Here is a 144179-nt window from a genome sequence, read left to right as displayed (position 1 = left end):
CACCCCACCCCCTCGACCTCCACTCCGCCCCTGGGTTGCCAAGAAGAACCTCCCCGTAGTGGCAATGCATAGCTGACAAGTGACAAGTCCGGCCACAAAATAAGAACAAATCATTTGCCTCTCCAGTCTTATCACCCTTCCCCACCCACTTCTAACCGTTGAAGCCACAGTACTGAAGCAGCAGAAATAATTTCTGTATGACGTTTTGTTTTGATTTTGTTTTTCATGCTGACAGTGTAAGAGACCGAGGTAGGTATATAGATGGAAAAGTAATTCACAGCACTTCAGACTATCCTTTGCAAGGCCGATAGTGACCAGCAAAATACGCTGCTGTTCCCATTGGAACACGTTTAAAAGAGTCATCACTGTGAAATGTATGCCAGGCATATATTACATTTGCCAGAAACCTAGTATTCCTGTAAAACAGATGGCTTATTAAGATATGTTGACTTTCCTGCTGGACATCATTCCTGCCAGATTAGCACCAGTGCAATACAAACACAAAATGTGGTTTGGTAAAGTTTGTTTGAAGCTACCTATTACTAAATGCTTACCCAGGCAATCCATAGCTACCAAGACTGTGAATATTTATTTTCTTTGGGGTCAGAACCAAACGGAAACAGAAAGGAAGTTTATGTTTCAAAACACTGGATTAACTTTGATACAAGAAAAAACCTCAATGAGACAGGCAGGTACTAAGTGTCCCCTCTAGGAAAATTCTAATCTTTCCATATAGAAAAGTCATACACATTCCTTTTTACCATAATATCCAGGCTTGAAAGCAATTCCCATTCTCCACCCCCACCGCCTAAGTACCAGGCGTACTGGACTCCTAGCTTCCTGAACATGCCCCACACTTTAAGGCATCCAGTCTTAGAGCTCACATTCCCTTCTCTCCTCCTGGAGACATTCTCTCTCCTCTTCCTCCTCCTGGAGGTTCTATTCATCCTTCCAGACCCAGCTATCTCCTCCTCTGCTAAGGGTGTCTCATGCTGGGCAAATGCAGTCAGTCCCATCTCTAAGCTTTCACAATATTCCATTCATATCACTAACAGAGCGATCATCAACCCTGCATAGTTACTTCCTTCTGCCTCCACTTCTGTGAAAGCACAGTAGGTGGACTATACAAGTCTTCCCCAAAAGCAAACTTTATGTATGCGTTACAAAACGCATGATATTTCTTCCTTGCTGAAATTATTATTGCACCAAAACTTAAGGAAGCTAAGTGGAGAAGGGAGAACTCTTCCTCAAGTATATCTCATCAGAACACCAACCATCAACTAGTTCAAGACGAAGTCAGTCCATCCGTCGAATCTAAGGAAGAAGACTGAGATGATGCTGCCAGGTCAACTCACCAAATTTAAGGAGGATAACATAAGTAAAACAGCTAAAGAAAGAAATATCAGTTTAACTACTTACATCCAAAAATCTTATCACAGCATTAACCAGGAGCTGTAAATGAAGAGATGCAAGGACATACCAGCAAAGTGAAACATATCTTTCTTCTGAGATGAAATGGAAAGAAAAAAAAAAATGGAGGCGGGGAGGAGGGAAAGAAAGAGGAAAGACTTAACATATATAAAGTTTATAATAAAGTCACCTGAAAAGGGGACTTAAAATACAAAGAACTTACAATAAAATCCTGTAAAGAAGGAAGCATGCTTTGGCATCTTTTCATAACCCCTCAAGTACCATATCCACTTCACCTACCACATGGTGAACGATATTAGTTCGTCAAAAGATCGAACTGGATCTGTAACTGAAAATCCAGCCCTGATGGAATTCTTTTTCCAAAGAGCAAATTATTGTCTTAGGAGGAAATGGAGAAGTACCACGTCATGTAAAAATGTTAGAGGGATTTCTACCCAACGAAAATATGACTTCAGCATATCAAAACCACTCATCTCTACTCACCGGTACTAATAAGAGAGACTTCCCAAGTAGATTCAAAGACAAACTTCTTTAGAATTTGACCAACGATTCCCCAGAACAACAATATTTTATTTCACTTCTTCGTTCATTAAGGTCATTAAGTGGATTAAACATTACATTACACTAACTGTTCCAAATAGAAGCTCTTTCATCTAGAAATCTGTTATTCTCCATCACGTGGCAGATGGTACATTTCACAGAAAATGAAAAACAGTAGATAACGATCAAGTAATTTATTCATATAGAGAGGATGAATCTTCAAAACTGAACTTCCTGGGGCTGGCCCAGTGGCACAGTGGTTAAGTGTGCACGCACGTTCTGCTTCGGTGACCCAGGTATGCTGGTTCGGATCCCAGGGTGTGGACATGGCACCATTTGGCAAGCCGTGCAGTGGGAGGCATCCCACATATAAAGTAGAGGAAGATGGGCACGGATGTTAGCTCAGGGCCAATCTTCCTCAGCAAAAAGAGGAGGATTGGCAGCAGATGTTAGCTCAGAGCTAATCTTCCTCCAAAAGAAAAAGAACTTCGTATGGGTTCTCTTGAGCCCGAAGACTCAAGGGAAACCATCCAATCCCCCACTGGACAGATGGGTCAGTTGGGTCCAAGTGGGAGAGAATAAGGAAGGGATTCAGTTATTCTGTTATTTCCTCTACCTCTGATACAACAGCTCCTCATTTTATCTTAAGTAAAGTCAGATGCAGCTAAACAGAGGTAAAATTAAAAAGCTAAACCACAAAATTTATAGCCTTTACATTCAAACAGCAAAATAAAATAAACAGTAACCTGACGAAAATGTCCTAAGAATGTCTGCCCTGTGTTTTGTTTTATATTCCAGAAATGTTGGTTTTAAACTACTTGCCTAGATAAGTTGATCAGGACCTTTAATTAAAAAAAAAAAATCCCTCAAGAAGCAAGAGAGAAGCATGTTCCTCAATTGTGGCATCAATTGCACTCCTGTAGCAAAGCCCTGACCACTCTACTAAAATTATCTGATTCTGAGTCTGTCCCCACCCCCATCCCCATCCCCAAATGGGAGCACTTGATTCATTTTCATAGTCCCTGTTCTGTACCTCCAGCACAATAAATTCTCAATAATGCTTGCCGGTGCCTAATAAACTGAAGTAACTTCCTAATATACATTAATATTTTCCAGAGATGGTTTGAAAAAGGAAATATCCAAATAATAACAAAATCTTACTTCAGATACTAAAGCACTCTTATTTGTACAACAGGCTAACACTAAATTACTCTTACTCATTAAATCTATCCTGCCTAGATTTCTGCTAGTTGATCAAGATAACTGCTCAGATGAACTATTTTTCTAGTAGCATATAAATTCAAAGTTCCTTCAAATTAACCTGGATTATTAATATTCACAAAGAGTTTAACCCTCCTACGTCATGAAATCTTTTACTTGAGATATAAAAAAGGAGAGCAGTCAGGTATGAATGAAAGCTTTGCCCATCATTTGGTGGCGATGCAATGAGAAGGTGGACAGCCAGGCTGCAGGAAAGACGACAAGGGCGTGTCTAGGGACCCCAGAGCCTACTATGTGGCAGTAGAAAATGTAATGGACTTCATATCCAGAGGCACTGTTCTCTTTCCTTTTTTTAATTCTCTACAAGCTCACATAAATAAATTTTTAAAAATACAGTAACAATAAAAATGGCAAAACTTAAAAGGTTTTGAAATGCTTTTGCTTCACACCAGACTGTGGTAAGCAACGAAATCAAGTCATCAACTCCAGCACAAGGGAAATTACAGAATACACTAATAGTGAAAGAGAAGTTTCAGGTAGAGAAGGTTAAGAAAAAGAATGGAGAAATTTCAATGAAACAGAATTCTAATACTTCAGGATGCCTGGAATCTAAAAGCAAAATGCCACGCCAGCCCTGATGGCCTAGTGGTTAGAGTTCAGCATGCTCCACATCAGCAGTCTGTGTTCGGTTCCCAGGGGCAGAACCAGGCCACTCATCTGTCAGTAGCCACGCTGTGGCAGTGGCTCACATAGAAGAACCAGAAGGACTTACAACTAGAATATAAAACTACATACTGGGGGGCTTTGGGGAAGTGGGAAAAAAAGAGAGAGCAAGAGAGAGAAGAAGATTGCCATAGATGTTAGCTCAGGGCAAATCTTTCCCAGTGAAAAATAAACAAAAAGTAAAAATAAAAGCAAAATGTCAGGCAGTTCAGCAGCAGATGGGAACAGAATGAGTATAACCACATTCTTCATTATACCCACTCATGGCCACTGCAGCAGAGATTCTGATGGCCATCTTTCCACAGTGGGAACAGAAGAGCAGGGAAAATGCACTCTGAAGGCCCCTTCGAGTCCCCACTTTTACTGTTCTGCATGCCTCATATACTTTCCTCCATCACTTTGACTTGTTGAGTTTATTGGGATCAGTCTTGTGATTAAGAGCCTTGTAAATAAATACAAAACATTTCACCAGTTCACTCAAATGTTTTACTGCCTGACCTCCTGCTTGGAGGTTACACATGGAGCTGATGAAAAGAATGTCATAAGCATTCTTTTCTACCCACCTGGACTAAATTGTTATTTACCCCAGGCTAGTGTCTCTTTAAAGGGGCTAAAATGCCTTCCTTGCTTTTGGTAACACTAGGGGAAAATAAAACAGATTCACAATGACTGCCAGGTCCACATGTCATTTCACAGAAGGAATTTTAGGGAAAAAGAGTCATCTGTTTTCTTAAGCAGAGAACGAAATTTATCTTTGGAAGTGGCAGTTAAAAAAAAAAAGAACAGCTAGATGCAATTTAAAAAGTTTTGTTGCAAAGGCATGAATCAGTGCAAGGTCCATGGAACACATGGCATGTTAATGGCGTGAATAAAAAGACCTCTCATGTAAATGTGTACACAAGTATGTTGTTTTCACAAAGTATCTGACAGTCCCTTAGTTAGCAGCAAAAACGACTTCGCCACCTACTCTAGCTCAGGTACAGAGAAAAGCTTTCTGAAGAAACAACTAACACAATTAAAGCAGCAGATCCCTGCCTTGTGAGAAAACACGTATAAATACTAAGTTGATGACGGTATAAATAAATAGAAATGAGAAAAAACAAGAGTTCAATAGGAAAACCTTCTAAAGGTGACAAAATAAGCAGTCAGAAAAAGTAAGGGCAACACTGATTCAGTATGCATTCCCCTAAGTGTTTGTCAGAGGGACCAAAAACCATGTTTCATGAGATTTTTATTTTGTTTGTTTTGTTTATATTTAATTTGCAAAAAAACATAAATTGGAAGCATCTTAGATCATTTTTTTCCACAAGTTTGAGAGATTTCACATAAGTAATGTAGCAACTTAAAGATTCAAAAGTAACTCTGAGCATGGAATGGCTAATTTAGGAGCTGGTACAGTCTCTAAGGCAAACTTTAGATTAAATGAGTGTCTCCTTTTCAAAAAGGATCATTTGCAAAATGACTGATCAATAATTAGCTAATTCAACTCATCCAGACCAGTAGAATACAACCAAAGAATGCATATGCAATGCATCTTTTATATCAGGTTCTGAAACGGAACTCGCTTTCCTAATTACATTTGGCTTACACCAGCATTAAAAAATAGCTAATATTCCTTGAGTCCAAACCAGATGGTGCAATGGAGTAGATTGCCTACAAGTGCGGTTAGCAGACTCCCAGCTATTTTAAAGAAAGAACATGAAAAGTGTAAACAAAGACCACCAAAAGAAAAAATTAGCGAGAAAGCTGCAAAAACTTTACTTGCAATCAAAGATAACAAACTGTGAAAATAAATGCCCTGGTCTTTTTAGTGATTTAATGTGCAACTTCATGTTTAATACTTAATAAAATTGCAAGTGATAACAATTACATTTAAAATGCTGGCAAGATACGCCTGAGAGGAAAAAGGAGACAGCCACTAGGCCTACTAAGAAGTAGGGAAATACTAACTCAAGATTTTCTAAAAATTGCAGTGGTGATCAGGAGCTGACTATGTACCAAAATAAGGAAAATTATTCTGACTTTTAAGACTCAATCATACTTATAAGGTCTCTAAGCTTACAGGAGATGAATAAACTGTTAATCCTTGGGTGATTCTGACATTTTCACAATACAGGATCTACAGACAGCCATGCTCCATCTCTTTAGAGAAGTGACCTTGGACCTTGCATCCAAAGGTCAACATAATCTCTCACAGGAGCACATCCGCTATCCCCTGCTCCCCATCTCCCCATTTTCGTTCCACATCCCTTATTGGCAGTCTTTCCTAACCAAGAATGAACCCAGAGTAACTTTAACTGGCTTTGGACACTTGACAAGAGGGCCCTCAGGGCAGTTTCTGTGAAGGCCCCAGGGGAAGGGGAGCGGAGGAATCCAGCGGCACTCCCCAGGCAGCTGGCCCCACGAGCACAGGCCACAGCTATGAAGCTTGCAGCCCTTCCTCTTGCTGGGGCTCCCTCTCCAACTCCTGTCACTGAGCTTGGAGCTAGGACTCTCTTCTTGCACTGAAATAGTGTTTAAGAGTGGCTTCACTCTACAGAACGCTACATTAGAGGTAACGGGCTTTCACCAGATAGCTGAGAATTTAAGCACAAATTTTAACATAGTTTCTAGAGGAAAATCAATTCCTGGTTCCCAGCTAATTGGTTTAAAACTTTTGGAACCACTCCTTGATAAAGTGAGCCCAGAAATGCAAACAGTACACATGCTTCAAGGGGGTGAAAGCAAAAGAACATCAATTTGTATCAATAAAAACAAACTGTGTATCTGCATGTCTGTGTCCAGAATGAAAAAAAGTAAAGATTTTTGGTTAAAATTAAAATCCAATTATTTAGAGTAGAAAGTAAGCAACATAAAGTATGTTTTTAAAAACATGAAAGAATTAAAAATATAATAGGATCAAAGGAAAGACAAAATATATACTGTGAAATCTATTTTTCAGACCACGCTCCTATCCAGCAACCCTTCCATGTCAGCTCTGGCTCCTTATTTGGAAATCACTGACCCACCTCCCAATCTTCTCTTTTCTCTCTGGTCTATCACATACTGCTGTCTAGACTGGAGATTTCCAGCCTAGAATTCGAAATACCCCCTGAATGTCTCAAACTATTTCAAAATAAGTTATGAAATGCTCAAAACAAATCAATGTAATAAGCAAATGCTATAAAGAAATCCACGGCCGTGGAGGGCATCAGGAAACCTAAAACCTTAGAGATGATGTTGCAATTCCTAAAAGGATACAAAGCACAGTTCAGAGGAAGGTGAAGAGGCACATATGTGACACACAGCAACCCACAAACACTTTCAAGACCTACACAGTGACAGCAGTATGGACCATGAATCTCTGTGGAGAGACACGGAAGTGATGCCTGCACTGTCAGGAAAAGTAACGCTTTTGCAATGGATGGACAACAAGAAAAGTATCCTTTTCCACAGCACAGAGAAACTTCTGCTAAATTCCACTAATCTTCTCATCCCAACGACTTCCAACCTTTGAGAGCGCAACACCTAAAACTACCTAAAACGCCTCCTTGACCAGGGTGAAGCTCTGAAAATATATCCAACAAAGTTAACATTAATTTAAGTGAATGCAATAACAAGTATACTGCAGAGGTTACAGCCCCGTTTTTCAGGGGAAGGATCAGAGGTAAATGCCACAGAATTATTCAAATAAAATGAGCAATCACGGAAAAAAAAAATTTAATTTGATATTTAAATATGCTACTTGAATATTTTCCTGGACAAAAATAAATCAGACTAGTCGTTTCTTCTGAGAAGAGTAACAGCACAGAGGTTTCCTTTTTTGCTCTGTCCACAAATCCAACCACAAAGCTGAAACAAAAAAGTTTTCTAGAACTATTGGGTTTTCAAAGCAGTGTGGAGCTAGGAACCTGAGGAATCGTATTCTACTTGACCAGCTAACTCACGATGAAGACAAGGAAACTGAGTCATGAGTGGCTAAGTAACTTGCCTAAAACCAAAATAGCCAATTAGTGGCAGAACCAGGACTCAGGTTTCTGAAATTCCCCAGGAGTGCATCTTTCACTAGACCATATGGGTGAGGATGGGGAATGGTTGGAGAGTTTGCAAAAATTCAAACTGGACTTGTCCCATTACACATCTGCCCAGAACGGTTTCATCTTACATGGCCTAAGGGACTCTCATGGAACAAGCCAGAGTCACTTCAGAACGCTGCTCCCTTTTTCCTGGGTAGTGGTTTTTTTAGACATATATGTGATCAAAGTGATTAAAATCAAGCTGGAGTTAAAGGGTACACATACCAACAGGAATACAAACACCGTTCAAAGAAGTCACTACTTGGTTTTCTAGGTCAAATAGCAATTTAGGAAAAACACATCATTTAATGTATTCAATTACCAGTAAAATATGCACAATAACGAGATTACCTTTAGAATCCATTCAGTAAGGACTCAAGGTCCCCAGACACTAAAAGAAGAAATATATATATAAGAAAAGCTAGCTTTAGTAGAGAAGCAGTTCTTTGTGAAATCAAAAAAAAAAAAAAAATATATATATATATATATATATATATATAGTAGTAAAGGAATTCAAGATTATACCCTTCTACTGACTGGGGACATAGCACAAAAGAAGGGGCATTTTGATGGGCAAACCATTTGAAAATCCAGGAGGTTTTCTGATTTTTTTTCTTTTAAGTCAGAGATGCATGGAAGAAATGATAGGTGACAAAAACGGAGGAAAAAGCAGAAAATCAGAAGAAAAGAAAGTGATGAAGTGTTAGAGACAGCAGGCGATGCAGGCAGAGAAAGGCCAAAAGGCATCCGTTCTCCAAGAGGCAGCACTGCCTTCAGGAGAGGGAAGCCCTAATCAAGACTTCAGAATCAGACCGGATGTTTAGGGCTATCTGGAGATTTCTGTCCAGGTGTAAACAAAGGCTTCTGTCTACATCTTGGGCTGGTCTTTGGCTATGCCTGTTAAGGAACTCGATTTTATGAGTTCACCCAAGAGTGACCAACGCCAACTGAGAAATTATACCAAGAAGCCTAACTGTCAAGGGGACTCAGCTCATTCTCGACCAAAAGGACGAATATCTGGGCAAATCAGTGTAGTACTCGAAAATTCTGAATAACGGGAATTAAATGATCCTATCTATGTGATAAAACAAGGACAGCCTGTCGCATGCAGTGATCCCTCTGTTGCCTGTTCAAGGTGTCCTTTGAAGATTAATTTCCTTTTTAACTCTTCTTTTTTAGTAATCCTTTTCATTACCCAACAACTTCTATCGGTCTAACAACACTATGCAGGCTGAGACACCACTCAAGGAACACAGTCAATCCAGGAGAAAAATCTAACAGGTTGTTGGGGAAAGAAGGTAAGCAGAGCTTACAGCCTTTGGGCCAAATGCTGGCTGGTGGTTTAAAATTTCACCTCTTCATAGCTTTTTTGTCAAAAAAAAAACTCCCGTAAACACCATTTAAAAATCAATACGGTTTGCACAAAGATGAATGGTTACAACACTGGAAATGCTAACATTTATCCCATAAGCACTCCTCCCTAAAGCTGAACTAATCAAAATGTGTGAGCACCTATGAAGGGCCAGTAATGCAGTAAGAGACCTGACATCAAGTCAACAATATCTTAATAAGAAAGTTATTGTTAATCTACAAAACAAAACAATGACTAAATGTGAGCTGAAAATCTAGCAGCATGTAAATTGGGCAATCCTTGGAAGAGCGGTTTTGCCAAAAAAGAACATAAAAATGTGTGCGTTATTTTCTGTGATGTATTAACCCTCTCCTGGGAATTCAACCCAAAGGAGTGATCCAAAAGAAGACAGACACTATAGGTTCAAAGATGTTAATGGCACTTTATTTATAATAGCCAAAAATCCTGGAAATAACCCAAATAATCAACAAATGGAAATTGATCATTATATTAATTCAGTGAAGTAATTACACATCCATTAAATTTATACACAAAGACTGTGTAAAACAGGGAAAAGTATGTCTAAAAAGCTAAGTGGGGAAAAAGCAGAATAAAAAGTATTCTCTCAATATACTATTCTAATTGAATATTATTCGATATATGAGACATGATTATATTTATATAGTTAATAGAAAGGTTAGAAAGAATATAAAAAACACAGTGGCTATGTTTGCATGGAAGGATAACTGGTGTGAATATTCTTGAGACATTTTAAGAACTGAAGTATGGTTGTTTTAAAAAATGGGCTTCAAACCCTCATACACTGCTGGTGAGAATACATACTGGTACAGCCACTATGGAAAACAGTATGGAGACTTCTCAAAAAACTAAAAATAGAAATACCATATGATCCAGCTATCCCACTACTAGGTATTTACCAAAGAACATGAAATCAACCATGTAAAGAGATCTATGCACCCCTATGATCATTGCAGCATTATTCACAATAGCCAAGACATGGGAGCACCCCACATGCCCATCAACTGATGAGCAGATAAAGAAGATGTGGTATACGTGTGTGTATATATATATATATATATATATATATATATATGTGGAATACTACTCAGCCATAAAAAAGACAAAATCCTGCAATTGTGACAACTTGGATGGACGTTGAGGGTATTATGCTAAGCAAAATAAGTCAGAGAAAGACAAATACCATATGATTTCACTCCTAAGTGGAAGATAAACACACAGACAAGGAGAACAGATTAGTGGTTACCAGAGGGGAAGGGGGTGGGGGGAGGGTGAAAGGGGTAAAGGGAGACACGAATGGTGACAGATAAAAACTAGACTATTGGTAAACACGATGCACCCTATAAACAAACCGAAAAACAGTAACATATGCCTGAAATTATACAATGTTATAAACCAATATGACCTCAATAAAATTTTTTAAAATTAAAATAAAAAAATAAATTTAAAAAAAAGGGGCTTCAGTCTGATACTCACAGGCACAGAAGTCAAGAATCATGGCCTAATCCATATGCTGTAGATACCTGATCACAAGGAAAGTATGTGTTTGTGAGACCAAAGTCTTCAAAGCAAGAAAGATGACAGGTCACTCACAAGACGGCTACCCCCAAAATGCACTTGTATTTGACAACCAAGCACACCAGCAAAATACAGTGTGCTGCTTATGCTTTCCTTGGGGATCTGTGGCAAGGACATACGAGGGAAATTAACACGGTTTTTGCCACTGCCCTCCCTATAAACAAGCCCAAACAGCTCATGGACATCAACAAACAGGACTAATTACTACATGACAAACAACTGGTTATAAGAACCACAAATTTGTCATATGTCTAAAAAGCGAATGGCTGGACTGAACACTTAATGTCGGTGAAAGACCAAGTATGTGGGTGCAGGGATGTTAAAACAGTCCAGTAGTCACAGGCCTTCTTAGGTAAACAATTACAACTTTTGGCCTGACAATCACCCATCAAGTTAAGCCTCATGTCCTCTTCCAGGGCGCAGACTTCTTGTATCCTCACACTGGGGAAGGGGGTAGGGAGCTCTGTGGGGTCTTTGATAAGAGCAGTAATCCCATTCATGAGGGCTCCACCCTCAGGACCTAATCACCTCCCAAAGGCCCCACCTCCTAATACCATCACCTTTGGGGGTTAGCATTTCAACATTTGAATTTTGGGGGCACACAATCCGACCACAGCGCCACATAACAGGACTCCACTAGTAGGCCAGCATACTGACTAGAAGGGAAGGAAAACAGAAGAGAAAGGAGAAAGCACTGGGGAGTGGAGAGGATCACACTAACTGATTTGAGGCAACACTGTACAGGGTCCCATGGGTGGCACCACCAACCCTGGACCGAAAAGCTATATATACATTTAACACATTTTACACCCTTAGCCTCAACTCTCCCAAAATACGGAATTCAGTGAAGCAGAACACACTACAAGGATAAGACTTTTGTCTTTAAAACTATTAGCTTAAGAAAACACCAGCATGACAACCTTTGAGAAGAGTTCAGTAGCAACCTTCTTTTTATAAATTCAATCCAGACATGTAATGTTTCAATGTAAACAAGCATCCTGTCTTACTGCACTGATTTTTTAAAAGTTTCTATAATAATTCACTTTCTTCTCTATTAATATAAAGCATCCTCGTGCTCACTCACTTTGAGGCTTGGAATCCAGTTTTCCCAAAAGATTGATCTATTACAAAATCGAAATTTCATAAACCAATTGGTCCTCACCTTCCAAAGAAATTGCAACAAACTCTAAAAAGACTTATACAAAATGAACTTAAAGTGAAATAAGAAACCATTCAGAAACAAAAATCCAAAGACTTGCATGGCAAATGTATTCAATTTCATTTTTCTTCAACCCTAATCTGAATTTAATATTCACCCTACTAATACTCTAAACACTCACACATTTAACATTCTGCCATCAGCAACTACCAGTGTTCAAAAAACTCTAGTTCACACACTGACATCTGGTTCCCACGTCACTTACTTCTCCCACACCTGGACTTGCTCCCCAGTGAGCTGTAATATTTCTTAAGCTTTACCAGGCTGTGTCTCGAAACACAGAGAAGGGGTTTCTCAGTTCTGAGGATTTTTAACATTCCTCCACTAAACGAAGAGGGAGGCATTTGCACTCCAATGATAGCTGCAAAATCCGGGTATCATTCCCAAAGCCCAACACCACTTCCCAACACACACACACACACACACAATCTGCCTCTTCTGCCTACGGACTCTGGATTCAGCAGCCTGAAGATTTCTCTTACCTGCCCTGCAAGTCTACTTGCTTTTGCTGTGAGCTCTCAGGGCCTTACGAGAGGAAATAGAAGCAAGGATATTTATGGGTATGTCCAGATACCACTATTTCTAAGCAGAAGCCCAAGACACGTGTAGCAGCAGGCAACGTGACACTTGTAAAGTAAACCAAGTGAGAGGATACAGTGGGTAATAAAAAGTTTTAGTTTACAGTTTGAGGGGGAAAACTGTAGGAAAGACTGGTTCTTAAGTTTCAGTTGATATTTTCTGCTATATAAACCATACAGCAATAGGGGAATCTGAAAACCATGGAATTAAGGCAGGACCATAAATAAATCTCCTCTCCCAAGACTTTAAAACAGCCAACAAAATTCAGCAATTTGAGTAGGTTCAGCCATTTACCCAGTTCTATAGTAATAATTACTATGATTTGATTCAGATAAGAGTTATAAAATTTCAAATAAAACAGATGTTTTCTTTCTACTTTTTCAGCTGTTTTGCTTTAAGGTACAGGATAAAAATGTATTTAAGAAACAGTATACTGAGAAAAATGTGGGCACAAGAAAACAAAGAGAGGATGAAAACGAGTATTTTTTACAATGACTTTCAGCCACCAGGAAAAAAAATTATGTGGCTCTTGTTTTATTCAATTTAATAGATGCATAACAATACAATTTGTCCCAAAAGTTTTTGTTTAAAAATACTAAAAGTTTGTTTTAAAATACTAATTTTAATATACTAATGTAAAATTAGTAACTACAAAAAGTAAACTCTAAGCAATGATGAACCTAACAAAATGAACACTGCAAAACCCAGCACTAGTAGGATATGAGGAAAGTTGTATCCTTAAATATTGATGATGACACTGTAAACTGATAGTCTTTCTAGAGAGCAATCTGGCTATATGTAACAAGATCTACAAGCAAGTCATGCCCTCTGACCCACACAGCCTACTTTGGAAACTATATTCCAAGAAAATACTCTCCAAGTAAATAAATATAATTTGTTCAACAAAGTTTATAGCAATGCTATTTATAATTGTTAAAACTGGAAACAAGGGAATAGTTAAATCAATGATAGCATAAAAGATGGGATTATTGATCCCAATTCTTTGCTCATTTCCTGTAATATTTCCCATTCACGTCCCTGTGACTTGCCTGGGAATGCTGTGGGGTGAATGAAGATCCCCACTCTGATTTTTGGCTGGGCCACGTGATATATTTTGGCCAATGGGATGTGAGCAGACAACATATTCGCCACATCTATGCAGCAGCTTTAAAGGAGATTGCATGCTTCTTGCTGTACCCTGCCCCCGGCCAGGCGACAGCATGTCCCTTTAGCCTGGGTTCCCAAATGAGAAGACATGTGGAGTGGCACCAGCCCAGTCAACCCCCAAGAGCTATAGGACATCCACAGCACTCACATAAGACAGACAAGGAATAAATGTTGGTTGTCAAAAGCCACTAAGATGCTGGAAACTTTTTTGTTACCATAGCAAAAACTAATACAATAGTCATCAAAATATGGCAAATTAGAGAGTAGCTGATACAGGAAAACACAAGTTTGAAAAAAGCTTGTGAAAAAGTACAAGACAGAATAATAGGCAGACACCAATGACATCTACAGAAAATAAGGCAAGCCAACAAGCACCAGAAATTAACTTAGAATGATGGAATAGTCTATAATTATTTCTTTTTATCAATAAAGTATGCACCCATGTATATCTTTAATTCCCTTTTACATGTTATCTTTACATAAATGTATTTTTCAATAATTCTATACATATCATATTCATAACAGAAATAATTCTATCCAATACAGTTTTTTCTGCTTTAAATGATATAAGGATTCGTGGACACTTAGGTGAAAAGCAAATCTAGTGCAAGGGTTATTATTCAGTCTTTGAATGTATGAATGTAGGACTCATCAAATTCTTCTGTTGGACTACAAGGAAGGGAACTGTAAGAAAACAGACAAAAGCAAGAGTTATTTGCTAGGATAATCCACTTCCTAGTCATCAAACATTGTGCAAAGCAAGATCTGAAAGATCAGCTATCTGAAAATAAAGTCGTGTTACCTTTGAATTTATCTTTATGACCTACGTGCAAAATTGCGTTCCATCTGTATCATTCAAGAGCCATAAAAATGTTCATCATAACAAGCAATCTCACTCATAGAAATTCATCCTAAAATAAATTCAACAATAATTTTTAAAAACTATTAATGTGAAGATCCCTGCTATCATCTTCTATGGGAAAGCAAGAAATGTATGTATTTTCAATAATAAAAAATAAGAATAAGAGAATTTACGGTATATCAATTATATGAAAATACACTGAAATATTAATAAGACCATAAGAAGCATGAAAAGCATGCATATATGTGAAGGAGTACATAAAATACAACTATAAAAATATGTTTACATATGAACAAAGACTAGAAAAATATAAAAAAATTTTTTTAATAACTAGAAAGATTTGTGGGTAGACTTTTACCACTTTTTTTAAAAGTACTGTAGAAATACTGAGGAGAGAGAAAGATCGATGCTAGTCTTTGCAAAATCTGTACTTGCCATGAAATAAGTCAATGTCTTTCAGTTAAAAAGCGATGTGAAGTGTGCTTAAAATTTCTAAAATCAATTTCTGATAAATACCTTCCTAGGTAAGGCAAGCTTTGATTAGTCAATGGAGTATATTAAGCATAATTTCATCACTTCTTGATAACTGGAGGTCACTCTGAGGAAATCAGTTGTTGTACTATATTCATTCAAAGATGCTATCTGCCAACTCTGGGGAGAAAAATGCTCGCCCTTCATAGGCACTGAATGAATAAATGGGCTGCTACCCATTGGTTGTAAGTGATCTTTTCGCTTTCGCCTTTGAGAGGCAGTGATGCAGAGTGGTTACAAGTCCCTGCTCTGGATTCACGCCCAGATCTGACACTCAGCTCCCTCATTTACCAGTATTTGCATGCCAATAATGTTGCAAATGGTAAACTAGTATTTACTAGTTGTAGGATTTTGTGCCTTAGCCTTTCTAAGCCCTAGTTTTCTCATCTATAAAATAAGCCAACAAGAGGGCTTACTTCACAGCGTTGTCGCAAGGATCAAAACCATAATCCACTTAAGAGTGTTTGACAAAGTACTCACACATGCTAAGTAGTAAATAAACACCAGCTAATAATAGTCTCTCTCTGCTGGTCATCTAAGGTGCCATCAAGCTTGCTTCTTATCATCACCAATAACTATTTCTAATTTCTGTCTCTATCCACTGCTCCCCGGTCCTCTGAGGCATTGCTCAGGTACTAGGGTTCCCAGGAAGAGTCTGATAATCTTTCTAAAAGAAATATAACATGGACTACAAACGCAAACCACATGGGTAATTTAAAATTTTCCAGTAGTCACATTTAAAAAAGCAAAACAGAAGAAATTAATTTTAATAACATTTTATTGAACTCAATATATCCGAGATATCATTCCAAATTGTAATCACCTAAAAAAATTACAATGAGATATTTTGCATTTTTTTCTTGTACTACGTCTCCAAAGTCTGGTGTGTGTTTTGATACATACAGCGTATCTCAACTCAAAGTACTAGTCAAATGCTGAACGGTCCACACGTGGCCTGTGGCTACACTATTAGTTGCTTATTCTTTGAAAGATCATGACCACAGAAAGCATCCCCATTTTTTAAAATATCAAAATGCATTTATTAAACAAACTGATGGATGGAAGGAAGGATGGAAGGAAGCAATGAGAAAAGCAACGAAGGAAGGAAGGAAAGAGAGAGAAAGAACAGATGTTCCTCACCTGCCTGGACTTCTGGACCTAAGAAGCTGAGCTGTGGGTTCAAATCCCAGTTCTTCCACTGACTAGCTGTGAGGCTTTAGCAAATAACCTCTTTAACTCCTATTTCCCAAGGATAACTATAGACAAAAACAACATCTCTTTCATAAGATTGTTATGAGTTTGAAGGTTGTAGAGGAAAAAGTGTTTCCCTGCATAAAGCTCTAGAAAAGGTCAGAAACGGGAGTGGGGAACATTAATGAAGGGAATACTGAGCAAATCAGCTTGAGATAATAAGAGGCCATGGCGGGGAAAAGCTGTTCATGTTATAGTCACAATGCCTTCGTTAAAGGCCCAGTCACACAGAACAACTCAAATGGGCACAGCTATTAATAAAGTAATTGCAGTGACATTTCTAAAGCCCTCAATGGTTTATACTTCCTCAGTTGGCCTGCTTTCTTCTTGGCAGTATTATCAGTAATAGGGGAGGAGCACTGATTTCCAAAATTTGGAGAGCCAAGATTTTTCAGTAGTGTGTACATTAACCACAGCTTCTGGTCTCAATAAGATGGACCACTGAATATATCTGGATCTTTCTCTGAAGGGTGAGGTTCCTGTGGTGCCTTGAACTTAATCTGAACACCCTTCTTCACTGTATTTCAAATACATAAAATGAGACTAAATGTTTACTGTCACTAAAACTCCTTTCAAGTTGGTTTTGTGAATAAAGTCATGATATTTTAAACTTGCTCTTGTTCTGTGCTTCCCCCACACACAAAAAAATCCAATTAATACAAATAAATAAATAAAGCTAGTCTGGTTTGCCAATGAAGACTTAAAATGTTTACTCATCTCAATAATCTAAGTCACTATACTCTCTAATTGAGATGCTGAGTTTCTTCAAGACAAGAAATATGTCTTGTCTTCTCTATTCTAGAGACCTTCTTTTTTTTTTTTAAATTTTATTTTTCCTTTTTTCTCCCCAAAGTCCGCCAGTACATAGCTGTCTATTTTTAGTTGTGGGTCCTTCTAGTTGTGGTATGCGGGATGTGGCTTCAGGATGGCTTGATGAGCGGTGCCATGTCCGTGCCCAGGATCTGAACCGATGAAACCCTGGGCCGCCGAAGCGGAGCGCACCAACTTAACCACTCAGCCACGGGACCGGCCCCTCCAGAGACCTTCTAAACAAAGCTTCTTCTAGAAAGTATTCTACATAATATTAGTGTCCCTTGAGATTACATATCTTCCATAAAATCAAATTTAAAAAAAAAACAATAAGGGGGGGCCGGCCCGGTGGCGCAGCGGTTAAGTTCACACGTTCCGCTTCTCGGCGGCCCAGGGTTCGCTGGTTCGGATCCCAGGTGCGGACATGGCACTGCTTGGCAGCCATGCTGTGGTAGGCGTCCCACGTATAAACTAGAGGAAGATGGGCACGGATGTTAGCTCAGAGCCAGGCTTCCTCAGCAAAAAGAGGAGGACTGGCAGTAGTTAGCTCAGGGCTAATCTTCCTCAAAAAAAACAACAACAACAAAAAAAACCAATAAGGGGGCCAGCCCGGGGGTGCAGTGGTTAAGTTCGCAGGTACTGCTTCAGTGGCCCGGGGTTCAACAGTTCAGATCCCAGGTGTGGACCTACACACCACTTATCAAGCCAGGCTCTAGCAGGTGTCCCACATATAAAGCAGAGGAAGACGGGCACGGATGTTAGCTCAGGGCCAGTCTTCCTCAGCAAAAAGAGGAGGATTGGCGGCAGATGTTAGCTCAGGGCTAATCTTCCTCAAAAAGAGAAAATAAAAAATAAGTCCTTACTAAAATGAATTCGGCTTTGACACTGTCGTTGACTGCAAGACTTCTTGGGAGTCTTTAATACGCCCATGTACACAGATTCAAACTGCTATGCTCAGTCATTATTATCATTTTATCAGTCTACAAATGAGAAAAAATAATACAAATTGAGAATCAAACAACGGAGAGACCGTCTAATTATCCCACGGAAAGAGACATCCATTACAGATGTTTGCCCTGAATGTCTGGCCTGATGGGCTGCCACTGTACACTTCTCCTTTTATAATCCCTGATAAATATCAACTTTAAATACATATACAGAATCAGAAGCTATCAGAACTCTCCAAACGAAGGTTTATTATAAAGGAAGGAAGGGAGGGAAGGAGAAAGGGAGAAAGAAGGGAGGAGAAAGCACTGGAGTAGGAAAGAAGGAAGGAAGGAGAAAACTTCTTTGAATAGCTTAGTAAGTGTAAACATCACTTCATGTTTACAGGCAAAGCTGAAATGCTGAAGACATTCATAAGGATGCAGGCACATGAAATTACACACTTGTACCTAACCCAGCACTTGGAAAATAAGCCTCATTTTGAAAACAACCAAACAGCTGCTCGGCAGAAGCACAGCACAAATCATCCTTTCCAGCCTTTATTTTTAGATGCTACTGAAGTAAAACAATAATTTTCTAAAGAATATAATTAAGATCGGTAGGTGTCATTTCATTATTTTGGAGTTTTAATTTGTCTCACGTCAGTCACACTTTTTTCCCCTCATAAGTCACATAATTATATAACATTCCATAACCATTTCTTACCTTTGAATAAAAGAATGTACCTGATCTTTTCAAAATGTACCAATTTTAAAACAGCACAACCCACGCAGAATGTTAGTTAGTATCACCCATGGGTTTAAACACAGGGAGTCTGAAATTCAGCCCCATTTTTCAAATGATAATTTGGAGACTTGTATACGTCTAAAAAAATGTGTAGCTTCATCATCTCAACACATTTTACAAAATGTATAATAAAAAAGAATATGCTTAATAGATCACAGGATTTCATTGGCAGAAGCAAATGCTAATTGCCTGCTGGAGTCTTTAATGAAACCTAATTGTTGGCTTGAGCTGTCACCACTGACCCTGGTAACAGACTAGTACACCCTTCATAAACATAATACAGCATAATCCTCCTTCATTACGGTTATTATAGCTCTGCAGCGGGACACGTCTGCCACAAAAATAAACTCTGCTGCCTCTCCTCCAAATGGACGTGTTGCGTCTCCGTCCCAGAGCAAGTAGTGTTGATGGCAGAAGTCACCCTAACAACAAGTGGGACCACTTCACAGCCCAGATCTACTTCCAGACCTGGACTCACACACACCCTCGGACACTACTACAGAAACCATCGACACACTCCATGGTGAAGGATGTGGGGGAACAAAAACAAACCAGGGGCCGGCCCCCTGGCTGAGTGGTTAAGTTCGCGCGCTCCCCTTCGGCGGCCCAGGGTTTCACTGATTCGGATCCTGGGCGCGGACATGGCACCGCTCATCAAATCATGCTGAGGCGGCATCCCACATGCCACAACTAGAAGGACCCACAACTAAAAATACACAACTATGTACTGGGGGTCTTTGGGAAGGAAAAGGAAAAATAAAATCTTAAAAAAAAAAAAAAGACCCAAAAAGATCAAACCATCACCCATCACCATAAGGTAAATGATAATAGCAGAAGAATGATTTCTAAACAAATCTTAAGTTTGAATTAGAAAATCTGCATGTAAATCCATTAGATTTACATCTAAATTTCAGATATTGAGCCCAAGAGATATTCCCTTCAATTTGCTTTAAAGTTTTTTGGGACACACATAAAAAAAATTACTTCAATTAAAAACATTAATCTTACACCTACTACTCAACAAGTCCCTAAAACGTTATTGAAAATCTACTCTGCAGCAGGTGCCAAGAACCCAAAGATAAATAAACCACAAAACATGTCCTCAAAGAGCTCACAATTTGTGGAGATGGATGAAGCAACGATAATACCAGGCGATGCATGATGGCAAAGGACAGGTCAAGTACCACAAGACGACAGGTCAGGTGACAATGAACTGTCCCCAGTGATAAAAAGGGGATGCCAGTCAATACGCCTAAGAAGTCATAAAAATCATACTAGAAATTAAAGAACAGAGGAGGAGATTATTACGTGGCCAGATGTGAAAAGGAATTCAAAGCCACAGTGTTTCAACCATGAGAAATGTTTGGAGAAGGACGACGAGGACCCAAGAGAGGTCAGCCAAGGCTGGTTAGGTGGAAACAAGAGCTGTGATGCACACAGCCTTGAAGGCTCTGCTGGGGAGTCTGCACTGAATCGTGGGCAACTGGTTGTGTTTTTTAAAAGAAATATTTTAGACCTATGGGAGAATATAGTAAACATACATGTTGCCACCACCCATATGAGGAAATAAACCAACACCACATCTCCATCCTCACCTCCACCCCCACCGCCCCCCCCGCCAGATCTGGTGTTTATCCTTCCGGCATTTCCTTATACTTTTACTAGAGACATATGTATCTCTTAACAATATAAAGTGGCAAGAAAAATGTCAAGCAGGAGAGTGAAAATATCAGATGTGTTTAAAACAAGACTCTAGTGTAGAGAGAGTGGTCTGGTCTCTGGAGTGCATCCGTGGGACAGGTGACAGCAGTGAGACAGGTGACCAAGAGATGCTGAGATAGCAGTGACCATCAAAATGAAGGGAGAAGGGGCAGCCTCAGCCTCGGGGGGCATTCCTGAGACAAGGAGGAGGCAGACCTGAATGAACCAGCAGCGCAAGAGAAGGGACAGTCTGCTGAGCGAGCGCTGGGAGGGAAACGGAGAGGAGTAAGGCAGGTGGCAGCTCCCAGGCTGCCGACAGGCTAATGAGGGGGATGAGGCAGGTAACTAGCACACAAAGCACAAAGAAGTAAATGCCAGGAGCAAAGCGGCAGGAGGGCCCATCCAGGGAGCGAGATGGGGGGAGGCTGCCCAGAGAAGCAGAATTTGAGGTGGGCCTCAAGAGACGCTTTTGACAGGCAATGCTGAGTGTTGGGATTCTGGGCGAGGAAACAGCATGAACTTAGGTGGAAAATGATTGGGCCTGTTGAGGAACAGCTGCAGCTTGGCAGAACCCAGGGGAATAGCGGGACATAAATCTGAAGAAATGAGAGGACCACTGGAGATTATCTGTGGAGAACTTTAAATATTAAGCTGAAGTGTGGATAGTGTGTAGATGTAATTCATAACAAACTCACTTTCATTACCATGAAATCTGCCTTAATCCCTTGTACTTGAGAACTAAAATAATGGCGGGAGCCAATCTTGTGATTTAGGGATAACATCAATGATATCATTGCTGCTTATTATCTTTCTAGATGTCAAACAGAACATCTTGGTTAAGGGCAAGTTGGCAAAGCTGCCATGACGTGGTGTCACAGAGGGTCTCTCTCTCCCTCTCTCTCATTTTAAAAACTAGTAACTCAGAGGTTGAATGATGAGTGATTCTGTCCTTTCCTCTTTAATATAAAGTATAAAAGAAAATAATGCATAGAAAGGAAATTAAGCATATTCTAGTCAATATTTCTAAACCTGCAAGTTTTATGCCCTAATGCCCAAATGTTCCTATTTATGAACCATTCTGTGATATTTATACTCCCCTGATCTGCAAGGTTTCCTAGGTTTGAAAAATGAGGGGGAAAATGAACACATTTTTGAAAGTATCCAAGTAAAGCAAAACAATATTAAGAAGCAGAGTATCAGTAGCTTCATAAAATAATGTAGGGATGATTCATCTCCTCAAACGAACACACAACATGCGTGTAATAAATAGCACTGATATCTGCTTAATTTTTAAAATCACATATATCATTAATATGATGTAATTTCCCCAGAGCACCACATCTCCTATTAGGGAATAAATAGTAAATTCCAAACCAGGCTGGGCCCTAGTCCCTCAGGTCAGCATTTCAGAAATGCATTCATTCATTGATTCTATAAACACTTTAAAAAATCAACTCCATTTCATTCGCTGCAAAATAGCGACAATAAGAGTACCTACTTCATCGGGTTGCTGAAAGATTTTAATAAAATCATCTGAAGTGCTGAGAACACTGGGATGGGGTCAGCACCAATAAATGTAAGACATGGCTAATGCTATGCAACCTCCATGTGGGGTGGAGATTCTGAATCAAGCGAAACATGAATCCTGCTAGGAAAGGCTTATAACTTAATAGAGGAGACAGGGAGGTAAACATATATCAAATGGTGAGACAGACGTCACCAGTCTAGGAAAGCGCGAAGTGCTCTGGGACTATGACGTAAGGAATGCCTAACTGGAGAGGGAAGGAGGGGCAGGAAGGCGAAGCTGAATGCGTAGGGCTAAGCTGGCAGCAAGGGGAGAGGTCATGCTGGGTTGGAATGTAACAAAGGGAGGGGAGTCCACCACCACCAAGTGTTAGGGCTCTCGCTTAGAGAGAGAAAGAGTGGAAGACGGGGAGCGGGAAGGGAGTCAGGGGTAAAGATGCCTTATCCTACAGGTAATAAGAAGCAAAAGAAAAATTTAAATAGCATAAAACCAGATTTGTGTTTTTAAAAATCCTTTGAAAAAGTAGATGAAGAATACATGAAAGACAGCCTTTGAAGCTCTTGAACAATCTCTAGGGCAGTGAGGATGGAGGGAGGGAAGGGAGCAAACTGAAGATATTTTAGAGATGCAAACTCAAAAGGATCTAAGGAGTGGATGGGCTTGCTCGTGGGGCTGGAGAGTAGGGGGTGGAGGGTGCTAAGAAAGAGTGACATGCTAAGGAAAACTCCAAGAGCCTGGCTTCAGCAGCTAACTCAACAGATGGCAGTGTCACTGGCTAAGACAGGAAATGCAGAAGCAGCAGATTTTGTGGCAAGAAAGTAGTGAGTTCAATTTGAGACAGGTCGAATTTGCCACGTGTATCAGTTACCCAGACAGAGAGAAGTACCAGATAAACCAAACTGTTTGGAACCAAGTGGAAGGGTCTGGATTGGATATGCTCTCCACGGGCCTGGCTAGGGATAAATGACCAGGGAGGGTCTCTCAGCCTCTCCAGAGCTCTCAAACAACCAAGAACAGAATCATTCAAACCAAAACGGACAAAAACAACTGACTACCACACCAAGCCTGAATACAGGGGTAGATGGACCAAAAGGAGATTCCTTAACTCTCTGATTCTCAAAATGCAGTTGATCAAGGACCAGGAGCATTAGCATCACCTGGGAGCTCCTTAGAAATGCAAATTCTCAGGCCCCACCCCAGACCTGAATCAAGCTGGGGTGAGCCTGGGGAATAGCAATCTCTGTTTTAACAAGCCCTCCAGGTGATCTGATGCTCCCTGGAGTTTGAGATCTACTGCCTTAGCTAATGCCCCAATTACTGAGGGGAATGGAGTGTGAAAGAAAGAAGTCCCAGGAGATGGACTTCCAAAGAAATTAAGTGTTAGGAAAGGCTACACTTTGCACAAAGATAAGCATCAAGAACTTTAGCTAATTTTCAACAATGGGTGATTCTTCCCTGTGAGCTAAAAACTTGCAAGGCAAAGTAGATCCAGTCAGCGGCCCACACAGTAAAGCTTCCAAATTTAGGAGTCTAGTTCAACAGTAAAATCGCAAACATCACAAACGTGAAGAGGATATTCTGTTTCTCAGAGGATGCCACACCACCAGCCAATCCCCTTCACATTTTCTCACCAGACACCTCCCTGTTGACCTGCATTAAGCATTTATGGGATGGGTCCCTAGGATTACATGACCTCTGGATATGCAACAGACTTCTGGATCAGCTAACTGACCAGGCTCAGGACGAAACCCTTGAGCTGGGCCTAATATAGTCCCCCAAGGAACTGAGCTAAATCACCCACATATCATATTTCACACACAAGATTGATCTAAGAATGGCCACAATATGTTTTTTCCAATAGCAAGGCCCACGAAGCAAGTCAAACAAAAGCTTGACAGGAGAGTGAAACAAAACCAAGCCAAGGAACATAGAACCAACAGGAAAAAGGGAAAGGAAATTAAAACAATGTTAATACGCCATTTATAATCCAACTTAGACACATAACCACCCCTATCCCACAAAAAGGTACTTAGTCACTATTACCTTTCATCCTCAGCTACGCTAAGTCCTCATGCACAAGCATTGCATCATATCCTTTCATTCAGAATTATAAATAATTCAGAGTATTTATTTTCATAATCAGCGTGCATGCAATGTACGGCAAAGGCATGGCTGGTCTGGGCAATGTGGATTTCCTCTCACTGCAGAAATCCCCGCCAGATCCGCATTTTCCCTAAGCTTTCTCCCGCGACCCCTCAAAGGGGTCCTCTCACGACCTCTTGGCCCGCACGCAATCCGGCATGCAGGATTTAACCATTCTTGGCTACAACAATCCATTCTGCTTCCAGAACACACACTACACCTGCCCTACTGACATTTTAGGAGCTTCTTTCTTCTAACATTCCCTCCTGCTGGGAGGGTGATAGGAAGATCAATGCGTTAATGTTTGTCAAATACCTTAGGCTTCTCAGATGAAAGGCAATATTAAAGTTCAAGCCACCTGAGGCTGGCATTACACCAGAGGTGTAGCAGTTGACTCTATATTTGGACTTCAAAGAGGGAAACGAAGGATGCAAAGACACTCATTTGTGAAGATCAACTACCTTCTGCCTTTTTGCTAAAGGCAGGCAGATTTATTCCAACATCGTTTCATTCACTGGATTTCAACATTAGAAATACAAGGACCCTTAGCACTGGACCCTTCTCACAGTAAGGAGTGTACAGGGAGAAGGATCCTCTTCTCTGCTCTTCTCTAAGTGGCTTTCCCTCCCCAAACTGTCCTCCTGCCTGGTCGTGCAACTCTCAACCTCCTCCTATATGGGGGCCACATGCCAGCTGCCAGCCAACATGTTTGCTTTGAGCCAACAGACCAAAAAAAAAAAAAAGTCAAAGACAAAGCTTTATGTGTATGTTGGCTCGCACGTGAATTCAGGCTGCTGGAAAAAAATGACACACACAAAGAGTACATTCATGGCCACATATAACTCCTGGAACATATAAATAGCCATCTTTGACCCAGCACCTACCCTGCACGAGGCACTGTGTTAGGACAGGAACAGACGGCATTACACTGAATTCTCCACAAATAATATCCCGGCAAGTTAAACACCACTGGCCCCATCTTGTTGATGAAGAAATTGAGACTCTGAAAGGCTGCTAAGTTCCTCCAACATCCCACAGCTAAAAGATGGCAGAGCTGGAATTCAAACCTAGCTATATTTCAAACTCCCAACCCTGGATCCCCTGTTCCAGCACACTGACGGCCAGGAAAAGCTGCAGAACTTGCCCCACACACCCCTTGGACCACTCAACAAGACCTCCACGGGGTTCAGACTGGGCAAGGGTAATTAAACCAGAAAGGAGAGGTCACAAAGTCTTATTTCAGACATTAATTTTAATCTCCTCTCCACCAAAACTTGTTTTTCCTCCTTCTTTTCTAATCAGCGCAAGCAACAAGAACCGGCTAACGATTTCATCTTCTCTCTCACAAAGCGTGTAGCACTGCTCTGAGGCTTAGTACCAGTTCAAAAAATACACAGTACTTGATGACTAAGTAAAGAAGTTCGAATGCAGGATTGCAGGGGAAAAGGACAAGATTATGGAACCCAGTGGGCTACAATGTGCAATCAAAGGGTTCACATTTGTGTCCCTGGGGGAAAAAAAAATCCTCATAGTTCTTGGACCGTGGCCCATCCGTTCCAGACACATAAGAATTCCCTAAAAATTCTGATTTTTCTCTGAATTCTTTGGGTTCGTCCATAATAAACTAGTCTAACTGTTCTTTCCATGATAGCTGTCCGTGCCCCACAGTACGCAAAAGCCTGAATCATTGAAGGGTTACTAACAACTTTGTGTTTAAGCCAACGATGGAAGCCGGGCAGGTACCTGGATTAGCAAGAAAGAGCTGCTCTTCAGCCCTTTCTCTCATGCAGGTCCTATGCCTTCAGGAAAAGTCCTGTCAAGGGGCTGTTCTTGAGATAAGAGAAGGTGTTTCTGCAGGGGCTTGGCTAAACACCCAAAACTGTAGGAAGCCGGAGTGCTCTTCCCACTCTGATGCACTGAGGTCACTGAAAGCTGGACCTCTGTCATCTCAGCTAGGACTCAGCCCCTATGAAGAATACTACAATGCCGCTTCGGCCCGGTGAAGAGGCACCCTTGAAAGACAAACCATGTACAGAATGCTCCCGCTCTACAAGGAACTCTGAAGGCAGGATTGCTAAATCTTGGACCATTAAGTTACAACAACCTACTTGAACATATTCCGTTTTCATAAAGTTTCAGAGGAAGGAAAAGTAGCCCTTACAACTATGCTGAAGCAATAATGACTTTTAAAAGCAGAGAATCCTATAAGGGACACAGTGACACATAACACGTACTCATTTTGCACATCATGGCCACCCATTCAGATTAGGCAAAAGAGCATCACGCTGTTCAGCTCCCACTCATTAAGGCTATCATTTCTACGGCACAAGCTTTTAACCCCAACACCAAAAGATAAAGTGACTTGAATACAAGGTTCTGTAAGGCTGCAGTATTATCCCCTATTGCCACCAAGCGGCTCTTTAAAAGGGAACCAATACCATTCTAATGAAACCAGGCACAGGCCAATTAGTGCCAATTAAAGTTTAGATGGTCGCACAACTGCTCCTTTTTGTAGAATCAGCAACGGGCATGGAGGTGTGTCCACAAAGAGAGACTTGTACTCCTCTGCAAGCTACTTCATTACCGTAAGTGGCCAACACGCTTCCAGTTTAATTTCTGATATTAAAAGAATTTTTTAATAATGCTATCTCTGCAACACTGCAGCAACCTGACCGTAAACCCCGCTGGTTGGGAGTTAGGTATGATCCTTTTGGACTCACTTTTTGGACGACTCTTACTTTGCACAAGCTGTTTCCTCTACTGGACTGCACTCTCCTGATCACTGCTCCAGATGAGCAGCACCTCAACCCCTCACCTCCAGGACCAAGCCTTCCCCGGCTGTCACGGAACCCCTCTCTCACCACACTGTAATTCCCGATCAGCCTGTGCGTTTCTTCCAAGGGGCTGCAGCTGGATCTTGTTTTAGCATCTCTGCAGTCCCTGTTCCTAGCACGCAGGAGAAGCTCAATACTAGGTGTGTTGAATGAATGAGTGAACTAATCCATTTTAAAAAATTAACACATGGGTGGAAACCCTGTAACCGTATATGCAGCCTGCAATCTAGAGATTCCTCACCTTCACAAAGAGCCTCCAACAGCCAGTCCCTGGACAGACTGAAGCCGAAACCCCACAATCTCCTTAAATTGTAGGTGGGGTTGGGGATGGGGCTGACAGGAACTGAAGGAAGCGGATGGAGGGGAAGGGGAGGCAGCGGGGGCGCTACCTCACTGCTCCCTCAAAAAGGCATAAAACCCACTTACAAATAGGCAAAACCCAGATGTAGGGGTCATGCCAGGAAGAAAGGGGAGAGTGTGTATCAATAACAGTCTCAGAACTTGTTAATACTCAGAACTTGGAAGGTTGGCGGTGGAGACCTGTTCTGAAATTATGTGGCCACAGGTTTTCCCTATGAGCCAGCCCGACCACCCAAGTGGGAGCCGAGAAGCCCAGGAGTTTTGTGGCCCGGCTGGGGCCTAGTGGGAGGGCATGCAAACTCCTCTCCCTCCCGAGATCCTGTCCCCTTGGGGGGCAGAGGAGGGTCCGGAAGTGAGACCCTCTCCCGCTGGAGAGCCGGCAGTGTCGTTCCTTTCATCGTCCTGCCCCCAGCGCCTTGGCTATCTCCAGCTGCCCCTTCCAGGCCCTCTCTCGTTCCCAAAAAGCAGAAGGGAATGGGGAGCAGGGGGCGAGCGGGTCGGTTTAACCGCAAACTCTCCAGACAACGCTCGCCTTCCACCTTCACGCCCCAGACGAGCCGTGCGCCTCACCGCGAGCGGCTCCCACCGCGACTTCCAACTCCTGCGGCCCGGCCATCTCGCGCCCCCGCTGCCCTGCCAGGCGTCCCGGGCCGCCGACTGCAAGCTGGCGCTGCCAGCGTTTGCCCAAGCCATCGGCAAGGCGCCCGGAGCGCGAGGCGGCCCCCAACCTCGGGCCCGACTCCCCCGCCCCAGACGGCGCTTACCTGCTTACATGGCCCCGTCGGTGCCTGGGGTCCCGCGCGGAAAGGCTGCCCTCCGCGGCGGCCGCGGCGCCCCAATTCCCCAAGGAATTGATTCCAGTGGCTGGCGGAGGAGGGGCGAGGGAAGAAGCCGGAGGAGGCGAAAGGGGAGGGAGGTTTCCTCCGCGATCCCGGCGCGAGAGTCGGCGCAGGGGCGCACGGAGGAGGAGAAAGAAGAACCACCTAAGCAGGGGCTGTCCCGCCGGAGGGGGCCGAGGCGAGGAGGCTGGGCGAGGTGGGAGGGGAAGGACCGGCAGCGGCCACTTGGGGTCTGCCGCTCCCCGAGGACCTAAGCCGGGAGGGCAGGCAGCTGAGCGAGGAGGAGCGCAGCAGCCAGCCCGCTGCCTGCGCCCGCTCGGGGGAGAGAAAGTTGGGAAGAACTTTTAGGGGCCGGGAGAGCCAGAGCGGCAGGAAATGCGAGCAGCCGGGAGAGGAGGGACGAAGGGGCCGTGCGAGTGGGAGGGGACGGAGCAGGCGCCGGCGGCCGCGGCTCCCCCACCCCCGGCCGGGCTCGGCGGCGCGGGGGGCCGGGAGGCGGAGGGAGCGCGGGGCGCGCGGCCGGGGGCGGGGAGGAATGCGGCGGGGGGCGCGCGCGCGGCCGGGAGCGCGCCGGGGCGGGGGGAGCGGCTGCGCGTGGAGCCGGAGGTCCCCGGCGGGAGGCGCGCCGGCCTTGGGGACGTCACAGCGCTGGAATCCCAGGAATGCCGGGCTGCAGGAGCTCCTTCTGCAGGCCTCGAGAAGTCGCGCACTTTTAATGTGGACGCTTGGGAAACTGTTTTCCAAGGTGAAGGCTGAGGACGGAGGACGGGATGAAACTCCCTATAGAGTAAGAGGCGTGGGAGGGGAGAAGGACAGGAGACCGCAGCCAACCCAATCTAGCGCCGCTCCGGCGGGGGCGGAAGGCAGGAAGAAGGGAAAATCCCACCTAGACCTCCGCAAACCGCAGTGGCGGGGCAGCGGGAGGAACTCGCCCGCTCCGATCTAGAGCGAGGATAGCCCATCTTATTTCGGGGACTCCTCCGAGAAGGACGTCCCCATGCAGCCGCTGCACAGGGGAAGACAGACCAGGACAAAGTAAGGTGGCTTCACGGAGCAGGTTATCTCAAGAGTTCTCCCTCCAGGACACCCGGAACCTCAGGGTACCGGACCTGGTGTCTTCATCTCACCATCCCTCCCCCCTCCCGGAATCGCAAACGCACTTTATGCTGGGACTATGTGGTTTTCCAGGTTCTTTCCATGCCACAGAACCGCCCCACCCTGCCTCGGTAGGCACTGGGAGGGAACTTCCTTAGTACTTTCAGAGGTGGAGTTAATGAGACGCAGCTGGTATGATGGAAAAAGCACTGAGCCAGGAGAGGGAACCTATGTTTTAGGCCCTGCCCTGCCCTGCTGGTGACCGACTGGATGACTGAGGGGTATGCCAGCCCCCAAAAGCCTTGGCTTCTGTAGCTGTAAAATTAAAGGGTTTGCCTACATTTCTGTGGTCCTTTGCATTGCTAAAAACATGTCTTCGGAGTCTGTTATCTTACCAGGACTCAGGCCCAGCCCTTTCAACCTTTGTTAGCTTGAAAAGGATCCTTGAAGTCATTGTCACAGAAGATATTGTTCTGTATTACTTCACTGTCCCACAACTGATACTAAAATTCTGGACCTCTTGGGGAAGAAAATGGGAAATGAAACAGCAAAGCTTTTCGTACCCATCGTGTACAAATTTGTGGGGACTGACTTCTCTGAGCATTTGCCCATCTCCAGAACTATAAAGAAGTAGAGAAGACCTCAAAGGGATGGAAGGAAAACGCTGAAGGGAATTAACATCAGTTTCTCAAACTTTCTAAGAAATAGCTGGATAGCTTCAATATGGACTTGCTGAATTTCCAAAGAAAATTAGGGAGTGCCTTACTGTGCTCCCGGAAGCCTGGCAAGCACTCTGTGCTCCTGTGTTCCTGTCCGCATTTCCTAGGTGAGGAAAAGTGAGGCGTGAAGCAATTACCTGTCTCACCAAGGGTCACACAGCTAGGAAAATATGATAATGGACCGTAGTCTGTCTGGCCCCAAAATGCAAACTCTTAATTTCTGAATTTTGACCAAAACAGGATTAAGATTAAAGACACGGAAATAGCTGCAGGCTCTCAAGGTAAAACCTAAACTCCTGTTCTTTCCTGTGAGATGGGAGGCCTCTTAGAGTCTTAGAGGAAAGGAAGTGGCATTTGTGTATTGTGCAGTGAAGCCACCATGATACCAAACTGTGAGCACAGCATGCTGAGGCCCTTGTGGTGTAGAAGGAGCAAAGGACTTGCATGCAGACACAGAATTCTGGTTCTGTCTCTGACCAACCCTGTGACCCTGACGAAGCCGCTTCACCCGTAGGCCTGAGTTTAAGTGGAGTGTGACATAGAGGTCAGAGCTTGGTTGAATTCCTTCATCTCTGAGGTTTTTCCTAGGTCTGAATTTGGAGGAAGGTATATTCCTCCAGGCAGATGGCATATCTATGGAGGAAGCTTAGAGATAAAGCCAGGATGTCACAAGCTTCTTTCAAAAAATAAAAAAAGCAGCCCGTTCCCTAAGTCTGCGTCATACTCACGTCTCCTTAACATGCGTCAGAGGGCCCAAGAGTTTGGTTGATGTGACAGGCCCCAAACACATCACTGCACCTTTAAAGGTTTGTATGTTTAGGAACTTGTCAGTATTAAATGTCCCCTCAAAAGATTTCAACTTGTTCAAAGCCTGATTCCAACTATAAATACAGGATGCCAAGCAGAATCTCGTGGGCCTCCCTGGTTCCTCCCACCCCCAATATGTTCTTCTCATTCATTTCTTTCTATACCTTCAAAAACATTGAAATCACTGAAAGCAAACAAAACAAGTTCTCCCCATCAAAGCAAACTGGAAAGTAGACAGTCTTAGGAAAACTCAGATGATCTTCAGGGGCCTTCGACACATTTAAAAGTCAGATACGTATTTTTTTGTTTTTATCCCCAGCCTAATTCTACTTCCTGAAAGGATATTTGGCAGTTTATGGTAATGGAGGGAAGGAGAAATGGGGAACTTTTGCAAAATACACATCCTTTCTGCATCCCTGCTCACTATTTTTTATTCATCTTATTCTCTGGGTCTAGGGTAGAGACTTCGGTTGGTGTATATATGAGTGTGTATGCATATAATATTTTTGGACAGCATTTTATTGAGAGATAATTCACTTTCAATAAAAAGCACAAATCTTAAGTGTACATCCAGCATACATATGGATACATCCACAAGACTACCACCCAGATCAAGACACAGAAAATGTCCATCACATGGGGGCTGGCCCCGTGGCCGAGTGATAAAGTTCGCACGCTCCACTGCAGGCGGCCCAGTGTTTCGTTGGTTCGAATCCTGGGCGCGGACATGGCACTGCTCATCAAACCACGCTGAGGCAGCGTCCCACATGCCACAACTAGAAGAACCCACAACGAAGAATATACAACTATGTACTGGGGGGCTTTGGGGAGAAAAAGGAAAATAAATAAATAAATAAATAAAATCAAAGAAAATGTCCATCACCAAAGGAATTTCCCTTCTGTGACTTGTCAGTTAATATCACCCCTCCAGGCTGACTTCTACCGTCATGCATTACTTTTGCTAGTTCTCAAACTTCATATAAATGGAATTACATATTGTGGGTATGTGTACATGTCACAATTTGGTTATCCATTCTCTTGTTGATGTATTGGGCAAGTATATTTTGAAAATATTTCCCAAGCAATTCTGTTATGCTTGGCCCTCTCCAATTCAGAACTGCTGACCTACAGCAAAAATATAAAAAAAAATAAGGCTAGATTAGTAACACCTGCAAAGAATATTAAGTAACAGGGGCCCTCCAAAGTTCAGCCTTTCCCCAGGTTGACTAAGCAGGAAGTCACTATTCTCCAACACTGATCAAATGGAATAATAGGAGACTTTTGTAGAGGCATTGATAAAATGAAAGTGCACAGTGTTTATTTGGGTTTTCTCGCCAGTCTCTTGGAAGCCTTCCATACCTGTACCTTTTCATTTTGTAAATTGTGTCCATTTTATCATCTTTCCTAATGTCTCAACTCTCATTCCTGATGCACCCTCATCCCCGGCCACCAAGCCTCCTGGTCACCACATTACCTCTCCATTTCATTTCTCCTACCTTTATCCATCTCTGAGGAAAAGGATCCCTGCCTTCCCAAGGGGCTGCCCTCACCAGAGTCAAAGGAGAGAGGGCCTCCAGATCCGTGCCTGTCACCTGAGGCTGCAGATGAATTACTTCCTTGTTGCTTCCTTCTGGAAAGAATACCAAAGATTTTTAGGTTGTGTTTTCTCAAGGTGGGAGGAGAAAGATGAATCTGTCCTCCTGGGACGCTGTGCCAGCTCCTCTGGCAACTGCAGTTGACCACGTGGGCAACGATATCAGTCAGAGTCACATACTTCAGGCAGACTTACTCTAGGCAGATCCTTAGTTTTTCCAGTGAAAACATACAAGATTCAGCCAACTGTTTACTCTTTAAAAATTCCATAAGGCAGCAATATATATTAATCAAGTACACTCTAGGAACGATAATTCACATACGTTATTGGGACTTTCAGCAAGATTTAAAAGAAATAAAACCTAGGCACAATTAAGTATCCTGCCAGTTTTGATGTTTTTTTTTTTTCATCATTCTCTACTAATTTCACCTTAGGTTGAAAACTCCCTTTGAATCGGGTCTTAAAAGTGTAAGCTTCCTAATGATATTCTCCTGGCTCAGCTGCCTGACTTTCCCTGCCTCCCCCCAGCCCCAGCCTTGCCTTCCAGCTTTTCCAGGCTGGATGGGAACACACAGTGTATCTCCCTACACACTGGCATATGCACATACATATCCAGTCATCACCATATCCCATGTGGAGCACGCTGCCAGTGAAGTTTACCCACCCCTTACTGCTGAAGACTATCTATTATCCAGAGAAGGAGGCTTCACTACCCCCAAAGTCTCTTACAGAGGGCTTCTTAATTTTGATTTAAACCATTGTAAACTTTGTAATGAAATAGAGTCATTTAAAAAACACATACACACACGCTCACCATAGTTGTTAAACTCAAAAACATCCTCCACCTGAGATCTTGTGGTTAGGGCCAATTGTCTTAGTACAAGTTCCTTCCGTTTACAAAGAACAAAACCCCACTTCAAATTGTTCATGCAAAAACGGAATACATTGGCAGGATACTGGAACATATGGAATCCACGAGAGAGAAGGGTGGGACCAGAGAACCATGAGGGGACTCTGCTTTTCTCCCTCTGGCTGGTGCCATCCTCCGGATTTGCCCATCTCCAGGCTTAATGGCTATGTGACCTTGGGCAAAATACTAAAGCTCTGACACGTGAATTTCCTCACGTGTAAAAGGGGAAGTAATGAACATAGCTATGTCCTGGGGTTGTAGTCATGATTAAATGAGTCAATGTGTGCAAAACCTTTAGAACAGTACCAGGTACGTACTGAGCTCTCAATATGTTACCTATTAATATTATCATCAACCACATTCTATCTCTGCAGACTGGATTTCTCACCTTCAGCAGGGACTGAATCTCAAATCCAGTTCCCAAGAGAAGGAATGTGGTTTGAGTTGTCAGTCAAGGGTCTTGGAGAAGAAACAGGCTGCTGTGGCTGGGCCTAACCCTTTGGGTGGGAAGGACAGTTCTCAGAATGGAGACAGTGGCCCAGGGGGCATCTGAAGCCACACCAATAAGGAAGGGAGAAGTTTTTTACCAAAATGAAGTCTTGGGAACCCCTCCACTCTCTGTAACTGTGTATACCATCTATGCAGAGGGCCAACCTGGCTTCTCACATGTGGAGAAGAAAGTGACCCACTAAGGAGGTGAGTGACATAGGGAAGAAGGTATGGAAACCAATATCCATCGAGCACTTGCTATGCTCCAGGAACACAGGAACAAGGCTAGGTCCTGTATATACATAATCTGAAGTAATCCATGTGACAGTGTTTGAGTGTTATGGACTGAATTGTGTCCCTCCAAAATCCTGAAGTTGAAGTCCTAATCCCCAATATGGCTGTATTTGGAGGTAGGGCCTTTATGGAGATAATTAAGGTCAGAGAAGGTCATAATGGGTGGGACTCTAATCCAATAGGGCTGGTGTCCTCATAAGAAGAGGAAGAGACACCAGAGCTTGCTTTCTCCACGCATGTGCACAGAGAAAGGGCCATGTGAGGACACAGAGAGAGGGAGGCCATCTGCAAGCCCAGGGAAAAGGTCTCACCAGTTGCCAAACCTGACAGTACCTTAATTTGGACTCCCAGCCTCCAGAACGGTGAGAAAATAAACTTCTGTTGTTTAAGCCACACAGTGTGTAGTATTTTGATCTGCAAGCCTGAGCAGACTAATGCACTGAGGTTAGTGTTTGTTGTTGTTTAACAGAGAAATAAACTGAGACCTCAAGACACTAAGTACCTTGTAGTTAGACATGTACTTAGACATTAAGTACCTAAGTAAATGGTAGAGCCAAGATCCAAACCCGGACCTTTCTAATTCCAAAGTACATGTTCTTTCTAATCCATCATGTTGCTGCAAAGTTTATTGAGCACCACTATATGTCAGGAATAGGGTTAGGTGGTAGCTAAAATTGTATAGTAAAAACGGGAAATAAAAACATAAGCAGGAGAGAGTGTGGTCAAAATTCCCCATTGAAGAAATTTACCAGGGAAGAGCTCTACCTGGTTGATGGTCAGTTGTGCTAAGGAGAAGGTGCATACCCAGAGTATGCATCTCCAGTTATTTTAAATCCTTCTTTTCCCATGTTTTTCTGAGTACACTCAGTGAAAAGGGGAATGGGAGCTGCTGCTGTAAGATCAGAGAGCAAATCCTTTCACAGAGCTTTAATACCTCACTACTATTTATGTCATTGGCTCCCAAGATTCCTTGCAGTTTATGTGTTCACCTGTGTAAAGTCCAAGAAATGGCAGGTTTGGTCCATGGTCCTTCTAGCACACGGGAGGTTGCCTTTGACTGGCGTGAAGTCACACTTTCTGGGAGTGTGGAGTCGTTTCCATTCATAACATCAATCTCAAAGGTCAGAAATACCCTAATTTCTAAGAATAATTAGTTATGAATCTCTCATCCATGAACTGAGTTAAACTGTTCTTCATCCTGTTTGTATCCCTACCTGGGCCAGCTCTCAGGAAGGTACACAGCGGTAAAATGTACCGCGACTGGCCAAGGAGCCATCAACAACTTCGTGGAGTTTCATGAGGGCAGGTCAATGATAGCTGTAATTATCCTCGTCTAATCTTCTCCGAAATATCTGCCTGGTGCCATTTTGTGGCATGATAGTGGGAATAAGTGCCAGGTTGCTAAGAATAACGAAGAGAAATTCTGAGTGGAATCTTAGAATCATGTTCATAGGAGATAAAGAAAATTATGGCTAATCATGCTTTTATAAGAAGTCAAGTCAACCAGGACATTTCTGAGTAAAAGGTCAATAGATCCCCCTCTTCATTACGTACTTTTTCAGTCCTTTCCCACCAACCTCAGAAGAAAAGTATTTGGAGCTGGGCTGGGGTGGAGGGGGCGGTACTCTCTCTTTACCTTCTCTTAATGATGGTGTTCAGAGTGAAGGGGCCAGTCCAGGTACGTTGCTCTTTCTGACACTGTCTGTGTTTGCTAATATTTGCAGCTGCGCCGAACCTCTGAAACTATATCCAGCCTGAGAAAACTGGATTCCCATTTTTACGGACCCCCAACTCTTCTAGTAGTCTTAGATGTCACGTTTAAATAAAGCCCCAACAAGTAGCAATTTTTTAGTTTGTTTTTCCCTCATCTCCTTGGTTCTGGGCTTATTTTTTTAATGTAATTTAAAGACCTAGATGAAAGTGTCAACAAGTAATGATGCAAACGGTGCTACCAGATTTATGGAAGTAAAAACTGGATAGACTTCCAGGCAGGTTACAAATTCAGAGATGAAAGTAAAACAAGAACGGGGTGCGTTTGTTTCTGACATGGGTAGCTGTAGCCAGAACACCTCTCTGAGAGGGATGAACATGAGAGAATCTTAGGCTGTGGGTAGCGACAAGGAACAACCTTCACTGGGGGAGGGAAGGGCCAGGCCGCATTTGAACGCCTTTCTAAAGAACACGTATGCCCCAGCCTGCGGGGGCGAGATAGGGTTACCCGCAGGCATGGGCAGGGCTGCGGAAGAGAATCCAACAGCACCAAATCAAAACCTCCCCTAAGACCCAGCTGCTTCCTGGCCGCCTCCCCTAGAGTGAAGGGTGACTCAGACCGTGGCTGACTCTGTGACTTCAAACATTTGTGAGTAATTCCCACGGACCTGGACAAGGGCAATGATAGGTCTGGTTTGGAATGACCACTGAGGATCGAAAAATCCTTCCTGTGGCCAGGAGGGGAGAGGCAAATTGCCTAGGAAGCTCTGTTGTGAGGGGTCCTCTGCTACAGCTAGGAGGCAGAGGTATCTTCTGACTAAGAGTTGGCTAACGTAAGATGGCGCACACTGGGCCTCCCTCCACGATTGGCACCTCTGATGTCATGGACTACACAAAGACAAAATTTTCAAATGGTGAAAGAGAAATTGAATTTTTGGTGACAGATGAAGACCCAAATGATCTGGCCACTGGCTGACTCTCTGATCTAATTTCCAATTACTCTTCCCTGCTTCACTTTGCTCCCTTGATACCGTTCTGCCATTCCTTGAACATACAGCCAAATACACTTCCACCACAGGATCTTTGCACTTGCTCTTCCCTCTGCCAAGTACTCCACTCCTCTAGATGTTTCCTGGCTTGTTCACTCACTTCGTTCCTTGGATAGACCTTTCCCAACCATCCTGTCAAAATCACACCTCTTCACATCCCATTCTCTGTTCCTTTACCCTGTCTGATTTCCTCAGTGGCACTCATGCCACCTCACATTATATTACCTGTTGATGTTTATTTGTTCATTGCCTGTCTCCCCACCCCCGATCCCAGAAGCTGCATCACAGTGGAGATTCTTGTCTGTTTTGTTCACCATTGTATTTCACTGCCTGGTGCATAGAGGATCCTCAACAAATATTTATTGAATGTCGGAATAAATAAAAACTGCATTATTTTTAAGTGAGTATATGTTGTTATTTTCCTGTGCTCAGAATTCTACATGTATTATGTTAATTAATCTTTACAACCACCCTGTGAGGTAGGGGTTACATTCTCCCATTTACAGATGAAGAAATTGAGGATTAGAGATGAAGTAACTTGTCTGTTTTTGTTGTTATTTTTAGATGGTGGTTTCTGTGTTTTGGGGATTTCGATGTTTGTTTTCAAGGACCTCAGTCACACTGAGTGTGACAGCCAGACTTATCCCCACTCCTAACACACTGTCTTGCTCTGTTCATGCACTCCCTCTTTTCTGCTTGGTTTATAATTTTTTCCCTTTGTGCCGTATTCCTAACTTAATTCCCTTCCTCCAGACTGACATCTGACATAGAAGATCTAAGGCAGGAAATAATAGTTAAGGGTATATACTCCAGCTAGATGGCCTGGGCTGACCTCCTGGCTTTGCCATTTACTAGCAGTGTGACACTGGGAAATTCTTGGTCACTATTATTGAACTATTGGCCTCCCTCCATTTCCTATTTATTCCTCTGGCGTCCCTAATGAACAGACTTTGACACTTACCTGATTCTCCAAATTTCTTTTCTCTCTTTTTTCCATTCTTTATCCTTAACCTTTCCTGATGCCTCCTGGGGGAACTAGCAGACCTAATCTTCCTGCTCACATATTAACTTCCAATATTTAGGCAATGTTTAAATTTTTTGTTCCATAACTACAGGATTCCTTTTTTCATTTTTAAAATTTAACTTTTTTTTCAGCTTTATTGAGGTGTAGTTGACCAATAAAATTGTAAGCTATTTAAAGAGTACAATGTGATGATTTGATCTACATACACATTGTGAAAAGATTGTGCCCATCCGGTTAACACACCCATCATCTTATCTACTTACTTTTTTTAATTTGGTGGGAACATTTAAGTTCTACTCTCTTAGTAAATTTCGATTATACAGTAGTGTTATCAACTATAGTTACCATGTTATACATTGGATCCTCAGACCTTATTCATCCTATAACTGAAAATTGTATCTTTCTACCAACCTCTCCCCGCTTCCCCCACCCACTGGCCCCTGGCAATCACTTTGCTACTCCTATTTCTATAAGTTTGACTAGTTCTTTTTTTTTTTTAGATTCTACATATAAGTGATACTATGCAGTACTGTCTTTCTCTGTCTGGCAGGATTCATTCTTAATATTTCTAATTCTTTTACTGAACTGCTTCTTCTTGCTTCTTGTTTCCAGTATCTTCTCTAATGTCTTCAAGCATATTTCTTACTCTGGTTTTAAATTATTTTCCTGTTTTCCATGAGTCCTGCTTTCCCCAGAATAGATTGTTCAGTTTGTTGTTCCTCAAACTTACAGTTCTCAGCATTTGCCGTCTGAGCGCATCCTTGTTCCTTCGGGACCATTAGCTGCCTTACTTGGTAAAATGCAGCCGTGGGGAGGGGCAGACGTCTAGCAAGCTTGTGCTTCTCCAGGTGAGTTGGTGTGTATGTTTGTTGTTGTGTGGGTTTGTGGGAGAGGTGAGGTATTGTGCTTAACTGATTTCCAAAGAACTTCTGAATAACCTTTTACTGGAAGCAGCCACTCTGTATGATAAGTGGATGCCCACAGAGGGATGAGAGCAGGATGTGTGTGTGTGGAGGGGGATTTTCAGGGACCGGTCAGACCAGCTACACTCATTGCCATCTGCTCATAAGCATACCAGGCTGGAGCTCTGCCTTGAAGTTACCCCACTGCTTCTAGCCTGTACTCTGATATCCTACCTCCGAAGTCCCGAAAGGAAGGGGGATATCTGCCTAGGGCAATATGGGGACAAGGAGAGGGCAGAACTAAAACATTTCCCCCAAATCTGGACCCGATTTGTGACCCTAGGCTCTCCCCACCCCTGGCCAGTGTCCCTGCCAGTGGACTGAATCCATTCTTTCCACCCCAGGGTTTCTGCTGCTGGTTGCTGAGCGCAGCTCTGAGGTCCATCATCTCCTGTGGCATCTCTCCAAGAGAGAACACTCCGTCTGTGCTGCTTTGTTGTCTTGCCCCAAACCAGGTGCTTGGAGGTTTCCAAGATCACCAAGGTGGTAAGCGATAGAGCTTGGATTCAAACCCTGGTCTTTGTGAGTCCAAACCTTGCGCTTTTAACACCACCTATACACTCAGGGTTTCCTGAAAGCTGACCGAGTCAAATTATCCAACCAACTCAAAAATTTATTTCCTTCCAAACCTTTCCCACTAAACAGAACCTGGGCTCCTTAGAGAAACGACAGACTCCAGGTCTGAGGAAAGAAATGTAAAAGAAAGCTATCAAAGAACACTAGGGTCATAAGCCAAGGACTCAAGAACCACCTTGAAGAGACTCTCAGTGGCTAAAGAGCCAATTTTAGCATCAATAAGGATAATAACAGCAATTAGTTATAACATTTCAACTGTGTTGAAATCGGTAAGTTCATAATGGTACAATTAAAAAAACTAATTAGTCATCACTGGAATCAACTCATTATTTTGAAAAATGATAAATAAAAGGATAGAAATAAATCATTCTCCTTGTCTTTCCTAAGAAATTATAGCACTGCTAAGCAAGTAGTAGATGAGGAGGAGTATTTCATTAGGGAAATATCCTAAATAATAGATAAAAGGGATGATAAAATGAGAATATTATCATTTTGCAACCTCTGATGAAGTAATGGATCTAGGCATGAGCTTCAGTGGTCGCTAACATCACAAAAAGCGAGAGAATCAGATATTAGACTATCACTGTTTTTCTTTGAGAAAGATAATCTGAATTTGATCAAGCCTCTAGAATAGATTCAGCTAACAATTTACAAAAAATACAAAAACAGAGGAACATGTTCAGACAGATCTCAGAGAAGCAAAGAGCAACATCTAGGCTATGGAGAACTCTAGAGGAAAACTTTTTTGTTTTTAACATACATTTCAACAATGAGGGGAATAACAGGGGTAAGCTGTACATTAAAAGAGACTGAAAAGATATACCAGCTATCACAACACATGACCTTATTTGTATCCTAATTCACGTAAACAGACTCTAAAACAAAAAACCATTTGTGAGGGCATTTGAACACTGATAATTGTAAAACATTTTAGATATGATGACTGGTATTGTGTTTATGTTAAAAATCAAGAGTCCTCCTCTTTTAGAGATATGTATTGAAATATTTACAGTTGAAATGTTATATCTGGGTTTTGCTTCCAGATAAGACAGAGGTGGGAAATGGGTGGGAATATAGATAAAACAAGATTGGCAATACATTGATGATTATTGAAGCTGGGCAATTGGGTACATGGGAGTTCATTATACTCTTCTGGTTAATTTTGTTTAAGTAAATAATGAAGTTAAACACCTAATAATAATGAAAAGTTTAAAAAAGAAATATATTACAAAAAGAACACATTCTCACTTCAAACAATATTGAAGTATATAATTAAAAGGTGGATTGTCTGTTTTCACATCCCATTTTCATCTTAACATTCCCCAGAGGTAATCACTTTAATTATATATATGTTTTTTTTTTTTAAGTGCAAGGAAAAGCCAAAGTTAAGTATTAGCTACTACAAAATGCTGACTGTGAGTCACCCTATATTTTGGGTAGGACATTCACAAGATTTTTTTTTACGTCTGGAAGTACAGATACCAAACTGTTAACAGTATAGGGGAGACAATGGCCTTTTTCTTTGTGCTAAGTTTGGGGTTTGAATGTGTCAGAGTAAGTTCAGAGGTACCTCACATTAGAGAAAACACAACATAAAGATTCTAAACTTAGGAAACAAATTTGCTTTGGATTGGGCAGAAGGAATCTTCACGAAAAATACGTAACCTTAAGTATAACCAAGGGCTCCTTTAAGTGATGAACACCACTACCGATTTTGATTTTTAAGTTTTATTAAATTTACACATAACTTTTCAAACGCACACACAAGTACACACCCCATGGTCCGTGATCTGAATCTGAAGTCAGGAGACTGGGGTCTCTAGGTAAGGTTTGTATAGGGCACCAAAACAACTGGTCAATCCTAGCAACTCCGTTTTTAAACCATTCGTTTCAGCTAGAATTATTGCGTTAAAATAGCTGATAAGTTAATCACAGTAGACTTGTCCAAGAAAGAGAAGGAGAAAAGAAAGCTCAGCAAGCATAAAAATATAAATAGAGACCAAGTATCATAACGACATGAGCCTTATTTATAAACAGAGAAAGAAACACTTAGTGTGTATGTCGGTCTTACTCTCTCTCTTCTGACAAGAAGCAGGAAGAAGGACCCACAGGGCCCTTCTGCACGCCAGGAACCACCTACTCCCACCCATCTGCCAAGCCAGCTCCATATGTTCTGTAAAATCAATGTAAAAATTTTCTTGTGAAAATTTTTCTAATTAAGGAAAACATCTTTTCTACTCAATTTTTCTACATATTCCTTATGAACACTTATATGATGGTATTTATGTAAAATTTAATCTACTGCTTATAGACCATATACAGATGAATATTGACTAAAATTAATTACTCTTTTCTGTGTACATAGTGGATGTTAACATTAATTCAAAAACACTTAATAAGCCCCTACTGTTTGCTAAGTGCTGATAATACACAGTTGAGTAAGACCTGTATGGGGGAGCTATCAAACATCTTCCATACCTAGACTGAAGCAAGTCTTTGTTGTCATCTTTTGATATCTTCCTGTCCTTAAGACAGAATTTTGAATGAATACATGCTTTTGATAAAGAAAAAGGGTGTGTTTTTTTAAAATAATAGAATATGGGGAAAATGTTCAATAGCTACTTTTCTTGAAAGAATAATTACCACATTTTTCTGTATTCTTTCATTTACAAAGGAGTCATTCAAATTAAATGACACTTGGCATAAAACTTCAAAAAAAATTATGACGTCATCAAATCATGAAAACAGGATTAAGATTTTAAAAAACAGTCCTCAGTAGGAGCACAGAAACACCATTTCTGGCTAAAATAGCACTTTGCTGTCAGAACTGTAAATGGATATAAATAGATTCTAAGTTCAAAATTCCTAATATTTGCAAATAATACAAAGCAAGAAAACAATGTTAAAATAAGGAACAAAAGTTTTAATGTAAATAATAGCTGTTCTGCAAAGTGAGTTACATCTTTATGTGTGCTTTTTATATGACTAAATACTCGTTTTCATTGATTTGCAGTCAGCAAAGCTACTGGTACCAATTTTAGTATAGAAAGCAAGTACTCTAGGAAAAGAATTTGAGAAAACTCCCTATATTTCTGGAGGATTAGTCATTTCTTCACTAAATTCTGTTACCAAGAAAGTAAATATTAATATGTGGCCGTAAAGAACTATCAATTTCCTCAAAAATGCACAGAAATAAGTGAGTTATAAGAAATTGGCAGGATAGGGATATAATTCATGTATGAGCCCCTCCACTCCAGCTATTGGGAGCCCTGCCTGGGTCACCGGAGCACAGGGCTCTGGCCTTGCCGTGTGACACATGGTGAGCTCACCACTGTCTTAGCAGAGTTTGTAAGGGGAGAAAGTGACATTTTCACTTGTACTAAAATTGAGATTTCATCAGAGTAGTTCAGCTGTGCCTCACTTTAGAAAAAACCTAATATAAAAATTCCAAACTTATGAAATAAATATATTTGGGGGTGGTTTTTCTTTCAAGGTAAATTACCAAAGCTAGAACCATAGGCTTGTTTACACTATGTGCACCAGTATTGATTATGAGTTCAATATTTACATAAATTTACACACACACCCCCCTCAGGCCTCAACGGATTGGATAATGCCCATCCGCCTTGGTGCGGGCATCTTCTTTACCTAATCTACTAATTCAAACGCTAATCTCTTCCAGAAACACCCTCACAGACACATCCAGACATAATGTTTTACCAGCTATCTGGGCACCCCTTAGCTCAGTCAAGTTGACACGTAAAACTAATCATCAAATGTTATGAAGGAAAAGAGAAAAAATAAGATTGAGAGAGAGAGTAGGGGCTGGCCAGGTGGCGCAGTGGTTAAGTGCTCACGTTCTGCTTCAGCGGCCCAGGGTTCTCCGGTTGGGATCCTGGGTGCGGACCTACACACCACTTGTCAAGCCATGCTGTGGCAGGTGTCCCAAATACAAAGTAGAGGAAGATGGGCACAGATGTTAGCTCAGGGCCAATCTTCCTCAGCAAAAAGAGTTGGATTGGTGGCAGCTGTTAGCTTAGGGCTAATCTTCCTCAAAAAAAAAAAAAAAAGAGGGTAAGATTTCTAACTTAGAACTTGGGATATGTGACTCTTCAAAACAATTCATCTTTTATATAAGGTCCTTCCTATAGATCAGATGTGATCTCTGAGGCCAGGCTGGGGACAGCAGAACATCCTGTCCTTCCTTTTCCCATCTTTCTTCCCTTCATTCCTCATCCCCAAGTGCCCAGGTACCAACTTCTTTCCTTCCTCCTCCTTTAAAACAAACAAACAGGCCCCATGTATGTCCAATTATGAAAACCAATAACCTAGGAGATTGCCTGGAATCAGCCATGATAGTGGTCTTCCTCTTATAAATGGTAAGTGGTAAATGAGAAAGCATTAAGTAAATAAGCAGACATACCAGACATACAATACACAGTGCTAGGCCCTGGTATGAAACCTTATGTTTATTTTTCTGTTCTCATTTTGCTTGGCTTCTTGGCAGCATTTCAGAGTTGATTGCTACCTCTTTCTTGAAACACAACCCCTCTTGGCACACTCTTATTCCTTCCCCCTGCCCCCATCTCTCTAGCCACTCCTTCTCTACCCTATCTGTAAGTGTCGGAATTACTCAGGGTTTAGTCCTGAGCACTCTCTGTCCTTGATTAATCTCCTTCTCTCCTTGATTAATAATTTCCATTGGTGTGGCTTCAAATGCCATCTACAAATCATGCCTCTCAAATTTATATCTCATGTTGAAATCTCTTTTCTGTGCTCCAGAATCAAAACTAGACACTTAATTTGTGTTCTTTAGCCCTGTTCCTCTCTCAGTCTATCCTACTGTATTTAGTAACACCACCATCCACCCAACTGTACAAGCCGAAATGTAGCGGCATCCTTGCTGCCCTCACCTCCCACAGTCTTCATCCTTTCCATCATATAACCTTCAGGCAGCCCACATCTTCCCATCTCCTCTGCCAACACACTGAGCCAGGCCATTATCATTTCCCACCTGGACCACTAGAGTAACATCTAAGTGTTCGTCTGCCTCCATTCTCTTCTCCACGAAGCAGCCATCTTTCTCCAGGTTAAAAACCTTCAACAACCTTCTGCAGTAGTTTGAAAAATAAGTTCAGATATCTTACTAAGAGTCTTGCATGATCTGACCTCTACAAACGTCTCCAACCCCATCTTGGGTCATCTCTCTTTTGTTCACTGTGGTTAAGACATCCTGATTTCCTTTCTACTTCCGTATTTATGCCAAGCTCTTTCTTACCTCAGGGCCTTTGGGTATGCTCTTCACTTTGCAAGGAACATAATTAACCTCTACTTTTCATATAGTTGTCTCCTTATTCATTGCGGCTTAGTTTAATATCACCTCCTCAGGCCTTCCTTGGTTACTCTCTGGATCAAGGTTCTCCAGAGAAACAGAACCAGAGATAGATAGATACGTAGATAGATAGATGTAGGTAGATAGGTAGATGATAGATATAGATAGATAGTGGGGGCTGGCAAGTCTGAAATCTGTATGTTAGCCCATCAGGCTGGAAATTCTCAGGCAGGAGCTGATGCTGCACTCATGAGGCCGAATTTCTTATCTTCCTCAGCGAAATCTTAGTTTTGCTCTTAGACCTTTCAACTGATTGGATGAGGCCCACATTCATCATCCAAGATTATCTCCTTTATTTAAAATCAATTGACTGTAGATGGTAACCACAGCAACATCTAGATTAGTGTCTGATTGAAAAGCTGAGTACTATAGCCCAGCCAAGTTGACATATAAAACTAATCATCACATCCTGCTAGAAGTATTTGACTTTTCATCTTTATTCTTATGTGGTTGGCATGTGCATCTTCCTTCCTCACACCCTTGATAAGGGCCCAGAATTTTTTCCTCCTTACTATTCCCAGGGTTGGACTGAGGCACGCTTGATATGTAATAGAATTTCTGGGCTAAGGAATGGCTTCCATAAATTTCCCATCACCTGTATTTTTCCAGTCTAAAGCTTTGCCAACTAGAGATAATATTAGGTGTCAAACACTGTCAAAATGTAAACTCTACAAGTAGTAGTAATAATTATGCTGTTATTGGAAACTCTAAGCTGGTCTTGGTAAGGAAAGGGAAAGGGGAAAGCAAAGCTTGTCTGCTGCACAGTTTTGAGTAGAGCTCACTCTGACTTTCACAGGAAATTGCCTCCTCTGACCCCTTTTCCTTCTAGTCCCTACTGTTTACATCTCTGCTTTAATTTCCTCCTCTTTCTTCACCATGGCTTCCTGTGACCCTGAATATTCTTTTTTGCACTTGAGCCTCATTATTCCAGGATGCTTAATTAATGTCTGATGTTCCCCAGATTAGCATGCAGAGGTATTATCTAATATTTATGAATCCTGAAATTTTACTTGCAAGAAAATAGGGGTGTTTTTCTTATAATGATTTATAACAAGGAAGCATCCTTCTTCTCACACAATAATAGGAAAAATACACATTGTGAAGTGATCAAGGAAAATATTTGAGAGAGACAGAGCCTCAGTCGCTTTCCAGTGTAGGCAATAATGAATAGGCATGTCCTACTGAAAACAGTGCAAAATTCTCCCTTCCCGAAGAATGGGAGGGAGAGTAAAAATACAGAAATCTGCTGACTGTAGTCAAGTGACTTCTTTAGCCATAATTAGGCTAAGGTTCCCAAACTTGGCAAAAGCATTTCTGCTATTGACAAATAAGAAACATATCAAGATCAAGAGTGATTTTCATATTAATTCTCATCAATCTTAAATAAGTGACACCCACCTGCAATCTTTGCACAGTTAAGTGATGGAGGAGAGGCTCGCTGGGTGGAGAATCATATGGACCACTTGCTTTGTCTTTTTCTTCTGATAATGATCTTCTAGTCTACTGACTGAGCACTTCGTGGGTGGGAGAAGGCAAGAGTGGGGACAGGATATTATCTTCTATTTGGTCTACCTTTCTTCCCTTTAGAAGTACCAATAGAAGGGAACAGAGGTAGAAATTAATGAGGTGGAAATGAGATTCTGAATTATCAGTGCCTTTCACTTATCTCTGCTCACCCTTGCGGGTTGACTGCACTCAATTTCCTTTAGGTTTCTTTGGGTGGAGAAGTCTAGACTCATGACAAAGAATTACTTCTCTCTCCTGGGAGCTCTATTACCTGTATCCACCTCTGTTCTTTTTAGGAGAGATTTAAAAACTTAGGAAAGTAGTAAAAACATTTCTACTTTTTGTTTCTCATAAAAAGTCTTTAAGACATTTTTATTAATAGAAACATGATGTTTTTCCTTAGTGTCTTTGGACTGTATTTCTGAAAAGTCCTTCCATGTTACTTCCTGCTTATGTTCCCCAGAGTAGAGAAATGTAAGTAACATAATATACCCTTTATGTACTAATTTCTTCCTCAGTTTCTCCTGTCCTTACTGGAGAAATAGTTTCCATTCTTTCAGATGCTTTTAAATGCTAATGTCAGAGAACTTCTGCAAAAACCAAATATGGGCTTGGGTTGATGTGCAGTGGATTGAGAAGTTGAAATAACAATGCCTAGATGCAAGAGCAGTGACAAATCAGTTATGTTCTATCTCTGTGGGTACAGTGAACAATGATAAAATCAGGCAGAGAGATCATGAGGGTTTTTTTTTTTAAAGAAAAGAAAGAAAAGTACAGCTAGGAAAGAAAAGAGAATGTTTTTTGTCTCTAGTTGACCACCTAGCTCAAAGATTCTACCAGAAATAGTGAAAATTGTAGCAACTTGATGATAGCTTACAGGAATGAGAGTGCCATTGGGTTGACGTGCTTTGTTGGGTACTTTTTGAGGACCTAGAGTTGGGCCTGGGAGGAGGTGAAAGGTTGAGTTAAACAGAGGCAGAAAGAGAGAATTCTAAGCAGAGTTTGAAAGGGCACAAAGGTCAGAATGGGCACAGTGGAGGGGGGCGGGGGGACTGAGGAAGATTATCTGACCTTCCCAAGGGAGGGGCTGCCTCAGAGAAGGATGCAAGCCTCCTCTTCTCTGAAGGAGGTTCAGGGACCAGCCTCAGTGTGACTGGGTAGTGGCCTGCCCTGGTTCTGTCTGGCAGAAAGCTTTCATTAAGAGCTTTTGAGCTGCTAAGGAAATTAGTCCCCAATTCAGCCAAGTTAAAATTCAACTCTCCCCCCATCCCTACCCCTTCAAGATCCTGTCCTTTGGCCACAAGACCTTTAAAATTGCTAGAATAGTGGGGCAGAGAAGAAAAGATCAATGGTCTTTCCTAAGCAATTAAGTTGGGCATGCTATTTGAATGACTAGTGTGCTAGTACTCTGTTAATTTGTTTTCCACTTAAAATTCAAAGCAGACTTATAACTACTCCATACAAGGACAAATTCTGGAACTCTCTCTCAGTATCTGTCTCTCTGTTTGCTATACACCACACACACGCACACACACACACACACACACTCACACAGAGCCAGAGTTAGAATCTATCTCCTTCACTTATAGTTTCCAGTAGGTTCTGACCTAGGGCCCATTTCATAGAGCTAGCTGGTGAAGACAGTACAAGAAATCTTAGCATTTGACTTTTATCTCATAATACACATACAGTTGTGTATACAAGTTACATAGGAAAGCGCTGAATTATCATACCACTTGAAAAAATCTACCATTTCCTCCAGAAAAAAAAAAAAATCATGTTAATCATGTTGACCCAAGATCTTGTCATCTTCTCTTTCTCGTTCTCCTCTGTCATCATCTTCTCCTCCCCCCACTGGTCCTCCTCTTCCTCCTCCTCCTCCTTCTTCCGTTTTTCCTCTTAATTCCTGAAACCTACCAAGAAAATCCCAGAGAATGATTAGAATTTTCCAAGTTTGGTTCTGGCTTATTCTGAAACACTCCTTTTTTGGGATTTGGGTGTGTGGATCTTTATTAGATATGGTCTTTGCTCAATTGCCTAACTCGGTCTGTTCTCCTGCAATTATCTTCAAGTGAAAAATAACACCTGGTCTGGCACCCAGAACCTTCGGGGCTGAAAGCCAGAGAAGATTCTCCAACAATAAGAATCAAACCATTCATCGTCTGTCCTTCGAGTCTGCCCAGCCAAGAGGGAACAGGAAGCTAGCTTGTGAGGCCAGGATTATGGAATGCAAAACCCCCAGCAGTTACTTGCTGTGGTTTTAAGCTTTGTCCTAGGAGTTAAGAACAATGTGAACTCTCTTCTAAATAGCCTTCTAGCCAATAAATACCCACCTAGATCCTCAAGTCTTTGAACTTACTCTAGTATGCACACTTTACACAATATTTTAACATCATATTAGTTTTCAAAGCCAATCTAATATGGGTGCTAGTATACACAGCACCCATCCCTGGCTGATGAGGTTGCTATTTAAGACTGAGAGAAATCAAATACCCTCCCTAAAAATCCCTAGTAGGCATTTTAATGCTTTCCGTAAACCTCAGCCAGCTCCTGGACATTTCTCATGGGTCACGCTTGATTTATCATTTATAGATTTGTACAGGGGTGAGGAGGCAGTTTGAGAGGAAGGGTCTGAGTTTACTGTAGTTAACGTAGATGTGCGTTTAGACAATATGCTTTCTGGCAATCCAATTTAATAGCTCATTTCCAAATCCTTTCTTGGAAAAAGAATTCAGATTACATAATCATGAAAAACAAACCTGCTGCCACCCAGCATGAACTAACATGTTACAGTACTTTATGGCCTAAGGTTATGCCAGCACCCAGTTTCAGGCACCAAGGAGAATACTGGGAAAATGAAGATCTGCCAGTTTTGTTCAAGTTACCCCACTTAGTGGTAATGACATAGGCAATTCACCTTTCTTGTTAGATCACAGTACCTTGGGACTTTGGGTTGATTAAATGTGTGTCCATTTCCTGCTGATTAGAGCTGTAGGATCATTAGCAACCTAGAGGCCTATGAGAACAATTCTTCAGATTAGCTAAAAGAATCTAATTCTTTACAGCAATTCTTTAGACTAGCTCATCTTAGTAGGAAGACCACCTTGGATTTTCCTACTCATCCTCAAGATTCCCATCAAATGCACTCTCTGCTGTGCAGCCTTCCCTGACAGTGTACCCCAGGGGAGTGAAACTGAGCTCTGATCTGGTGAAGCTATCCACGAGTGTAAATTGTCTGTTAAAGTCAACCAAAGAATTCTGATGTTTTGAGTTTTCCAATTGCAATTCAGGTGGGCTTGGAGACAAAAGACTCTAAACCAAATTTTAATCAATGCTTTCTGGCTTAAGAGCCCATATACAGACTCTGTCCTAAGGCTCCTGCTTCAGGTTGCCAAAGGAAATCTATTAACATCAGCTGAGGGGCTGGATAGGCGTCCAGACATTAAGAGGGGTTACTGTCTTATTTCAGACAGGTAACCAATTAAGAAGGCTTTTCTGCCTCAAGCAAAACTTTGACCTAAATTTCTATTTTCAACACAGAAGTGAGAAAAGAAAACAATCTTACTCATCAAATTAGGCAACCACCAACTCAGCGCGTAACCTTTCCTGTGGTTAATACACCTTGTAAACTTACTATGAGCTATGAAAACCACCTTAGTTCTTCCAGCAGAAATTATAGGGGATTAGATGACACAAGCTGTCCAGAACAGTAAGTACCAATAGCTATCTTTTGAGTACTTACCATGTGGCTTGGTGCTGGAGCTTTACACAGATTATCCCACTTAGTCCTCATCACAGCCCTATTAGGTGAATAGGGGTGAAGAGAAGTTGAGTGATTTGCCCAGCATCTCACAGCTGGTACGCGGTGGTGCTGGGAGGTGTTCTTTGGTTTGACACGTACACACCCGCACCGTGCTGCCTCCTGGTTGTCAGACAGCATAGGACGCTAGATGGCAAGGAGAACACTCTTCAGTTGCTGTGGTCAACAGGTCACCTTATACATCCTGAATACATGATCTATCATAGTTGACTTTCTCATGAAGCAATACCTTTCTCTTGCTAATTACAGGAACATAGGCAAATCTGAAAAATGTTGATTATCTGTTTTTTAAATAGGCAAGGGTTCCTATTTTCTGGTTCTAGGATCCCAGAAACAGAATCTCCTGGAAGGAAAAATATAAGGGGTAATTTTGGACCCTTTATGCCTCAGGTATCTGGCTAGCCGTGACCAGCCAAGAGAGAAAAGCTGGGTTCCTTCAGCTGCTCCTCTGTCTCCAGCTTCCAAGAGGCAAAGGAGAGAGGAATGAACAGTTTTCCTCAGTTCGTTTGTGGTTTGTTTGTATTTCACCTCATCCACTGAGATCTTGGGTGGGGCAAAAAGGGAAATGGTTATTCTCCAGCTTTTTCTCCTCCCTCCTTCCCTGACGACTTTCTTTCATCAGATAGCTGGGAGAATTCAGTTGGATGAGTTCCCATTATTTGGGGGCGCTTTGATCTATCATTCACAAATTCTACATATATTTATTGAAAACTTGCTATGTGCCCGGCATTAAACTAGGCATTAGGGTTCAATGTTCAGCTTTCTGGGTGGGCAGCAAAGGAACTGGACTCCTAGGAAGTCAGGCAGGCCCCAGACGCTGTTCAAATATTGCATCTCCTCTCATAAGCAGGACTAGTGCTAGGGTTGGAGTGTGAAGAAGCTGAAGTGAGGCATCTCCTGGGGACAAAGGAGAAGGAAGTGAATCATCACAAAATATGTGTCTGGGTTTTTTCTGGTTTGAGAAATGAGGACTGGAATATAGGGGCGGCAGAAAAGTGGCTTTTTTATTTTGTGATATTCTAAAGGGAAGGAGTTCCTTTTCTGAAACCGTGGCTCAGAGGCTCAGTATTTATGAATTCTCCCACCTCCACATGCCAACCAGACCTCATCTAAACACACAGGGGTAATGGAAGGAGACCATCAATCTCAGCTTGTCGGGGACGGTCACAGTTTTAGCATTGAAAGTCTCATGTCCCAGGAAATCCCTCAGTTCTGGGCATTTGGTTGCGTCGGTCATCCACATGGCTCCTTGAAATTCAACAAGCTCAACCTACGCAACTTCAGTGTGTAGGGTCATATTTTGCTTAGAATCAATTGAAACAGTTTTAAAATGTTACTTTCTCTCGTCTTTTTTTCAATGTCCTATACCCTAAAATGACAACAAAAGGACCTCCATCCAAATCCATTAAAAAATATTCCAGAACTATTCTCACCGATTTAGGGCAAGGATGACTTAACTGTTTCTCAAATTTGGGCTTAAAATAGAATGACTATACAATTTAGCTGCCAAATTAAGATATTTTTGAGAATAAAAGAGGGGACTAAACTTACTAAAAATTTATAATTTTAACATATTTGTTAACCAATAAATTGTTTTTCTTTATATTGTTGGAACTATCAAATAAGTTCCATTAAAAACCATTTTCGAAAGCAGAGTTCTTTCAGGGCCAGCCTGGTGGTGCAGCGGTTAAGTTTGCACACTCCACTTTGGCAGCCCTGGGTTCACCAGTTCGAATCCTGGGTGCGGGCCTACATACTCCTTATCAAACCATGCTGTGGCAGGCGTCCCACATATAAAGTAGAGGAAGATGGGCATAGATGTCAGCTCAGGGCCTATTTTCTTCAGCAAAAAGAGGAGGATTGGTAGCAGATATTAGCTGAGGGCTAATCTTCCTCAAAAAAACCCCAGAGTTCTTTCTTAAAACCATATATATCCGTGTATATTAAAGCAAAATTTTGAAACATATTTATATTGATTATCTGAATATTAAAAATAATATAAGCAGAGTAATTGTTGGTACATGTTTTAATACTTTAGTTTCTTAGCTGTATGATTTGCTGATACTCTGTTACTGAGATATTTCTGAATAATGTATTTTTTCAATATCAGCTTCTTCTTCTTATTCATAAAATTACCACAGTCTTTTTCAATTGACTCTTCTCGAGAGCCCACGATATGAGAGCCCACGATATCCTCAACTGAAAAATTACTCTTCAGGTGTTGAGGTTGATGGTAAGTTCAGAACAAATTCTGCTAAATGGAGGAGATTCTCAACTCTATTCTTTTTACTGTAAAATATGTAAATATTTCAGTGCAGGTATTTTCACAGACAACTTCTGTTTGCCCCCATTCAGAGTAGATTTCTTTCACAAATACTTTTACAAGACAAGACTTGTCAGTAGGTTGTCTCTATACTTCTTTAAAATACTTGGTATAATTTAGATGCTTCAACATTTTAAGCTTTCATTCCATTCTGGGACGGAATATACATTTATGAAATAAAAACAAGGAGCTCCATCAAATGATTATTCTACAAGTCTAGATATTTTAGGGCACAATTTTAGAATTTCAAAATTAAATCTTAATTGATTTAGCCCTCATTGCTTAATTTATTCAATTCTTCACTTGCTTTTATAGGATAAATTTCAATATCTCCTTGTTTCCAAATTTTGTTTTTCATAACTGCAATTCTTTAAAAGCTTCATAGAACATCCCTGATCTATAGATTTCTTCTTTAGTAAGAAATTTATTGACAAGAGATAGAATGAATGCAGAATTTGTACCCATGTGATTCACACAAAACAATTTTATTTTCAAAGTTAAACTTTTTAACTGAATTTACAATAGCATTCACAATAAGGTCAGCGGAACTTTTTTTACTTTGATTCCATGAAAAAATTGAGCAATTATTAGAATTAATTAATTTTTAATTTGAAGCATCTGGTGACACATAGTTAAAGAGCCATTTAGCTGTCTGCAAAGTTCTCTCGTTAATTAAACCAAACACATTAACAGCTATTGCTCATATTTCATACTTGTCCAAGAGAGCCTTAAAATAATTTCTAAGGCTTAAAGTAAATTCTGGGGCCTCTATAGCTTATTTATGTTTTCTGGTTTTCATTCCTACAGGTCCCATGGTAGATGGTAAATGTTGGCAAATATTTTATGTACGTTATGTATTCATCATTAACTTCACTGAGAAATAAAATTTCTGTACTTAATTTTTCACTCAATGTCATTTTTGTTTTACTTTTTTCTTGGGTTCATTGCTGTTGAGAGGGCTCATTGCAAAATCTTTAAAAAGTATTACCAAACAATAAAGTAAATAAATAGTTGTAGATTTACACTATCTAGTATATGACCAAACCGTTTTTGCAGGATTGTCCACACCATTCTCTATAAGCTCTATGGCAGGCATGCTTAAACCCCACTTCCTACATATATTTCATATTTACCGAATTTCTAATTTCCCACATTTCACAATGATGCCCCCGACTGGCCGACTGCCAGCCTGATGGCTTGATCATCCTGCAGGTCCCACTCTGGACTAAGGCACAACCAACTCATCCACCAGATGGCCACCAGGGGCAGCAGCAACAAACACTTCTCCCACATCCCTTGAGACCACAAGTTGCTTGTCCCAAGCCATCTGCATGCAACCACACTTAATCAGCCAGCATCCTGCATGCTGTCCTTAAAGTGGAGGACTTAGTTACCTGTGTCTAGAAAGGTTTGGAAAAAGTGAGAAGGGTTATCACTGATGGTTCAGATTTAACCGCTTGTTACATGTTGAACTCTGCTTACCGCACCTGTATCTCACACACTACTAGAAAAGACCGTGGCAGAATGTGGGAGTATGATATGATCTACGAAACCTGTCCTGTCTTATTTTGCAACTGTTAATAATAATATTTTGTTAAAAGCAACAACAATTAACAACAACTCTGGGACACATGGTAAACCAGAGGGATGCCAGGACAATAGAAATAAACCAGGAAGTATATCCACCTTATCTGTTGACCACAGAGGTGCTTCATAAAATGGATTTGTGTGCTCTACCCCAAACCTACTAATCAGAACTAGCTATAGCCTCAAAATTTGCATTTTAGAAAAGTTTTCCATGACACTCTTGGGGACACTAAATTTTCATTCCTGGTTTAGGGAATTTCTTCAACTTTTATTCCAAAGTGTCAAACCCCCTAATCATAGAGGTCAGGAGAATCATGCACTTCCCTCCATGGTTAACCTAACACCTGGATCAAAACTACTATTGAAAATGAGCTAGAGACAAATTGAGCTTAAATTCGGTCACGTGATGATAAATACCGTCATCTCCTTGATCAAACTTGTCTTGCAAGTTGGGAGACTTATTTTTGGCTATATACTTGTCATTTTGGAAACTTGGACCTGTACCAGCCACTTTCTTTCTTTGATGATCAGCTTTCAGAGCAAGGAATAGAAAATATAGTGAACATTGATTTTAATACTTTGGAAAAAATCAACACTAAGTAAGCATCTTTTTTCTATGAAATGCTATTAGAATTTTAAAAATGTACAAGTTGTTTCAGTTCATTCATAAAAACTACTATTGCAAGAGTCATAAGAATGTGTTTGGAATTTCTATAAGGTAATTAATTCCAGAATGATGACATTTTATCTGTTTAAACTATTTTCTTTATTTGCATTTTTTTGGGCCAGTATCTTGTTGTGTGGATTTCCAGAAATATCTTAATCTCACTGACCTCAGCTGCAAAATGAGAATTTTAGTCTAGAGGATGTCCAATATTTGTTCTAGTTTCCCAAATTCATTTTTATATCTTTTTTGAATGTTTACAATTTCTTCTCATGTGCATGTGTTACTATTGTATTAATAAGATATACTATATAAGCAGTAGGATTATGGGCCATCATTTTTTCTGTTATTTTCCTCTACTTTAAACAAGCAAGTGTTATATTAAAAAAAGAGTAAACAACAACATTAACTACACTGAGGGAAGGGACAGAGGGAGCTAGAAAGAAAGGAAAATGTGAGTCAGAGCGTGTGGGACAGTTCATTTTAAAGGTTTTCTAAGGTATAGGGAATCACCTAGTGGTGGGAATAGAAAAAGCTCTTTAAAAGTTTAAGACCCTTTTTTTGTGCTTTAATTCGCTATCACTGAGTAGTGTCCCCATTGTAATCAATTTACTTGAAACATACCAATATGTTGAATATTTATTTAAATCACATTAATATGTTGAATATGTAATATTTAGCAAGGCTGTCTTTCCTAGAGGGATCAAAAATCTCCTAATATCAAGCTTTGAAAATTAATTCTTTTCCCAAAGAATGTGTTAAGTTCATGGTTCTGTAGTCAAAAGAAGTCTAGATTTGCACAAAACAAGCATGAAAGCATGACCCTTATCTACCAGAAACCCCTGGTCTAAAACAACCCTCACCAGGGAAACCCATTATGATGGCACTTTTTTTTTTTTGAGGAAGATTAGCCCTGAGCTAACTATTGCCAACCCTCCTCTTTTGGCTGAGGAAGACTGGCCCTAAGCTAACAACCATGCCCACCTTCCCCTACTTTATACATGGGATGCTTACCACAGCATGGTTTTTGCCAAGCCGTGCCATGTCCGCACCCGGGATCTGGACCAGCGAACCCCGGGCCGCGAAGAAGCAGAACTTGTAAACTTAACCGCTGCGCCGCCGGGCCAGCCCCCATATGATGGCACTTGTAATTTCACAGATGGGGTAGTTGAGGTTCCATCTACATCACAGAAGCTTTTGAAACATTTGCGAGTCCAAGATGGATTTTTCACTTGTTGAAAATAATAAATCATATTTGTATGCACATTTAGTTTGGGTTCTCCTAAAAATAGAAACTAAGATAAAGACTTGGATGGAAGTTGTTTATTTAGGTGATGATTCCAGGAAGCAAAGTGGGGGGCAGGGAGAGTGAGACGGGGAAGGAGGAAAAGCCAATCAAAGGATGCTATTTGGCAATTACTGTGGTGGGTACCAGGGGCTTGATTCTAACAGGACCGCTCAGAATTGTCCATGTGAAAGATGGAATGCTAGGGCAATTATCCACTGGCTCCTGACCCCATTCACTGAGGGTTGCCCCTAGAAGCTATGGCTTCCCCCACATTTCCAAGCTGTGCTTGTGTGCTGGCTCAGCAGCTCCCTCAGCTTTGGAGAAAGCCCTGGATCAGAGAAGTAGAGTGGCCCATGGCTTGCACTTTAGATGGAAAGAGTCTGAGCCCACACAGAACTGTACCACAGCTGTGGCTGAAATCAGAGGTGGGCCAAGGGGATATCATAAAAGTACTTGCTATAGACCACAACTTATCCTGCTCAGATCCACTTGTCCCCATATTAAATTCACTCTGTTGTATCTTCAAAATGGCAGCCACAATCTCTACAGAGAATTAGTGGAATAAGCTATGGTCCCTGCTATTACAACTGGCCCCAATGCCGTGACTGATATTCATCAACTCTCTGCTCCACCTCCCATTCTAGATTTCCCCATCCTTGGCCAACATCAGCTGGTCTAATTTATTTGCCTGGTGGGGGTTCCAGAACTTCACCTCAGAGTGGTCAAGCCTTTGGTTGCCTTGCTGTTGTTGGATGACGGTGGCTGCAATTACTTGTTCACTGTTATTATCAGACACAAAGGCACATAGGAGTACCCCAGTGATTCCTCTGAGTTCCAGACATATTATACCCTGCCCCCTTTATGTAGCAGCAAGCCTAGCTTTTCATGATAATCTAGGTTGATTAACCTCACCAGTATTGTAATTCCTTTCTTTGTCTGCTGTTCCATCCACATAAGGAAACCAAAGAGACTAGTGGTAGCTCCAGGTTTTGTGGAACCCTTTTGTGTCACTAGGAGTACTGTTCCCCACTCCCCACTTTAGCCAGTGAGCCTAAAGTAGAATGGGAAGCACAAATGGATTACTGGGAATGATAATGAGAAGGGCTCATTCTTGCTCGATTTCTTGGTGTCTGGACCCGGATACTCTAGCTATTAAGGACACAGCTTGATACATTGGCTCAATAGAGATGGCGTATTATGGAGGATAGTCCCCCAACTCTACAGGATGCTATACCTGAACTAGCGCCGTAATAGGTGATTGCAATATGGTAATCTGTATTTGTTTCCTCGGGCTGCCGTAACAAAGTACCAAAATATAGGTGACTTAGAGCAATGGAAATTTATTGTATCACAGTTCTGGAGGCTAGAAATCTAGTTGGCAGGCTTGGTTCCTCCTGAAGGCTGTGAGGGAGAATCTGCTCCATGCCTCTCTTCTAGCTTCTGGTAGTTTGCCAGCTATCTTTTGTGTTCCTTGGCTTGTGGCAACTCCATTCTTTACATGGCATTCTCCCTGTGTCTCTGTCTCTGTGTCAAAATATAAGGACATGGTCATATTGGATTAGGGCCCACCCTAATGACTTCATCTTAAGAGATTACATCTGAAACAACCCTGTTTCCAATGAAGGTCACGTTCGGAGGTACTGGGGGTTGGGACTTCAACATATGAATTTATGGGGGACACTGTTCAACCCGTAACAGTATCAGACCACTTACTTCCAGGAAATAGGTAGGATATGGTAGAACTAGCAATCTCATGGTCATGTACATATTTCTCAAGGGGTCTCTTGGTCCAAGACAATTTTATGCAGGATCCCATGACTATAAATCAGGTATTCTGTAAGCCCTCAGAGAGTAAAGCTGGCAGAGGCACTTCAGAAAGAGAAGATAAGCCCATATCTGGAGTAGGTATCAGTTCCTTCAGAGTGGAAGGGATCCAATGCAATTGACTTGTCACCAAGAAGCTGGTTGTTTCTACTCAGGATAGTTCCATACTGAGGACCCAGTGTCAATCTGATGCTGACAGATTGATTATGTAGCAGAAATAGTGGCTAGACCACCTTTGGTGAGGGAGCCCATGCTGTTCGGCCCATCTATAGCCACCATCCCTGATACAACGGCTACTCTGATGATAAGACCACTGTGCACTCGGGTGACTGAGGATTGCCACTGAACCATCCACCAGACTAATTGTTCTGTCCACCTGGTTGTTTTGTGTCTTCTCTGTGGTGGATACTCTCCAGTGGGCATTGACATAAGACACAAAGACTTACACACTTTGTTCCTATTCCCATAAGGTCTGTGTACCTGCTCCTTCCAGGCCCCCAATCTATCAGCTAAGTCATTTGCCCAGGAATATATCTTGATCTTAGGCTACTTTTTCCTCCATAAGAAGTAGACGATCAACTGTACTGCTTCTAGCTCTGCCCACTGGAGTCCTCCCTTAGTGGTTCTATAGGCAACAGCAGTCTATTTTCAGGACACACCAGCATAATAAGCCAACCTATTTGTGAATGAAGATCAGGCATTTTTCTCCTCTGTTGGCTTGTTTGGGGAACCCACCATCAGACTATAGATGTGTGTTGAAAGGGAGCCCTGGTGAAACAGAGCAGGTAACCTGTGGCCACTACTTGTGAAGTTATTTGTGCCTTTTGGACCTGCTCATGCCTCACCATAGAATGGTTTGCTGCTGCACCAACTAGAACCTCTAACTTGGTGGGTCTGACAATACTCAGATAGTGATGGGCAGTTCTGGTTACATACCTGATGTTCCAAGGTCAGGTGCTCAGTCTTTACTAAAGCCAGTAGCCCAACAGGAGCTGCTTTTCAAATGGTGAGTCATTGTCTACTGGAGAAAACATGGCCTTGCTCAGAACGCCAGGGGGTCTGTGCAATGAATCTCTTGTTGAGGCTTGCTGGAGGGTCAGCCATATCTGCTATAGTTATCACTAGCATTGTTAGATATGCCAGATGATGTGGCCAAGTGCAGGGCCCTCTCTTGATTTTGCACTGTAGTGGCTCTCAGCTTTTTCCTGGGCTACTGTTTGAGTTCTTTTGGTTATAGAAATCAAGCTAAACCCAAGTGTGTCGTCCCTCTATCTCTCACCTAGGATCACAATAGTCTGTTAGCCACAGCCACAGATCCCTTCACTCTAGTCTGTGCTCCAGCTGGGCTATTCATTACAGCAGTTACTTCCACCTTGTCATTGCCAAGGTGGTTAAATCCTGGCCCTGGCCTTGGCCCTTCTGAAATTCTATCTTCCACATTGACAGTAGGGAGCCCACTTCCATAGCAGCTTCTCCTACTATCAACCCTGGCCTACAAAGGTCCGCTACCACTGAGCTTCTTAAAGATGCAGGTGACCCTTACTGGAACATTTTTTATTGCCTCAGTGAAGGCAATATCCTCTGAACCCTCCTGGAAATAAGCAGGTGGTAGTCTTAAGTAATAAATCTAGTCTAACATTCCTACCTCCTTAAGACTTTAATCTTGTCCTCAATATACTTAAGTATGGTTCTAGTATATCAATTTTGCCTGTTAAAGGCCATCATCATGTTCAAGTTTCAGGGAACCATCTCAGCAGTATACTAGCACCAGCTCCAGGTGACCTTGCCAGAATGTTAACTGCTGAACTGTGAAAGAATGCTCCCATGTGAGTGAAACTTAGCCTACACAGCCTTATATTCTGTAATCCCCCTCTCCAAACTTCCTCAAGATGTTTCCCAAAGGTGTTTCCCTGATTCCTGCTGGTACATATTAGCCAGATCCTGTAACTCTTTTGATGAGGAAGCTATTTCCTCCCAGTAACCGTACTGTCTGCCTCCCTTTGGACAATGCTGAGGCTTGATTCCAGTTATTGGTGTAGAGACAATGAGGGGAGGTGGAGTGGGAACAGGAGAGTCTTGTCTAGGAAAATCGTCATGCAAGGATCTGCCATAGGTGGATCCATATGAATATTCCCATCCCAGGTCTCGGAGTCCCATTCCTTCCATATCAAGGCCCTTACTTCAGCAAGGAAGCACCTGCCATGAGACCACCTAGGAGGTTTCAGTAATGAAGGCAAAAGTTGATAGCAGGGAGGACTAGGTATGGGGTAGTAGAGAGGAGAGCAGATTAGGGAAATATTTACAGGAGACAGAATCGATAGCATCTAGAGGAAGGAGGCAAGGATGACTCAAGTTTCCAGGTTGGGCAACTGAGTGAATGGAGGATGTCATTTCCTGAGACGGAGAAGTAGGAAGAGGTGCTGATGTGAAGGAAATCCTTATTACAGGTGTTGAGTTTGAGTTTTCCTTGAAGCATCCAGGTAGATATATCCAGAAGATAGGTGTAAAACTTAAGAGAGGGATGTGGGCTAGAGTTACAGATTTGAGAATTAAAAGTTTATTGATGGTTATTGAGACTGCTTAAAAGTAAATATAGATAGGAAAAGATATACAGTGCAAACAACAAACAAAATAAAGCTGAAGTGGCTGTATTAAAATCAGAGAAAGTACACTTCAGAACAAGGAATATTACTGTGGGTAAAAAAGCTTATTCAGTAATAATAAAAGGAAGAATTTATCAAGAATAATGACTTATGTATATATCTAATAACAGAGATTCAAATTACATGAAGCAAAATCTGACAGAATGGAAAGGAGAAATTGACAGACCCACAATTACAGGAGAGAAGACAAAATTGACACAATTGATATTTGTAGAATACTTCATTGATAAAATGTAAAATATGCATTCTTTCATGTGCATGTGGAACACCCACTAAGGTTGACAATATGCTGTGACTCGTTTAGGTCTCATTAAATTTAAAAAATGATTGGAACCACACAGAGTATGTTCTCTAGTCGCAAAAGAAATAAATTAAAATCTATAACAGAAAGCTATCTAGAAAATCTACAAATATTTGATGATCAAACAATATACTTCTGAATAACCCACAGGTGAAATATGAAATCATAAGGGAAATTAGAAAATATTTGAACTGAATAAAAATTTAAAGACAACAAAGAAAATTTGTGTGATCAGGTAAAGTTAATACTATAAACTTTACATGCTTATATTAGAAAAAGAGAAACATCTAAAATCAATTATCTAAACTTCCACCTTAAGCAGCTAGTAAAAGAGGAGAAAATTAAACTTAAAGTAAGTATAAAGATAGCATAAATCAATAAAATAGAAAGTGGACAAATATTAGAGAAAAAATCTATGAAATCAAAAAGTGGTTCTTTGAAAAGATCAATAAATTGATAAAATTCCAGCTGGATCGATGAGAGAGAGGGTGGGTGGAGACAACATGAATTACAGCATCAGAGATGAAAGAGAGAAGATAACTACATACCACAGGGCCACTAAAAGGATAATAATAGAAAATTTCGAAAAGCTATGTACCAATAATTTTGACAACCTAGAGGAAATAGAAAAATTCCTTGAAAGACACAAATTACTGAAACTGAGTAAAGTAAAAATAGAACATTTGGAAAACTCTCTATCAATTAAAAATTTTAATTCCTAAGTAAAATCCCCCACAGAGAAAACTCCAGGCCTAAGCATTAATGAATAAAGGATGCCAATTCTACACAAACTCTTTCAGAATGAAATGAGGAGGGCGGGCCCGGTGGCTGAGTGGTTAAGTTGGCGCACTCTGCTTCGGCGGCCCAGGGTTTTGCCAGTTTGGATCCTGGGTGCGGACATGGCACCGCTCATCAAGCCATGCTGAGGTGGCATCCCACGTGCCACAACTAGAAGGACCTACAACTGGAATATATACAACTATGTACGGAATGAAATGAAATGAGGAGGAAACACTTCTCAGCTAATCTTATGAGGCCAGATTTAACCTGATGCCAAAACCAGGCCAGTTTACAATCATACTTAATGACATAACAAGATGGAAAACTATGAACCAATATCCCTCCTATACATCATTGCAAAAATCTTCAATAAATATTAGCAAGTCAAATCCATCAACATATAAAAAGGAGTACAAACCATGAACAAGTGGCGCATATAACAGTATTGCAAGGTTGCTGTAACATTTCAAAATCAAACAATACAATCCCCATATAAACCCAATAAAGGGGAACTACCCTATGATCATCTCAACAAATGCAGCAAAACAATTTGATAAAATCTAATACCTGAGCATGAAAAAAACTGTCAACAAACTGAAATAGAAAGAAACTTCCTCAATCTGATAAAGGGCATCTATAAAAGCATATTGCTATCATCCTATTTAGTGGTGAAAGACTGAATGCTTTACCTTAAGATCAGGAAGACCAAGAAAGATGTCCACTCTCATCACATCTAGTCAGCATTATACTTGAGGTCCTAACCATCGAAATAAGGGGAGAAAAATAAATGGAAAGTGTATAGACTGGAAATGAAGAAGTAAAACCATGTTGATTCACAGATAACATATGTAGAAAATCCTAATGGAACTACAAGAAGCTACTAGAACTATTGTGATGTCTTGGGTTAAATTGTGTCCCTCATCCTAAACTCATATGTTGAAATCCTAATTCTCAGTACCTCAGAGTGTGACTTTATTTGGAAATAGGGCGTTTACGGATTTAAAATGAGGTCATTAGGTTGGGCCCTGTTATGGACTGAATGTGTCCTCGCAAAACTCACACGTAACCCCTCAGTGTAATGGTATTAGGAGGTGAGGTATTTGGGAGGTAATTATGTTATAAGGGTAGAAGCTTCATGATTGCTATTAGCGCCCTTATAAGAAAGAACACCAGAGAGCTTATTTCCACTTTCTCTCTGTTCTCTGCCATATACGGGCACAGCGGGAAGTCAGCCATCTGGTAAGGACGAGGGCTCTCACCAGATCCTGACCATGCTGGCACACCTGATCTCAGACTTCCCAGTCTCCAGAACTATGAGAAATAAATATCTGTTGTTTAAGCCACTCAATCTACGATAATTTATTACAGCAGCCTGAACTAAGACAGGCCCTAATCCAATATGACTGGAGTCCTTATATAAAGGGGAAATTTGGAGACAGCCTTGCATGTAGGGAGGATGCCATGTAAACATGAAGATAGCCATCTGTAGGCCGAGGAGAGAGGCCTGGAACAGATCCTTCTCTTACAGCCCTCAGAGGGAATCGACCCATTGATTTTGGACTTCCAGCCTCCAGAAATGTGAGACAATAAGTTTCTGTTGGTTAAGCTGCCCAGTTTGTGGTGCTTTGTTATAGTAGCGCTAGCAAATTAATACAGGAGAGTTTAGCAAGTTTGCAAGACACAAGGTCATTTTACAAAAATAAATTGATTTCTATATACTAGCAACAAAATACTATAAACTGAAATTTTAAAAAATCCACTTACACTAGCATGCAAAAAAATGAAATACTTATAGATGAATGTATCAAAATATGTATGTACAATGAAAATTATAAAATATTGCTGAGAAGTGTTATTTAAAAGACCTAAATATTCAGAGAGATATACCATGTGCATGGACCAGAAGACATGGTATTCTTAAATTCTTCAAATTGATCTATAGAGTCAATGCAATCCCAATCAAAATTCCAGGAAGCTTTTGGAAAAATTAATATTCTTATTCAAAAATTTTTCTGGAAAATAAAGGCCCTAGAATAGATAACAATTTTAAAAAGATCATAGTTGGAAGACTTACATTTAATTTCATGATTTACTATAAAGCTACAGTAATCAAGACAATATGATACAAGTGTAATGATAAACATATAGATCAGCAGAATAGAGAGGCAGAATATATCCATGTTTGTGTGTTCAATTAATTTTTAACAAAGGTGCTAAGGTGATTCAATAGAGAAAGGATAATCTTTTCAACCAAGTGTTAGAACAATTGGATCTCTCAGTGGGAAAATGTAAACCTCATCCCTTATTTCACACCATACACAAAAATAAACTCAAAATGGATTATATACTGAAACGTAAAACTCAAATTAGAAAATTTCCAGAAAAAAAATAAGAAAGTCCTTGCAAATTTGGGATAAGTGAAAATTTCTTAGGTAAGACCTAAAAAAAGCGTGACCCATGAAAGAGAAAATTGAATAGACTTTGTGAAAATAAAAAGTTTCTGCTTTTTGAAAGGCTTCATTAAGAAATTGAAAAGACAAGCAATACACTCGGAGAAAATGTGTGCAAAACATATACCTGACAAAGGCTTTGTAGCCAGAACATATGAGAAATCACAGTAAGAAGACCAACAACTTAATAAAAATACAGGAAAAATATTTTAATAAACACTTCACTAGGTAATAAGCTCATCAAGAGATGCTCAACATATTGGCCATCCGAGAAATTCAAATTAAATCCACTGAGAGAAAACATCCACACCAATTAGAAGGGGAGAAATTAAAGACTGACAATACCAAGTGTTGGTGAGGATGGGGAGCAGAGCATTGTGGGAGTGTAAAATATACAACCTCTCTGGAAAAGATTTTGGACATTTCTTGAAAAGTTAAACATCCACTTACTATTTGACCCAGTAATTTCCCTCTTATCTATTTCACAAGAGAAATGAAAACATATGTCCATGCAAAGACTTGTACACCAAAGTGCATAGAAGATTTATTCATAATAGTTTCAAACAGGAAATAATACAAATATCAATCAACGGGTAGATGGATAAACCAATTGTATATCTACGCAAAGAAATGTTACTAAGAAATAAAAGAATAAATAAAGTTTTGTACAAAATACAGTTTTGCATTCAATAAGGATGAGACTCAAAGACATCATGCCGAGGAAAAGAAGCCAGACACAAAAGACACACTATGTAATTCCAGTTATATGCAACTCTAGAAAAATACAAATATAATGTATTGTGACAGAAAATAGATCAGTGGTTGCCTGTGTCTGGGAGTTTTTGGGGTGGATAACTGGGGAGGGGGCACGAGGAAACGTTTTGATGTGAAGAAATATTTATGTTTCCACTTTCACGTAGCTTACAGAGGTATTTTTCAAAATTCATTGCATTACACACCTAAAAATTAGTGTATTCTATGTCAATAAAGTTTAAAAAAAAATAAGACAGATTTTCAGAGTGGAATAAATAAAATTAAATTATGTGCTGCTTGCAAGAGAAACATCTAAAACATACAGATGTAGAAATGCTGCAAATAAGATGAAAAAATGTATTCCATCTAATACTAAAAACAACTGATTCCAGAACAAAACAAACTAAAATAACCACCACCACCACCACCATCACCACCAGCTAGTTAGGGTTCCTTCCTCATGGAAGTGACACTGTAGTGGGAAAACCTATCTCATAATTAAACACATGTATAATTGTAAAATGTTTTTAGTCTTCATGAGCTGAAACATTAATATGAAATAAAATAGAAATTGCTGCTTAAAATAATAGGTTATATTGTCTTTGTGATTCAGAGATAGAGACAGCTTTCATTCATAGAAAGTACTTTCATGGTTTTTTTTTTTGAGAAAAATAATTGATTAAAGGGAGTATGGCAACTTATTTTATCAAGTCTAAAAAGGAAATTGTTGGGGCTGGCCCGGTGGTGCAGCGGTTAAGTTCACACGTTCTGCTTCCGCGGTCTGGGGTTTGCCAGTTCGGATCCTGGTGCAGACCTACGCGCTGCTTGTCGAGCCATGCTGTAGCAGGCATCACACGTATAAAGTAGAGGAAGATGGGCACGGATGTTACTTCAAGGCCAGTCTTCCTCAGCAAAAAGAGGAGGATTGGCAGCAGATGTTAGCTTGGAGCTAATTGTCCTCAAAAAAAAAAAAAAAAAAAGAAAGAAAATGGAATGTGGTGAGAGAGATGATGACCACTGTAAGGGAATGTAGCTTGAGAAAGTATTTCTTTTTAAAGGGAAAGACTTGAGCACTTTAAGTGCTTTGAGGAAGACCCAGGAAAGTAGGAAAGTGAAAGATTCTTGTTTGCAAGTGCATAATTGAGAGCCAAGTTCCTAAGAAGCAAGGGCCTCCAGAACACGGAACGATTGTTTGGGCTTAGAAAGAGTCACAAATATGCTTCTTATGGTTGTAACAGGCAAACTGGAGGGAAGAATGGGTACAGATTGTGCCACATTTGTAGACTTGAGTGGCTGGAAGTTGAAGGTGTTCCAGTCAGACATACATTTTCTGTGAACTGGGAGATGAGGTCACCTTCTGAGAGGGAGAGGGAAGACGGTGGTTGGAGAAGATTAGAGAAATTGTGGAACTGGGCGAAAGGGCTGGGGAGTGGCAGTAAGGTCCCAGTTAGAGGTCGTACAGTTACAGCGGCTCTCTGCACAGTCCTGGGATTTCTCTCTAGCCCTATTCTGCAGCAACAGTGCTCTTTGGGAGGAAATAGAAAGCTGCATGGATACAGATTAGGGGAAGCAGAGAACAGGGGCAAGAGAGCTGAGGACACCAGCAAAAGAATGGTTTAAGTGATGGGCCCTGCATTCTAAGCTGGAGAGGAAGAGATAGACTCAAGAGCACTGATTCATAGGCAGAAAGTAGAAATGGCGGATGAACTGTCCAGAGAGAGTGGACTGGCTCAGTGAGAGAGTGGCTTTACAAAGAGAAGGGGAGGAAGCTGAAAATGGCCTCTCAGAAGACATCTACATTTGGTTGGATGGGGTTCACCCTTTTCTTCCCTAAAAAAAAAAACAATCTGGGCAAAAATAGAGGCACGGGAAGGGAACTGTAAAATTGAAGTCACGTAAATATCACAAAAGTTGCTAGAAGTCTTCACCACATAATCCCCTTGTTCAAGAAGGGAATGTATTTCTTTATTGTTTATTATAGAATAATAATAATTTGAATCTGATGGGGGAGTCACATATAGACATATACATATATATATATTTATATTTTATAAATATAAGGCAAAAATCCTAAAAGTGAAGTATAAACCAATTTGAGTCTGATGGGAGAGCCAGATATAGACACACACACACACACACACATATATATATTTATTTATATTTTATAAATATAAGGCAAAAATCCTAAAAGTGAAGTATAAACCAAGCTCTAGGAAAGGCATCAGAAATAATTATTGTAGGTGGGAATAGGAAGGTTTAACAAAAGTGGCATTTGAATTGGGTACTGAAGGATGAGCAGAATTTCAGTGAAAGATAGGAGGCAGTCTAGGCTGCAGGAGCAGTCTGATGAAAGGAACAGAGAGGGATACCAAAAGTTTGGAATCTACTGAGGAGGACAACAGCATCAGTTCATTGTTTGCTTTTGCCTTTAGAAGCTTACTTTTAGTTGGATAGGAAAATAAAACAAGTACATCAATACACCCCATAATAGTGGGCTTCCAAAAAAGAAAGGAGAGATTACATCCAGGTTTAAAGATTCTTCTGGCTACATTGTCCTCCCCTGGAATCCTGGCTAACAAGTGTTCAGAGTCACCTCCTTAGAACATGATCATTAGAGCACAGTTGTTAGTGAGATCCTGCATGTTCTAGATTTAATTTCAAAGTACTTAGCTTCTATGTGCCTCAGTTTACTTTTAAATAAAATGAGAATACTTCCGTCAAAGAATTGTTAAGAATGGTACTGGATGAAGAACGCATGGCAGCATAGTACCTAATATCTCTATCCTGATTTAAATATTTAATAAATAAGTAGATATATACGTGCAGCATTAAGAGTTTTCACCAGACAGCGCCTCACCGCTGGCTGTAGGCGATAGACCACACCCTCCTAATCAGCCGGCCCACTCCCTGGCTTTTGCGGAAATAGAGGATCAAAACATCTTCTAGCCTCAGCAACAGCACGTGGTCTCCGCCCCCCTGCAAGAGCAACAAAACTCTAACTCCGGCGCCGGCAGCCAGGTGGTGATAACTTGATTTTTAAATCCATCCGAAAGGACCAATCAAAGGCCGCAATCCGAGTGCGCGGAAGCGGATTGGCTCACAGCTGCTCGCGGCGCCCAATAGGCTTGGAGGCGAGTGCCGTCGAGACCGGAAGCGGGCGAATTGAAAACGGGTGGCGGCCGCGGGCAGTTTGAATCGGAATCTGCGCTCCAGCCCGCGGAGGCTGCACCGGAACCCGACTCTCTGCGGGGTTGTTTTCCCTTCCCCGCCAGCAAGGTGAGCATCCTGCCTAGGTCCCGGCTCCGGCGGCGTGCGTAGGGGAGCCGCTGGCTGTCTCCCCTAGGATACTGGGCGGGGATGCTTGTGGGATCGCGCTCCCGGCCCCGAAGGTGCAGCGGACTGCCCCCTCGCTCCTGACGGGCCTGGAGAATCCGACCCCGGTGAGCTTCTTAGGGGGTGTCGGCGCCCCTCTCTGCTCCGGGTCAAGCTGTGCTCGCAGTAGTATCCAGAGACCCTGCTCGGTCACCACCTCGCACTTTGGGGGATCAGTTTCCTCCTCTGAAAGGTCAAAGAATTGGAGATCAGCAGGTATTTCCTAGCAGCCTTCCACGTTCAGGAACCAGTGGCTCCTATTTGAAATGTGGATATCGGTCCTTTGTTGCGTGGAGGAGGCGCAAGCTTGGGTTTTGATCTGGGCGGCGGGTCGGTGTGCCTATTGTTAGTTGCGAGAGCATTTCTCTCCTGCCTTCCGCATTTATTTGGATATGCCTGTGTACCTGGTTCTGCTGAGTTATGAGAACCCAGAAATAAATGACCTGACTCCTATCTCTTGAGTCTGATCTAGAGGAGCAGGCAGCGTATTCTCAGGCTCACCATGGTACCCCCCACGCCCCGTAGGCGGAGACTCGGGTTTCTTGGTGGAAATGGGGGATTGCGATAAAGGAAAAGCGTGAAAACTGGGCCTGCAGTGCTGGGGGTTGGGGGGGGGGGGCTGTCACACGTCACATTTTGTTGGCTCTGGCGTCTTGACCTAATGCTTTCAGTGGCTAGCAGAATTCTTTAGGACAGTTATAGTTGTGTGCCTCAAGGGTGCGTACTCCCACCCCTGAGTGAGCAAGCTAGGTCAGAATGGAAGGAGTAGCCTATCGGGACCTGTAAACTGTCTTTTGTTGGTGGAGAGGCAGGCATAAGAGTTTTGGGGCAAATGGGAGTGGAGTTTAAGATGCTGTGTTCAAAGAGCTGAGACCTGGAAAAAAAAAATTCAACTAGCAGAGAAAACACAGCTTTCCTAGGCTTGATATCTACATTATGCGTTTTCTGAGATCTTTGCTTCTCTCTTAATTTTTGAAAATCTTTTTATCATTCTTAGTACTTTCATCAACTACTTATTAGTTGTTCTGATAAAAATTTCGTTGAAATTCAAAGTCAATTGAAACAAAACACTAAAATGGTTGTGGACTTCATTTAGTAAAAAAAGAATCCTTACTCTGTTGCCAAAATAACTGGGAAATGAATGCTTTTTTCTTTAAGTTCTAAAGGCTAATGAGTAAAGAAGAATTGCCATACTTTTCTCCCAGGTGATTTAAATTTTCTAAGATGTGGCTGAGAAGGAGGCAGGCCACTTGTGGGTTGGTACCATAGGCTGAAATATACAAATGAAAAAGTGTTTTCAAGGACCAACATAATAGCTAACGTGTACAGAAAGCTTATCAGGAGATGCTGTTCTAAGACTTTAGGAAGTCACACCGTTATTATCCCCATTTTACAAACGAGGAAACCGAGGCACAAAGCAGTTAAATAACATGCCCAAGGTCACACGTCTAGTAGGTGGCCAAGCTGGGATTTGAATCATTAAGACTATATACCTGTTTCCTGCTAAGGTCTGTCTGGAGCATGACTTCACTGCATTTTGCAGTGGTTCTGTTATTATATGGCATTCACTCTTTGTTCATTCATGCATTAATTCGACAACTGATAACTGCTTGGAAGGAGAGGGTGGACCTGTGCCATGAGAGACTGTGACCGGGAGATGCCACCAGGTTATGGATGGGTCTCCTCAGGGAACGCTTCCCAGAGGAAGAGGGACAAAGTATGAGTGGGAGTTAACAATGTAAAGAAGGGAAAGAAGAGCATTTGCAAAATAACTTGTCGTGCATTTTATTTGTTTACAGGACCTATTTCATCTGAAACCTTATAGCAAAATATTCATGTTTTGTATAAGGAAAGTCAGGTGAGCAGTAGAAAGCAGGTAGCCGTATAAGAAGTCAAAAATGAAAAATAAAATTGGAGGGGGTGCCCAGTGGCGTAGTGGTTAGGTTCGTGCACTCTGCTTTGGCGGCCCAGGGTTTGCAGGTTTGGATCCTGGGTGTGGACCCAGTACCTCTCGGCAAGCCATGGTGTGGCAGCATCCCACATAAAATAGAGGAATTTTGGCACAGATGTTAGCTCAGTGCCAATCTTCCTCAAAAGAAAGAGAGAAAGAGAGAAAGAAAGAGGAAGCTAAAGAAGCATGTGATGTACTTCACAATCAGAGTTATGGGGAGGGGCCTTTCAGAGGATGGAGAAGATAGATGTTGTACTGTGTTATCTTTTGAAATGTGGAGTTTTGAAACTTGATTCTTAGTGGTGCTTGTGTAGACTCATTAGTCTTAGAACATTACGTTTCCTTTACTGTCTTAAGACCCACAATCTGGTTATTCTTTTCAGTTAATTTCTAAATGTTTGAGTGATAAAGGAAGGAGAGCAAAATGAGCTGGGCTTTGGAAGAATGGAAAGAAGGCCTGCCTACAAGAGCTCTTCAGAAAATTCAAGAGCTTGAAGGACAGCTCGACAAACTGAAGAAGGAAAGGCAGCAGAGGCAGTTTCAGCTTGAAACTCTGGAGGCCGCATTGCAGAAGCAAAAACAGAAGGTATCACTGTAATGCTGGTATTGATTTCATCTTGGTCCTTTAAGTTTAGAGAAAAATGATTTTGCTATCGTCAGGTGTTAATTCCCTCCTCTCCTTTTTGGAGTCATTTTTATTTTAATCGCCTCATTTTCTCCATCCTCTGTCCTCATTTCTGCTTATCTGCAAATATTTAGGGCTGCTGGGTTCCATTTTCACTTCTGTTTCGGACCAGGAATTGGGAACTGCTTTTGCGTTCTGCACCAGCAAGGCCAAAAGTCTCTGGCTGTGAATCTGGGGACAGTATTTAAGTGCGTTGCAGTCCAAATGGATATCGCTTTCTGAGAGGGGGCTTTTCCCCCTCGTATTTCCAGAACTTGTCTCTTCAGGACTACAACATGAAAACATCACCAGTCCTTTCTTGCCTCTGTATTAGCCAAGAAGACAGTGATACAGTCACTGCTTCCAAAAGGTTTTTGCAAGTGAGAGAGTTTCCCGGTTTCTTAGAGTCATTAGCTTGAGCAGCCGAACTTGAAAGTGAATTGCTAAGGGAAATTTATAGGGTTTATTTTTTATTTTTTTAATACTCGAAAGCATATTAAATCTCCTTTCTAGGATGAGTATGTGTGGCTTTGGCCAAAGACGATGTAATCCATGGCTTTGTAGACATTTCATGTCTATAGGCTTCAAAGTGAGGTCATCTAAGATGTCTGTGTTCATCAAGCATTGACATCTGGATTATTACAACCGTATCTCAGAAACTTAGCTGTCATTGTTAAACTCAGATTCACAAATAATACCCTGGTAAACTCACTGAGTAAGAGAACGATTTCCTTTTGAACGATTCCCATTAGGTGGAGAATGAAAAAACTGAGGGCACGAACCTGAAAAGGGAGAACCAAAGCTTGATGGAAATATGTGAAAATCTGGAGAAGACCAAGCAGAAGATTGCCCATGATCTTCAGGTCAAGGAGTCGCAAGTGAATTTCCAAGAAGGACAACTGAATTCAAGCAAGAAACAAATAGAAAAACTGGAACAGGAACTTAAAAGGTAATTTTTTTTTGAATGATATATATACATTGATGTCTTTGTATGGATTCATCAGATGCATTTATCTTTTCCTTTAAGGATGTAATTATTATACATTGCAATATATTTTTTTCCAGTGGAATAAAGAATGATTTGAGGAAAATTAATTCTTTTCTTTTATACTTCAGTCCTATCATTGCAAGGCTTAGTACTATATAAATTCATTAAATGGTTGTTTGCTTATTTATTCATGCAGCATATGTTTATTAAGCTGCTTTATGTGCCAGACACTGTGATTATTACTGGGTGATACTATAATAAATAATACAAAAACTAGCAACAGTGGTTACTGAAAAGATGGAGGGAAGTTAAAGCATGGCTTATACTGATGGCTTATGTTTTCTCTGAGTGGAAAAGCTGTTGTAGAGAATGAGAGGTAGGGAATTACAAAAGGACTGAGAAACACTGAGGGCCTAATTGAGGTTGGAGACCAGAAATTATAGTGGGACCAATCTGTAGAGTTGTATGTCTTTTTTTTTTTTTTTCTTTAGCATCTGGGATGTAAGTGCTGAGAAGGTAAACAGAAGGATGGATTTCTGGTTGTTCTTGGCCAGGGTAATGGGGTAGAAGACAATGGAATAATCAAGGATATTGGGAAGAGAGTGGTTAAAGTCATGTGCTGTGGAATCTAATTGGAAAGGGAAGGAAGTGAAGTCAAGAAGAAGTTCCTTCGAAGATCCCCATCTTAAGCATTACATAATCAATTTGCCAGTTTCAATGCCATATTTAAGCAATAAAACGGTGCTTATTACTACTCTTACATTAAAAAAAAAAATCCCCCAAACAACAAGAGGCATTAATCAAAATAAAGTTAGTGGGACCTAATAACTGCTAGCTTATAAGTGGTACCTTCTTGTTCTAATAATCGAATTTTGTCAAAATAACAAGGAGTGATAAAGGCTAAAAGCCAAAAGACTTCAGCAGTTTGCCCCCTTGTTGGTTTGGCAAATGCACACCCAGAAATTATAATAATAAATTATATTGAAAGAACTTTAGACTTACAGAAACGCTTGTTAACATCTTATATAACCAAAATACAATGAGACCAGAAATAAACATTGATTCAATATTATTAAGTAAACTGTGGACTGTTAGGATTTCAGTAGTTTTTTCAGGAATGTCCTTTTTCTGTTCCAGGAACTGATCTAGGATTCCGCCTTGCATTTGTTGATGTTTTCTTAGTCTTTTTCTAAGCTGTGACAGTTTCTTGTCTTCTTGTGACCTTTACATTTTGGAAGAGTATTCGTCAGCTCTTTTGTAGAATAGTCCTCAATTTGGGTTTGCCTGCTGTTTTTTCACTGATTAGATCAGAGTTTTCCAGCAGTGTCCCAGTTGACATTTTGGACTAGATTATTCCTCGTGGAAGGCAGCCCTGTGCATTGTAGGATACTTAACAGCACGCCTGGCCTCTATCCACTAGATGCCAGTAGCATCTACTCCATTTCCAAGTTTTGACAATCAAAAATGTCTCCAGGCATTGCCAAATATCCTTTGGGATGGCAAAATCATCCTGGATTGAGAACCACTGGGTCAGACTGAGGTTATAAATTTTTGGTAAGAGTACTGCAGAAGTAGTGTTGTGTCTTTCTCAGTGCATCAAATCAGAGGGTACGTGATTTATTATGACTTTTAACTTGATCACTTGGTTAAGGTGTTGTCTGTGTTTCTCCACTGTAAAATCACTATTTTTCCTTTTGTAATTAATACATATCTTGATACCAAGAAACTTTTTTTCCTGGCATAGCTATAGTAATCTTAATTCTACCTACATATCAAACATATTTCTGAAAGTTAAAACATTTTAAAATCACTTTTATTTTTCTTTCTGTGAAGATCATTCACATGCACAGAAATCTTTTTCTAATTTTGTTTCCTATCCCTATAGGAAGGTGGTGTCTATAAGTTGTGTGTATGAATGATAAATAAACTTCGATCTCATTGAGTTTTTTGTTTTCTTGTTTGTTGTCTGTCATCTCTAACTCCATGAGAACAGAGACCTTGTCTGTCTTGTTCATCACTTGGTCCATTGCACTTGGCAACTGCAGGCCCTCAAATATTTGTTGAATAAATGAATGAACGATAGGCATTTGTTTTGGATAGGAGGTGCTAGGGAAGTGGGAAGCTCACCTCAGTATGTTGGAATAATTATTTCTTTGGAAAGCACATTTTTGCTGTTGGTTTTAGAAATAGTGGTTTTAACAATTTAGATGGAAATGTTTGTATTTTTAACATTTTAGGAACAAAGACTTTTGTATACATTTCTATATTTCATTGCACAATGCCATTTGGTAGCAATACTTGCAAATATAAAGTGCTCAGGATTGTACATGACATGTAGCAACTGTAAAATGGTAGCATTGTTATCAGTTGTTATTAGCTGTCATTGTCATATCATGGGGTTAGGATACCCCCATAGCACATTTAGTTTAAAAATATTCTTATCTCTCCATTTAGATGTTTAAGAAAGTTTGTAAACTGTAAACTTTAGACTATAAAAACTGTTGAGTATAGTTTTCTATAGTATAAAAACTATAAACTACAACATTATCGAGTATAGTTTTCAAATTCTCACTGGTAACCTTCAAGTGGAGTGCAGGAACTTATTTCTCCGTCAGTGGCCACTGATTAGGTTTCAGGAATGTCTTGAACAAGTTAGTTTGAACCATTTGAAATGATGGCCAAAACTGTAGCATGGTGGCAATCTCATATAGTTAAACCTAGTAGAAAACAGCTTAATTTAGTGCTTTTTCTGGTGGTGGTGGTTTTCTCCCTAAGAGAAAGGAGAAACAACAGGTTTATAATAGCAGGGTATATTTTTATTTAGTATTTAAGATAAATAAACTTTTATATTTTTAAAATGAAAGAATAGGGAAACAGGGGTAAGGTGAATTTGAGAGGGGAAAAAACACTGATTTTGCAAGGTTCTTCAAAATTCCTCTCTTGAATCACCAACCTTGTGAGACCTTTGGTGAGTCTGTAGACCTGCCCTGTCCAATATGGGAGACGCTGGCTGCATTTGGCTGCCCGACACTTGAAATGTGGCTGGTGCAATTGAGGTGTGTTGTAAATACACAGTGCATACCAAATTCTGAAGATTTAGCACAAAGAAATGTAAAATATCTCATTAATAATGTTTGTATTGATTGCAAGTTGAAAAGATAGTATTCTGAAAATATCAAGTTAAATATTAAGATTAAAGTCACTTATTTCTTGTTACTTTTTTCATGTTAATAGAATATTTGTATTGGACAGTGCTGTTACCTCCTGTAAGTTCGAAAGTGATGATTTGATTTGCTGAGTGGTCACTTTCAGCTCGCACAGTGCTTCTTTCTTCCCAGATTGAATTTGGAGCTTGGCGGAGCTAGGGCACCAAGGCACTTTCTTCATTCCCTGCTTTGAGTAATGCATTGATGGCAAAAAGACTGGTGCACGTCATTAGCCATTGTAATAGGGTGTTCGTTTTATTTTTGTGTTAAGCTAAAATCAGAGATATTAGAGACTTGGAAGAATTGAGTCCTCTTAAAATAGGTTGTTTGATTCTGAAGGGTGTTCAGAGCACAAACGGTAGGGATATTCTGTACATATATACAATATATAGCTTACTTTCCCCATTTCTTCGTGTCTGTTTCCAGCCATATCGTTTCGAGATGTGTTATATTAACTTGATTTTTATATCTGTGTTTTAAAAAAGTCACACAATACATGGTATGTATGTCAAGTCTATGTTTTTGTGGTAACTAATATTATAAGTAATGCCATCCATTCTCACGATTTGTACCCAAGCTTCAATGATAGCAGTTTTCTCTTGTGTTCCTGAGTTCTGAGTTCTTTTATATCTCTCTGTCTTTCTTTGGCTTAGAATATAAAATTTGCCTGGACTATATTTCCAACCTCCTTACTCTTTACTACTACAATGGTTATTACGGATCTTCATCATAGCCTTTATAACACTGTAATTCTTGGTTTATATTTCTGTTTCCCTAACTAGCCTGAGTTCCTTTGAAGACAGGGGACTGAGTTTATGTCTGTCATACAAGTTAGTTCTTATTAAATGTCTGTTGGGTAAGTGAAGTGGTAGGAATCCTTAGAGGGGGGCTTCCTTTGTAAGTTTATTACTCTGGAAACATATGGTGTAGGTATCCTATAGCCTTTACTCTGATTTGCATCCTCTTGGGTCCTCCTCTAACAGGTGTAAATCTGAACTTGAAAGAAGCCAACAAACTGCCCAGTCTGCAGATGTCTCTCTGAATCCGTGCAGTACACCACAAAAAATTTTTGCAACTCCATTGACGCCAAGTCACTATTATAGCGGTAAGGATTTTTTCCCTTAGTGTAAAAAGCGCTTTTATTGAGATTTAAATTCTGCCAAAGAAATGAATTAATTCAACTTTGAATTCAACTTCTAATTTGGGCATTAAAAAAAAAAACGCAACCGCTTGTTACATATCCATTTGTGTATTTGTTGAACTCTGTTGAGCTGCCACATTAAACCTTTAAACTTTTATCTTTATCCTTCTCTGGGATGTTTTTAAAAATAATTCAGTTTTCGAATATTCAAAACACCTATGTTTCTGTGTATTTTCATATTTGAGTAATTTGATCAGTTATTTGTTGCCCTAATCAAAATGTTCTTTTACTTGATATACTAAGATACTAATTTCTAGATTATCTATTGTGATGATTATTGATCTGTGAATTCCTTCATGAAATCAGGGATCGAAATAAAACTGCATCTCCTTGTCTGTGTTTAGGTTCCAAGTATGAGGATCTAAAAGAAAAATATAATAAAGAAGTTGAAGAACGAAAAAGATTAGAGGCAGAAGTTAAAGCATTGCAGGCTAAAGTAAGTTCATTCCGGGCCTTATGATCGAGTATATAGTTAGAGAAGTATGTTGAAATTTCCTAGTTTTAAAAATAGATGAGATGAGTAAAATAGAGCTGGGAGATTAGCTTATCTCCAAATCTTAATTGTTCATCAAATTCCAGGGGAACAGTAGCCATGTAGTTATTTCCCTATTAAGATCTAATGATAAGTAGAGTATTTGGAGAAGGTAGGACCAAGAGTCATTCCTGACACTCACTGGCTGGCTTTGTCACCGGGAAGCAGCTGCTTCCTGTTCGGTTCTTTTGTTAGAATGTGGTGATTGCTACCAGGAACATGGGGTTTGAGGATCGTTATTTATGAAGTTTATTTCAGAGGAGAATGTTATCAACATAATCTCGTCAATTCTTTTAAATGAGTTGCTGACAAGTGTTCTGAACTCCGTTTTGATGTGGGTGAATAAGCTGAGAGCGGTGGGTGAGGAGATTTGCTTAATGTCGACAAGATAAAAATGCAAGGGTTAGAAACCCTTGCTTACAGTTCAGGGACTGACCTTGAAAATATCTGGTATCTACAGAATTTGCCTTTACCGTTTCTGCTCTCATGAACTTATTTGCTAGAAAAAAAAATAACAGCCCAGTTTGGCACTTAATGGTGCATTTCCACCAAATATAAGAACTTGGGGAGATGGCACCCTTCAGCAAACAATTTAAGGTTGAGTTTTTAAGTAGATACCTTAAATACTGAGGATCAATAAGTATCTATTAGAACTTTAACACTTTTAACTTTTTTATGACATTAACCCTTGAGGTAACCAGGATTCTGGTATGTAGCAAGACACTGCTTATCAAGATGAATAAAAATTAAACAATAATTTTCTGGTTTGTCCTAGAAATAGCATATGCTTTGTTATCCAGTTCAGTCATTGGTACCAATTCTGCCCCTGACATTGATTCCCAGAGTTATTTATGGAGGAATATGAATCTCCATAAACATGAAACCTCTCCCTGTGGCAAGAAAAGCACTTGCTGTAAAAAGCTTAATGCAGCATCTACAGCCAAGTCTTGATATTTGTCAGAATGGAGCCTGAGAGAAGAACCAAAGGAATAATTCAAGGCAGTACAAAATACACAATGTGTATTATATAGTACAGAATACCATATATGACATTTTCGGGGGAGTGATATGGTGGAAAGTGAGATTCTTGAAAGAATTCTTTAGGTTAATATTTAATTTTGGTTCTCTTTGTGCAAAGCCACAGGGAGAGGTGACCAAAGATGGCAAAGGAAAATCAATATCAGAATTCAAAATGGCGGTGAATACTCACGTGTGTTTAATGGAGTATTTAAGGGATGCAGAATAAATGCAAAACGCCCATTTAAAATAGATTGAGCCTCAAATGGTACTGGCTTTAACCCTTCAATGCTGAAGTCTGACCGACAGAAAATTTCCTCACTGGGTATTGGGACTTAATGGTTCCCTTGACATGATGAACATTCTTTCTTGGTACACAGTGGAAGAGTTAACTTCTTGGCATCATGGCTTTATGTTCTCTCTGAAAATAAATAGCCTTGAATATTGAGACTCTAAAGAGCTCTAAAGATTTCTATTTTTACAGAAAGTGAGCCAGGCTATTCCCCAAAGCACCATGAATCACCGAGACATTGCCCGACATCAGGCTTCATCGTCCGTGTTCTCATGGCAACAAGAACAGACCCCAAGTCGTCTTTCATCAAGTGCTCAAAAAACTCCGATTGGGAGAGATTTCTCTGCATCTCACTTTTCTGGGGAGGTGACTCCAAGTAGATCGACTTTGAAAATGGGGAAAAGAGATGCTAATGGCAGTTTCTGTGAGGATTCTAGCAATTCCTATCTTTTGGATCAATTAAAAGCCCAGAATCAAGGTAACTTCTTGAGCAAAATTTAGTTCTATATTAAATTTTTCTGAGATAATTTCAGAGGTGATTCCAGACATTTTTAGTCCTATGAAGTGCTTATGTGTTTTGTTAGACACATCGGTGGGCAACATCCCAGTGTGCTGATGTGAAATACTGTCTTTTCTACAATAAGTAAAGATACCACAATTTTGGAATGTACCTTTATTTGTACTGAAAAGCTGGTGTCCTGAAGCCTTCAAAAGTAGGATGAGTGGCTTTGACTTGTCTTTCCGAAGGAGGGCGAGTAGGTTGGTTGTAGTTGACACTTCCCACACTTCTCATCAGGCTCCCTTTGTGGCCCATGGAACAATCATGTGGCCTAGGCTGCTTTGGCCAGAGGTGTGGCATGCGTCTGCCGAACAGCTTTGCTCTGCCCTGCCAGGTCGTCCATATGAGAGCAAACCTGTAAGTTTGGCTGCTGTACCGCACTGCAGCTGACAGCCAAGGGCACCAGGTGGTGTTTTGGAATCTACTCTGCAGACTGATAATTTCCACTGCTATGATATATTGAAAATCACCGTCATTGTTCACTGGTGAGAGCTGTCATACTGCCAGTGCCGTTGGAACCCATATTGTGTGTATGTGCGGAAAAAAATGAAAAAAAATTATTGTTAATTTTGGCAATATAGGAAGTTCACACTGTCTTCATCTTTACTGGAGATAAATCTACCAGAGAATATGGGAGGGTGAATTTTTCACTGCCTAGTGCTCATTTGCATTGATATGGGCACAAAACAAATATTTTTTTGCCAGTGTATAAAACCAAGTGGTAGTTTTAACAAAGCGTGTTAAATGTCATGTGCTTTTTGCAGCTTTGCTGAGATTCTATTCACAATTTTAGAAAAGCATTTTCTCCCCCAAGTTTCTCTGTGAAAACATAAGAAAATTTGTTTCTTCTGCTTTCTGTGGGATGTTTGAATCCAAAAGACAATAGAGACTAAACATTGAAATTCAATCCCACTAAAGTAGCTTCTGTGTTTAAGGTGAATTGATTTATATTTGTGCAGAGTAACAAATCATACATTCTGAATTTAATTGTAAATTATTTGTGAAAAATATATATTAATTGGAATTTGGGTTTTGTTTGTGATTTAAGAGCTAAGGAGCAAGATTAGTGAGTTGGAACTACGTCTGCAAGGACAAGAAAAAGAAATGAAAGGGCAAGTGAATAAATTTCAAGAACTCCAACTCCAACTGGAGAGAGCAAAAGTGGAATTAATTGAAAAAGAGAAAGTTTCGAATAAAAGTAGAGATGAACTAGTGAGAACAACAGCACAGTATGACCAGGCATCAACCAAGGTACTTGACTTTTCATGAGTTATCGGAAAAAATTTCCATTTCTTCATGCAATTCTTTGGAAAGAGTACTTTCTACTTACGTTTCTGAAATAAATGTTAGTAATGGACCTTATTAATAAATACCAGGTAATACTGATGCAGTTGAACTAGTAAAGTCTTTTAGAGTTGGGTAGATCTTGGGTCCAATCCGGACTGCACATTCTCCCAGCTGAGTGACTTGGGCAAATCACTCGTTTCTTTTATGTCTCAGAGGGTGGTGAAGAATAAAGATTATGTATCTACAGCACCTGGTGTGGTGCCTGGCACGTAGAAGAGGCACTTTGAAGTAATGGAACTTTAAAAAAGTTTTAGGACATACGATGGAATTTAATCGATCTATTCATAGGATCCAGTATATGTTCTGCCATTTAATCTTAAGGCTCTAATTAAGGCCAAGCTTCTTAGCCTGTTATTTGAGGATTCTTTTGTTTGTTGTTATTGTTGTTGTTGTAATTGCTTTGGCCCCAACCTACTTCTCTAGTCTTTTCTTCTCTTTTTTCTACTCTTCATTCATTCACCAACTCATTCAACAAATATTTATCGATTGCCTTCCATGTGTCAGGCACTGTTCTAGACCTGGGGATGGAGCAGTGAGAAAATAGACAAAGATCATTGCCCTTGTGGAACTTCATCCTAATGGGGGATGTGACATAAGTGTATGAGTCACATGGATAGTATGGTATATGGTGACAACTGTAGAGAAAAACGAATTATCTTCTAGGACCAACCATGATTATTTGGTGTTTCTTGAACCTAACCTTTTTTGGGCCTGGTGTTTTGCTCACATTTGCCTTTCTGCTTGGCACACCCTCCTCTTGGAATACTCTTGACATGTTCCTCATCCTGTGAGCTCTTTCCCTCATCTCTTAATGCACTGAGATCTTTTCTCCTGGCATCCCCCTTATGACCCTTTTAATGTCATTATTTGTGTTCTAGCCTGTGGTTCCCACACTTGGCTAATTGTCAGAATCACTGAGAACCTTGCAAAATTAATCCTATGTCTAACGTAGGCCTAAGAAATTAACTTTTGGTAAGCTCTCTAGATATTTTTAAGGCAGTAGGTAAAAACAGCTGTGGTAGGTAGACCTTTGTCTCCTATTTGCTTCCTGAGGGCAGGTTCTTTCTGTCTTTTTAAAAAAATTAATCTTTTTATTTTAAGATAATCGTAGATTCATATGTCATTGTATGAAATAATAGCTTGTTAAAATGGTGAGTTACATTGATTGCTTTTCAAATATTTGAATGAGCCTTGCATCCTTGGAATAAGCTTTACTTGGTTGTAGTGTATAGTTCTTTTTATTTATTTCTGAATTTTATCTGCTAACAATTTGTTAAGGATTTTTGAATCTATGTTCATGGGAGATATTGGTCAGCTGTTTTCTTTTTTTTGTACTGTCTTTGGTAATTTATATCAGAGGTGAGACTAGCCTCATATAATGAATTGGGAAACATCCCCTCCTCTTCTATTTTTTGGAAGAGATAGCGTAGAATTGATGTTATTTCTTCCTTATACATTTGGTAGGATTCTCCATGAAACCATCCGGGCCTGGAGATTTCTTTCTTGGGAGTTTTAAAATTGCAAATTCAATCTTTAAAATAGTTATAGAGCCATTAAAATTATTTCATATTGGGTGAGTTAGGATAGTTTGTATTTGTAGAGGAAATGGTCCATTTCGTCTAAATTGTCAAGCTTATGTGTGTAGAGTTGTGTGTACTATTCCCTCATTCTTTTGGTGTCTGTAGATCAGCTGGTGACTCCCTGTTTGTTTCTGATATTTGCGTCTTCTCTTTTTTTCTCTTTGCCAATCTTGGAAGAGATTTCTCAGTTTAATTGGTCTTTTATCGATCTTTCTAAAGAATCAGCTCTTTGGTTCATTGATTATTCTCTTTTCAAATTCATTGATTTTTGCTCTTTCTTAATTCCTTCTGCTTACTTTGGGTTTATTTTGCTCTTTTTCTACATTGCTGAGGTGGGTAGCTTAGATTATTGATGTGAGACTTTTCTTCTTTTCCAATGTAGGCATTTGATGCTATAAATTTCCCTCTTGGTACTGCTTTAACTGTGTCCTACAAATTTTGATATATTGTATTTTCATTTTTATTCTGTTCAGTGTAATTAAAAAATTTTTTTCTGAGACTTCTTTTTGACCCATGGATTATTTTGAAATACGTTGTTTAGTTTCCAAGTGTTGTGAGATTTTCATCTTTCTGTTAATGATTTGTAGTTTGATTCCATTGTGTTCAGAGAACATACTCTATGACTTTAATTCTTTTAAATTCGTTGAGGTTTGTTTTATGGTGTGGAATCTAGTCTATCTTGGTATATGTTTCATGGGCACTTGAAAAAAAAGTATATTCTGTTTTTGAGTAGAATGTTCTAAAAATGTCCTTAGCTCCTATTAGTTTATGGTGGTGTTGAATTCTTCTATGTCCTTGCTGATTTTCTGTCTAGTTGTTCTGTCAATTTTTGGGAGGGATTCTGAAATCTCCCATAATTGTTGATTTGTTTCTCCTTTCAGTTCTACCAGTTTTTGCTTCACATAGTTTGCAGCTCTGTTGTTTGGTGCATATACATTTAGAATTTCTATGTCTTTTTGGTGGATGGACCGTGTTCATTATACAATGTCCCTCAGTGTCCCTGGTAATTTTTTTTATTCTGAAGTCTACTTTATCTGATAGTATTATAGGCATTCTTCATTAATATTTGCATGATGTATTCTTTCTGTCTTTTTGCCTTCAACCTATCTATGTTACTTTATTTAAAGTGTAGACAGCATCTAGTTGAGTCATTTTGTATTTTATTTATATTATTGAGGTCATATTGATTTATAACATTATGTAAACTTCAGGAGTACATCATTATATTTTGGCTTCTGTATAGACTGCATCGTGTTCAACCACCAAAAGCCTAGTTTATATCTGGCACCATATATACGTACCCCTTTACCCTTTCACCCTTCCCCCACCCTCCTCCCTTCTGATAACCACCAGTCTGTTCTCTATGTTTGTTTGTTTATCTTCCATATATGGATGAAGTCATACAGTGATTGTCTTTCTCTGACTTACTTCGCATAGCATAATACCTTCAAGGTCCATCCAGGTTGTTGCAAGTGGCACAATTTCATATTTCTTATGGCTGAGTAGTGTTCCATTGTATATGTATATCACATCTTCTTTATTCATTCATTTGTTGATGGGTCCTTGAGTTGCTTCCAAGTCTTGGCTATTGTGAATATTGCTGCAGTGAACATAGGGGTGCATATATCTTTTCAAATTAATGTTTCATGTTCTTTGTAGAAATACCCAGAAGTGGAATAGCTGGATCATACCATATTTCTATTTTTTATTTTTTGAGACATCTCCATACTGTTTTTCCATGGGGGCTTTACCAGGTTGCATTCCCACCAGCAGTGTATAATGGTTCTCTTTTCTCCACATCCTCTCCAACACTTGCTTTTTCTTGTCTTTTTAATAGTAGCCATTCTGATGGGTGTGGGGTGATATCTCACTGTAGTTTTGATTTGCATTTCTCTAGTAATTAGTGATGTTGAACATCTTTTCATATGCCTGTTGGCTATCTGTATATCTGCTTTGGAAAAATGTCTGTTCATGTCATCTGCCCATTTTTGATCAGGTTGTTGATTTTTTTGTTATTGAGTTATATGAGTTCTTTATGTATTTTAGAATATTAAACCCTTACTGGGTATATGATTTGCAAATATTTTCTCCAAGTTGGTGGGTGGTGAGTTGTCTTCTTGTCTTGTTGATGGTTTCCTTTGCCATGCAGAAGCTTTTTAGTTTGATGTAGTCCCATTTGTTTGCTTTTTCTTTTGTTTCCCTTGCCTCAGGGGACATGATATTCAAAAAGATAACTGCTAAGACCATGTCAAAGAGCATACTGCATATGTTTTCTTCCAGGAGTTTTACGGTTTCTGGTCTTACATTCAATCTTTAATCCATTTTGAGTTAGTTTTTGTGTACAGTGTAAGATAATGATCTACTTTCATTGTTTTGCATGTGGCTATCTGGTTTTCCCAGCAACATTTATTGAAGGGACTTTCCTTTCTCCATTGTATGTTCTTGGTTCCTTTGTTGAAATAGCTGTCCTGGGTCATATTTTTTGATTCACTCTTCTATTTGTCTTTTAATTACCATATTTAGATCATTTACATTTAATGTAATTATTGATATGCCTTGGCTTGTCTACCATCTTATTTTTGGTTTCCTATTTCTTTTTCTTTTTCGTTTCTCTTTTCTTTTTTTATTTTCTTCCTGTGGCTTAGTTGAACATTTTTTAGAATTCCATTTAGATTTATCTATACTGTTCTTGAGTATATTTCTTTGTAGAACTTTTACAGTGATTGTTTTAGATGTTACATTTTATATACACTATTTATCACAATCTGTTGGTGGTGTATTTACTGGCTCTAATGAATTATAGGAAATTTACTTCTCTTTTCCTTCTTTTAACTCCCCCATTTATAATATAATTTTCTTGTGTTTTTTCTATGTACATTTAGAACCACATTAAACCAGTTCCACTGTCAAGCATAATTTAGAAAAATGAGGAGGAGAAGGAAAGCCTATAATATGTATCAGTATTGCTGTTTACTTTGGTCTTCCTTCCTCCCTGATTCATTCCAAGTTTCCTCTCTTCATCATTTCCTTTCGGTTTAAAGAGTTTTCTTTTCTTTTCTTTTTTTTTTCTGCTTTATCTCCCCAAATCCCCCCAGTACATAGTTGTATATCTTAGTTGCAGGTCCTTCTAGCTGTGGCATGTGGGATGCTGCCTCAACGTGGCCTGATGAGCAGTGCCATGTCCGTGCCCAGGATTCGAACCGGTGAAATCCTGGGCCACCACAGTGGAGCATGTGAACTCAACCCCTCAGTCACGGGGCCAGCCCCCTAAAGAATTTTCTTTACCATTCTTTTAGGATAGGTCACCTTGCTGCAAATTCTCTTAGTTTTCCTTTATCCAAGAATTTCTTGATTTCCTCTTTGTTCCTGGAAAATATTTCCTTGGGGTATAAGATTGTGGATTGATAGTTCTTCCCTTTCAGTACCATCATGTTCTTCTCTCGAGTCCTGAAGTCCCTTGTCAGTACGCTTTCTCTCCTTACAGAGTGTTCTTAACTGTGTTTTAAGATAATGTCCAGGGTTTTGCATTGTTCTTGGTGGGAGGAATAGGGAAGTGCACATCTATTCTATCTTCCTGGAAGTGGTAGTCCAGGTACATTTTTAGATATTCTCCTAGTTCAGTGCTTGGACGGAGAAATTTTTGGTAAATATTGATTAGATGTATGAAGGTGCAGTGGAAGGTAATGGGACCATGACCTCCCGTGATCCATGTATTTATTCTCTTCATGCAGTCTAAGGTTGTCAATTGGTTTTTTAAGTTAGAAAGACTTGGACTTGATCCCTGGCTCTGCCATATCACCATTTTGTTGCTTTTGGAATTAATTTAATTAACTTCTGAGCCTCAGTTGCCTGATCAATAAAGTGCTGCTAGTAATGCCTGTGTCATAGGATTGTTGTAAAGACTGAGATAATTTTTCTAAAAGCTTTAACATAGTGCCTGGTATACATGGTGAACTTATATTAATATTAGTTGTTTTTATTATATTGAGTTCCTTGTCAGTTAAGCTCATTTTCAGTTACATTTTTGCCAAGTCAGGCCTTTCTGTATATAAGATTTATACTTATCTTTCATCATTTTGTTTGGTATGACAAGATCACCAAATCCTTGTTCTGTCTAACATATTTGATGAGGTCTCTCCTTATCAGATGATGACTTAAGATTTTTGACTAGGACAGTGCTGAGAACACAGCTCTAGCTTTATTTCTGTTAGAGACTTACTCCAGGTTCCTTTCTTAGGGCCGGGAGGTGGGGTGGAGACTGGCCCTGAGCTCACATCCATGCCCAACTCCCTCTGCTTTATATGTGGGTATGAGGGATGCCTACCAGCATGGCTTGATAAGCAGTGGTAGGTCTGTGCCCACATCTGAACCAGTGAACCCTAGGCTGCTGAAGCGGAGCATGTGAACTTAACTGCTGTGCCACTGGGCCGGCCCCTCCTCCAGGTTCTTAGGACTCATTTGCTCACTGCTTTCTGGATTGCATTTTTCTCAATGAACTACAAATCCACCTAACTGAAAATTCAGTCCAACCTTCTCCATCTTGCCTCTAAGGATAATATGACTTTGTCAAATGTGTTGCTGAAATCAGATTATGCTTTGTTTATGCTGTTCCCTGATCTACCATTAGAATTACCTATTAAATAAAATGGACCTAATTTAACTCAAATCAATACCATGTTCATTAGTGAACAAATGCTGTTTCTAGTATGCTTCTTTTCCAAGTATTTATGAACCGCGTGGGATACAAGGCTGCAACTCATGTAGAAACAGAGTGTTGGGGCTGGCAGCAAACCTGGAGTTCAGCACTCACATTTTATGGGTGAAAAAGCTGCGCCCAGAGCACTAAGTGAGTGCCCAGGGTCATATGCTACATATTTTCAAGGACCAGCTCTGGGCACTGTTTTAGAGGACTATGGAGCATTCATGACACCTAGTGGTCAGCTACTCTTACATGGATTTTGCATCATCAGTATCATAATGTGATTTTTGAAAAATTTGAATAAAGTGTAAATACCTCGTAAGGGTCTTTTTTAACCTGCTGTTTGATTCCTGGGATCCTTTAGTGAAATGTGTTGCAGTTTGAAGGATGGCCAGCAGAGGGTGCCAAGGGTTCATTCATCTACCCTGCCATGCCTGGTTTTCTTTCTTGAGAATTGTTAACCATCAAAATTTTGGACTATTATTTGGGCAATGATTTTTTTGTCTGAGTTGTTTCCTGCTGTATCCCTAGTGCCTAGAATAGTGCTTGATGTATAGTAGGCTTCCAGTAAATATTTGTTGAATTCATATTTACTGTTGTAAATAATTTGTGTAGCACTTTTCGTTGGGGATTTAAGAATTCAAGAATAGGGGCCGGCCCGGTGGCGCAGCGATTAACTTCACACGTTCTGCTTCTTGGTGGCCTGGGGTTCGCCGGTTCGGATACCAGGTGTGGACATGGCACTGCTTGGCAAAAGCCACGCTGTGGTAGGCGTCCCACATATGAAGTAGAGGAAGATGGGCATGGATGATGGCTCAGCACCATTCTTCCTCAGCGAACAAAAGAGGAGGATTGGCAGCAGTTCGCTCAGGGCTAATCTTCCTTAAAAAAAAAGAATTCAAGAACATTAAGGATAATGACAAAGGTGCCTTAATGTCCAAGTCAGTGGATTAATTTGAACCACTGGCTCAATATTTTACTTTTTGAATGTGGTATTTTTATAGTTCTGATATTTGCAAAATCAGACCAGACTTTGATGACCATCTTGGGTTAGTTAATGGTGTCTGATTGGTCTTGTAGCAAAGTGTTACATCGTGTTTTCTTTTCTTGTGAATCCTCTGTTAAATTTTTAATATTTCTGATAGTTCTAAATGGGACTATAATGAGTCTCAGAGTAATATATTAGTAGAGAGATTTGCCAAGTTGGGGCACATTTCTTTTAGACAAGGGAATTCTCCCTCAGCGACATAAGGTGTTCTAATTCCTGCCTGGGACTTTACAGTCATTGGGTAGGGCAGTTTAAGGATTTGAGCACCACGGGGAAGAGTCAGAGGAACAGGTTTCAAGACTTGAAAATTTAAGACCGTTTTGTTCCAATTTAATTTTAGAAGAACATCTTAAATTTTGATGTAATTCATGTTTTAAAAATTAGTTTAAGGATAATTGGCTGTGTAAAAAGGCAAAAGAGTGTTCTTTGTGTTGCTTATGGCAGCTTGGTTAAAAACAAACAGTTGTGATGTATCTGGAGAACTATGAACCTCCAGATGTTAAAAATGGCGTCAGTGGGAGCATTGTTCAATTAATATTCAAAATTTCCCACAAAGTCTGTTATGCTTGGAACAGACTACCAGACTGTCCATTGAGGGTATCGGGTACCCTCTGATTATTCCACAGCCTCTAAATTATATGGGTCAACATCACTGCGTTTTAACCTCTCATTTCCAAGCAACAAAATGTTAGATGAATTATTCAGACGTGATTTCTTTTTTCATAGCACAAATTATGAAGTATTTATTTAAATGGTCTCATGTTTTACCCCCTTGCTAATGTTTCCCAAATATAAATTTTATGTGTGCTAAAATAATTATGGTAGTTTTAGTATTTGGCTAATAGTTTTAAACCCAACTTTTTACAAAATAACAATATTAAAACAACAGTAATCTCGAACCAGATCTTGAGACTAATTTTTCTAAAATTCAAAATATTTGCGTCTTTCCTTGAATAATTTTTGTTTTGTATTGAACATTTTTATTTGTTGTCAGTGTACTGCATTGGAACAAAAACTGAAAAAACTCACTGAAGATTTGAGTTGTCAGCGACAAAATGCAGACAGTGCCAAACGTTCTCTGGAACAGAAAATAAGGGAAAAAGAAAAGGAATTTCAAGAGGTAAGGTAAATGGATTCAGGAGTTTGTCCGGAAGGGTACTGTGGGCATTTCATAGTTTCATCATTTGTAAAGAGAAGCTGTTGATCATCTTTTAGGTTGTTCTAGAGAGGAAATGCTTTGTGAAGAAAAGGTCACTGTATTTTCCTTCACACTTTCCATCTTTTTGTTTTTGATTGGAGAAGGGGCTAGTAGTCAGCATGTTCTTTTTTATCCATGTTTTCTGATTTGTTGGAGATTCGATACTGAGTAGGAAAAGATCATAGCCAGCCCTGGTGGTCTAGTGGCAAAGATTCGGTGCTCTCACACTGCAGCCCGAGTTTGTTTTCCTGTCAGGGAAGCACACCACCCCTTGGTGGTTGTACTGTGGTGGCTGCGTGTTGCTGTGATGCTGAAAGCTATGCCTCCAGTATTTCAAATACCAGTAGGGTCACCCATGGTGGACAGGTTTCAGTGGAGTCTTCCAGACCAAGACAAACTAGGAGCAAGGACTTGGCCACCCATTTCTAAAAAAATTGGCCATGAAAACCCTATGAATGGCAGCAGAGCATTATCTGATAGAGCACCAGAAGATGAGAGGATGGTGCAGAAAGACCGGGCAGGGTTCCACTCTGCTGCACACAGGGTCACTAGGAGTCGGAATCGACTGCATGGCACAAACATCAAAGGAAAGGATCATATTTCTTTGAAACACTCTCTGTTGTGAAGGAAATTGTATTACATTCTATAGGTGTTTTTAGAGCCTGTGGGTTGGAAAATAGGAAATGTAGTTGATGTGGTGGGGAAAGAAGTTGGCAGACAAGTTAGGGCCGAAGATGCTGTTCTACACGTATTGCTACCAGTTTCTGGTGAGTTAGTCTGAAATTGTATCATACAGATTGAAGGTCTATAGTCTTTTAGTTAGAGAAACTGGAAATATTAATCCAGTATCCTTATGTGGTTATCAAAGTTAGTTGGTGGCATATGCTTCCTACCATTCTAAATTGTAAGTGGTATGTGGTCTTTGGTATTTTAAAGCCCGTTTCTGAGTGTATTTGATTTCTCGGCTGAGTTGTGACTATTACAGCTCAGCTCTACTCTCTTTTGCCCCTGGATATTTCAAAAGAGAGATAATTAATTTAAGATTGAGGATGGGGCGGAAACAGGCTAGTTTGCATGTGTTCAACTGGCTGCCTCCTTCCCCTTTCCCACAGAGGCCTGGATTTGATTACTGGGACCAGAGCTCAGGCTGATTATGTTTATCGCTAAGTGGATGGTCAGCCTGGCTCCTTGTTGTCTCCCGCTCTTTCAGTCTAGCATCGCCCTGGCGATGTTTGTGCCTCACCCTGGAATCTCCCTTGTTAACCAGCGTCGGTGTGATGCGTGTGTGTTTTGCTTTTCAGGAGCTCTCCCGTCAGCAGCGCTCCTTCCACACGCTGGACCAGGAGTGCACTCAGATGAAAGCCAAGCTCACACAGGAGTTACAGCAAGCCAAGAACATGCACAACATCCTACAGGCTGAACTGGATAAAGTAGGGTGCTAGCTTATTTCTCACTCCTTAATAACCCCCCTTTTTCCTTATATGTGTTATTTCTGTACCACAACTGACATTATGATACTTTTAAAGAAGAAATGCTCTATCCTCACTTTCCTTGCTTATCAAAGAGGAGAAGAAACTGAACCTGTCAGGGTCTGGGTTTTCTCATTTACAGAAGGGAGGAGGAAGTGAGGGTCTCAGATCTGAAGGTCTCTGGAGGGCTCTGGTATTCCAGGGGTTCTTGGTCATGTTACCAGGTGGGAGCTATCCCAAGTAGTTTATGCCCCTAAATAGTCAAAGCACTGAAAATTATAATCAGCTCACTTATTTAACACTCATTCCAAAAATGATCTCATCCAGTTTTATGGCTTTACATGTCATCTACATGACAAGGACTCCCATGTTTATATCTCCAGCCTGGATCTCTGTCCCGAACTTCAGACTTGTGGGTGTGTACCTGATATTTCCACTCGCGTGTCTCATGGGCATCTCACACTTACCGTGTCAGTAATGGAACTCCAGCTGTGGTTTGCAAACTTGTTCCTCCCTTCGTCTTCCTCATCCTAGTAAAGAACACTTCCCTCCTTCACAATGCTCAGGCCAAAACCTCCATGTCGTCTTCAACTTTGCTTTTTCTCTCACACCTCAAAGTAATCCATTAAAACACTGTCTACTCTACCTTTATTTATTTACATGTTTGTGTATTTGTGTATATCTGTGTATATTTGTGTACATAAGTATATGTGTGTGTATTATATGTATAGTATATCTGAACTTTTTTGTGTTAAGACACAAAATCTATATAGAACAAATGTTTAACGATAAATTGGTATAAGGCATGCTTTCTCGTAATCATTATCTATGTCAGGGGATAGAATCTTGTCAGCCACCCAGAAACTGTGCTGCATACCTCCCTGCTAAGAATCAACCTGACTTATGTCTGTCTATGTTTTGTACTGAATATGACTGCTTTCACCAACTCTAGTGCTGTATCTGGTCTAAGATGCCATCATCTCTCACCTGGGTCCCCGTACCAGCCTCCTCACTGGGGTCCCCCCACTTCCTCCTCACTGTCTGTTTTCAGCCCGAGGCCAGAGCGAGCCTTTCACAGTGTGAGTCAGATCACGTCACTCCTCTACTCAAAACTCTGCAGTTAACTCCCGTCTCTCAGAGTGAGAGCCAGGTTCTTCCAAAGGTCTGCAGGACCCTCCGTGGCCTTCCCACCACCTCATGTGCTGACCTCATCTCCCCGTGTGCCCCTTGCTGACTCTATTGTAGCCACATGGCTTCTTGCCGCTGGTGGGCACACCCAGCACCTGACAACTTTGGCTTTGCTCTTGGGGATGCTCTTTCCCCAGACAGCAGGGCTCACGCCTTCACTTTCTTGAGCTTTCTGCTCCGGTGTCACCTTACCAGTGACATCTTCCCTGGGGTCACTACATAGATCCCCCCTCATTGCTTTCTGTTTACCTTGGTTTATTTTTCTCCACGAGGCGTATCATCCGACATAAGAGACAGTTATTTGTTTATTTTTATATTGTCTTCCATCACTCAAATCTTTCCACGAGGATAGAGCTGCGTCTGTTTAGTTCTCTGCTGTGACTATAGCACATAAACCCTGCGTATCCGTAGCTTTCAAATGGCAGAACATGCAGTGCCGTTGTTCATGCTTTTCTTGACTTGACCCATTTTGCCTGAGAGGGTGACACTGCTTAGAGTTTACCCTGAATATGTCGGGTATTCACTTGTTGTCACAGTGTCATCTATGTTCTCAGTGTTTGTTTCTTTGTTTATTTGCTAAAACTAAGGGTTTACCATTTAGGTAGAGTCTCTTATTTTATGAAAAATATATTAACTCTCAAATTCAAGATATAACAGTAGGGCATGTCGGCCTCTCTGAGTAGAGGAACTGAGCGTGGGGGATGGCAGTTGGGACGGGGAGAGCTACCGCTTATCGTCATCCATTATACAGGATGGACTGTCAGGAGTGCTTACAGAGTTATCCTGCTCTCTCTGCATCTTTCCAAGTTTGGTAAAAAGAAAAAAAATCCTCCTTTCCCAGGATAAATTATTAACTGTTTAATGGATTTCCTCCAAGCCCTTTAAATAAAAATACTTTTATAAATATGTAATTGGGGTTTTTTGGTTTGATTTTTGTTTAAAGAGGAATATTCTGTTTGTAGTGTCTGAGCCTTGTTGTTATTGGATGTTTTGTGGTCTATTTAATCACCCCCCTGCTGATGTATGTTTAGTTTCTCAGCATTTTTTGTTCACTGTAGCACTGTTGGTCATATCACTGTGCAGGTATCTGTATGCATGCTGAGAGCCCTTCTGTGGACCAGTTTCTCCATGTGAAATTGATGGCTTCAGGGGCATATGTGTTCTATCATTTGTTACGTACTGTCACCAAAAACATGTGGTTTACTCTCCCACCAGATGTGAGAGAGGTCCGTTTCCTCCCATCCTTGCTAATAGCAGACAGGTTGGTTTTGCCAACAAAGGAGTGAAAAATGTCATCTTATCATTGTTTTAATTCATACTTCCTTGATTGTCATTCAGATTATTTGTTTCAGAAATTTTTTGTCGTTCATATTTTTTTTGCTTTTGTGTTTTTTTGTTTTTTGAGGAAGATTAGCCCTGAGCTAACATCCACTGCCAATCCACCTCCTTTTTTTGCTTGAGGAAGATTAGCCCTGAGCTAACATCTGTGCCAATCCTCTGCTTTATATGTGGGATGCCTCCACAGCATGGCTGATGAGTGGAGTAGGTTTGCACCTGGGATCTGAATCGGCGAACCCTGTGCTGCCAAAGTGGAACTCACGGAACTTTAATCACTTGACCATAAGGCTGGCCCCATCATTCTTATTTTTTAAATAAAATTTTCTGTTTCTATCCTTTGCTCTTTTTAAAAATTGGTTTGTCTTTTTGTAAATGAAATCATAGAAGTGCTTTACTTATTGTGTTATGGATGTCTCAGTTTTATTCTATTGTATGGTATGTTCTCCTAGTCTGTTTCTTATCTCAACTTTTTTTGGGGGATTGTTTGTTACTATTTAGTTGTTTTATTTTTCATGGTTAAATTTTTTTCCTTCATGGCTTCCTCCCCAAATCCAGCCTTTTTCGGCTCTCAAATGCTGTTGCTAAGTGATGTCACATGTTGCTATGATGGCATTTTAAGTTAAACTTATGGTGCTGTATTTAACAGTCTTGACCAAAATTATATATTGTGTCTCAACCAATAGCGATGGCATCAATTTTTTTAATCCATGATTTGTTTTTTGTTATCGAAGAGTAATGACTATATAAAAAGTAAAGAACATAAAAATGAAACTTTGCCTTGTTTTCTCGCTGTAGGGCACATCAGCGAAGCACCAGCTAGAAAAAAATTTGGAAGAGTTTAAGCATAAGTTCAGCAGAACTGAGCAGGCATTACAGGCGAGTCAGATCAAGGAAAATGAGCTGAGGCGAAGCAGTGAGGTGAGTGAGGGGCAGAGACGCAAATGCAGCCGTTTCTGTGCAGAACGAAGAGGGGTCAAAGAGAATTTCCACACCGTTTTTCAGTGGGTTTTCATGACCCTACATAATTTTCTTTTTTATTTGCCACAGGTGAGTATTACAAAGTATTTTTTATACAACCTATAACATAGAACATAAGTGCTTTTTTTACTTTCTATTCCATTATAATTACTAATTTGCATCTAGCAATTATAGGAAACCTTGACTTCTATTAAGAACACGCACTCCGTTTTTTTTTAAGATTGTTTTAGACCACCTGGGAGGTGGAAGGATGGAAGAAAGTGAAGGATTTTCCAAATGGAAAGAAAAAGAAATTGGCGATGGGACGTATAACGTAAATCTCTTTTCCAGGGGTTAACTTTTGAGTCATCAAATATTAAAAACCTTGTGGAAAATCATAGATTTCAATGAATAAAAGTAATGACAAAGAGTTTCTAGATTTAAAATTCTTATAAAAACATGAAGTTATTGTACATTATGTTACTCTGGCTTCAAAAGTCAGCACTAACCTTAGTGTTGAGCCTGTGCAAGCGTGGTTGACTGTGTCTTTGGAGATTCATGCTTTTTATACAGAATGGTGGATGAGGTATTCCTGATGGCATGGATATGAGGAGGACCCTGATGTTGCTTCTACTGATGGGATTTTATCCATACTTAACTTTAATTTGGCTTCTCCCTGAATTTATTTAGTAGCCTGGTGTTTATTTTAAAGGGCTTAATTAAGAACCATTTCGGGATGGTTAATGGGCTGAAACAATTCGAATAGAGCCATAAATCAGCGTTGTAATTTTACAAAGAAGCACAGGCGAACAGAAGTTTCTTTTCCTTCAGCTGTCACAGGAAAGAATTTTTTCCCCTTATTCTTTAAATATTTTGCAATCACTTTTTTAGACTGTAAAGATTCCTTTTTTTAAAAATTCTCTCTAAAGAACAGTCACTTATCCAGTTGAGGAAAATCTAAATGGACTTATCCCCATGGCTTTGAAGAATGTAGCGTGATTGTAAGATCAGAGCAGCTGTCGGTAGCAGACTCTTGTGAAAGCATCCAGCCTCAGAGGGTAATCCTGCTGGAGACAGCAGGCCACAGCTCCAGGAACCCAACTGCAAGAAAACTTCATATCAGATGATGGTTTCATCAGCGAACGTTTTCAAATGGAAGTGTTTGTTTCAGCAAAACAAATGTTTGCCTTTTGGCCAGTGGGGACCAACCAACAGATGCTTCTGCTTACATTTCCACAGGCAGACTGGCACCGAACTCTTCCCTCTGTGAGCTTCCCTTTCAGCCAGGAGCTCTCCCGCGACTCCACTGGCTGCTTGGTGGAAACATTTTGTAAAAGCAATCGTCTGGTTAAGAGGGTCCAAACGCTTGTGAAGCTGCTTGCTTGGCCAAGGCGCAGCAGTGGGCTGGACGTTGCCTTGCAGGTGTTTCTGAAGACTTGTGTATCCCCGCAGGGTCTGGTTTGTCAGCTGTAGAGCTGTCCACGATGAACTCCAGCCTGGACCGAGTTAAATGCCTATCGTGTTGCATTTATATTTCATTGATTGCTGCGTCCAATGAGGGCGGTCATGTGGAAGTGCCTAGCACAGGGCCAGGGAATTCATTTAGTATTTGTCTTAATTTATGTGTGTGTGTGCATGTGCATGTGTTTTCTTTTGAGGATGATATCAAGAATTCAAAGGATTTGGCTGACTCTTGCATTTTGAATTGGGATTGGGGTCAGAAGAGTGATTTACCCAGTTAGAGAGTGGTGTAACTTAGTGGTAAAATGTTGGTGGCTTTAGTGAGTGAGATCTGAAATTGCATTGCTTTTCTGCCACCTACCTGCTGTGTGACCTTGGGACAATGACTTACCCTTTCTGATTCTGACTTTCCTTATTTGCCTATAGGGACTAATAATACCCCTCCCTTTTCAAAGCTGTATTAAGGATTAAATTAAATTTTGTAGGTAAAAGGCTTAGACCAGTGCTCAGCACACAAATGCTCAGTAAATTATTGCAGTCCACCTGCTCATTCTTTTCATCTTCACAACTGTTGTGACCTTGTGTGCTGTCACCCAAAGTCACAGAAAGTCCTGAGCAGGGGACAGTGCATTTGAGACGTTTCTCATTTAAAATTGTGCCTGATCTACTATTCTTTCACTCTGGTTATCTTTCTGTATCTAGTTATAAGTAAGTACAATCAAGTTTAGCATGCTTATACGTTTTGGATGCCGAAATAATGTGACAGTTGTACTGAAATTTTCCTCGTCCGTGTTTAGCAAACTAATATGTTGCTCACAATGAGAAACCGTCAGTAGTGGAAACGTGATTTAATGGCCCAATCAAGGGTACAGTTAACATTTAGTGTCAAAGTGAATGGAGGGTTTAGAGAAGCTGCTCGTCCAACATCCAGTAGCTGCCCATGTCATTGTGGTTAGCAGTAATAGACCATCATTTGACAGCCAAGATGAGGGAATGCTTGCTTGGGGACCTTCTCAAGCGTGGGGATCTATATTATACCAGGTCCTCTAAGGAGCTTTGGCTGGCAGGGAAGAATGATGCAGTGGAAGGCGAGAAACACATCCTTTGCATCCATCCCTTGTTCACGGTATAGACTTAGCCCCAGCAGGGGGCGTATTAAGCTTCATTCATGGATGGGATCAAGAAGTGCCACACTGTAGCTGAAATGTGTTTTGTCTGGCCCTGGGAAATGGTGCTTCCCCTGCTACTGCTAAACCGAAGTTGATCTTGGTGGAATTGCTTGCTTAAGCTCTCACGCTGGCTTGTGGTTACGGGGATTTTTGTTGTGTTTTTCCAGACTAGTGCCCAACTCTGCACACCCTGTGAGGATGCAAGAGATGCCTAGGAGAATAGATCCTTGTATGCTTAACTCATTGTTGATAATGAGCTACCCAGTCAAGTCTTAAGTGGCTGTAGCCTTGCAGAAAACTAATTGCTGATGGATGGCAGCCTACAGCTCCGTTTTCAGATGCTCATTTTCTAAATTCTGGCCTTTTAAAATTCTTGGGTTGGTCATAGCCATAGCATTATAAGCCTGCTGGGTCCCAGGATTGGCTGAAAATTTCTTCGTTAGAAACAAATATTTACGGAGCTAATGCCAATGTAGAGAAAGACATGTTAATCTTGCCAATGAGCGCACTATTCATTTAAACGTCTCTCAATATGGACAAAGATAGATAGAGACCACCAGATACATAAACATATGTTGCCCCCTCCCTGCCTGGCTCCCCCCCCACCTTTTCTCCTTCTTTTTACCTTCCTTCCTCCTATTGGGTTGTACCCAGCTTTGCACACAGTGTCTTCTCAAACTTCTTGTCACACCTCTAGATGTAGATGCCATTTGATTAACTTTTTAGAGTAAGAAAATATTTTATAAGTTGCAAAATAACAATGCTAAGTCAACCCAGGTGGTTAAATTCTAGCGATGCTCTTACCTTGGACTCATTCAGCTGTTCTTAGCATTGATCACATGGCAATGGCTGCTGTTAAATTTTGGGAAGGAATACTAATAATAATGCTCCATTACCCTTGTTAAAATGCTTTAAGGTATTTTTCCTTTCACATCTGTGGTCTCATTTGAGTGGTGATTATTCTGAGCCTGAAGAGCAAACAAGCAATTATAGTTTCTGTAGTTTAATGATGTAGTTTAAGTCAATAACATCGTTGCACCTTAATGATCATTCTTTGCAGAATTTAACACTGACTGGTACAAACATTGGCCTCTCAGTCTTGAGGTCAGTTGGAGCTGCCCTTTAGTCCTGATCGATCTCTTAATTTGGTAGAGTGTGGGTTGAGCTCATGGAAGGGAGGCAGGATTAGGACAAAGGAGATGGGAGTGGAACTGCAACAGACTCTGTCTTATTTTGATGGTGAAATGAACCTACATACATGAGTACAGCAGCTGCCAGCAAGTTTTCAAGTACTTTCTACTAGCCAGATTCTCCCTCTTCTTGAATTTGGCTTAGCTGCATCGGTACCCATCTGCTGGTAGTAACCAGACTGATAATTGAAGGCAGCCTTCCAGCACAGCGTTGCCAGGGCCATCTGTTTTCTAACGGTGCAGTAGGGTTTTGGAGGATGGGTCTTAATTGTTTCTTTAAGATTCAAAATTTTCCTCTGCTTCTCAGAGGGGTATTTTTGGAATGCGGTTTTATAATAAGTTAGCTCTATGAATTTTTTGTCCCCCCAGGATGTGAGGTGCTTGGTTCTGTCAGTTTGTAGCCCTATGTGCCAATTCCCCGTGGTCCACACTGTGGCATAGAATATAGGCTGAGATATTTATCAGCTATAAAATCGTCAAAGGTTGAAACACAGGTTGAGGAATATGGATAGAGGATTTATAAAATTTATTATGCAAGTCATATTTGGTTAATAAGCAATAGCGTTTCTATTTGGCATATAAATATTGCTTGGTTTTAAGATTCAGAAAAATATCCAGGTCTGCCTAGTAATAGAACGGAAGTGCATGTGTGTCTCTGTCACTTTGTTGCACATCGATGAATGGATTCTTCATTTCATCAGGTACCCAAAAAGCCTGTTTTCGTTGTGAAAGCTCAAATTCCCCATCTAAAATTAATTCTTTCTTCCATGATCCAGCTCTTTGCTTTCCTGTAGCATACGCCACCTTTTTTGTATTTTAGCACATCCTGATGTGTGTTAAGTGGTTGGTATAACATCTTCCCCCACTGGGGGACCTGCCCTCAGGGCAGAGACTCAGTCTTATTTATATGTGCATCTTTATAATGCCCATTCCAGCAGCTTGCACATTGCATATTTTCTTCATAAACATTTATTAAAGGTCGTTTTACTCATAAAGACATCCCCATAACAGTGAACCTTAAGATGGTTTTAATGACAAGTAAAAATGTGTCACGTGGATTTTTTGGTCCTTCAGCACCACAGACCTCTGCGAAGGTATATTTGATCATTCAAGTGTGATAGAAAGTTGGAGCTTGTGTCGTTGAGGATCTTAAGGCTTTTCCTTATGAGCTAACTCTTTAACAAGCATAGAGACATCCAGAAAGTTCAAAGAAATCTATTTCTTAAAGGAAAAAGATTATCGTCAGTATTGGGTTTTGTGCTTTGTGGTTTTTCTTTTGACTTTTATTCATAAATCATTTGATTGAAGTAAGAATGTCTAACTCCATTAAGTGCTCAAAGGGAAAGTGTGATTTCTCCCACAGAGAGAGAAACTAACAGTTCCTTTAGGGACCCTTCCGAAGGAAGAAGTCATAACTGGCTTGAGTGTTGTTTTGATTATAACCAACTGAATGTGTCCTTCAGGAAATGAAGAAGGAAAACAGCCTCCTCAAGAGTCAGTCTGAGCAAAGGGCCAGAGAAGTGTGCCATCTGGAGGAAGAACTGAAGAAGGCCAAACAGTGTTTGAGTCAGAGCCAGAATTTGGCAGAAGAAATGAAGGGTAAGTAAGCTTTGTGTTTTAGGGTTATATCTCTAAGCTCATGTTCCCCTGAGGGAGGATGGATGGCATTAGAAACTTCTCTGAATTTTTCCATATATTCTCCCAGAAAGATATCTGCAGTTAGCAAGGAGAAAGTTTTCCTTCTTCCACTTTTTAGTTTCCACAGTGATAGTCGGCCATTTTTTATATTGGAACACGTTGAGTCCCAAATTGCCTGGCTTTTCAGCACAACAGAAGGGTAAATATTTTCCACACAGAAGTAAATTATCAGTGCTGTCTCTTGCCCCAGAGTGCTATTCTTTGTGTCTCAAGTGTGTTAGTTATGTCTAGACAGCTCATCTCCCCACTCATTACCATTTCCCTGATAATGGAAAAAACCCTATATTAAATACTTGTTTTCCCAGCCCTTAATGACCGTTGTTTTTTGATGACTTACTTCACTGAGTGATTTTATTTCCTTACTTTCTGTAGAGCCGCAGAGTTATGCTATACACGCCAGATGAATCCACCGTTAGTTTCATGTTTATTTCTATGGACTATATGTCTTTTACTTACATTTTTTTCTCACCTGAGGTATTTGCATGTCTAGGATTTCTTATGACCTGACCTGTGGAATGTGTGTCACACTTCTCTGTGACTGTTTTCTTTTTGTAAATTCTCATCTCCCCAAGGCAGCTTTCAGTTTTTCCATGGCAGTCAGTAGAAATGTCAGTCTTCAGCTTTCTTGAAAGAAAACTATCAGAAAAGGAAGGATTAGAGCATGTTTCAGTGTTGGTCACCGGTGTCATCGTTTGAGGTCCTCACAAGCAAAGTGGATTGCTAGCCCTTGTGGTGCCATCTCCACAAGCCATCAACTCTCAGCAGGTTAAAAATAGGACTTGTTTTCCATCCACTGTAACATCTGAGGTTATAATACGTGCTACCTTTATCATCTGCCTTTGAGATTCTCAACTTGTTTTCCCCCGACATTCTTGAGGAATATGAAGCCTTCCCATCACTGTTGAATGAAAGAATTATGGTTATTCTCAACTAGGGAGGGGCCAGTGGGTTGAAGCAGGTTATTAGGCAGAAAACACTGTGGTAATGGAGTTTGAAAAATCTTACAGGTGATTCTCATATTCATGGATACCCCCGTTATTGTGAGGGGCTGGGCTGTGGGTGACGTTGTTCCTTTGTAATACATATAGGCCTTGAGAGCTACTGGTATGCAGCATCACTTACTCTTTTCTATTTAAGCCCGATCCTGTGGATTTTTGGCTAAAACGGTGGAGTAGTTATTTACTTTTCTGGGAAATCAGAATTCCTCCATAGTGAAGTGGGATATTTCCGTTTCAGTGCGGCTCTTGTCACAGTGTTCTCGCTTTGAATAAGTATTTCAAAAGGGGAAAAATACACATATACATAAACAGAAAAGAAAGGAAAGCTTCAAGTGCTTAGGAAAATAATCCACTGGTATTTTATACAACAACACTTGAGTAAGCTACTTAGAAGATGAAGAAATATATTACCATCCTTAAAAGGACTGTCTTCTTATTGTCTTTATATAATTAGATAATTATCAGATGGATCTGCTTTCCAGGAGGGACCCAGGTAATAATGCCAATTTTTTTTTTTTAAAGATTTTATTTTTCCGGTACATAGTTGTATATTTTCTTTTAGTTGTGGGTCCTCCTAATTGTGGTGTGTGGGATGCTGCCTCAGCATGGCTTGATGAATAGTGCCATGTCCACACCCAGGATCTGAACTGGCAAAACCCTGGGGCCGCATGAACTTAACCACTCAGCCATGGGGCCAGCCCCTAATGCCAATTTTTATAGGACTTGAAAAGCCATTTTAGAGTTTAGAATTCTTGTAGAATAAATATTTATTAAAAACATGACAACTTAATAAAATTTATTTCTTTTTAATAGCTAAGACTACCTCTCAGGAAACCATGTTAAGAGATCTTCAAGAAAAAATAAATCAGCAAGAGAATTCCTTGACTTTAGAAAAACTGAAGCTTGCCTTGGCTGATCTGGAAAAGCAGCGAGATTGTTCTCAAGACCTTTTGAAGAAAAGGGAACATCACATTGAACAACTGAACGATAAGTTAAGCAAAACCGAAAGAGAGTCTGAAGCTTTATTGACTGCTTTGGAGTTAAAAAAGAAAGAATGTGAGGAATTGAAAGAAGAGAAAACTCTGTTTTCTCGTTGTAAAAGTGAAAATGAACAACTTTTAAGTCAGATGAAATCAGAAAAGGAAAGCTTGCAGAGTAAAGTCAATCATTTGGAAACTTGTCTTAAGACCCAACAAATAAAAAGTCACGAATACAACGAGAGGGTCAGAACATTAGAGATGGAAAGAGAAAACCTAAACGTTGAGATCAGAAACCTTCACAACACAATAGACAGCCAGACTGTGGAGGTAGAGACACAGAAGCAAGCTTATGTAGAACTACACCAGAAAGCTGAGTTCTCAGACCAGAAACATAGGAAGGAAATGGAAAATATGTGTTTGAAAGTTTCTCAGCTCACTGGGCAAGTGGAAGATCTAGAACACAAGCTTCAGTTACTGTCAAGTGAAATAATGGACAAAGACCAGCGTTACCAAGACCTGCGTGCTGAATATGAGAGCCTCAGAGATCAGCTAAAATCCAAAGATTCTTCTCTGGTGACAAATGAGGCTCATCACAGAAGTCTTTTGGCTTTTGAACAGCAGTCTGCAATGAGTAACTCCTTTGCGAATATAATTGGAGAACAAGAAAGCGTGCCTTCAGAAAGGAGCGAATGCCCTTTAAAAGTGGACGAAAGTCCCAAAACTTCATCCGTCTTACAACACAGAGTCGTTTCTCTTGAATTTTCATTAGAGTCTCAAAAGCAGATGAACTCAGATCTCCAAAAGCAGTGTGAAGAGTTGGTGCAAATCAGAGGAGAAATAGAAGAAAATCTCATCAAAGCAGAACAGATGCATCAAAGTTTTGTGGCTGAAACAAGTCAACGCATTAGTAAGTTACAAGAAGACACTTCTGTTCATCAGAATGTTGTTGCCGAAACTTTAGTTGCCCTGGAGGACAAGGAAAGGGAGTTGCAGCTTTTGAATGAAAAATTGGAAACCGAGCAAGCAGAGACTCAAGAATTGAAAAAGAGCAACCATTTACTTCAAGAAGCTCTGAAGGAACTACAACTTTTGTCTGAAACTCTGAGCTCGGAGAAGAAGGAAATGAGTTCCTTCATTTCTCTAAATAAAAGGGAAATCGAAGAGCTGACCCAAGAGAATGGGACTCTCAAGGAGATTAATGCAGCCTTAAATCAAGAGAAGATCAACCTACTCCAAAAAAGTGAGAGTTTTTCAAACTGCATAGATGAAAGAGACAGAAGCATCTCAGAGTTAGCTAATCAGTACCAGCAAGAAAGACTTATTTTACTACAAAAATGTGAAGAAACAGGAAATGCATTTGAGGATCTTAATGAAAAACATAAAGCTGCCCAAGAAAAGAACTCTAAATTAGAAGGCTTGCTAAATGAATGCACTAGTGTTTGTGAAAATAAGAAAAATGAGTTGGAACAACTCAAGGAAGCATTTGCAAGGGAACACCAAGCATTTGTAACAAAATTAGCTTTAGCCGAAGAAAGAAACCAGAATCTAATACTAGAGTTAGGGGCAGTGCAGCAAGATCTGAGATCTGAGATTACAGATATCCAAAACAATTCCAAGAGTGAGGCTGATGGTTTAAAGCAAGAAATTGTGACTTTGAAGGAAGAACAAAGCAAGATGCAACAGGAAGTTAATGCCTTATTACAAGAGAATGAGCACCTGATGAAGTTAATGAAGACTGAGCATGAGCATCAAAATCTAGAATTGGAACTGGCTAGGGACTCAGTGAAAGAAAGAGAGAGTGAGATAAATAGATGTGATCTTCAACTTCCGATGGATCTTGAAGTGGAAGATACTTCTCTAGACAGTTATAAGGCACAATTGGCACAATTAGAAGCTAAGATAAGAAATATGGAATTAAAACTTCAGGAAAGTGAGGAAGAAAAGGAGTGCCTGCAGCGTGAATTACAGACAATTAGAGGAGAATTAGAAACTGGAAGTTTGCAACAGGTAACCCAGTCTCAAGAAGTTAGAGGCCTTAAAGATACAGAAGAACAGTATATTTCGGTGCTTCACGAGTTGTCAACGAGTCAAAATGACAACGCACACCTGCAGTGCTCTTTACAAACAGCCATGAACAAACTGAATGAGCTCGAGAAGTTGTGTGAGGTACTGCGGGTCGAAAAGTTTGAACTAATATCTGAGCTGAATGATTCAAGATCAGAATGTATCACAGCAACTAGTAAAATGGCAGGAGAGGTAGAGAAACTAGTGAATGAAGTTAAAATATTAAACGATGAAAATGGTCTTCTCCAAGGTGAGTTCGTGAAAGAAATGCCAGAAGGTGAATTTGGTGAACAACAAAATGAGCAGAAGTCTGTGTCCGTAAATCCTTTGGATGACGGTGATTTCTGTGAGCCCTTGACATTGTCAAACAAAGAGGTTCAGATGCACTTTGCTGAATTACAGGAGAAATTCTCCTCTTTACAAAGCGAACACAAAATTTTACATGACCAGCACTGTCAAATGAGCGCTAAGATGTCACAGCTACAGTCCTATGTTGACATGTTAAAGGCTGAAAATTCAGTCTTGTCAACGAGTCTGAGAAACTCTCAAGGTGACTTGGTGAAGGAGGAAATGCCGGGACCTAGGGAGGGGCATTTTCTGTCATTGTCATTCTCTTGTGTGACTGACAGCCCTAGTATCACAAGTCTGGGAGAATCCTCCTTTTACAAAGAGCTTTTGGAACAGACAGGGGAAGCATCACTTTTGAATAATTTAGAGGGGGATGTTTCAGCAAACCGGTCTCCTGCAGAGGAGGCATCTTCCAGCAGTCTGGAGGGGGAGGTTCTGACCAAGACAGACATCCCACCTGCCCCTGGGAGGAGTATTGAAGAACTGGAGACCCTCTGTCAGATGTATCGGCAGTCCCTCCAGAAGCTAGAAGAGAAAATGGAAAGTCAAGGGATTATGAAAAATAAGGAAATTGAAGAGCTCGAACAGTTATTAAGTTCTGAAAGGAAAGAGCTTGACTGTCTTCGGGAACAGTATTTGTCAGAAAATGAACAGTGGCAACAGAGGCTGACAAGCGTGACTATGGAGATGGAGTCCAAGTTGGCGGCAGAAAAGAAACAGACGGAACACCTGTCACTTGAGCTTGAAGTAGCGCGACTCCAGCTACAGGGTCTGGACTTGAGTTCTCGATCTTTGCTTGGCGCGGACGTAGAGGACGTAAGTAACATGAGCTGTACGTGCTGTTTCTCTAATTACATGCCTAGTAGGCACTCAATGAATGTTTGTTGAGTTGAAATCTACATTAGATCTAAATTAAAATATTTTTAGGATTCAGGGCATAAAAACCAAATATACCAATGTTTTTTGAAAACAAACCAGAACTTTAGGAAAATGAGTAAACCTTGCTTGAGGGGTATGTTTTTATTGTAATTACATTTAAACACTATTAAGTGGGAAATTACTAAAGATGTTTTTAAATTCTGGAGAAAGTGATATTAGGGAGTCAGAAAGTCTTCAGGATGTGTATGGGTTGTTACTCTTTGTAAGTTAATAAAGCACATTTAAGTATTAAGTTAGGGCTAATATGATATGAATTTTAACCTCTCCTGCTCTTTTCAGACTATTTTTGATGTTATAGTTACAGTCATGATGCTAAATATAGGAGTTTATTACATATTATTGAGTAATTTTCTAACAAATTTGGTCTGATACAAATCTATGATTTGGTATCAGTCATTTAAAGAGACATTTCTTTCCTTATTGAATATGAAATTGTTTGGTTACTTATAACTTTGTCCTTTCTAGTCGACCAGCTAAGCTAATACAGCTGCTCAGTTGACGAGTCTTGCTGACTCTCTCTGTCCACCTCTGTAAGGTGGGGAGCAGGTGGGGAGGGTGCAACCGTAGTTGTCACAGCACCAGATCCCCATTTTACAGACGAGAGGAAGGTGAGGCCCAGACATGTGATTGATCTAAGAGTGTGGATTGTCAGTGCTGGATCTCTGATTAGTCCTTGGGCTGGGAATCTGGTCAGGAAGCCTTGCTGCCTTCTCTTTTTGAAGAATATCATAAGTAGTAAAGATGGAAGTTGAGCATTTTGTGTGGAATTTGTTAGCCTCTTTTTTGATAATCACCAAGAGAAATTTTATATTTAGGCTACCTAGAATATTCCTAGCAAGAAAAAAAATATGAAATTTAGATACATCACAATTTAGATGATTAAATAACTCATCTGAAGGGTTTGTCCTTTTGATAGATGCCTTACCCAGGGCCTCAGCCCAGACGACACCTACTGATGTTTGTTTAATTCTGTTGAATATTTGAATGGAGAGAGGAGAATGTGCTGGGAGGCATACCATTTGAAGAGATGTATTTAGCAGAAGAAAGTAGCCAGTTTATATAAAATAATAATTAAGTCTATTTATTCAATTTTATTCTTCTTGAAAAATAAAATGCATTTTCGTTATATATTACAACTACAGGTTATTCGGGATGGAAATGATAGCTGTGACATAAAAGAATCAGAAGAAAATACTTCAGAAACTAGAGCGAGAACACCAAAGGATGACATTCATCAGATTGGTGATAAAGCTGATCAGCAGGACCTCAGCCTAGAGGTGGAGAAAATAACCGAGACTGGTGCAGTCAACCTTACGGGAGAATGGTCCAGGGAGCAGTCTCCGGACACCAGTCACGAGACCCCAGTGGAGGATAAAACCCTGGGCTGTTCAGAATGTGTTTCTGAATTGCCACTGTCTGGTCCTAATGCTTTAGTCCCTATGGATGTTCTGGAGAATCAGGTAACCATTCAGAATCTCCAGCTGCAGGTAAAAGAGACATCAGATGAGAATTGGAGATTACTTCATGTCATAGAGGAACGTGACAAGAAGGTCGAAAGCTTGCTAAATGAATTAAAAGAATTGGACTCCAAACTCGATTTACAGAAAGTCCAACTAACTACCAAGGTTGAAACATGCCTAGAATTGGAAAAAACAGTTGAGGAACTTAAGAAAGAAAAATCAGATTTAAGTGAAAAATTGGAATCCTTTTCTTGTGATAACCAGAAATTACACCAGAGAGTAGAAAGTTTGGAAGGCGTCAGTTCTAATTTAGAAGTGGGCACAGAGAAATCGTCCCATGAAATTATTGAAGATAATGTAGCCAACGTGAACAACTGGAGAGAGAGATTTTTTGATGCGGAAAATGAGCTGAAGAGGATCAAATCTGAGAAAAGTAGCATTGAGCTCCACGCCCTCTCTGTGGAAGCTGACTTAGAGAGAGTTCAAACGGAGAAGCTGTATTTAGAAAAAGACAATGAAAATAAGCAGAACGTTATCACCTGTCTTGAGGAAGAACTCTCTGTGGTCACAAGTGAGAGAAACCGGCTTCATGGAGAATTAGATACTTTGTCAAAAGAAAATAAAGAACTGGACCAGGCGTCTGAAAAGATGAAGGAGAAAGTACGAGAGCTCGAATCTCGTCAAGGTGAGTGTCTGCAGCACCTTGACGTGGTGGGGGCTGAGGTAAGGGAGAAAACACAGCTCCTTCAGACTTTGTCCTCTGAGGTAAGTGAGCTGTTAGAAGATAAAGGTCATCTCCAGGAGCAGCTGCAGAGCTTGGAAAAGGACTCACAGACACTGTCTCTGGTAAAAAGTGAGCTGGAAAACCAAATCGGACAGCTGAGTGAAGAGAAAGAATCACTCGTAAAAGAATCCGAAAGCCTGCAGACCAAACTGAATGAATTGGAACATGAAAAGCTGGATGTCGCCAAGGCCTTGGAGGCCGCACTGATGGAGAAAGGTGAGGTCGCAGTGAGGCTGAGCTCAACGCAAGAGGAGGTGCATCAGCTGAGGAAAGGCATCGAGAAACTGAGGGTCCGCATCGAGGCTGATGAAAAGAAGCAGCTCCACGCCTTAGAGAAGCTGAGGGAAAGCGAGCGTAAGAATGATTCGCTTCAGGATAAAGTTGAGAACCTTGAAAGGGAATTGCAGATGTCAGAAGAAAACCAAGAGCTGGTGATTCTTGATGCTGAGAATTGCAGAGTAGAGGCGGAGACCCTAAAAACCCAAATAGAATTGATGACTGAAAGCCTGAAAGCTTTGGAAGGAGACCTTACCACGGTAAGGTCTGAAAAAGAAAATCTGATGAAAGAACTCCAAGAGAAACAAGGTCAAGTGTCTGAATTAGACACGTTAGTCTCTTCATTTAAAAATTTATTGGAGGAAAAGGAGCAAGAAAAAATACAGATGAAAGAACAATCTAAAGCCGCAGTGGAGATGCTGCAGACAGAATTGAAAGAGCTAAATGAGGAAGTGGCAGCCTTGTGTGATGACCAAGAGACCTGGAAGGCTAAAGAACCAAGTCCAGACTCGGCAGCGCAGGGAGTGCAGCAGCTGAGAACTAGCATCGAAAAGCTGAAAGTCCTTCTGGAAGCTGATGAAAAGAAGCAGCTCCATACCTTAGGAGAACTGAAGGAAAGTCGGCATCACGCGGATCTGCTTAAGGATAGAGTGGAGAACCTTGAAAGAGAACTAGAGATCTCAAAAGAGAAACAAGAGCGTGTGCGTCTTGAGGCTGAGAACTCCAAAGCAGAGATCGTGACCCTGAAAGTGAAAATAGAGGAGATGGCTCAAAGTCTGAGAGATTTGGAATTAGATCTTGGCAATATAAGGTCGGAGAAAGAAAATCTGACGAAAGAATTACAAAAAGAGCAAGGGCGAGTATCAGAATTAGAAGTATTAAATTGTTCATTTGAAAATCTGTTGCAAGAAAAAGAGCAAGAAAAGGTAGAGATGAAAGAAGAATCTAAAATTGCAGTGGAGATGCTTCAGACACAATTAAAAGAGCTGAATGAGAAAGTGGCAGCTTTGTGTAATGACCAAGAGACCTTTAAGGCCAAGGAGCAGAATTTGAGTAGTCAAGTAGATTCTCTGGAACACGAGAGGGCTCAGTTGCTACAAGGCCTTGACGAGGCCAAAAGTAATTACATTATTTTGCAATCTTCTGTGAATGGCCTCGTTCAAGAAGTAGAAGGTGGCAAACAGAAACTAGAGAAAAAGGATGAAGAAATCAGTATACTGAAAAATCAACTCCAAGACCAAGAGCAGCTCCTCTCTAAACTGTCCCAGGTGGAAGGAGAGCAGCAGCTTTGCAAGAACCAGAAAATAGAACTGGGGAATCTGGTGGTGGAATTGGAGCAGAAGATCCAAGGGTTGCAGTCCAAAAATGACACTTTGCAGGACACCCTAGACATGCTGCAGAATTCTTACAAGGATTTGGAGAAAGAGCTTGAGTTGGCAAAAATGGAAAAAATGTCCTTTGTTGAGCAAGTAAGTGTCTTAATCTGTTTACGTTTGAATATGTTGTCATGTGAATTGTATTTCCTTTGGACAGTGTTTGCAGTATTGGACCTAACTTTGTAAAGACTTTTGAACTATAGGGACGTTGAGTTGGCTCCAGCACTAGTGACTCTGCTTTGGCTCACATTTACTTGAGATACTTTGGTGCATTGGCCCAGGGTTTCTGTGTGGCACCTGGACATGGGAGAAGCTTTGGGTTATGCACAGTTCCTGGTTCTAATTACATTTCCCTTTCAGAATAGTAGCCTCCGTACCCATACTCAGTTGAGAACCACTGCTGTAGAGATTATAACAGATTCTAGTTAGGATCAGGAGGGATGCCCTTGGCCCCTGCTCTGCCTTTAGGACAAAAAACTATCAAAGATATTGATAGAACCAACAAAACCCTCATGGCTCCCACGGTGTGTGCTGGGAATCTTGTGTTTCAGTCCCTTCTTTTACACCTCTTTGTGTAGTCTCCTATTTTGTTAGCTGATGATTAAAGGGCAAATCTGCCATCAAGAAGCTCAGTGATTAAAGAAAAATTAAGTTTTTCCTCTATGTGCTTGCTTACTGAGCTAAGAAAGTGATTCCTTCAAATTAAATTTTTACCGGACAAATATTAAAAGAAAACGGGAGAGTCCAGAAAATGCAACCCACCATAACTGTATTTCCCAAGAATTTCAAATTTTTGTACACCTTGCAAGAGATGGCGTTATGGTAGAGATGATTAGAAAAACTGTACCAGGCTCTTTCAACTTCCAGGGGTGAACTCATACAATGGAGCTTTAGTTGGTTTTAACTAAGTACAAGCATGTTTCTTGCAGATTAGTATGGCAGTGGAGGATTAGTAGAGACCCGAGAACTGATAAAAATCTAAGATGCTGCCTCATTCAGTATTCTCTGATGTTTAAGTTTAATTCAAATTAATATCTCAATGAGAGACTTTAAGACTTAGTAATTTTATCTTTCTTTGTCACTCCTTTCCTTCTTGCTTTCATTAAATCTTTGCTGAGAAGAAAAGGTGAGCTTTCCAGTAGGTTTTGAGATTATTAGTTAAGGGAAGATTAGCCGGGTTCCATTTTGTTGTTGAAGACTAAAGCGAGTGTCACGAAATATGTGATGTCAGAGTGATTAATTTGATCAAAACAGACAACCCAAAGCAGATCCTAACAAAGATTAAATTTCAGGTAAACACAATGACTGCGAAGGAAACTGAGCTGCAGAGGGAAATGCACGAGATGGTCCGGGAAAGGACAGAGTTGAAAGAAGGATTTACTGGGGAGAAACAGAGGCTAAGAGAAGAATTAAACTTAATGTCGGAAGAAATAAAGAGCAGCAAAGTAAGTTTCCCTATCACAGATTCATTACCCTCTGATAATTCAGTGTGCACACTCTGCTTGTTTGTTTTTGTAAGGCCTTCTGAAATATACCAAACTTTTTTTAGCTTTTGAGAAAAAGTAACCCCACGCTATGTCAAGACCAGACTTGCAGGAATCTTCACCACCCAGCGCTGTCATGAGCCCAGAAGGAGTCATGAGAGGCCTCTGAACACATGAAAACACCTGTCATGGAGCCCAAGTATTTTTGCACAGAAGACGAGCCTTGCACAACATTAACGCACATCAGAAATAGATTTCATGCAGTTTTCAGTGAGTTGATCTGCTTTCCTGGCCTGCCACAGATTACAAGCCAGAATGTTGCTAGAGACAGATGCACTGATCTTGCAAAGAACTAACAAAGTAACAGAAAGAAAGTCACAGTGAAATGTGAAGTTGCAGCAGTCTTGGGGTGTCATTTTAGGGCGGGGTTAATGTGCAGATCTATAGCATTTGGGCCACGCTCCCCACTGCTGTTTCCATAGCAGACCTTGCTGATTTGTGCCATCCCTTTCTCCTGAATTTCTTAACACCGAGTCCTAGGAGCAGAGCTGGCAGATGCAATGAAACCTGTCTGCCAAACCTAGTTAAATGGTAAACGTTCCTAGATCCACACAGGCTTCATACAACTTCATCCTAGAAAAAGGTAGCAAAATATAGTTGTGATTGTGACCCTCAATAATCACTAAAACTTGAAATGATATTTGTAATAGCCTGTATAAGGAGTTGGGGGAAATTTGTACTCTTTTCTAAATAAAGTATTTAATCTAATGAAAATGGAAAAGTTTTGGCATTTAATCTCAGCAGCTGATTTATGGAGTTTTCTGGCAATGCTTTGTGGAAGGAGTTCCTGTGGATGATGTCTGAGTGCTTCATCTGCTGAAGTCTTTGGTACTAAGGAGCGTGGGAGTATCCTAAGTATATTGTTGTTTGTATTTCAGTTGCAGGCTCTACTAAAAGGAAAAGCTAGGTGTTCAGCCTCAAGTCCATACATGTGAGTGTGTTAGTCTGCAACAGCTGTATTCATTCATTTGTTCATTCTATAAATAAGTGCTACTAAAGTCGGGATGGAACGTTGAGCCATAGCTATCCTGGGGTTCCTGTACTCAGAGCTTACGGTCTAGACACACAATAAATCATTAAATAGGAAACATGAAATATTCATAAACTGTTAAGTGCTATAAAGGAAACAAACAAGATTCTTTACTGCACAGTAATTGGGAAGTGTGGTGTGAGGGTAGAGAACAACTTAATTTAGATAAGGTGGTCAGAGAATGTCATCTGCAGGATGAGGAGTCCACATGCGAAGAACAGGGCAGAGGAAGGAGCCTTCTAGGTGTAGAGAGAAGTAGGATGAAATCTCTGAGATTAGAAATATCTTTGTATTTTTTAGAAATTGGAAGGAAACCATTGTGGCTGGAGTCAGATGGAAAGTGATAAGAAGAAAGATTGGAACAGTAGGAAGGCCGTGGTAAAGAATTAGAATAAGATCTAAAGTAACACTAAATACAGGAGGCTGGAGTTTAAGGGGAAGGTTTAGGCTGGATACAGGGATTTGGCTAGTACAGAATATAGGCTATTCAAAAATTATGGGAATGATAGAAAATACAGATGGAGAAGAGAAGGTGGCTCAGGGCCTGGCCCAGCGGACCTCCAGCATGCAGGGTGAGATAGAGGAGGAAGAGCCAGCAAAGAAAACAAGAAGACGTGATGAGGCAAACCAAGAGAGTGTCGTGTTCTAGAAGCCAAGCGTGGAGGCTGTCTCAAGATGGAAGGAGTGGTCAACAGTATCAGATCAACTTCGAGGATGAATGAGATGAGGACTGAAGAGCTCTTCAGATGTGCAAATGGAGGCTGATGATGCCATGAAAAGCTACTTCAGGAGGAGTTTGGGATGAAACCAGGTTGAAGTGGGTTGAAAAGTGAATGGGAGATGAAGAGGACTCAGCATGTATATAAACATATGGAAGCAGCTATTTGGGATCAGGCATAGCGAAGATGGATGCCTCCAGGGCTGCAGTTTTGCCAGTCCTACACAGTGAAGGGAGAGAGGGGCAAAAGAGTTGGGGGCATTTGGAAGAAAATTCTTATAGAGATAGAACGTGGACTCTAAGCTGGTCAAGGAAAAGAACATCAGTCTGAGGGGCTTGAATATGAAGGGTGGTGGTGGTGCTGCTGTTGATGATGTCAAGGAATTATTGCAATGCAAGTACTTAAGTAAGTGAGCCTGGAAGCCTAGGAAGGTGTGGTCCCAGAGTGGTTCTGTTCAATCTGAGGTTTCCGAGATTCTGTGGTCCCTGTGGATGTGACTTTGGAGGTTGGGCTGGAGCAGAGGAAATTGTCACTGGAGATGAAGGCGCAATTTAAAGTGAATACATCGCTACGGATTATAGCACTTTTCTATATGGGTTTTGTCTTGCCTGTAAACTATCTTTTCCCCCTCAGTACTCAGTATTTCCTGGAGATAGATATGCAAGTTCTTAATTATTTTCCTGTGATTTCACTTCTTTTCTCATTAGGGTCAATTGAAGGAGCTCATGCTAGAAAACAGTGAATTGAAGAAGAGTTTGGATTGCGCACACAAAGACCAGATGGAAAAGCACGAGAAGATGAGAGAAGAAATAGCTGGATATCACCTACGGCTCCAGGATGCTGAAAAGAAACACCAGGCTTTGCTTCTGGGTACAAACAAACAGGTAACAACGTGGGCTTGGTTACTGGGGGAGCTGGAGAGGATGTTTTGACCATGGTAATGAGGCATTTTTTACAAGAAGGTCAATGTTCTGCATTATTTTCATGCTGTATAATCTTACAAAGGATCCCATTGTATTAACTTCACTATCTTTCCCCCAGTTACTTGCATATATCTTATTTTATGACTTGATTTTTAAAACTACATTTCCATCTTGGAGCAGAATAGTAGGAGAGTCTCAAAGACTATTTGAAATGGTCCTTGGAACAGCAGTGTTTTTTTTTCCCTACAATTTTTTTTGTTTGTTTTTGAGGAAGATTAATCCTGAGCTAACATCTGCCAATCCTCCTCTTTTTGCTGAGGAAGGCTGGCCCTGAGCTAACATCCATGCCCATCTTCCTCTACTTTATATGCAGGCCGGCTGCCACAGCATGGCTTGCCAAGCGGTGCCATGTCTGCACCCAGGATCCGAACCAGCGAACCGCAGGCCGCCGAAGTGGAGCGTGTGAACTTAACCACTGCACCACTGGGCCGGTTCCTCCTACAATTTTTTTAGCTGAGCCTCCTGGCTAAATTAACTTTTTTCTGCCCTAGTATGAAATGGAAATCCAAACATATCAAGAGAAATTGACTTCTAAAGAAGAATGCCTCAGCTCCCAGAAAGCGGAGATGGACCTCTTAAAGTCTAGTAAAGAAGAACTCAGTAATTCTTTGAAAGCTACCACTGAGATTTTAGAAGAATTGAAGAAGGCCAAGGTATGTTCACTTCTTGCTTCATGACTTCTCATGTTCTTATAGATAATAGTGGTTTTAATGGTATAGAATTAAGCGCTTTCATTTTAATTTTTATCAACATTTTTTTGTAGTCAAAAATAATATCGTTTATCAATTCTCTGTTGAGTTATTTTAAAAAATCAGTGGATGGCCTGCTGTCTCAAAGCTGGAATAAACTTTCCATTGCTCAGCGAATCCCCTCAAACTAGAGAATGTTAAAGACTTTTCAAGATGGATATGAAGATTGAGCCAATAACAGATTAGGGCAGGCCCCTCCAGCTGTAGATAATAATTTGGTGGGTAATTCCAAAGTCTTGCTTGATTCATCCTCAAATTCACTGCTGTCACCAAACCTACTTTCCTGGGGCTTTTGGGGAGATCAAAGTGTGGCAAAGTATTTGATCAGGCACACGGATGTATACATTCTTCTCTTCCTCTCCAGACAAGCATCATAAAACTTTTTTCTTTAGATAAAAAGGAGGTTGAACCCTGGGCTCAGGATTGTTAGACTGTAGATGGTGCTACAGTAATTCTGCTTGGAAAGAGATGCTGTTTTCATTCCTACAGGTATTTTCCATAAAGTGAATACCATCCAGAATGCATAATAATGATCCTGGAAAATAAATATCTTTCAGTAAAGGTCTTCATTTATAGGGTGACTTAAATTTTTAAAATTATGGTATTAATTGTATATTGAATATATTGAAACAGAAAACTCTAGGTATAAGCTTCTTATGTTTATAGCTCTTACACAACTATTATCAAGGTGAAAGAACTATACCAATAAAATATAAACTAATAAAATTCCATGATCAGTAATGTTCTGCTGCTACAAAATGAGAGATGAGAGACGCTAGGTTTAATAATAGAAAGAAGTAGCTTGAGGTCTACTTTTTTATTTACTCACTTTCTGCTTTTTTAATCTTTGACACTTCTCCTATGGGGAATGTCTATTTATATACATACTGTGTACAAAATGGTACATTGCTTATTAGCTGAGTCTATTCAGATCTCATATAATTTTAGTGAGGTACCAGTTGATAAGCATTGTTTAAATTGAATTAAATGGATCTCCAATCCAGTTATGGTTGGAATCAGAAGTAGAAAATTCCAAAAGTGCAGATTTGCCACAACGTTGCTAATAAATTGTTTCAAGATGAAATATGCGAAGAATGAAATCTACTTGCAACATGACTGTGATGCTCAGGTTCTTCTTTATTTTAAATAGTGTGGTCCGCCTTTGTATGTTCATGATCTCTTATCAGATACTCCTAGAGCTAGATTGTTTTAGAATTCTGCATTTTTTAGATATTACATAGTATACACAATATCCCAGCAGGGTCTGGGGTAATACTTCATACTCAAATTCATATTTCTGCAGCAAAATGTATGCATATTCACACAAGGTGGGATAAATAGACGATAAATACCTTCATATCTGTTCAGGTCAAGTTTTGCTTCTAAATCTTTTACAGAGCTTTTTTTGGATTTCGCAGTTGTAAAGAACTGTGAACTTGTCCTACTGAGAAGTGTGTGGTGACACAATTCTCCAACCGTTCTATTCCTTTCTGTTTAAGCTACTATAAAATTTGAATTTGTGTCGTGATAATTTAGTCTTCACTTGGTGTGACTAAAACAAATGCCATCTTAGGTATTGAAACTGTGCGATAGCACAGGATTACAAATGGGAACACAGTTGTCTCACTGCAGATTCTTTCTTTTTTAAAGATTGGCACCTAAGCTAACATCTGTTGCCAATTTTCTTTTCTTTTCTTCTCCCCACAGCCCCCCAGTACATAGTTGTGTATTCTAGTTGTGGGTCCTTCTGGCTCTGCTGTGTGGGATGCCACCTCATCATGGCTTGATGAGTGGTGCTGAGTCCATGCCTAGGACCCAACTGGCAAAACCCTGGGCCACCAAAGTAGAGTGCACGAACTTAACCACTCGGCCGTGGGGCTGGCCCCTGAAAATGTTTGACTCCCCCAACAATGTTCATGGACTTCTACCCCCACCCCCAATGTGTGATTCCCACTGGGTAAACACATACATAGTGGGCTACGCATAATAGGATATTATCTTAGGAATCATGATTTATGCTTGTCGATACTAAGAAAGGAGTAACAAAACCAGTGTCTTTGGGGAGACCTCGGAAACGGAGTAGAGAAAGTGAATTGTTTTCTGCATCTTTGAATATTTTCTTTTGGACGTAATAATTCTTAAGTTTATAATATATGATTCTTAGTTATATCTCCTAATTAATTTTTCCATATGCTCATAAAAAGCAATTCAAGGTTTTAGGTGGAATTACTTTTGTTTTGTAGATGGACAATCTGAAATATGCAAATCAGTTGAAGAAGGAAAATGAACGAGCCCAGGGGAAAATAAAGTTGCTGATCAAATCCTGTAAACAGCTGGAAGCGGAAAAGGAAATGTTGCAGAAAGAGCTGTCTCGCCTTGAAGCTGCACAAGAGAAACAAAAAACAGGTGAGTGTGAACTGGGCCCGTCAGCGAGCCAGACCTCTTTCCCGCTAGTGACATCACACACGGATGGTGTCTGCCTAGGAGGTGTTTTCAGTGCTCTGTTCTGTTACTGCGTGCTCATTTTTAGCAGTTATCCGTTTTTCAATTTCTGATGTTTGTGCTCAGCGTGCAGTCATTAACAGGATTCTGAATGAAGCCTATAGTTTGAAATAGAATGATCGCATCTTCTGTTCTATAAAACATACAAAAAACTGGCAGCACTTATTGCTAATGAGCTGTTCCAAGAAGAGGTTTTCATGTGGATGTCCATTTACGTAGTTCTTCCATCAAAGGCAGACTGGTATCTGAGCTGGCATTGATAATTTATAAACAGCTGATTCTGGTTGTCTTTGGCTCATCCGAGTGGGTCAACGAAATAGAAGGGTTGGGGGCATATTTTTTGGGAGTGGAGGTAAAATAAAAATAGAAAAGAAATGACAAGTCTCCTTGTCACTTTTCTCTCCTTATGCCCCCAGAGCGGAATGCTCTTACTGTGTGGCTAGATTATGGCAAGTGTAGTAGGCGTGGCTCTTCTGGACCATAGCTTTGCAGAGTGGGTCAATAATCTTCCCTGCTGAAAAGAGTCCTGAGAGTAGACTGGAGCTCCAGGGAGGTTGTCCAGTGGATTTAATGCCAACCACGGCACTACAAGTTGACTAAGACATCCACCTTTGCAGTATCCTTCAAGCTCTTGTTCATCAGGTCCTCCATTGCTTTCAAATGGTTTTCAAAGCTTTTTTGGACTTACTTTGTCACTGGCCCCTGCCTGTCTCCCAAAGCCATAACAACAGAGACTTTATATTCTCTACTGACTTTTATTGTTCATTCACTTACAATGGAAAGAATGGACAGGGCAAAAATAGAGGATGTGATAAATTGATTCATTTGATCTCATATGATCACTCTAAGAAAGTCTGATGGATTGGCTGAAGTATGAGTTTGAGATTTTGGTGGATTTTATTTAGGCTATCCCAATAAGATGTAACTTACTAGAATATGGACCTTGGTATGATCTCTCCCAAACAAGAGCTTTTTGAACTATAAGAACGTACACAGCTGTATCTCCCCCACTCCTCCAAAAAAAATCAAAGAGCAAATCTAAGGTTACCTGCCTTGTGATGCCCAGGGTTTACTAGAGAAGTGTCAAGTTAGACTTGATGTGTCACTTTATTTATGACAGGTGCTGTTGTGGATGCTAATGTGGATGAATTAATGACCGAGATGAAAGAACTGAAAGAAACTCTTGAAGAAAAGAACAAGGAGGCTGATGAATACTTGGAAAAGTACTGTTCCCTACTTATAAGCCATGAGAAGCTGGAAAAAGACAAAGAAATGTTAGAAACACAAGTTGCTCGTCTGAGTTCACAACAATCCAAACTCAATCTCCCAAGTTCTCCTTTGCTGAATTCAGTTGTTCCAGGATCATCTCCGGCCCCTTCTGTTACTGAAAAGAAGTTACCGTCCGGCCAAAATAAAGCTTCAGGAAAAAGACAGAGATCTAGTGGGATTCGGGAGAATGGAGAAGGAACGACGCCTTCTACACCAGAGACATTTTCTAAGAAAAGTAGGAAAGCGGTCAAAAGTGGCATTCACCCTGCAGAGGATGCAGAATATGCTGAGTTTGAGCCAGAGGGCCTCCCAGAAGTTGTAAAGAAAGGTACGTATAATTTAGAAACAAAATTATGTGTCGTCTTTTGAAACTCCACATAAAAATTCGCATACAAAAAAGACAAGCATTTATTTTTTAGGTAAGTGTGCAACAGTACGAATTGATCTTCAGAAGCGATAGTCCACTTTTAAATTGATAGGGTTATATATTTTCCTTTCTGTCGTGAGAGAATGACTAGGATCTAATTACTCTTGTCACACTACAAAAGGGGCTGGTAGATTTGAAAAGGACTGGTAAAAACCTGTTTAGAATTTGATATTTCTGTGCTGAAAAATCCTGAATGAAAGACACCCTTCAAGCTTTTCTCCCTTTGGTTGTGTCGCACCCAGGTAGTAGGTGAGCTGGAGGATGGACCTGATGATGCTGGTCCCCTGGCTGGAGCCACTTACCACTTTTTTTTTTTAACCAAGTGGTCCTCCAAGTGTGGCCCAGGGATGGAGCCTGTCTAGGAACCGTTTGTTCCTTGTCCATGACAAAAAACAATGTGCAGAAATCAAGAGTAAGAGTTTAAAATTTTCAAAGCAATTTGGCATTGTTTCGACATCCAAACACATAATCATTTTTCTATTGATTCATGCTTATTGTCTTAGACAAAAGTATCATTCCACAGCAGACTGGGAATCAGGCCCCACCCCTCCCCTTCTAAAAGATCAAAGCTGGTTCTTTGCCATAGAAGGTTTGAGAAGCACTGTTCTGAGTAACTCTAGCCTTTAGGAAATCTGGCTCAAAAATAGTTAGCTGTCTTTCTCATCACTGTTTTTTATTTGTAGTTATAGGGTTAAAAATAAAACAGAAAGAAATGCTGCTTTCGTTAGCCATTTATGCTGCTCTGGAGTGTGTGTGATATGCTGTCTGTAGTGTCCTTGGGATTGACTTTCTCCTGATGGTCCTCACAAGTCCTGTCCGGTCCCTCAGTGGAAGGAGACGATGTATGCAGAGAGTGAGGTGATCCGTAGCACAAGGTCAAGTCTCTCCTCCCACCTACTCTCTACACAAGAGCCATCACCCGAAGTAGCTGTAACCATTGCACATTAGCCCCCCTTAAACAAAAGCTGCCCTTTCTTTTTTGTTTTTCCTTTCTATTTTATCCTCTTACTTTCTCAAATGCAAATTTTACAGTAAGGCCTGCTGGTGTGTTCTTCAGATCTTAGGAAAATGTGAGTTAAGACATCCATGTGGAAGAAGCAGGAAAAAATTTCCTGTTTAATATTATTTTCCCGTTGTGGTTTCTTATGTTTCTAATAAGAGAAAACCTGCTAGTTATTTATTCAATTTGATGACTCCCAGGGTAGCAATGAAGTTAATCTATTGTCCACTGTGGCCAGGAGAAAGTGTTTTTGGCGTTACCCTTATCTTCGTAAAAACTTTACCTGATGACCGTCATTTCCACTGTAGATAGAATTGCACCCAGCAGTGTTGACAGTCAGCCTTTTTTGTCCTTAGGGTTTGCTGATATCCCTACAGGAAAGACAAGTCCGTACGTCCTGCGGAGGACAACCATGGCCACTAGGACCAGCCCCCGCCTTGCCGCGCAGAAGTTAGCACCGTCCCCCCTGAGTCTCGATAAAGAAAATCATGCTGAGACCTCCAAGCCAACAGCTGGTGGCAGCAGATCACAAAAGGTAAGCTCCTGTGTGCATGTCCCTCCCGTTTGAAATCCAGAGAGTTACAGCGTTATCTGGATGAGGATTTGACACTGCGCCCTCTGACTCGGGAGCTCTTTAAAGTCTGACCTTCTGGATGTGGTATAAATAGGTCAGTGTTGAGGGGAGTGGTAGGCAGACCTGAGGATGAGCATCACATTATCCTGCCTGCCCACAGTCTCATCCTTGACCTAGCAGGCCGCTTATAAATAGTCTATTGGGAAATGACATTGTCAGATCAGAACTCACAGGATTTCTAAGACAGCTTCAAGCATTACTGCTGGAGGATTTGAAGAGGTTGTTTCTCTTTGGGCATAGGCATTGGACATTGCTTGCTTCATCTTTTTTTCCTCTCACCTATCTGCCCCCCAGCTGCCGATTCTTTGTTTTTTTTTACTGCTTTACTTACTACAAAAAGCAAATACTTCAGTAGATTTCTAAAGAAAGGAACTCTGTTTATGGATTTCTATTTATTTATTTTGAGTAAGATTAGCCCTGAGCTAACATTTGCTGCCAATCCTCTTCTTTTTGCTGAGGAAGACTGGCCCTGAGCTAACATCTGTGCCTGTCTTCCTCTACTTTTTATATGTGGGATGCCTACCACAGCATGGCTTGACAAGCGGTGCCATGTCCGCACCTGGGATCCAAACCAGCGAACCCTGGGCCGCCGAAGCGGAATGTGCACTTAACTGCTGAGCCACCAGGCCGGCCCCATATGGATTTCTCTTTTGATTGTTGAGGGTAGAGCTCCGACCTTAGTGATCTCTGTACCTTGCAAACAGCCCGGAAAACGTTATTTAAAGCAGAGAATATTTGCTTAACAGGTCTTTGTTCCATTACTATAATCCATAGCAGCTACCATTTATGTATGCAAAGTATGTGCATTTTATTGAATTCTCAAGTTTTATTTTCTCATTTTATTGAACTCTCGCAGTAAGTGGTATTAGAAAAGGATGAAGAAAGTAAGACTCATAAAGACATAACCTGCCCAGAGTTAACACCTAGCTTCTCCCGACTATAGTTTTGCTCCCCCAGTGTTTCTCAAACTAGCAATACAGGAATATTGTTGGAAGTTGCTGGAATAGTGTCAAGAATTTTAAAAGTTTTGCGATTTTCCTCTGCTTACTTGTCAGTTTGATTAAGTGTGCAATCTGGTTACCTCGAACCAGCAAGCAAAACTTTGACAGTGTACTAACTCCTATTTGGTGATATGATAATTCTTAAGTGAACAGGCGTGCCTCCTCATTAGGCCCGTGGATGCCAAAATACAAAGACATTGGTGATTAGTTGCATCAAAACAAGAACATATGTGCAAATTTGTTTGGTACGTTGATAAATAAGAGCCTTAAGTGTTGAGGAATTTATACTTAGTATTAAGTTCATAACTTATAATAAAAATTTTTTAAATTCAGGGGTGAGGATGAATGGTCTGAGATTTTCTTTCCTTCGTTAAAATGGGCCCATCCTGAGCCAGCCTTGATGGCCTAGTGGATAAGCTTTGGCACTCTCACTGCTTCTGTGGCCCAGGTTTGTTCCCTGGTCGTGGAATCACACCACCCGTCTGTCAGTTGCCATGCTGTGGCGGCAGCTGGCATAGAACTAAAGGGACTTATAACTAGAATATACAGCCATGCACTGGGGTTTTGGGGAGAAGAAAAAAAATGAGGAAGGTTGGCAACAGATGTTAGCTCTGGGTGAATCTTTCCCTGCAAAAAGAAAAATGGGGTGGGCCCATCCATTACTTGTGTTGGAAATATTCTACCATTTTGTGCAAATCCTCTCCCTGCCCCCCCACCTTTTTTTTTCTTTCTTTCTTTCTTTCTTTTCTTCCTTCCTTCCTTCCTCCCTCCCTCCCTCCCGTCCCTTCCTTCCCTTCCCTTCCTTTCTTTCCTTTCCTTCCTTCCCTTCCTTTCTTTCCTTTCCTTCCTTTCCTTCCTTTCTTTCTTTCTTGTGCTCTTATCCACTCACATTTGGATTTAACTTTTGGATGCTGGTAATAACAAAACACTGAAGAGTTTCCTGGAGTAGGTCCTGACTTTCTAGTGATCACAAGAACAACTTCTTTTCGATAAAACAACTAGTGCTCCTAAAGAGGGAAGCCTCCAAGCTTGACCAAAGCTCTTACCAGCAAGATCACCCCTGACCTGCAGTACAGGAGGAGTCGGGGTTAGGTTCTGGTGGAGGCTGTGCCATTTCCTTAGATGAGTGCCTGGGAGCCACCCCTGACTCCTCAGTACACACAAATATCCTTTCCTGCTTGTCTCACACTTACACCTACAGGGATTGGACGAAGTGTTTGTCCGGCTCTCTCTCTCTCTTTTTTTTTTTCAATTTTTAATTCTTTTTTTAATTGCAGTAACTTTGGATTATAACAATATATAGCTTTCAGATGTACACGGTAATATATTTCGAATTTTGTGTAGATTACATCATGTTCATCACCCAAAAACTAATTATAGTCCATCCGCTCACATGTGAGCCTAGTCACCCCTTTTGCTCTCCCCCCTTCCCCTGTGGTAACCACCAATCCAATCTCCATTGCTATGTGTTTGTTTGTTGCTGTTTTTATCTTCTACTTATGAGTGTGTCCGGCTCTCTTAAAACAGAAAATCACGACAAATAGGCAGTACCCTATACTTCCACCATTTCGCGGTGGCTCACTTTGTTGTAATTACTTGCTTCAATAGCAGCCTTCTGAGTTCCATTATGAGTTCTTTGAGGTTCCTGATCATGTTTGTGGTTTACCTGTGTCCTCATGTCTAAGCACAGTGTTGACGTTCAACAGATATTTGTTGAATGAGTGGAGCTGTTAATGTTGTCCTGACATGACTGCAATAATAGATGTTTAAAGGTATGTCAGGAAAGCATCTTATGAAATCACCCTATGGGTCATTTTTTTCTCTTTTTATGAGGAATTGATGGTAAAAGCAGTTTGCATGTGGAGTTCAGACTTAATATCTGAGAAAAGAGCTTTGCACACTAGGGGGCCCGCTCTCCACGCTGCTGTTGAATCTGATGCGTGTGGAGTAGTAACCATGGTTTCCTGCAGATTTGTGTCCAGTGCATTAGCTACCAGCTGCAGTAGGCACCAGCGGCTATGAATTGCTAAGCAATTTTGTGCACTTGTACGAATGGGTGGAAGGGGGATCCTCTTCAGAGCAGCTTATAGGAGACTTCACGATTAGATGCAAACTCTTCGAAACCTAGCCTATTGAGTTTTAATTTAATTCAGCATTTTCTGAGTTGCCTTATAAATGATTGCCTCATCTGTTAGGTATAATTCATCATTTAGTTTGAAAAATGTAGAGCAGGATGTCATTTCCTAAAGCAGATGCTTAGAAACTCAGGATTATGAGCCCTCTCCTTAAGTGACTGGCTGAGTTTTGAGAGATGTGATTGCCTAGGTCGTTTAGCAGGACCTTTGGTGACATCTGACAAGTTCAAAGGGGAAAACAGGTAAAATGCCGAGTGGTGAGGAGCATTCTCTGTTATCTCTCTGGCATGAATAAGCGCAGGAGCTCCTAGTTTGCTGGCGACAAGGGAGTCGGTGATTGTGTGTAGGCTTGATCTGAACGTGGGATGGGCGCTCAGGGCCAGAGGACTGGCCACTAAATTATAGTCATCCTCTACAGTGAGGCTGGCACCACAGCGTCAGTCAGCATTTCTTGGGATCTTATGAGGTTCCTTTTCACTGAGCCATCTGCATACTCGCCCTCTCCCCACTCGGGCAGCAGACACAGTTTGTAAGTAAGATGATTAGGATATGACCTAATTGTTTAAGTACTTGGTGAATTTGACCTCATCTAGTTATGGACAAGTCTGAGGCTGACTAACCAACATGAGGATCAATTCCACAGTTTAAACCCTGATCACAGACTACGATTTCCTCAATTCAGTATCAGGGAAATTGAATCTGCAGGGGGAAGGCAAGGAGTTTGACTAGCTCAGATTCTCTTTTTCCAACGTGATCTCTCTCTCTTTTTTTTAATTGTGAACCTAAAGATTTGACTCTCCTGCATCTGATGGGTTCGAAGGAAACAGCTGTCTATTGTATCACTTTCTAATTTAAAAAAATTAAAAAGAGTACTAGTAAAACTGGGTTTTTTTTCTTTCGACTTTCCATGGACAGTAATTTTCCACCAAGTGCTGATCCTTCAAGGCTGCTCCTTTTAAGTGTCCCACGTATAATCAGAGGTGGAGGCGAGCTTTCCAGGCATCCAATCTGTTGGCCAGATTTACTGTGTTTTCTGTAATGAAAAGTATTTAGCTGCCTTTTAAAACCACATACTTCCTGTGGAAAGACTATAAATGGGGACATAATTTCCATTCTTTCTTCTTACTGTTTGAGGAGGTCACGGGCCATCAGTTGCTCTGGAAGTGATCTGTCACCTAGCTGTTTTCCAGCATCGGCACTGAATGCCTCTCGCCCTTGTTAAGAGTCCTTCCTCTTTTTCTTGTGACGATCTTCCTACTTGAATCTTCCACTCTTGCCTTTAACTTTGATTAAGGGAAGCTTTTTTGTGTGTCATCTCTTTTGCTGCTCTTTCTCTTTCCTGACCCCCTATCTTCTTTCACGACTATGTAAACCTCAAAAATCTTGACTCTGCCAGCTATGTGGCCCTCTCTGCTGCTCCTTAAAGCCTCACATTTTCTGAGATCCCTCTTCTTTTTAAAAGGCAGGACATCAGAAAGGGGATTTGCTCTTCTGCTATAATCCAAAACCAATATGGAAACAAAACAACAATGTAAGGAGAATGATTAGAAATGCCATTTTATGAGTAACAGTTTCTAGGTCTTTTAAATGTTGCAAATAAAGCTCGCACCCTGTGAAGGTGGTGTCTCCTATTTGGATTTTATTCATTTGAATGACAGGAGGGGCTCAATGAGGATACATGAAAGCTGGTTGGGGTTCTCTTTGAGGAATAGATTGAGCGATGGCCAGGTAGTCAAGCATATTCTGGGCACTAGGGACACAAAGCTTAAGAGGAGATAGTCTTTGCTCTCAAAGAGCTTACCTGCTGATCTGAGAATGTCATGCTGGCCTTGGGAGTGAATCTCTGGCCATCAGAAGTGTCAAGGAAAGTTTGCAAGATGACTCGTCAGAGGTCGTGTCTGACGTCCTTCTAGCTTCTCTGTTAGGCGTGGCCTGTTGTTAGTGAAGATGCAATAGTGGAACTGTGTACAACTCTGAGAGCAGAAGAACTTACACTTCGGTGACATAAGTGCTTTACTTTTCATGTTGTAGAAATGTGAACGTCATTGAAGCCTGTAACAAAGATGTTTGTGTTGCAGGTCAAGGCTGCTCAACAAAGCCCAGCGGATTCAGGCTCTGCCTCCCGAGAACCCAGCATGAAGTCTCTCTCGGTCAGTAACCTTCCTGAGAGAAGTTCGGCCGACAGCCCCAGGGAGGGCCTGAGGGCCAAGCGAGGCCACCTCACCCCCAGCCCAGAAGCTGGCCCCAAGTCCAAGAGCGGCGAGAACTGTAGGGTCCAGTAGAAGAGACTTTGTGTGTCAGGACCCCCGGAAGGTGGCAGGAGTTGAATAGAAAGCAGTCAGGGGGCACATTATCAGTGGGAAGAAAAAGATTCCTTAGAAGTATGTTGTACTCTTTAGATCTCCCATGTATAAGTGTTAGAAAAGTTTGGAAGCACTAATCACCTATTCATCATCGATATTCCTCTTCTGTGATGTAAATAGCACTGTGAAAAGCTTTTTGGTAATGTTACACTTATATGACAAAGAACTTCTGTTTGTATGTGGATTTTACACTAAAAAAATGAAAAACACATTGATACTTCCAGTTCACAGCTCCCAGGAAAATGTAAACTTTTGCTTTATGATTTTCCTACGTAGAGTGTTAGGCATGAAATCATTTTAGATCAAGACTTTCTTTGAGCTGAGTAAAATGAAGGAAAACTATGTTGCGTGTGTTTACGGAAGACTGCACACACATGCATATATGGGTGTATTCATCCTTCTCTTCCAATGTGTCTTCTCAATCTTTGCTTATAAAACCTGTACATATTTGTGTGTGGTGGTGTGAGTTGTGTGTTTATTTTCAATTAGCCCGGTTACAGGCTCCTTGAAGGTGTAGTATATCAAGTTTTCTGTCATTGTGCTGTTTCTTTTTAAGACTGATTTGGTACGCATTCTCAGAAATGGTGATCCTTATTAAAATATAGCATGTTTTTCTAATAAAAAAGTTTCCTTTGTTTTCTCTAAAAATGAGTCTTAAATATAAATGCATCGTGAACATTGGTACCATTTCTTGCTAATTTCAACAACCTCTTATAAAAGTAAAAATGTTTTAACAAGTGATAACTAGTATATTTAGTGAACATATTCAGTTAAATTAAAAGACATGATTTGGAATATGGGTCATGAAGATTATATAGGACTATATGTCCAGCTAGTGCCTGGCACATTGTGTGTACCCATTAGATCACACACAGCAAGCATATAAGTACATGGTATTTTCCAGCTCATTTATGAATGTCGGGTTTCGAAAATATGCAGGCATTATGAGCCATATCAAATCTAAAAAACTTTGGAACAAGTCCTTGTGTCCTTGAATCAGGGTAGAAAAGTTTTGCAGGACATCAGCTAGTAAAAGATAATTTGTTCTTGGCTTTCAGTTCAGATTGCTGTATAAACCTTGACAAATACTATCATTATATTTTAAAATTGTCCTTTGCAAGGTGGTTCTATTGTTCAGTAATACTTCAATAATATTAAGCTATTTAGTATTCATCTACTGAAAGTGATATCCTGGCTCTTGTTTCTTCCTTCTGTTTCTCCAGTTGCTAGGGGTTGTGGTCTGGGGCAATGTCCTTATCATAAATCATCCCAAGGTTGCCATGTGCTCAAGGGCATGGCCCGGAGTAGACATCGCTGGGATCAGGCCATCAGCATCATTGGCTGGCTCTAGTGGTTGGAAGATTCCACTCAGTAGGTCTGGCTGGATAGTTCCGTGGGTCCTTGAAAGCTCTTCATCTTTTCCTAGGGGGATTGTAGCTGCTGCTCCTTGTTACAGGGAATACGTGGCATGCCTTCTATTTTCATAATTGTGGAGAATTGTTCACAGTCACAGCATATTACATAGTCTTTTCCCCGAGCTAACAATATGTGTTATACTATCAGCTGAGCTGCATATAGGATAAGTAAATAAGCTACAGTTCCAACTCTGAAGTACGTGAGAAACCAGTTGAGTCACGAAGAAGGTCTCAGTTGACAAATTATATGGAGAAATAGACCAAGTCCAGACATCTAAGAATCGGATTCTCATCTGTACAATGAGAGGCTTGGTAGACAATTCTTTCCTCTTGAAGATTCTTTAGAAACAGAGATGGCCCCTTTGTGTTATTGGGACTTATCAAGAATCCAAAGGGACTGCGTCCTCAATAAGAAGGGGATAAAAACCAACATCGAAACATAGCCTGATTTCCTAAGATCACCCCCCCACCCCTGCACACACTCTCCCCTCCTTTGAGATTTATTTGTGGTTTTTCTCACTTAACTCCAATCACCGATTTGTTTGAACCTTAAAAGAAGACAGGATACCTCCTCCCAGGGGCCCCTCATCTAGGAGGGGAGACCTGTTCCACTTCCCAGCTGGCTGGAGTCCGTAACACTTCTAACTACTCTTAGAGTGGCTCAGAACATTGACCTTAGAATTTCCAAGTTAGTTCTTTCCAAGTCATTCAGGCTATGGCAGTAGGTCTTGAAAGTAATTTAAAAGAGATATAGACTGTGATCAATTTTTGAAATGATAGGTTTATTACACCGCAGTTAAAGGTTGAACTGGTCAATGGCATCTATGTCATAGTTCTGTTTCATGGTTGAGAAAGGGTTTATAATTATGTCTTCAGGAGGACACGAAGTACCTGGAGTTGGTAGTTGAGCTAGTTGAGCTATGCCCTCCCTCCTACTTCTATTCGTATCAGCTGCCTTCCCTTGTAGAGGAAGGGGCTTTAAATTAGGTTCACTGCCTAGAGAGAGCAGAACTTTGAGTGCCTCAGAAGAACCAGGCCATTCTAATTAGAAAGCCTGGGACCTAAAGCTAGCATCCTCTCTCCAGGTAGAGTTGTGTATCTAATGCCACCCCTCACCTGAGCTATGGCTCGACACCTAAAACACTGTGGAAGGTTATATACATTTTACAAAGTGTTTTCAAATGTTTGCTCAAACCTTACACCTTTGTGAGCTAGACTTTAAGATCTCCATTTCATAGGCTGAGATTAAGTAAGAGACACAGGCAAGACTTCTGAATCATACATCTGAGGAGACCTTGTTAATAATAATGATAATGTGCCTCACAACAACCTTGCAAAATGGAGATTATCCTCATTGGAGAAAAGATGCGATAGACTGAGAAAGTTGAAGTATTTCAACATCAGTTTTGTGAATACAGAGCCCACTGTCTTGTTTGTCTTGCGTCTCTCTAGGGGCAGGCTGTTCCAGAATAATTCGGATAGTACAAATATTCACGTGATAGAAGCAGCTTTTCTACTTTCTCTTTGCAGTGGAGACATCCTTAATCTAGGATGATGGCCGCTGACTTGTGTTACCTTGTACTGAATTTTCAAAAAAAAAATGAGACTAGCTGTAAATTTTGACTTCTAAAAATTGTAGCTACTAACTTAATGTATAAGCATTATTTACTTAAATCCTTTTAAAGAGTCTGTTTTGGAAAACTTTGGAAAATCTAAAAATTTGTAAGTCTTTGAATACAAAAGTTTAGTATAAAAGTAGATGTTAAAAATGAAAGTGAGGGGTCAGAATACCTTGGTTCCCCATGTAACCTTGGGCAAATTACTTAATTCACTATGCCTCAGTTTCCTCTGGTAAAGTTGACTATAATAATAATACAGTCATGTGTCACTTAGCGACAGGGATACATTCTGAGAAATGCATTGTTAGGTGATTTTCTTGTGTGAACACAGAGTGCACTTACACAAACTTAGATGGCATAGCCTACTACATACCTAGGCTATATGGTGCTAATCTTATGGGACCTGCATCATATATGCGGTCAGTTGTTGACTAAACATCATTATGCAGTGCATGACTAATAACAATACCTCTTGAAGTTGTCATGATGATTAAATTAATTAGTTAACATTTAACTATGTGTGTGATTTTGCACTGAATAAAATTATTGTGTATACAGATAATTACACATAATTAAAATATTGCAGCTTAAAATTGTTAGATAAATCCGTTCATCCAATGCAACACATTAATTTCAGATTAAGTTCTACCCTACAAAATTCTCACCATTCTCAATACCACTAATGCTTATTTTGCAAATGAGTTTAATAGATTTGTAGATATCGTTCAATTACTGATCTTGCAAACGAACCATCCACTTTTGTTGCAGTAAAAGAAAACAATTACTGCAATTTTAACTACAAATGAGTCGTGTTGCTGAAGTTCATATATAAATTGGTTGTTAGAGCTCAGAATACATTTCCTTATAGAAGCAACATTACAAATTGAGCCTACATTCAAGCCCAGAAAGTCAATTTAGCTGATAATATGTTGAAATGGCAGTTACTTTGTTTCACCTCTACAGAACCTCTACTCATAGCATTGTTTCCCTGGAAAAATAGATGTTAAGCATCGGGTTGCCAGAAACTCATTTTTCTACCCCTCAACCATTTTTCCAGTAAGTTCTCCACTCTTTGCTTCCCATTTTGCGGTGTTGGACTAGAATTAGCCAGTTGCCTTGGGAGAGAGTAATGCAGGTGTAGATTCCTGTCCACCATATTTCTAACAGCAGCTGCTCCCAGTATGAAAGGGAAAGTGATGGCTTTTATGTTGGGTCTGATGCTGCAGGCAAGGTCCATCCTATGTAATGTGGATGTATTTGTGTGTGTAAATGTAAGCGGTTTGTTCTATTGATGTTACAAGGAAACACACACATCTCCAAACTTCATACATTTTTTTCTGACTATTGGATTGAGTTTCAGCCCACAAAATTTCCACCAGCCTCGATCCCTTCAATGCAAAGAATGTGGCAGATGAATATTACTGAGCTTTGTTATTCTTCTCTTCTCTGGGACACCTTGAGAACGATCCGGGTCTCATGTTTATCTGTATAAAAATATCACATTTGCCAAACCAAATCCTTGCAGATTCAACTGATTTATCTCATTTGACAGTTAATAATCTTGGGAAGTGGGTCCTATTTTATCACTCAGGAAGAGACCCAAAGAGGTTATTAAATTTGTGGCAAGACAAAACTGAGGCTCCAGTCTTGATTCCCGGTCCAAAGCTCCTTACGTCTGACCATACACCCCTCAGTAGAGAGTAAAGGGATTCAGGAGGCTGAGAAACTAAATTCCAGCCTGAGAAGTTCTTTTTAGGATCTCATTCTGAACCCAGGGGAACTCAACTCCGCACCTCGGGAAAACATGCTTTATTTAACTTCATGGAATTCTTTGAGGTTGTCAGCGGTTTGGCCTTGGGTTTCCAGCAGAAGTTACCCTGTTGTGATAATGGAGAATTTCGCTTCTCCTGCTTTCATTTTTCCCCAGTGATGTTTTTTGCAAGAAGGTAGGAAAATGGCAGCTTTCCAGTTATAGACTTTTTAGCAAAACGTTGGATATTCCTGAGTTTTAAATGTGAACAGATTCTCGTGGTGTTGAAATTGCAGCTGTGTTATCTAACAGAATTTGCCGGCCATGTGTCTCCTCCTTCCTGCTAGACCTTAGGCCCTCCACATGAGGGTGTTATTTGTCTTGGATGCCACCTGCTTGGTTTTTTTTTGAGGAAGACTAACCCTGAGCAAACATCTGCCACCAATCTTCCTTTTTTTGCTGAGGAAGATTGGCCCTGAGCTAACATCTGTGCCCATCTTCCTCTATTTTATATGTGGGACACTGCCACAGTATGGTTTGATAAGTGGTGCATGGGTTCACACCCGGGATCTGAACCAGCGAATGCTGGGCCACTAAAGCAGGAGTGTGTGAACTTAACTGCTGCACCACCAGGCCAGGCCTAGACCATTATTTTTTAAAGCAACTTTCAGTGGCAAATTCTACTACTTCATTCACAAGCTTCCTGATATTATTGCAAAGACTGTTTTCTGATTTTTTATTAGTCAATGTCTACACACTTTATATTTCTTTTGGGTTTGGCCTGTTATCTGAGCAAGAGACTCCTTTGAAACCCATTTGCTTCATCTTCCCTTCTGCATGTCTGTCATGGAAAGCAATTCTGCTTAGACTCGTACAGGGCAACTGTCTGAAACTTAAGTTATACTGGGGAAAACGTGAAGAGAGTGCGTAATTTTCTAATGCTTCTTGATGCAAATCTTTAAAGCAATTCATTATTCTGCCTATTGTGATTTCCCTAAACATCTAGTGATTTAAATTATAATCACTACAAGTGCAAAATCATGACTTGCGTGCATCCATGAATTCTATTAAAACAATATGGCTTAATTATCTAGGTTCTCTTTATCCCTTTGAAGAAGAAGAAATTCGAGAGCCTAAGAAACAAATTCTTTGCATCCCATACTATGACCTAAAACCTAGATCCCAGCAACTCAGAATGATGCTTTTTAAAAATAGAGCACATGGCTCTTCAATGTAATTATTTGCACATTTTTTTCTAGAAATGATCATTCAAGGTACTAGAAGGAGTGGCAAGTTTGGATCGCATCAAGGTAACAGGACCTTGAGCAGATGGAACATCCCTCCACTCTGCCCTGGCCTTAACAACCAGGGGATGCTACTAGGGAAACCCCGTAGGGAAGCCATGGGTATGCTGCCGGCTGCAGAGACGTGTGTGTGTGCATGTTGACAGAATAGTTATGGGGACAGACACACAGAGCCTGAACACCCGGTGTCTTTGCTGGGAGGATCACAGAACCTCTGCACCCCCCTCACCAGGCTTTTCCCCAAGCCAAAGTCCACACTAATTCTGCCTCTTTACGGACTCAAGCGCTTCTCAAACACGGCAGTAGGTGCCTTTTACACAATGTGGGTTTTAAATTTTTAAAAAACATCCTCAGCTGTCACCTGTCAGAATTTTAAGACCTCCTTTCTTCTCCTAGACGCCCCCCTTCACAGGTGCAACGTACTTGAATTCAACTGAACTTGTGAAAACCAGAACAAAATCAGAGAATGAATACTGATCTTTCCAAATGATTCCTAAGTATTCCCTTTCAATAACAATGGATGAGACCCCTGACATATTACATCAGAGACAATCACTGGACAGAAAGACTGAATTTTGGAAAGAAATTGAATAAAGAGTCATACCCACTGAAGAGTAAATAGAAATACAGATGAATCTCTGCAGGGGTCACTGGAAAGGCAGAATATCTTTTATGTCATTAGAATAATAACAGAGAATTTGGAAAATAGAAATATTATTTATAAACTTGCCCTAACTCAAAAATTAGTCTTATCTGTAACAGATACATTGAGAAAACATTTTTTTTCTCATGTAACTTTTCATGACATATCAACAGAGAAGAGTTATTAACCACACACTCAGACTGTTTACACAGCTGTTTACTTGGTTTCCTCTGAAATCTGTGCTTTGCTTTTTGTTACTTTTTAAATTTGAAAAAGATAAACAGTTAAAAAAAAGTCTTTTGTCTTCTGGTTTCATATATCAAATTCCCACTTTAAACACAGGGTCCAGCCTACAAATACGTATTGATGATTATTGCCCAGATGACAGTTGCCTTCTCTTTTTTTATCAGGACACAGAAGGGTGAGAAACTGACAGAGTTGTACTGATTTCTCAGCCTTAGCCCCGACTGGTACTAAGAGCCACCTTCTTGGGCTTGTTTTTGGTAAAGCTAGACCAAATGCATCTTAATAAGCAATCAAATCTTTGCCCACAGCTGTTTCAACGGATTGATTGGGTGAACATCTTATGGAAAATTTCCATGTGATTAATCTCTATCTCAGAATCCACAGAGTTATTCCATTATCCAAGAGAGTGGGACACAGACAAACCCTTTCCTCCCGCTAGTTTGCTAAGTCTCTACTTCCAGCTAATTTTCAATCTTTTTTTGAGAGAAATCAAGATGGTACATAGTTCAAGGATCTAATCACAGAAAGATCAACAAAATGAAGCCCAGAAGGTTTGTGTGCACTTCATCTTTTCACTTTTAGTAAGATTACCTTCCATGACTCTACAGGGGCATACAGGGGCAGTAGAACCTACTGTATCCATTCCTCTTAAATTCGGAACTTGTGAAAACATCTTACATACTCTAGATGGCCATTTGCATTATCTGGGGAGAACAGGTTTTCTAAATGAATTTAAAAAGACATAGAAGATCTTGGGAGGAATGTTTAGCCTACTTAACTTTTAAAGTTTTTACTTTTTTTTTTTTAAAGATTTTTCATTTTTTCCTTTTTCTCCCCAAAGCCCCCTAGTATATAGTTGTATATTCTTCGTTGTGGGTCCTTCTAGTTGTGGCATGTGGGACGCTGCCTCAGCGTGGCTTGATGAGCAGTGTCATGTCCGCGCCCAGGACTCGAACCAACGAAACACTGGGCCGCCTGCAGTGGAGCGCATGAACTTAACCACTCGGCCACGGGGCCAGCCCCCAAATTTTTACTTTTTAACGTTCATTTTTTTGCTTACAAAAATTTTGTCCCTTTTTTCAATAGTACTTCCTAAAAGTACCATTTATAAAGCAGTTTTCTTTCAGCTTCAAAACCACCTTCTATACTAGCTTTGTAATGCTGCAGCTGGCACTCTGTAAACCATATTTCTGCTTTGCCATCAGGCTCTCTGATGGGCTTTCCTGGGAATGGGTGCGAGAGGGGCCCTAGGAAGTCAGAGGAGGAAGAAGGGACTCACTCTTCGTTCGCTTCCTCCCAGCACCACCCTTAGCCTCACTTCACTCTAGCAGTGGCAGTTTATTTCAGTAGCGGCATCTGGATTCAGTTGACAAGTTTCCCAGCACAGATCAGCCTCATCATGTTCCCTTGGACAACCAGCACCAACCTTTCCTCCAGGTTTTTTCATTTTAGTAATTTTCACCGCCTCTCTTTGTTCCTTTGGCCTTAGGCCTTGTAACTGCTTATTGCAGCTACAGTTTCTGATTCCTTTGTAATCATTTTTTTTTCCTGCCCCGCTCTTTCAGTTCTGCAAAACCTAGTTAACAATTCCTTATTACATTTACTCTATTTGAAGAACCAGTGTCATTTCTGTCTCTTGAATGGATACTGACTGACACAAATCATGTAGTGTTTATATATTTGGAGGTAATAAAAATATTTTAAGAAAATTCTTTAATCCATATTGTTTACCTTTTAAAACTTCCACCAAATGTGTCCAAATTAGTGGCGTGTTCTAGAAACCGTATTTCTCCCTCCACAATAACATATTTACCAGGTTTGATGCTAACACTTTAAGACTTAAAAAAAAAAAATCCACAAATACCCATTTCCAGCAAGCGAGAGTTGATATTGTTCTGTGTTGCTCTGTCCCCATCACCCCAGAAAGAGAGATGACTTGGAACAGGAGTATGCAAGTCAGCCCCACTCTTGTGACATCCCCAAATCACAGAAGGGGGCAACACAGGACCCTGTAAGAATCATCACCCCCAGGAAACTGATGATTCTGGGCCTTTCTTGCTCCTGGCGGGGGAGGAGAAGCCCCATTGGGAGCAACAGAGTTGATTTAAATATTCCTTTCAACATTGCCCAGCATGAGTGTGAATGGGTTTCAGGAACAGATGCTCTGGCTTGAAGTGGCTATTCTGGGGTCAGGGGAAAATTTCTCCCTTAACAACTTCTGTGCTCAGATGTGGTGCATGTTGCCATTACTCATTTCATAGGTACTTCTGCATCTCTATCAGATTTTTTTTTTTTTTTTTGTCATTATGGAAGGGTATCTTTTGCAGAGCAAAAGATTTTAGTGAAGTCTAATTTAACAATTTTTTCTTTTGTGGATCATGCTTTTGATGTTGTATCTAGAAACTCGTCACCATACCCAAAAGCATGTGGATTTTCTCCTATGCTTTCTTTTAGAAGTTTTATTGTATGGTGTTCTATCTCTAGGCCTATGATCCATTTTGAGTTAGTTTTTGTGAAAGGTGTAAGGTGTCTAGGTTTGTTTTTTTGCATATGAATGTCCAATTGTTCCAGCACAATTTGTATCCTTTCTCTTTTGAATTACCTTTACTACTTTTTCAAAGATCAGATGACTGTATTTGTGTGGGTCTATTTCTGAGCTCTCTATTCTGATCTATGTGCATTCATTCTTCAGATATTGTTTATTAAGCACCTACTAGAGGGGGGCATTCTGCTTAGGCACAAAGAGGAAAGTTGTTGCTCTCAGTCCTGATAATCAAAGCAATAGTTCACCCCAGAGCTTGGTAAATGATACAGTGGAAGTATGCACAGGGTACTAAGAGTTCCCAGAACACAAACATATAAAGCATCCAACCATTTCTTCCCATCCCTATCATGTCTGTTTCCAGCTGGGCCCAAGGCACTATCATCTTTTGTGGATTTTTTTTCTTTTTTTTGCTGAGGAAGATTTGGCCTGAGCTAATGTCTGTGCAATCTTCCTCTATTTTGTAGGTGGGTCACCACCACAGCTTGGCTGCCGACGCGTGGTGTAGGTCCATGCCTGGAACTGAAACCAGGCTGCCGAAGAAAAGTATGCAGAACTTAACCACCAGGCCACAGAGTGGCCCCTTTACCTGGATTTTTAATGTCACCTCCTAACTAGGTTTTCTGATTCCGTGCTTGCCTTTCCCTTAAAAGAACATAGAATTACATGATTCCTCTGCTCAAAGTCTCCAGTGGACTCCCTTCTACCTTAGAGCAAAAATCAAAGTCCTCACAATAGCCTTCAGGAGGTGGATCCAACCATGTTCCTGAGCTCATCTCCTGTCCTCACCTTCGTCATTCTGTTCTGGCCTCTCTGGCCTCCTTGCTGTTCCTCGATGGTGTAGGAGCTCTTGTTTCAGGGCGTTGCCAAGGATCGTCTTGCCAGATGTCTGCACGCCCTCCTCGCCCCGATTCCTTCAGATTTTGATATAACCTGTGCTACCAGAATTCATTACCTGCTCAATATTTAGTTCTGCTTTTTTTTTTTAATCTGTCTCTCCCCAGTACGTTCCAGGAGGTTATGCAATTTTGTTTCTCCTTCTCCCCTGTCCCCCTCCTTCTCTTTTTTCCCTTGTGGTGCCTAGAGTCATGCTTGGAATATAGCATGAACTCGTCAGATATTTATGGAATGAAGGAATGAAAGCACAGAAAAGAAATAGGGACACTTTGGGGGTAATCCCAGTAAACGATCAGCTTCTCAAGGAAAGAGGAGCTTATAAAAGCCATCATTGATTCCCAGTGCCTGGGCGTGAAATCACTGTTGAATCAATGAAAACAGTACACCCACTTTACAGTTGAGAGCACTGAGGCACGAAACCTTCAGTGATTTCCTAAGATTGTGTACCCCAGTAGTGGCAGGCATGCATTGGAGACTATAGGGCTTTTTTTCCCCCACTTCACCATTATAAAACTATAATCTCTAGAGCAAGATGAATTAATTGGGTCAAGGGGATTAATTAGAAGTCATAGGAGGCTTCATGTGTGAGAATATTCTCAACAGGATTTTGAAGGAAGGGAGCTTCAATTAAAAGGCAAAGAAAAAGAGCTCTTCTCCCTCCCAAATTCCTTATCTTGGCTGACATGTCTGCTAATGCAGGACTATGCACCAGAGGGTCCTGACAGCAGCCCTGACAAGTGGCCATGGTGACCTTTGTTTGCCAGCTAACGGGCCGTGGAGGGTAGGGGCTGAATGGATTTAACATCCCAGCAAGGCCTTCTTTCATTTGCGTCAAAAGGCAAAAGGCTGGAGGATGAGGAACACCCGAGGTACCTAAGATGAGGAAGCAATTTTCTCAGACATGGGCTCTTCTCAGGGAGCACCGGAGATGACCTGGAGAAAGGTATCCTTCTCAGAGGGTCTCTTTTGGACCCCAGCTGGAGATCCCCATCCCACACAGCTCTTTCAGGAAAACATGGAAAAAGGATGAGATGTAGTCAACTCTGCTCTCAGCATTCTGCAGGGCAGAGGTGTGCTCTGGGGTGGGAACTGTCTGCGGCGATATCTCACCCTGAGTTCAGTTCAAGAGCAAGTGGCTATTGGACTGCTGTAATAATATCACTGATGCTCGGGTGGGTGCTTGCACAGGTAATTGGGCATGGCCGTGTCTGGTCTCTCCATCAAATGGCATTTATAGCTTTTCTTTGTTAGTGTCAACTGTTTTGCTGAAAACTTATGCCATTGGAGAACAAATAATACTGACTTATATTTCAAGATTTATATAACTGATTCCATATGCCTTTGACAATTTTATCATATTTTTAGACAGTTACAAAAGATATCTTTTTCTCATGGATATCAAGGTAGTACCTTGGAAAGTGGAGGGCTGTCTTGGGAGGAATGTAAAAGAATAGAAAGTCAAACAACTAACTTCCAGTGTTTTTACCAAAACTGCTCTATGAAGAAATGAGGAGAGAGAGTCTTTACTGTGAGATTCTTTATTCTTTATTTTACCACAGAGTAAAAAATGCTGCTTTTTTGCTCGACTGCTGTAACTTTCTTTTATTTTTAGTTTACTATCAGTAAACCATTAATATGTCTTAAATATGTTCTGAGTTTTCTCTTTAAATTTGCCGTGCTTAACATTATTCAGTGTCCTGGATTGAAATTTTGCTTTTGAACCTACAGAAGCTTCATGAACTGGATTCATAATTCAATCAAGTACAACTAAGAAAGAATGGAACGTTTTTTAAGTTGATGTTTGCTTTGTGGTTTTATCCTTTTATACATGTTACAAGAGAAAAAAAGAGTTTTCACTTTAGGAGAAGCATCATGACACCAAATTTCCTCGCCCAATATTTCTACGCCCAGGACCACTTCTGGAAGTCAACTGCCCTTTAAGAGTTTCAGGAACGGAAAGAGTGACTCAGTTTTCACTGTGTAGAGTCTGATTGACCACATTAAATTTTTCTTTGCATGTGGATACATTTTCTTGTACTCACAAAGAGAAAAAAATAGATTTGGAGCACTTCTTATTCCCTCTGAGGGTTCTTCTCTTTCTTTTCCTCCGTCATTTGGCTGAAGGAGCAAAGATGAATGCAAATGGCTATTAAACAATCACTTGTTACAAATAACTGATTAGGATTTGGACCATGTCAACAGCTGTGGCCTGCCAGCCTCTTGGCAGAGCTCTGATCATGTTAGGTTTTGGGTAATCAATTTATTCTAATACAAACCATATTGGATGATTGAGATTTTATGCCTTTTTATTTCCTTTAAACAGCCTTCTGAACAAATGCTTATTATTTTGAAATGCAGCCAAGCTCTGGCCACTACAGGAGTCCAGTGTTAGGATGGAGATCCTAGTACTTTAGATATTTTCTTGGCTTATGCAGAAACACTTAGACAGTTGGACAGAAAAATTATGTTTCTGATTTTATTTATCTGCTGATTATTTGAGTTTCATTAGGAACTGACAGTAACCTTTTAATCTGTGGAACTTTTTCTGTGATAAAACCTTCCTCCTCTGGCTTTCTTTTGCGTACATTTTAGGTAAACAAAGAGTGCCCCAAAATTTAGTATTCAAATCCGGTAATAAACAGCAACCATGGGGTGGTCGGAGGCCCAGAGAAGGGAGCAGAGTGGGGTTTTCTGGGAAGACACCATGCAAATTGAGAACCAGCAATATGGGGGATTAGAAGGGTGGTTAAGCTGAGAAGTTGAGCATAGAAGTTGTTTAGGGCCCTCCATGGCAATGGGGCTAGACCACAGCCACGTTCTAAAACATACACAAGGATAACATCAACAAACCAAATATTTCGAGATACATAGCCCAGCAGAAGAAAGATAGGAACTTCAGATGACCACCTAGGGATGTGATGGAGAGGTGGCTAAGGTTTGAGCAGCAGGGGCAAAGTCAAGTGTCTGCAGGGAACAGGCAGGTGATCTACACGCAGGGATGCTATTAATAGCATTTAACAACTAATACAGCACCAACATTTACCCATCAGAACAGACACTGGCCATAGAGGTGGAGTAGGGTCCAATAGGTTCCTTGTAACAACTGGCATTTCTCCTTTATTTCCTGTAGCTTAGGGAGATCTGGAGGATCCTTGAGGGGTGTGTCTGGGACAGCTGGAGAGGCAGGGATACGTTTGGAAGGCATAGGATAGTGCTGATTTACCAACTGATAGAAAGTATTTCAACAGTCTAACAACTCATTTGGCTAAACTATGCTGGTGGATTATCAGCCTTTCCCATGTGGGTAAAGAGGACTCTATGAAGAGACAATAGAGAGTGGTGCAGACTGTGGCAAGCCTGAGCAGGCACACTACCATTAGCTGCAGTCCAATGGATTTAACATTTATGGGAAAGCTCCTTTTTAAAAACTATTCTTTAACCCTTTGTGGGTGAAACAAAACACATCTGCAGGGTGATCATGGGGCTTTATCATCATAGGAGACTTTATAACTCAGGTTTCTATCTTAATAGTTGGTGTGTTATAACACTAAAATGTCTCAGGTAAGAAATCTCAATTGTTTTTGACTTCATTCACTCATTTCTCTATTTATTTATTCAACACTACTGAAAATTATTTTTTTATTGAAGTATAATTGACATCCAATAGCGTATTAGTTTCAGGTGTATATTATAGGGATTTGATATTTATATGCATTTCAAAATGATCACCATGATAAGTCTAGTAACCACCTGTCACCATGCAAGTTACTACAATATTATTGACTATATTCCCTATGCTGTACATTACGTCTTCATGACTTATTTGTTTTATAACTGGAAGTTCGTACCTCTCATCCCCTTCACCTATTTCACCTGCTCCCCAGCCCCCCACTTCTGGTAACCACCAGTTTGTTTCCTATGTCTCTGATCTGCTTCTGCTTTGTTTATTTGTTTTGTTTTTTAGATACCACATATAAGTGAAATAATATGGTAATTGTCTTTCTCTGTCTGGCTTATTCCACTTAGCATAATACTCTTTAGGTCCATACATGTTATTACAAATGGCCAGATTTCATTCTTTTTTATGGCTAATATTCCATTGTATACATATACCACATTTTCTTCATCCATTCATCTATCAATGAACACTTAGGTTGCTTGCATATCTTGGCTATTGAAAATAATGCTGCAGTGAACATAGGGGTGTGTGTATCTGTTTAAATTAGCGTTTTTGTTTTCTTCAGATAAATACCCAGAAGTGGAATTGCTAGACTGTATTTTAATTTTTTGAGGATCTTCCATACTGTTTTCCATAGTGGCTGCACCAGTTTACATTCCCACTGACAGTGCACAAGGGTTCCCTTTTCTACAGATCCTCACTAACACTTGTTATTTGTTGTCTTTTTGATAAGAGCCATTCTGACAGTAGTGAGGTGGTATCTCATCATGGTTTTGATTTGCATTTCCCTGATGATTAGTGGTAATGAGCATCTTTTTATGTGTCTGTTGTCCATCTGTATGGCTTCTTTGGAAGAATATTTATTCAGGTCCTCTGCTCAGTTTTTAATTGGATTGTTTGTTTTGTTGATATTGAGTTGTATGAGTTCTTTACATATTTTGGGTATTAACTCCTTATCACATGTATGATTTACAAACATCTCCTCCAATTAGTAGGTTGCCTTTTCATTTTGTTGATGGTTTCCTTCGCTGTGCAAAAGTTTTTTAGTTTGATGTAGTCCCATTCATTTATTTTTGCTTTTGTTGCCTCTGCCTGAGAAGACAGATCTAAAAAAATATTGCTCAGACTGATGTCGAAGAGCTTACTGCCTATGTTTTCTTCCAGGACTATATGGTTTTAGGTCTTACATTCATGTCTTTAATCCATTTTGAATTTATTTTTGTGTATGGTGTAAGACAGTGGTCCAGTTTCATTCTTTTGCAAGTAGCTGTCCAGTTTTCCCAATACCATTTATTGAAGAGACTGTCTTTTCCCCATTGTATATTCTTGCCTCCTTTGTCATAGATCAATTGACGATATATGTGTGGGTTTATTTATTTATTTATTCTATTCCATTGATCTATGTGTCTGTTTTCATGCCAGAACCATATTGTTTTGATCACTATAGCTTCGTAGTATAGTTTTAAATCAGGGAATGTGATACCTCCATCTTTGTTCTTTCTCAAGATTGCTTCTGGGTCTGTGATTCCATACAAATTTTAGGATTTTAGGATTCTTTGTTCTAGTTCTGTGAAAAATTACACTGGTATTTTGATGGGGATTGCATTGAATCTGTAGATTGCTTTTGGTAGTATGGACATTTTAAAAACATTAATTCTACCAATCTGTGAGTATGGTATATCTTTCCATTTATCTGTGTCACCTTAATTTATTTTGTCAATGTCTTATCATTTTCAGAGTACAGGTCTTTCACCTCCATGGTTAAATTTATTCCTAGATATTTTATCCTTTTTGATGCAATCGTAAATGGGAGTGTTTTCTTAGTTTCTCTTTCTGATAGCTCATTATTAGTGCATAGAAATGCAACAGATTTCTGTACATTAAATTTGTGTCCTGAAACTTTATTGAATTTATTTATTAATTTGAATAGTTTTTTTGATGGAGTCTTCGGGTTTTCTGTATATGGTATCATGTCGTCTGCAAATAGTGACAGTTTTACTTCTTCCTTTCCAATTTGAATGACTTTTATTTCTTTTTCTTGCCTAATTGCTGTAGCTAGGACTTCCAATACTATGTTAAATAAAAGTGGTGAGAGTAGGCATTCCTGCCTTGTTCCTGATCTTAGAGGAAAAGATTTCAACTTTTCACTGTTCAGTATGATGTTAGCTGTGGGTTTGTCATGTATGGCCTTTATTATGTTGAGGTATGTTCTTTCTTCAGCCACTTTTTAAAAATCATAAATGGATGTTGAAATTTTGTCAAATGCTTTTTCTGCATCTATTGAGATGATCATATGATTTTTATCCTCGTTTTGTTAATGTAGTGTAGCATGTTGATTGATTTGTGGTTGTTGAACCATTCTTGCATTCCTGGAATAAATCCCACATGATCATGGTGTATGATTCTTTTAACATATTGTTAAATTTGGATTGCTCATATTTTGCTAAGAATTTTTGCATCTATGTTCATCAGAGATATTGGCCTGTAATTTTCTCTTTTTTGATGTCATTGTTTTTGACATCAGGGTAATGCTGGACTTGTAAAATGAGTTTGGAAGCATTCCTTCCTCTTCAATTGTTTGGAATAAATTGAGAAGGATAGGTATTAACTCTTGTCTAAATGTTGGGTAGAATTTACCTGGGAAGCCATCTGATCCTGGACTTTTGTTTTTTGGGAGTTTTTAAATGACTGATTCAATTTCATTACTTATAAATTGGTCTATTCAGTTTTCTATTTCTTTCTCCTTCAGTCTTGGAAGGTTGTTTGTTTTTAGGACTTACCCATTTCTTCCAGGTTTTCCAATTTTTGGTATGTAATTGTTTGTAGTAGCCTCTTATGAGCCTCTGTGTTTCTGTGGTGTCAGTTGTAACTTCTTCTCTTTTATTTTTGACTTCATATATTTGGACTCTCTCTTTTTCTTGATGAGTCTGGCTAAAGGTTTATCAATTTTATTTATCTTTTCAAAGAACCAGCTTTTGGTTTCATTGATCTTTTCTATTTTTTTCTGTCTCTATTTCATTTATTTCCATTCTGATCTTTATTATTTCCTTTCTTCTACTAACCTTGGGCTTTCTATTTTTCTAGTTCCTATAGGTATAAGGTTAGATTGCCTATTTGAGATTTTTCTTGTTTTTTAAGGTAGGTCTGTATCACTATAAACTTCCCTCTTAGAACTGCTTTTGCTGTGTCCCATAGATTTTGGAAAGTTTTGTTTCCATTTTCATTTGTCTCAAGATATTTTTTTGACTTCCTCTTTGATTTATTCATTGACCCATTGGTTGTTTAGTAGCATTTTGTTTGGTCTCCACATTTTTGTGTTTTTTCCAGTTTTCTTCTTGTAATTGATTTCTAGTTTCATATCATTGTGGTCAGAAAAAATGCTTGATATGATTTCAATCTTCTTAAATTTATTGAGTCTTGTTTTGTGTCCTAACATGTGATCTATCCTGGAAAATGTTCCATGTGCTATTGAAAAGAAGGTGTATCCTGCAGTTTCAGGATGGAATGTTCTGTTTATATCTATTAAGTCCATTTGGTCTAATGTGTTGTTTAAGGCCAATGTTTCCTTATTGATATTCTATCTGGATGATCTATCCATTGATGTAGGGAATGTAAAGTCTCTTACTATTATTGTATTACTGTCAATTTCTCCCTTTATGTCTGTTAATATTTGCTTTATATATTTAGGTGCTCCTATGTTGAGTGCATAAATATTTATGAATATTATATCTTCTTATATTGACCCCTTTACCATTATGTAATGCCCTTATCTGTCTTTTGTTACCATCTTTGTGTTAAACTTTATTTTGTCTGATAAGAGTATTGCTACCCTAGCTTTCTTTTTGTTTCCATTTGCATGAAATATCTTTTTCCATCCCTCCCCTTTCAGTCTGTGTGTGTCTTTAAATTTGAAGTGAGTATTTTGTAGGCAGAATATAGATGCGACTCTTTTTTTATCCATTCAGCCACCCTATGTCTTTTGATTGGAGAATTTAGTCCGTTTACCTTTAAAGTAATTATTGATAGGTATGTACTTATTTCTATTTTGTTAGTTGTTTTCTTGTCCTTCTTTGTTGCTTTCTTCTTCTCTTGATGTCTTCCTTTGTAGTTTGGTGGTTTTCTTTAGTGTTACATTGGGATCGCTTTCTCTTTATTTTTTGTGTATCTAATGTAGATACATTGTATTCTATCTATTACATCTAATACATCTATTGTAAATGTATTTTATTTTTTGGTCTGAGGTTACCATAAAGTTCATATATTTTGACCTGTTTATAATAGTCTATTTTTTTTTTTATGAGGAAGGTTGGCTCTGAGCTAACATCTGTTGCCAATCTTCCTCTTTTTGCTTGAAGAAGATTGCTGCTGAGCTAACATCAGTGACGATCTTCCTCTGTTTTATGTGGGATGCCACCACAGTGTAGCTTGATGAGTGGTTCTAGGTCCATGCCAGGGGTCTGAACCTGTGAACCCTGAGCTGTGGAAATGGAGCGCATGAACTTAACCACTATGCAACCAGGCTGGCCCCTATAAGAGTCTATTTTAAGGTAATATTCTCTTAAGTTCAAATGCATTCTAAAAGCACTACATTTTTACTCCCCCCTCCTCACGTTTTATGTTTCTGACATCATATTTTACATCTTTTTATTTTATGTATCCCTTAACTACTTGTAGTTATAGTTGGTTTTACTACTTTTGTCTTTTAACTGTCATACTAACTTTTTAACTGACTGATCCATTGCCTTGCCTTTACTAAGCATTTGCCTTTACTGGTGGGGTTTTTCCTTTCATATATATATTTTTTATTTCTAGTTATGGTCTTTTCTTTTCCACTTAAAGAAAATCCTTTAACATTTCTTGTAAGGCTGGCTTAGTGGTAATGAGCTCTTTTTGTTTTTGCTTGTCTGGGAAACCCCTCTGATCTCACCTTCAATTCTGAGTGATAACCTTGCTGGGTAGAGTATTCTTGGTTGTAAGTTTTTTCCTTTCAGCATTTTAAATATATCATGGCACTCCTCCCTTCTGGCCTGCAAAGTTTCCATTGAAAAATCAGCTGATAGTCTTATGGGTGTTCCCTTGTATGTGACTTGTTGTTTTTCTCATGCTATCTTTAAGATTCTCTCTTTATCTTTAACTTTTGCCATTTTACTTATAATATGTTTTGTTTTTAACGTTTGCCATTTTAATTACAATATGTCTTGGTGTGAATCTCTTTGAATTCATTTTGTTTGAGATTCTCTGTGCTTCCTGGACCCAGATATATTTCCTTCTGCAGGTTAGGATAGTTTTCAGCCATTATTTTTTCAAATA

The 144179-nt window shown here is 40.3% G+C and overlaps 2 protein-coding genes across 2 annotated transcripts in view; one reads left to right on the top strand and one right to left on the bottom strand.

The window, feature by feature from the left end:
* Window positions 1-28943, bottom strand: part of PTPN14 (protein tyrosine phosphatase non-receptor type 14) — a 174063-nt gene extending 145120 nt beyond the window's left edge. Inside the window, exon 1 of the mRNA XM_046681477.1 lies at window positions 28415-28943. The gene's annotated coding sequence lies outside the window, so the exon portion shown is untranslated. The remainder of the gene's footprint in view (window positions 1-28414) is intronic.
* A 39314-nt stretch (window positions 28944-68257) lies between these two features.
* On the top strand, window positions 68258-125383 carry CENPF (centromere protein F). Its single transcript, XM_046683207.1, has 20 exons — window positions 68258-68345; window positions 70776-70978; window positions 71809-72005; window positions 76234-76355; window positions 76796-76887; window positions 78485-78770; window positions 79900-80102; window positions 88520-88645; window positions 90025-90153; window positions 93514-93636; window positions 98959-99094; window positions 101005-104399; window positions 105665-108511; window positions 109711-109863; window positions 112419-112595; window positions 113186-113347; window positions 115687-115849; window positions 117066-117542; window positions 118998-119176; window positions 124490-125383. Exons 2-20 carry the CDS (start codon window positions 70817-70819, stop codon window positions 124691-124693), a joined length of 9333 nt encoding a protein of 3110 aa, XP_046539163.1. The 5' UTR covers window positions 68258-68345; window positions 70776-70816; the 3' UTR covers window positions 124694-125383.
* The last annotated feature ends 18796 nt before the right edge of the window (window positions 125384-144179 follow it).

The sequence above is a fragment of the Equus quagga genome, chromosome 13 (genome assembly GCF_021613505.1).
Source record: "Equus quagga isolate Etosha38 chromosome 13, UCLA_HA_Equagga_1.0, whole genome shotgun sequence".
NCBI lineage: Eukaryota > Metazoa > Chordata > Mammalia > Perissodactyla > Equidae > Equus > Equus quagga.
This window is presented reverse-complemented; position numbering and strand designations above follow the sequence as displayed.

Bases quoted from the DNA above. Each gene is read 5' to 3' on its own strand.
- CENPF (XM_046683207.1), top strand. From the start codon at position 70,817: ATGAGCTGGGCTTTGGAAGAATGGAAAGAAGGCCTGCCTACAAGAGCT. The intron at 113,348-115,686 runs GTATGTTCACTT...TTTGTTTTGTAG, and splicing joins AAGAATTGAAGAAGGCCAAG to ATGGACAATCTGAAATATGC. The intron at 115,850-117,065 runs GTGAGTGTGAAC...TATTTATGACAG, and splicing joins ACAAGAGAAACAAAAAACAG to GTGCTGTTGTGGATGCTAAT.